This window comes from Chrysemys picta, chromosome 1 (genome assembly GCF_011386835.1).
Source record: "Chrysemys picta bellii isolate R12L10 chromosome 1, ASM1138683v2, whole genome shotgun sequence".
NCBI lineage: Eukaryota > Metazoa > Chordata > Testudines > Emydidae > Chrysemys > Chrysemys picta.
Window position 1 is genome coordinate 63,308,037 of NC_088791.1, and position 112,345 is coordinate 63,420,381.

At 43.4% G+C, this 112,345-nt stretch overlaps 1 protein-coding gene across 1 annotated transcript; it reads right to left on the reverse strand.

Annotated features, from left to right (window-relative positions):
* Window positions 1-40,379: 40,379 nt before the first annotated feature.
* WIF1 (WNT inhibitory factor 1) lies at window positions 40,380-98,617 on the reverse strand. Its single transcript, XM_005303200.5, has 10 exons — window positions 98,253-98,617; window positions 97,674-97,813; window positions 65,331-65,439; window positions 57,681-57,821; window positions 53,115-53,210; window positions 51,682-51,777; window positions 48,680-48,775; window positions 44,827-44,922; window positions 44,125-44,220; window positions 40,380-41,178 (listed from the first exon to the last, which is right to left on the reverse strand). Exons 1-10 carry the CDS (start codon window positions 98,392-98,394, stop codon window positions 41,057-41,059), a joined length of 1,134 nt encoding a protein of 377 aa, XP_005303257.3. The 5' UTR covers window positions 98,395-98,617; the 3' UTR covers window positions 40,380-41,056.
* Window positions 98,618-112,345: the final 13,728 nt, after the last annotated feature.

The following is a 112,345-nucleotide window of genomic DNA, read 5'->3' on the forward strand; positions in this document are numbered from 1 at the left end:
GTTTTGTTCAATGTCTTCATTAATGATCTGGAGGATGGCGTGGACTGCACCCTCAGCAAGTTTGCAGATGACACTAAACTGGGAGGAGTGGTAGATACGCTGGAGGGTAGGGATAGGATACAGAGGGATCTAGATAAATTAGAGGATTGGGCCAAAAGAAATCTGAGGTTCAACAAGGACAAGTGCAGAGTCCTGCACTTAAGACGGAAGAATCCCATGCACTGCTACAGACTAGGGACTGAATGGCTAGGCAGCAGTTCTGCAGAAAAGGACCTAGGGTTTACAGTGGACGAGAAGCTGGATATGAGTCAGTGTGCCCTTGTTGCCAAGAAGACTAACGGCATTTTGGGCTGTATAAATAGGGGCACTGCCAGTAGATCATTCCCCTCTATTTGACATTGGTGAGGCTTCATCTGGAGTATGGTGTCCAGTTTTGGGTCCCACACTACAAGAAGGATGTGGAAAAATTGGAAAGAGTCCAGCGGAGGGCAACAAAAATGATTAGGAGGCTGGAGCACATGACTTATGAGGAGAGGCTGAGGGAACTGGGCTTGTTTAGTCTGCAGAAAAGAAGAATGAGGGAGGATTTGATAGCTGCTTTCAACTACCTGAAATGGAGTTCCAAAGAGGATGGATCTGGACTGTTCTCAGTGGTAGCAGATGACAGAACAAGGAGTAATGGTCTCAAGTTGCAGTGGGGGAGGTTTAGGTTGGATATTAGGAAAAACTTTTTCACTAGGAGGGTGGTGAAGCACTGGAATGGGTTACCTAGGGAGATGGTGGAATCTCCTTCCTTAGAAGTTTTTAAGGTCAGGCTTGACAAAGCTTTGGCTGGGATGATTTAGTTAGGGATTGGTCCTGCTTTGAGCAGGGGGTTGGACTAGATGACCTCCTGAGGTCCCTTCCAACCCTGATATTCTATAATTCTACCATTCCAGCCTGGCTGGATCCTCTCCCATCTGGCTTCCTCCCAATCCACTTGACTGCAACTGTTCTCATTAAGGTTTCCAGGAACCTGTTCCTGGGCATCCAGCTGAAGTCAGTGAGAGCCGTGGCAGCTCAGAACCTCAGAAAATCAGGCCCTAGGTCTCCACAGGCTTGGTTACATCACACAGTGTTACTGTTTGGATACATCTGTGAACCATGGAATTAGATGTCAGAATCATGTCAATGATCACTGTAAAACTTGACAGATTGTGTTCAGCATTGTGGCGGCTGGTGTGTTAACGCTAAAGTTGAGCACCAAAAAGGGAGGTACCCAGAACTAGAGGCTGTTCTCTCCCATGAGAGATGAACCAATACAGTCCAAGAGCATAACTTCAGATCAAGACTACCAAAAAGAGAGTGAGTCATCTTAGGGTATGTCTACACTACGAAATTAGGTCGAATTTATAGAAGTTGGTTGTTTAGAAATCATTTTTATAAGGTTGATTGTGTGTGTCCCCACACAAAATGATCTAAGTGCATTAAGTCAGCGGACTGCGTCCACAGTACCGAGGCTAACGTCGACTTCCGGAGCGTTGCACTGTGGTAGCTATCCCACAGTTCCCACAGTCTCTGCCGCCCATTGGAATTCTGGGTTGAGATCCCAATGCCTGATGGGGCAAAAACAGTGTCATGGGTGATTCTGGGTACATGTCAGGCCCCACCCTCCTGCCCTCCCTGCCGTGAAAGCAACAGCAGACAATCATTTTGCACCTTTTTTCAGCCCAGACGCAATAGCACTGGGATCATGGAGCCCACTCAGATCACCGCGGCAATTATGAGCACTTTAAACACCACGTGCATTATCCTGGAGTATATGCAGGACCAGAACCTGCCAAGGCAAAACCAGGCGAGGAGGTGACAGCAGCATGGCGACGAGAGTGATGAGGAAATAGACATGGGCATAGACCTCTCACAAAGTACAGGCCCCAGCAATGTGCAAATCGTGGTGTTAATGGGCCAGGTTCATGCCGTGGAACGCCAATTCTGGGCCAGGGAAACAAGCGCAGACTGGTGGAACCGCATAGTGTTGCAGGTGTGGGATGATTCCCAGTGGCTGCAAAACTTTTGCATGCACCAGAATACCAAGATGAGAGCAGCCCTCACAGTTGAGAAGCGAGTGGCGACAGCCCTGTGGAAGCTTGCAACGCCAGACAGCTACCGGTCAGTCAGGAATCAATTTGGAGTGGGTAAATCTACTTTGGGGGCTGCTGTGATCCAAGTATCCAACGCAATCAAAGAGCTGCTGGTATCAAGGAAATGTGCAGGTCATAGTGGATGGCTTTGCTGCAATGGGATTCCCTAACTCTGGTGGGGCGATAGACAGAACCCATATCCCTATCTTGGCACTGGAGCACCAAGCCAGTGAGTACATAAACTGCAAGGGGTACTTTCCAATGCTGCTGCAAGCACTGGTGGATCACAAGGGACGTTTCACTAACATCAATGTGGGATGGCCGGGAAAGGTACATGATGCTGGCGTCTTCAGGAACTCTGGTCTGTTTCAAAAGCTGCAGGAAGGGACTTTCTTCCCAGACCAGAAAATAACCGTTGGGGATGTTGAAATGCCTATAGTTATCCTTGGGGACCCAGCCTACCCCTTAATGCCATGGCTCATGAAGCCATACACAGGCAGCCTGGACAGTAGTCAGGACCTGTTCAACTATAGGCTGAGCAAGTGCAGAATGGTGGTAGAATGTGCATTTGGATGTTTAAAAGCACGCTGGTGCAGTTTACTGACTCGGATAGACCTCAGTGAAACCAATATTCCCATTGTTATTACTGCTTGCTGTGCGCTCCACAATATCTGTGAGAGTAAGGGGGAGACATTTATGGTGGAGTGGGAGGTTGAGGCAAATTACCTGGCTGCTGATTATGTGCAGCCAGATACCACGGCGGTTAGAAGAGCACAGCAGGGCGTGGTGCACATCAGAAGCTTTGAAAACCAGTTTCCTGACTGGCCAGGCTACGGTGTGGAAGTTGTTTGTTTCTCCCTCCTCCCTTCGATCACCGCTTGCAGAGGCAATAAAGTCATTGTTACTTCACATTCATGCATTCTTTATTAATTCATCACACAACTAGGGGGATAATTGCCAAGGTAGCCTGGGAGGGGTGGAGGAGGAGGGAAGCGCCGGCTGGGGTGGGGAAGGAGATAAGGAGAAGGACACACTGCACTTTAAAACTTATTGAAGGCCAGCCTTCTGTTGGGCAATCCTCTGGGGTGGAGTGGCTGGATGGCTGGAGGCCCCTCCACCACGTTCTTGGGCGTCTCGGTGAGGAGGCAATGGAACTTGGGGAGGAGGGCTGTTGGTTACACAGGGGCTGTAGCGGCAGTCTGTGCTCCTGCTGCCTTTCCTGCAGCTCAGCCATATGCTGGAGCATATCCGTTTGATGCTCCGGCTGCTGGAGCATCGACTTTTGCCTTCTGTCAGCAAGCTGACGCCACCTATCCTTTCCAGCCCACTACTTGCTCTCTTCAGCCCACCACCTCTCCTTGTGTTCATATTGTGCTTTTTCTGCACTCTGACATCGTCTGCCTCCACACATTCCGCTGTGCTCTGTCAGCATGGGAGGACATCTGGAGCTCCGAGAACATGTCATCCCGAGTGCGCCTTTTTCGCCTTCTAATCTTCACTAGCCTCTGCGAAGGAGACACATTTGCAGCTGGTGGAGGAGAAGGGAGAGGTGGTAGTTAAAAAGACCCATTTTAGAGAACAATGGGTACACTCTTTCATGTTAAATCTTGCTGTTCACATTAAACAGTACATGTGCTTTCGTTACAAGGTCGCATTTTTCCTCTTATATTGAGGGCCTGCTGGTTTGGTGTGAGAGATCACTCACACAGTGCCAGGCAACAGAATTGGGTTTGCAGGCAACCGTGGTAAGCCAGTCTTTTTTGGCTTCTTTAACCTTCATAACATATGGGAATGGTTTCAAACAGCAGCGCCCTCATTTCCCATACCAAGTGGCCGTTGGGTTGGCCATTTAAAATGGGTTTGCAATTTAAAAGGAGGGGCTGCGGTTTCTGGGTTAACATTCAGCACAAACCCAACTAACCCCCCTCCCCTGACCTCCCCCTCCCAATTCTCTGGGATGATCACTAACAGCGGGGAACATTTCTGTTCAGCAGAGCAGGAACGGGCACTTCTGAACGTCCCCTTAATAAAATCACCCTATTTCAACCAGGTGACTGTGAATATCACTCTCCTGAGGATAACACAGAGATAAGGAATGGATGTTGTCTGCATGCCAGCAAACACCGGGACCATACGCTGCCATGCTTTGTTATACAATGTTTCCAGACTACGTGCTACTGGCCTGGAGTGGTAAAGTGTCCTACCATGGAGGACGGAATACGGCAGCCCTCCCCAGAAACCTTTTGCAAAGGCTTTGGGAGTACATCAAGGAGAGCTTTCTGGAGATGTCCCTAGAGGATTTCCACTCTATCCCCATACACATTAACAGACTTTTCCAGTAGCTGTACTGGCCGCGAATGCCAGGGCAAATTAATCATTAAACATGCTTTTAAACCATGTGTAATATTTACAAAGGTACACCCACCAGAGGTCCCTTGTGTGCCCTCAGGGTCTGGGAGCACGCCTTGGGTGGTTTCGGGGGTTACTGGTTCCAGGTCCAGGGTGGAAAAACGTATCCTAGCTATTGGGGAAACCGGTTTCTCCGCTTCCTTGCTGTGAGCTATCTTCAATGTCTTCATCATCTTCCTCGTCCCCAAAACCCCACTTCCGTGTTTCGTGATTCTCCATTGACGGTAGTGGTGGCTTCACCCCCTAGCATGGCATACAGCTCAGCGTAGAAGCGGCATGTTTGCGGCTCTGCCCCGGACCTTCCGTTTGCCTCTTTGGTTTTGTGGTAGGCTTGCCTTAGCTCCTTAATTTTCACACGGCACTGCTGTGCATCCCTGTTATGGCCTCTGTCCTTCATGCCCTTTGAGACTTTTTCCTAATGTTTTGGCATTTCGTTTACTGCAACGGAGTTCAGCTAGCACTGATTCATCTCCCTATAGGGCGAGCAGATCCTGTACCTCCTGTTCCGTCCATGCTGGAGCTATTTTGCGATCCTGGGACTCCATCATGGTTACCTGTACTGATGTGCTCTGCGTGTTCACCTGGGCTCTCCACCACGCTGGGCAAACAGGAAATTCAAAATTTCGTGGGCCTTTTCCTGTCTACCTGGCCAGTGCATCTGAGTTGAGAGCGCTGTCCAGAGTGGTCACAATGGAGCACTTTGGGATAGCTCCCGGAGGCCAATACCGTCGAATTGCGTCCCCACTACCCCAAATCCGACCCGGAAAGGCCGGTTTCAGCGCTAATCCCCTCGTTGGAGGTGGATTAAAGAAATCGATTTAAAGAGCCCTTTAAATCGAAAAAAAGGGCTTTGTCGTGTGGACGGGTCCAGACTTAAATCAAGGTAACCCTGCTAAATTCGACCTAAAATCGTAGTGTAGACCAGGCCTTAAATTCCAGACATTTTTTAGATGCATCTATTGAGAAAGGTTGGATGATTTGAGTGGTAGAGATAGTAATTATGTATCTTAAGGTCTGAATCAACGCATGTTGCCATTTAAAAAAAAAGACACACAAAATTGTGCTTCACAGTAATGAGACCACAAGTCAAATTTTTACAGTATAGATACATATATTCTATACTAAAATAGCAGTCACCACAAACCACATGTTGACATTTTGCATATAACTGTGTGGTGTAGTGTAGCTTTTATATTTTACTCCTTTTTGTCATCTTAAAGATACAGGTTCTCCTCAAGTTATTTAAAAGGGACAGAGGAATGAGAGACAAATACAGAGAGAAAGGGGAACAACCTTGTACAATGGCAACTAGCACACTAAATCATTTGGCAACAGTAACCTTGAAGGAAAGCTGTGTGCTGGATAAGGGCCTAGACTTTCCTTGACCTTCTCTACTGTGGCTATAACAGATCAACATTAGTAATTTTCAAATGGAGGAAGAAAAATGTCCAGTCTCAGGCCTGGTGTACACACAAACATATACTGGTTTCATTAAGGTTGTATTTTTAAACTGATGTAGTTGAACCAGTGTAAAAAGTTGTGTGGACACATTTATATTTGGTTTAAACTTGATATATCACTTTAGCTTACATTGGCAGATAAACTGTTTGGTAAATTTGTCAATGCAAGCTAAAGGGATATCAAGTTTAAAGTGACACGTGCCAATCAGAAAATTTATGTCAACAGTTTTCAGTTGTAAAATACTGTTTGGTTAAATTGATTTATTTTTCCCCTCTAAGCATAAATAAATCCTCATTCATTGATATTTTCGTTGATGGATTGATGGATATATAGATGGATAACTTGCTGCACCAATGTATGTTTAATTTGACCAAATTAAATGATGCTGTGATTTGCTTATATTTTGGAACTTACATTTTCAAATTTAAATTTCCAATCAAAGGAGTTTTGATATGTGGCATTTTTTCCGTATCGTATCACATGGTGTCTCTTAGTGGGTTTTACTGTTCAATTAAAAGTGTTTTGTTTTTTCTTTTTGCAAATGGTTTCTTTTGTGGGCTAGAGATATTTGTGTAACTCAGGCAATTCAGAACTGAATTTGGTCTGAAGTAAAATGCTCGGCCTAATAGTTTTGATAGTAAAATGAAACTTTTTAAAGGGTAGATCACAATGGGTGCTGGAAAAAGCGTTTTCTCCCCTCAGTAACACTCATATCCAGGCAGACTAAATCCTTTCACAGCATTCTTTACTCAGCTGTTTGATGTAGTTCCAGCAACTTCAAACACAGGAGCCATCCAAACTGCTTAAAGTCAAAATGGCTAAGATTCCACTTTCATGGGAACTCAGAATAGCAACAGTGCAGCCTGACGATCATTTGTAGAACTAGGAGGGAACTGCTGGCTAACGAACTAGACAAGGACCTCCTTCCAAAGCCCCCTCTGAGGCAACAGTACTTGAAGCACCTTTCATAGATCTTTCATAAATCAGCTTCAAATAAATGAGAGAACTTCTGACCAATGTATGCCACTGCTGTGTCAAAAGGAAAATAATGAAAACAGTAGCGCTGTGGAAAAGATGTACAGGAAAACTACAAGGAGGTCTGAATTGTGGAAAGAACCAACATAGTTATGTCAGAATACTCAAGATTTTGCTAAGGCAGTATTTGTATTCACAGTCCAGCAAGTGTTAGGACTGCAATGTGACTGACCATAAGACAGCGAGGATAGCTGAGCACTTGTATAACAGGGGTCATATACTATGGTCGTCTGATGGTGCATGTGTGACTATAGTACTAGTGGGACCAATAGAATCAGGGCCTCTGCCCACCCTTCCATGTTAATTAACTCAGCTGGAAGAGCAGAATTAGTAATGGCTGCATGGCTGTGAGTTCCAGAGTCTAGAATGCAGTTATTGTGGGGAGGTTATGGTTTCAGAGAGAACATTAGTTTCTCAGGTAGCAAGGCACAGCCTATGGAAGGCTTTGACTATCAGGACAGAGGCCTTGAATTGCACTCTGTATTCAGTTGGGAGCCAGTGCTGAGAACTAAAGAAAAGAGGTGATGTGTGCATGGCCACTGAGGTTGCTAAGCAGCAGGGGCGGCTCTAGGCACCAGCAAAGCAAGCAGGTGCTTGGGGCAGCCCATTTGCAGGGGCCGCAGCCGGCAGGGAGCCAGCATGGGAGCTGAGAACCAACAGGGGGCCCTGGGAGATATAGTTCCTTTGTTAGCTCCCTGCCTATAGAGCCAGCCCTGGAGCAGGAAAAGAACTACATTTCCCAGCATTCCCTTGGCTGCTATCAACAGGAAAGGGAAGGGGAGGGAGTGAGGTAGCTGAGCCATGCTGCAGCTTGCTGTGAATGGAGAGCTCACTGCTAGAACGGGGTGGCACTGTGAATGGGGAACAAGTATGCCCAAGGAATAGAAGGCTTTGCCCCAGATATCCCCTTCAGAAGACATCCCCATCCTGGATTAGGGATATTGGTGTGACCTCACCTTGCAGCCCCCAAAGAAAATTGGGTGGACTAAAGAGACAGTGCCCCTCTCTATCTGAAGCCTAGCAAGGGAGGTACATGGATCCCACTAGAATTTAAAATGAAAAGTAAGGGAGGGGAGGCTCTAGACCTGGACAGCTTTAGATAGAGTACCAGGCACATAGGAGGATTTCCACTTCTGAGCCATGGAAGCAGAAATTGACTTTTCCTTTCCAGATATAACTAATATTCAGAAAGGGAGTCTAGCACCTCCCTTCCAGATTTGAACAACTCAAAATTCAGGAGTGCTCAAGCTCAATTTGGGCAGCTGTTACTTCATTTCTCCCAAATCAAATATACTGATCCACTGTAACTTGTTGTAGAAAAAGTAGGATAAAATTGAGCAAGAAATGCTTCCCAGTGGTTATTAGGACTGGAATTGCTATTTTCAACAGCCATTGCCATTTTTTTTTTTTTTTTTTTTAGTTTTATTGGTTTAAAAGGAAGACAGTGATATTGCATTGGCAAATTCCCCATAGAAAGAAAGAGTGGAACAAAAGAATAATAAAGGCACCTCAACTTTTCCTCATTTATGGAGGACAGTCTTATAATATGCATCCAGATATCCTCCAATCACACAAGCTGAAAATTGTTCCACTTTACTGCAGTTCTGTAACCATATGGGAACCAGTCCTGTCTGTGTTCTGTGCACATCTAAAATTCCTGCTGAATGACCTGCCCTGGGAGTGAGTTACCAGTGACCCAGGGCTGGGGTGGAAGGAGGGTGCAGTTGGCAGGGGGAGAGCCCAGGGCTGGAGCAGCAGGGGGTATGGGTGGGGGGGAGGGAGCCCAGGGCTGGGGCGGCAGGGGGTGCAGGTGGGAGGGGGAGGAGAGCCCAGGGCTGGGGTGGCAAGGGATGCGGGTGGGGGTGTGTGGGAGAGCCCAGGGCTGGGGCGGCAGAGAGGTGCGGGGGGTGGGGGGGGAGAGCCCAGGGCTGGGGTGGGGGGGCAGCCAAACATTTTTTTTGCTTGGGGCGGCAAAAAACCTAGAGCCGGCCCTGCTAAGCAGATGGTCTTTTCTGTTTCATACCAGCTGGAGCTTTTATAGGGTGCGTGGCTTCTTTCTTAGAGATTAATTGCAAGTCAAGCCTAGAGGTTACATGGATCACCACAGCCAGGTCTGAGCACAACAGATGGAGCATGGCCTCCAGGCCAATCATGGATAAAAGTAGGCTTTTTTTTTTTTTTTTTTTGGGCAGCTGTGGCTCAGTGAATATGCAGTGACAGGGAGGAGGCCAAAAGGCTGAGGCCTGACTTAATGAGCTGAAAGCAGATGCCCTTGAAAGAGGGGGATGTCATGGAGAAGGTGAGCTCTTCAAAGCACTCTCCTCTACCCATCTGCATTGCCTCCATTCTTCCTGGGTTCAGTTTCGTCCAGGTGCTGATTGCAGCCAGGCATTGAGAAAGCTGAAAGACAGTGCTGTTCACCTTGCATTGTCTGCCTGAGGAGAGACATTCTGTAACTTTTTCATCACGCAAGCAGCTCTAGCTGTGGCACGAATATTGTCATCAGCCCAGCTGCAGGGTATCTTTGTGAGTCTCCTGTAGATAGCTGGCCATGTGCTCTGTGACTCACAGCCATAGGTGCTGGAACTGGGGGTGCTGCAGCACCCCCTGGCTTGAAATGATTTCCATCATATACGGGGTTTACAGTTTGGTTCAATGACTCTCAGCACCCCCACTATACAAATGGTTCCAGTGCCGCTGCCCACAGCCTCAGGAGCAAGCGCTTAGAGCTTTGGGTTCCTATGGACTCTAATGCATAGTGCATTCCCGTGAGCACGTGCCCATTCTGAGGAATGGAGGATCTCTTTACTAGGGCTGCCAGAAGTTCAGAGGTACGATTACCCTCACACAGTGCCTTTCATGGTGACAACAAAAGATTAACCCAGCAGTTCCTTATTCAGCCCCCATGGGCAGTCCATGCAAGGGTAAAATGCTAGCTCTTCACTGGGTCCCTCCTCACGGCTCTCCTGATTCTAGCTGCAACTACAGCTGCCCCCTGCCGGCAATGCCATGTGTTCTCAGCCTTCCAATTCCAGCTCCTTGGATGCCTCCTGCCCAACATTCCTGTCCTAGCCAGCTACCAGGCTGCTGCCTCCAGCCTGCTGTGCTTTTCCTGCAGCCTCTGGCCAGTCTTCTCTGGCCTCAGGATATCCTTTCCTTCTCCTGTATGTTAGTGATTCCTTAATTGTCTTTTACCAGCTGGCTGTTGAACTGGGTAACTGCTCTCCACTGGCTAGATTGTTTTGTTTGTTTCTATCCAGCTCAGCTGGTGTGGAGGGAAAGCACCCATTAATAAGCCAGTAGTCTTCTTACTATACACTTTCCAGATTTACAGAATCTGTTTAGCCACTAATTTTTTCCCATCATTTGTAACATTGTTTTGTGCCAATTCTTATTCCATTTGCATTTATGGCATGACAGTATCTTTGTCAATACCTTCCCACTGCCTTCCAAAATCCCTTGTCTTTTCTTGGAGATGTAGTGCTGAATTGCTGTTGGAGTTGGCAGTCTTTTCAATGGGATTAATGTTTGAGGTAACTTTGGACCAGTTTACATATGATTTTAGGACACTACAACTCATTTCAGTTCATACAGCCCAAGAATGATGGTCTTTCAGGCACATTTCATACGGTGTTGATCTGTCCTGTATTTTTTTCTGAATGGTTTCATTTTATCCTCATTTAATGCATTTACCACTGACCTGTTTTGTGGTGTGCGCATACTCCAGGTCTCCATCTGGGGCTTGTTGCTTTTTAGTACCACTCATACTTCTCTAATACCCTGGCATGACTCTCTCGAAGATTTAGTTAATGCTATGGAGATATCTAGCAGGACAAGATCTGTTCAGTAAGATTGCTGGTGCTTTATAATGATACAAAGCCTTAGGGCTTAGTTGTGGCTTAAAGCAATGTCAGTGGGGTGCTGCCTAAGCTAGAGCTGCTGGAGCCATTTTGTGCCGCATGCATGCTACTTCCAGGAGAGGAAGGGGTGTGAAGTCATTGTGTGTTTGCTTGTGTGCTGCTTATCTCTCACCCCTCCCCCTGAGGTCAGTTCCACCTCCCAGCCCTTTGGTTAGGACAGCTATGGTGGAACAGCCCTGGAGATTGAGGGAGTGTCCTTGTACCTTCCCCTGTTCCACTCCCCAGAGTTGCATCAGGTGTCAGGGGAATGCTTTCTGCACTCTTTCTCCTTGCATCATCGTTCAGTATCTTAGGGCTAGACACATTCATCATAAACCTTGAGTGCATTGCTTCCAGGCTCACAATAGTCTAGCAATATTTTCAGTGTTATGACTTGAGTTAGTAAATTATAATAAAATTGTGTTCTTTGCTTCTGTATGTGATGAAATCTGCACTAAAGACTACTATTAATAGGCAGTTTCTTGTCTTGAGCAGCTAATTTAAAGTATTTCCTTGTACTTTCCATTACAATTGTAACTGACCTTTAGTTAAAGATTCCCTCTACTAGGTGGCCAATTTTTTCCTGGTCCCCTAGGTGGTCACCACAAGCAGGCTTCACTACCATGAGACACACATCCAATAATCATGGAAAACTTAGCTCATGGGATTGGTAATAGAACATCAAGCCTTTTAATGAGCTCTTGGTTGTTAATTACATTCAGGACTAATCCAATTTTTGGTAGACAGAAACAACCACCATAGCTGGCACCAGAGTTTGCTATCACAAGATAATCCAAAACTTCATGGACACAAACAGAACTACCCCCTTCATCCTTAGTGCCTCTAGAGGAGGACTAAGGTTGAGTGTAGGAGAAGATAAGGCAGCTTGCATTGCCACTGCTTGTGCTGAACACTGTTGTGTGGAGAGAGGAATTCAGTCTCTGGAGCTAGCATTTGGCACCTTGCAAGAGAAAACAATTCATTTTTAAAAGAAAAAGCCCAAATGCGAATTACACAAAACCACCACTGAGTTACACAATATCCAGTTTAAGATCTTGTACATTGCATGTGGTTAAACTAGACTCATTAATGTTAAAATTGTTCAAAACCGTGCATTAATTCTGCTGCTCTTCTGCCGGAGTTTGTGGTTCAACACTCCGTTTCCAGGCTCCAGTGAAATGATTTATGTATAATTTAATGCCTTTCCACTGCCACGTGGATGAAAGAGACCTCTTGAACAATCTGCCAAAAAATAAAGGCAGCACTTGTCTAGAGTAGCGTTGAGCTAGGACTGGGATACCCAATTTGCCAAAATACACAGACACAATCATGTAGCCCACTCTGACCCATTCTTGGTACCCAGAAGAATGGTTATGTGTTTGTGATCTTAATACCTGCAAACATTTCAATTAGCACAAATACAGCCATTCATTCTGAAATAAGCCCCTGGAAGGGTGTCCTGAATCAGAGCAATAAGGAGAGGCAGAGGCAATCTAGAGGCCAAATGATGTTTTATCTCAATCAGTTGGGGTAGAGTAGAAATCAATTAAGTGGGGAATATTCACACACAAATCAGAATTAGTTGTTTTAGCAGGAATCAATACTTAGACATACACTGTAAACTACTGTTGACTGCTACTGTTATTGACTGCATAGTTACTATTTATCTTAATTAAACTCACTTTGTAGGTAACAATTTAGATTTATGAAATAACAGAATTTGGAATTAGATAATACAGTACAGTAGAACATAAACCCCACTGTTACATGTTCTCTTTTCAGTTTCTCAGTTTTCAGCCTCTGTAAGCCCAGAGTTTGAAGGAAAAGTTCTTGGGATGTTTAGTTATATCTTGGACAATCCTCTTGTGCAATCTTTGTTTACTGTTTTGAGTTCCAGATTAAATAAAGACATGTATTCCTTGAGATGATGTGTTGGTTTCTTGACTGAACAGTTCTCCCTGAGCTCCTTTCTGGTTTCCAGTCCCTTTGCTCTCTGACAATTTCTCTATTGCTGTCACTTCACTTTGGATACTCGGAGATGCTGTCTCACTTTTGCTACAGTTCACTTCCTCATTTCTTAAGTCTGTTCCTTTGTACAGGTTCTCTTTTTCTTAAAGTTTATTTCCTTCACTTTTCATTCTTGCTTTACTTTTCTCACAGTTTTCTAACAAATGTCTTTCTACCAGTTTCTTAGACTACTTAGAGACTCTTTAGTTTTTTTAACTCTTGTTTAACTGTACTGTTCATCCTTTAACTTCTTCTCTCTTCACCTTATACACTGTCTTCTTTCTCTATACTGTCCCTTTTGTGGTCATCCCTACTGTTCCTACCACATGTCTTTCCTGTACTTCTTGAATGGGACTGTTCCCCTTTCAGCTCTGTTCCTTGTGTCTCTCTCATGATGCAGCTTGGCCACCAACGTCCCTATCCACTGGCTCCCAATTTACTGCGTCTCTTTTTCTGGTGCTGATAGCTGCTCTGCTTGCTACTGGCCACTCTCTCTCCATCTCTCCTCCAGTGCTGCGCAGCCTCCTTCCAGACTCCACCAGCCATTTCTGCAGTTGCTTGTTTGGCCTGCTCGCAGCAGTGCTTTGGGGGGGGAGTAGTTGCCATCAGCTCTCCCTGCCTGCTGGTTTGTCCCCCCCCCCCGCTTAAAAAAAAAAAAAACAAGCCTGGGCTCAACCTCACCCCACTTCAAATGCTCCAGAGCCCTTCGAGTTCTCCATCCCCATCCCCCAGAGCAGCTTTTGTGGGCTCCCCTTTTCAAAGAAAAAACAAACATTTTCATCATCATGAAGCTGCTTCTAAGCAGCAACTTGTGCTGCTTCCATTGCTCTTCAGATCCAACAGCCTCCAATACAGGTGGGGCATTTCAGTTAGGAAGAGTTTGTGAGTGAAAGTGAGTTAGTGGCCTCTAAATGGCTCTCAGTTCACGCCTCCTCTTCTTAATGCTTTTATATATTTCTCTGATGCTGGTCTTTAAACTGAAACAGATGCTGATGTTATTACAAATGTTGCAAACCCTTGGGATTTTATTGTGACTCACAGTATCTGACATTTTTCTTAAACCTCCAATTCCTAGAGTCCTATTATGTGAGAATCTCAGCTTAAAAATGTAGCTTTCTAGCACTTATTGTTGCAGAGACATGCTAGAAAACTCAAGGGCTCAAAGAATAGAAGGGGTGGGGAAGGAAACCAAAGTTAATTTTAAAATCTTATGATTTTTTGAGTGTCATGACGCTGGGTGTTGATCTCAGGCCCACCAAGTGCCATCCTTTGCTGCTGCACTGAACTGACCAACAGCCTTAGTGCTAAAAGACTACAGACCCACAGCAGCCACATCCAAGGCCCCTAATTGGAGGGACACACAGCATGGTCATTGGGTACTGGGACTATATATAAAACCCCCAACAGGGAGAGGAAGCTGTCTGAGCAACACACCAGTGCCTGCTGATTGCTGCCTCCAGACTGCCCTGCCTTGTTGCCTCTCCCGATCTCACCTCCCTGAGCCAGCCCCTTGGATTGGATCTTTCAGCTACTGACCCCTCTGAGAACTCTAACCATTGCCCGGCACTGCCTCTGATCCCGATTGACCTCCCAGCTACCTGATCACCTGCATACACTTGGCTACTGCTCTGGACTGCCCCCTAGCCTGTCTCAACCACCAAGCATCACATGGGCACTGTCAGTATTGTTTGCCTTTTATTCCACAGCAGACTGGTTAACAGCCTAGTGTGTTTTTTGTATACCAGTTGGTTTACGTCAGCCGCTAATGAATTGCATCCACCTCTGCAGTGAACTGACTGTGGTTTAACAATGCACAGCGCTACTAGCCAATGCTACATGAAAGGATAGAAAGGGAACAGTACTGAAACCATACAGGGAATTTAGGTAATCTGAATGTAATTACCTTGGCTGGAATTTGGACAAACGTACTGGAGTTATTCATAATTTTTTTTATTTTATTTTTTTTTAAAAGGCCAGAAGGGACCGATATGATCATCTAGTCTGACCTCTTTTGTAGACAGGCCATAGAACCTCCCCAGTAACTTCTGCATCACACATAACTTCTGTTTGAGCTATAGCATATCTTCTAGAAAGCTATCCAGTCTTGATATAAAGACAAAGTGACAGAGAATCCATCACATCCCTAGGTATGTTGTTCTAAGGGTTAATTACCCTCAACATGTGCCTTAATTCTAGTCAATTTGTCTAGATTCAGTTTCCAACCATTGGATCTCATTATGCCTTTTTCAAATGAGCCGTCTACTACCAGAAATCTCTTTCCTATGTAGGTACTGTACTAGAAAACCATGATCAAGTCACCTCTTAAACTTCTCTTGAACAAAGTAAATAGAGTGAGACAGTTTCTCACTGTTGTTCAGGTTTTCCAAACCTCACTTTGTTCTTGCTTCTCTTTTCTGAACCTTTTCTGGTTTTTTTTTTTGTTTGTTTGTTTGTTTGTTTTTTTTACCTCCAACATTGGATGCCAGAACTGGACCTCTTCCTGGAAATAATGCTACACATTTTTCACAACTACTTGTGTTTGGGATCTTTATTCTGTAAGCTGTCAAAAAACTATCTATATCATCACAATGTCATCTTCAGCACTGTACTTGGGGGAAAGAGAGAGGGGTCAGTGCTAACTGAAAAGGAAGAGTGCCACCTATTGAATCATCACCACCACCACTTCTTCTTGCAGCCGCTAAGGGTATGTCTACACTCAGAGCTGTGAGTCTCAGCTTGTGGAGACATAACCATGCTAGTTCTCATCGAGCTACATGCTCAAAATAGAATGTAGCAATGGGTCAGATGGATTAGCTGCCCTGAGTAGATGCCCATCAGAGTCACTACAACCATAGGCAGGGTCACTAGCCTCTCCCGTTGCTTGCACTTCCACAGCTACACTCTATTTTTAGCACACTAGCTCAATGAGAAGCTAGCACAGGTATGTCTCCTCAACTGGGAATCCTCAAAGTATCGACTTACCCCAAGTGTACCAGCACAACTCTCTTAACCTGGTGAGATGTGGCAGGATCACAGCTCAATTCTAGGGCGTGACTAACAGAAAAGTTTGAAAGTAGCATGAAGTTTGAATTAAGATGCGGGGCTCAGCAGAGATTCCTCCCAGTCTTCAAAAAAGTCTTGTAAAGGAGAATGTTTGGGACCCGAAAACGTAAGTGTGGAGCAATAGTACGCTAGCTCTATAGCTGCAATTAATTCAACCTGCAATGCTCCACAGCATTTTTCAATACTGTGCATTTAAGTATTTCTTTAGTAATAACTATATCGATATGAAGTAGCATTTACCTATGCTATTATTATCCTGTATAGGGAGAAGAAGCCTGAAGGGAAAGTTTAATAAAGGATGAGGAGGTGGCATAACTAGGGTGACTGAGGCAATACATATTGTAGATCGCTTGCAAGGCTTTTAGTAGTTAGTGGTTCCATCTTCACCTGCTACCTCCATTCATTTCAATGGGATATTTGTTGGCTTTAGTTTCAGAACATATTCCAAGCTACCTGACTTGCCCAGAATCTTACACTGAGTGTGTGAGGCAGAGTAAACACATTTTCTGATTACAACCAGTCTCTTTGCTTTTAATTATTTACTTCTGCCTTCTCTAATTAAAGAACCCGGGAGGCCACATGAGGAAGAAATAACATTCATTATGAAAGCAAGCACATTTAAAAACAAATGTTGTGATGAAAGGTTATGGTTAAAGTTTCAGTGAAGCCAGTGTGTCTAGCATTATCTTTCCCCCCCTATTTTTAAACTCTTACATGAAACATTGGCAATGAATATGCAACTACTATTATACACTTAGCCTCCACATAATGTTAAATTCAGCTGTTGTAAATCCACTTACAAAGTGAACACGCGTCTAAACATTTAATTAACCATATGCTCTTTTCAGGTATTTTCTACGCTTAATGGAGAACTGCCTTTGATTTAGCTGTTTGCCTTGTTCATTTGCTACAAAGGAGATTGCTCCCTCTCAAGCAGAACAGACCCATCTGAGTGATCAAAAGCTATTTCAGTCAAAATACAAACCAACAAATTGTTTTCGTATTGTTCCGAAAATCCCTAAGGAAACATCACATTCAAGACATTCTTCAGGCCACGGTTGCTCTTCCCTTTGCCTGTGTGTGGTCTCAAGGTATTCAAACCCCTTGTGGTGCAGTGCACCAGCAGAGGGAAACCTAGAGCTGTGAACACTGTTACTCCAGTCTGCAAAGGTTTCCCATAATACACTATCAATGGGGAACTTGGATCGAAGTAGTTTTCATTCATGCACATAAGAGATTTTTTTTATGTGATTTTTTTTTTTAAACGAACTATAGAAAAGGCACAAACGGGCTCTTTACCATTTACCTTAAAGGTATCATTTTAATCTCAAAGCAAGAGAATTCAGGTTTAAGGTTGAAATGCAGTTTGGACCCTATGTCCTTGATACACTAAGCCCTGATTCTGCAAACACTTATTCACATGATTGAACTCAATGGGACTGTCTTATGCATAAGTGTTTGCAGGACCAGGGCCTTAGTGGCAATGACTGGGGAGAAGAGGGGGTTTACACGAAAATCTTATCGAATTTTAATAGGGATAAAACCAAGAGGGGTCTCTCTAAATTTAATAGTTTTTTCTATAGAAATTACCCATAAAGACTATAGAATTTAATAGGTGATATTCTTTCTATAATGGTTTTATTTTCTTAAACCATTCTCTATCAAGGATTTAAATCAATCACACTTTATATAAGATTCCATTGATAAAAGATACATAAATTTATTATATTTTTATAATAACTGTTTAATCAATTGTTTAAAAAATCCAACAGGTTAAAAGATTACCTTGTAATCAGGACTGTGCATACTCCGAGGTACAAGGGACTAAATTCTGCCACAAACACCTCTGAATTCCAGGGCAATGTTAACTTATTGCATCTCCATTCCCACTCCCAAATACACAAACACAGCTATGGCTCCTAGTTGAAAATACTCGCTGATGTCTGATTTGTCCATGATTATTATCAGCGGTGATTATTTTTGATGGTGAATGTTTTTGCCGTGTTCACATAGATTCATAGATTCATAGATTATAGGACTGGAAGGGACCTCGAGAGGTCATCGAGTCCAGTCCCCTGCCCGCATGGCAGGACCAAATACTGTCTAGACCATCCCTGATAGACATTTATCTAACCTACTCTTAAATATCTCCAGAGACGGAGATTCCACAACCTCCCTAGGCAATTTGTTCCAGTGTTTAACCACCCTGACAGTTAAGAACTTTTTCCTAATGTCCAACCTAGACCTCCCTTGCTGCAGTTTAAACCCATTGTTTCTGGTTCTATCCTTAGAGGCTAAGGTTGTACAAGTTCTCTCCCTCCTCCTTATGACACCCTTTTAGATACCTGTAAACTGCTATCATGTCTCCTCTCAGTCTTCTCTTTTCCAAACTAAACAAACCCAATTCTTTCAGCCTTCCTTCATAGGTCATGTTCTCAAGACCTTTAATCATTCTTGTTGCTCTTCTTTGGACCCTTTCCAATTTCTCCACATCTTTTTTAAAATGCGGCGCCCAGAACTGGACACAATACTCCAGCTGAGGCCTAACCAGAGCAGAGTAGAGCGGAAGAATGACTTCTCGTGTCTTGCTCACAACACACCTGTTAATACATCCCAGAATCATGTTTGCTTTTTTTGCAACAGCATCACACTGTTGACTCATATTTAGCTTGTGGTCCACTATAACCCCTAGATCCCTTTCTGCCGTACTCCTACCTAGACAGTCTTTTCCCATTCTGTATGTGTGAAATTGATTTTTTCTTCCTAAGTGGAGCACTTTGCATTTGTCTTTGTTAAACTTCATCCTGTTTAACTCAGACCATTTCTCCAATTTGTCCAGATCATTTTGAATTATGACCCTGTCCTCCAAAGTAGTTGCAATCCCTCCCAGTTTGGTATCATCCGCAAACTTAATAAGCGTACTTTCTATGCCAATATCTAAGTCGTTCACCAAATAGCCCAGCTCTATGCGTTTCAGTTATGACGATGTGTGGGTGGTCCAGCTCAGAATCTCTTTCCCTTGCCTCGTCATGTGTGCCAGGGAAGAAGAAAGTTTGTAGTCCGTTTCAGGGGTTCATTTTCTCAGCTCAGCAGGCCTTGGCTGCTACTCTATTCTCTAGCCAGCCTGCCTGCCCAGCCTGCACTTCTGGCTCCCCTCAGTCCGACTCCAGCTTTATCACCATCCCTTTCCCCCTGCTTGCCCAGTTCGGTAGCAAGTGGCGGGAGCGTGCACTGTACTCTAATTCACTCGCTCTTGTGGGGAAAGATGCAGAGCAAGAATCAGCTGCAGCCTGCAGCAAAAAAATACATTCTGCAGCAAGAAAGCTGACTTCTGCCACAGCACCAGTGAGTCCGTGAGGCCAATTGGGCAGGTCACACCTCTCCAGCCATTGCTTCAGGCTCTGTGCCGATGCAGATGAGCCTCGCTCACTCAGTATATATTTTCAAGGTAATTTTTGCAACCCTAAGTGCTAATTTTTTTTAAAGAAAATCTGAGATTCTGGAGCACAGTTCTGCAGCCGGGGTGAATTTCGTGGGAAATGTCACAGTTGCAGAATACAGATGGCCCTGTTTATAACCCTCTATAGCACACACTACTGCAATCTCTTTATAACATCTTATTAATCATTTATTAACCCTTATAGTAACCATTGCTAAATGGCTTATAAAGTGTCACCTGTAAATCTTGATTTTGGAGGATCAATAGTGACTCCATCGTTATTGGGTCCATTGGAAATTTAGTCAGAAGCATTACTTTGACCCTGCGTCTATCTTAGGCCCACCCACAGGCTCTCAGATCAAACAATTTCTCTATATGCACAACTAAAATTGAATGTAAGTTAGTCAGTTAAGTTTGGTGGATTCTCTGAAGAGTCATCACACCAGCCCTTCCCAGAGTCCATCATTGTCATACCACTGTCCACAGGGCTGGCCTATTTATTTTTGCAGCTGGGTTTGTGAGCTTGATCCAGCTCCTCCTGATATCAGAGGCAAAAAAGACCGAATTGAAAGGAGAATCAGCCCAAAGTGATTAGTACTGAAGTAGCAGCCTGTGAAAGTTGAAACATAGCAGAGGTCTGATAATTTTTAGGTCTAACTAGGTCAACATTTCAGCTGCATTTCAAACCCAATTAATTCCTTTGAAAAATAATCTTGGGAGGTGGGACTTGATCAGCTGTGGGGCACCATAGTAAGCATGTCAAATAAAAACTAAAGCAATAGATTGACCTGGTAGCAAAATCCTGGTCCAGAAAATTCTCATCTTAAATAGGTAAATAAAAAGAAAGAGAGAACGTTGCTCCTTTGCATCATAGGCTGGTGCAAAGGAAAATTGCAATCAGGCTGAATCATGAGGAGCTTTAATATAACCTGTCTTAAAATTGTATCTTTGGGGGGAGGAAATGGTTGGGGCCCCATTCTCAAGGTGGTCTAGGAGTACCAGAAAGGAATAACTCTCCCTGAAGTAATGGTGGAGACTAACTCCTTGCAATCCAACAGCTGCTGGATTTTGCAGTCTTGAAATGGAATTGAGAAATGGAAGATCAATACATCCATAGCCATAAATATATTTCATAATAACTTTAATGTTTGAAGCCATAGCAATGAAATATTTGCCTTTTGTTATCTGTTAATTTCCCTGGCTGAAGACTAAACTTGGCAGATTATCAGTTACAAAAGGGAATAAGACATTAAGATAAACAGACAAGGAGCAGCTGAAGAAGCCTGACAGAGAACAATCCAGAGCATAGGATACAAGGTATTCATACAGTAGCCAAGTTTGTCCTGTAATATCTGGTAATCACTTGTATGAGAACTGTAGGAAATGTCAGTCCAGTGGTTTGTCAATGCCGTGTGTTAAGTTGCCTTGTGGGAGAGTTCATTTTGGAAACAAGACTTGGGCAAATTTCCTGACTTCTCTGGATGATGAAAAACACTGAGCGCACTGAATGTGATGGTGCACTAGGTGTAAGCAGCATGGGGTTGCCTCTCAGAATGCCCCTTGCTGGTGGATTAATGGAACCACAGTGGCAACGACTGTGTATGGTGATTGTTTGGTTCACTGGACAGGCATTGAGTAATACAAATGGAATGTGAAAGCTAAATAGGGTACATCAACACATGATGGGCCGAGTAATAATGGACAAAATATTTAATGTGTGATGAACACTTTTTGGACTTACTGCAATTACTGGTGGGAAGAGTTGGCAAGAGTATAAATGAAATGGAAACTGCAGAGTTTAGAGTGACAGAAATAAATTCAATGGTCTATTGTGGATAGAAATGTAGCAGGAACAAAGGATGTCATGAAACCATCAACTTTTTTTATGTTAGACCTGATTTGTTATCTTAATGAAACCCCTTGACACCTTTCACATCCCATTGAAAAAGCTTTGGGGTTTAACTTCAACATTTGGTGAATTTGATCTAATAATGTTTACTTAATAGTGTAAGTGTCCCTGCGTCATGATGCTAGCCCACTAGTGCCTTGGGTCTGGAGAAGTTCTACCACCAGATTGCAGGTGGTGAGAAAGAGTCCAATGTCATGATGGAGGGGCCAGTTTTCTCCTGTCCATATTCCAGGGCTCTAGTCCCTTGTAGGGTGATGCAGTAAAGCAAACCTCAGCACACCATGATGCTTATATTTGGTAAACTTATAGAACCATAGAAGTCTAGGACCGGAAGGGACCTCAATAGGTCACCTAGTCCAGTCCCCCACACTCAAGGCAGGACTAAGTAATAACTAGGCCATTCCTGGCAGGTGTTTGTCTAACCTGTTCTTAAAAATTTCTTATGAAGGAGATTCCACAACCTCCCTAGGCAATTTGTTCCAGTGCTTAATTACCCTGACAGGAAGTTTTTCCCAGTGTCCAACCTAAACTGCCCTTGCTGCAATTTAAGCCCATTGCTTCTTGTCCTATCATTAGAGGTTAAGGAAAACAATTTTCCCCTCTCCTCCTTGTAACAACCTTTTATGTACTTGAAAACTCTTATAATGCACCCCCCACCCCCGACTCTTCTCCAGACTAAACAAATCCAATTTTTTCAATCTTTCCTCATAGGCCATGTTTTCTAGACCTTTAATAATTTCTATTGTTCTCTTCTGGACTTTCTCCAATTTGTCCACATTTTTCCTGAAACGTGGTACCCAGAACTGGATAGAGTACTCCAGTTGAGGCCTTATCAGCATGGAATAGAGTGGAAGAATTACTTCTCCTGTCTTGCTTACAACACTCCTGCTGATATATCCCAGAATGATGTTTGCTTTTTTTGCAACAGCGTTACACTTTTGACTTTTATTTAGCTTGTGATCCATTATAATTCCCAGATCCCTTTTCTCCATACTCATTCCTAGGCAGTCATTTCCCATTTTGTACATGTGCAACTGATTGTTCATACCCACAATTTTAGGTTACAGACTAATTAGGATGGTTCAAGGACTTTTTTTAACCATTTGCTGAGTCCCCAATAAACACCATCCAAGATTAGGTTGAAGTTTAACACTTTTGAGGAGCTTGAGATGAAATCTAAATCTCATCTGGGGATCTCCTTACTGGTGGGTCTCTACCTGCAATCTTTGGCACCAAGCATGGCAATTTGACCAACTACTTATTGAACTGTGTGAGTCCCTCCAATATGAAATTTTCCTGAAAGCTCAGGTGTTCTTTATTCCATGACAAGCAGGTAAATAGATAGTAGAACCCTTGGAAGAACTTTTGAAATTGGTCCTTCCACCCATTTTGCCATGGTTATTTATGCCTCTTTCACCTCCAGGTTGGTCTACTGGTTTTTTTGCACTGCTTGAGGCTGTCCTTGAAGACTACCTGGAAAATTCAGCTGGTGCACAATCTTTGTCACCACTTACCTTATGGTGCTTTCTGCAGACAATACATTGAACCTGTGCTCCAGAAGCTGCACTGGCTTTCAGTTTGAGTTCAGTTAATCAATAAAGCCCTTCATAGTTTGGCTTTCATATATCTTAGAAACTGTTTCTCCTTGTATTTTACCTATGTATTTGAGATCAGCTGCAAGGCTTATGGTTACCATACCTCAGTGTTTCCTTCTGGGGGTTGGGAAAAGGCATTTTCAGTGGAGAATTTTTGATTCTGCAATTTGTTCCTCCACTCTTGCTTTAATAGTAACACCTAGCTCTTCCATAGCCTTTTTCACCAGTAGATCTCAAAGTACTGTACCAAGGAGGGCAGTACTAATTGGGAAACTGAGGTGCGGGGCAGTGACTTGGCCAAAGTCACTCAGCAGGCCAGTGGCTTCAACAGAACTAGGGTCTGTTGATCTTCAAGACACTCTGCAGAGCCTATTTTTTTCAGGCTTCTTTGAGGGGGAAGGGAGGACTAGTTTTCAGTCTGTATGTTTTAGAGTATTTTAAAAGTTGACATTGGGTCATGCTGAACTTTTCTATGTGTATTTTTAAATGCTGTAAATGACTCCATCCAGAGAGTAGGATAGGTGCATACTATAAATGGAGCAGAGTAATATATTCATAACAAGTCACTTTTAACCAAAACATCATCTTTTAGTGATTGGACACAAATTGTTTAAAAGTTAGAAATTTCATTCCAAAATAATTGTGTGAAAAAATTCTTGCACTTTTCTTAGTATTTTGAACCAGGTTGATTGGTTGAGATTAGTCACATGGTATGGAGTGTGGTTTCCAGGTTGTTTTAGTCAGCCCCATGTGGTCAGGTGAGATAGTGGAAGCCATTTTTGATGCCATTAACTGGAGGAAGGGGCAGCAGTGGAAGATGTGGAGAGCTGTTTTTTGTCCCTTAGAAGACCTTTCAACATCAGCCCTATTTGTGGGTCATCCTGAAGACACCATTTAGGAGGGTGATCTGTGGGAGGACTGAAGGAAGGTTGTTTGGGGACAGAGGGCACATGGTCTGGTAGGATCCTGCCTAGTTTCATTTTAGAGCTAGTTAAATAATTTTTCAAATTTTGAAATGCAAATGAAGCATCCACATTCTGAACTTTTGAGACTTCATCCTTCATTGGACTTTAGCTCCGTAGAGGTTGGTTTGTTGTGCACTCTTATATGTAACTCAGCTATGGTGAGGCAGCTTTACAGCATGCTTTCATATGCAGTCTGGTTGTGTTACTCCTGGGTTTTATTATATATACTGTCATAAGAACAAGTAAAGTACACTGATGAAGTTGTAGCTGCCAAATATTTCTGACCTACGGACCATATTGTACCATTCTATGTCTACTGTTTTTTTTTTTTAAAAAAAGCATAAGAAACGACAGCCATGTATTTTTGCCAACTTCTGCCAATCACATATCCTGAGATGCTAGGGAAGCAGAAGCTGTGCTATTCTATCCACATATTATTTTAAGGTTGCCCAACACTTCCCACTATAAGTTCCTCTTTTCAGTTGCTTACAACTTTGGCAAACTTTAACCATTTGGGCTGAAATTCTCCATGCTGGATGTGTACCTCAGGCTGAAAATTTCAGTCAAAATGATTCAGCCATTTCTAAGAATGAGGCAAGGAAAAAAATTGTTTTGTTCAAGTTAAAAAATTCCGGTGACCTTTCTTTGAGAAGTTCTAGCATCCCCTTGGAGCAGGGACATGAAATTTGGCAGGAAATGGCCTTTGTGTCAGTGATGTGCCTTTTGCTGTTGCCATGAAGATCTGCCCAAATTTGGCCAAGTTCTAAGTCTTTGAAAAAATTGCAGTTTGTACATATTCAGTAGAGACTTCATAGATTTTAGCAGCTAAATTCCCCAAATATTTGGTCTGCACTGGGCATGTTCCAGACTAGAGCTGAGTGGGACTTTCCCTGCAATTGTATCTCTGGGCTGCTGTGGGCTGTCCCAGGTCTGGGTCTGGGCACTTAAACTGACGGCAGGGAGTCTGTGCCTCCTGTCCTCTTGCTGATGACCTACTGGATGCAGGCACCATGGAGGAGAAAGCTGCCAGCTTCTAATGCAGAGGGAACTGGGGGGAAATGGAAGGGGAAGAGACTGAGAACCAGGGGGGTGGGAGAGGATGTAGGAGGAGACAGCTGTGACGAGGAGCTGGAGTGCAGACTCTGCATTGAATGGGGGGGGGTCATGTGGAAAAAGTAGTAGGTGATCATGTAATGACTGTATCATAATAAATATGAACAAGGGGAGCAAATTAAGGTTGCACAGGCAACTCTGGCATTTCCTAACTTGTGAGTGCTTGACTTTGCAACATTAATAATCTTTTAATGTAGCTTTTTAGTGTGTATGTAACCCTTCTGCCAGGTGGAGTCGGCAGCGGCAAGGGCTGGGTCCAAAACTACGGGTTCCTTTTCAACAATATAACACAGAAACAGCTTGAGCCCCCACCCAGTAACCTGGGATAATTGCACACCACCCCGTGGCTGCCTGAAAGAGGCAATACTTTCCTTTTCTGAGTGTAGAAAAGAAACTTTTAATAAAAAGGTAGAAAGTAACCCAGCATTAACTTGGGAAAGCACCACAAGCAGGATTCATGAACATAAAACCATGAGCAAAACCCGCACCCGAAAATACATTGGGCAGTGTCTTTTGCTTCAGGTTCTTAAGTCCAGCAACCAAAAGTTCCTCCAGCGTGCCCCTCCTGTCACTGCACCTCTCTCACAGTGGTTGTCCTTTCTCAGTGAAGGTCCACTGTTCAGAGGTGCATCTGCGTGAGTTCACCTGCCACCCTGGGCTAGGGGAAAAGCCCCTTGCTCGCTCTGGCATTGGCCACTCTGCTGAGCGCTCCACACCCTCTGGGATGTCTTGAGGTCCCACCACTTAACACAGCTCTCAGTGATTTTGTTAGTGGGGGAGCCGCACTGCTAATGCAGACTGGACAGTCTCTTTCACTATCTCACAGCAGGTCTAATACTTAGACCTGGTTATGAGGCCTGGTCTACACTAATCCCCCAATTCGAACTAAGGTACGCAACTTCAGCTACGTGAATAACGTAGCTGAAGTCGACGTACCTTAGTTCGAACTTACCGTGGTCCAGACGTGGCAGGCAGGCTCCCCCGTCAACTCCGCGTACTCCTCGCGCCGAGCAGGACTACCGGAGTCGACGGGGAGCACTTCTGGGTTCAATTTATCACGTCCAGACAAGACGCAATAAATCAAACCCAGAAGTTCGATTGCCTGCCACCGAACTAGCGTGTAAGTATAGACAAGCCCTGAGTGAGTTGCAGCTCTATTGGTGTGAAACAAAAGATTCTCAATTGAGCCTCAATCAGCTCTGTTATTACACAGTGGAGAGTTGAGGGGTCAAATGGTGTCTGGGACCCTTAGGCAGGGCCCATCCTCAACTCCATTGAGCGTTAGCTCCCTATCCCCTCCCTAGCAACTGCAGTTCAGTTAGGAGTGAGTCCCTCAATCAGGTCATGCAAAGCACAGTTCTGCTGCCCTTGAGTCACACAACAAGGATAACAACGCTTTATTCCTCCTGCCCCAATAACTAAGTGATTTGTGATCCAACACCAGCCAAAAGTAAGCTTTTGGGCAAAACAGTCCCATGATGCTGTGCACATAGGCAGAGTCAACAGCACCGGAACTGGTGGGAGACAGGAGGCCATGCCCCCAACTTTTTAACATGAGCATAGTTTGGGGAGCAGGGGCGGTGTTGCCCCCAGCAAACTGCAAGCCTCAGTCAGGTGCGGAGTAATGCTGATGGGGGTTGTGCTTTGTAGCACGCCTCCCCCGCTGCAAAGTGCAGCGCTGCTTCAGTGTTTCTCAACAGGGCGTCATGACAGGCGGTCACAGGATGGGTTTTGGGGGGTCGCAAGTGCAGGGCCAGTATTAGGGGGTGGCAAGCAGGCAACTGTCTGGGGCACACACCCATAAGCAGCGACTTTTATTTTTCATCAGAGGTACTCGACCCCGGCTCCCCCCGAGGTCCTGACCCCACTCTGCCCCTTCCCCTAAGGTCCTTCTCTTGCTCCACCTCTTCCCACACCCACTCTGCCCCCTACCCTGAGATCCCCACCACTCGCTGCTCTCTACCCTCCCACAAGTGTCTCCCCCAGCCTTTGAACAGCTAATTGGTGGTGCCTCTGAACAGTTGATTGCCAGCGCCTCTGAACAGCTGATTGGTAGTGCCACCGATCAGCTGCAGCTGGTGGGTGCTGAGCACCCTTTTTTTTTTCTGTGGGTGCTCCAGCCCTGGAGCACCCATGGAATCAGTGCCTATGCCCACTCCACAGGGGGTCCCATGAAGCTAAGTTACATGCTTCAGCCCCAGGCGGCAGGGTTCGGGCTTCAGACTCTTGAAAGGTACAGTAGTGGGGAAAAGGGTGAGAACCACTGCTCTGGTGCAAGTAAATTTGATGCTGCAGTCCCTTCCTGTCTCCATGAGCTGTGGGATTTATGGCAGCAGAGACCGTGAGGCTTTCAGAGCTGAAAGAACACACAGATAGCTAAAAATCTGTTTCATTGCTGAATCGCTGTAAGCTGATGTGAACTCAATCAGCATTGTTGAGCCCGTGATACGGCAATTTGTACCTCACTTTCCTGTGGTAGTGTGCGCTCTTGTGTGCACTCTCTTGCACGCTCATGGGCTGAACTGAATCCAAATGTCTCATTGTGAAGTACAGAGTCAAATCCAATTCCAGCTCCAAATTTCATGACCCTGCTCCATCTCTAGGCTGTACATATGGATCTGTCTTATTACAATTCAAGTGCTGGTTTGTGTTCATTGCTGCCCAGACACATAAGACACAGTGTCTGCCCCATGGAACTAACAATCTAGTGCAGACATAAACACATCATCTTAGGCACTGCATAGGAATGTGCGTACCTTGGTATGTATGCTAGAAACCACTGAAAAATCAAATCCCAAGAGAAGGATTTGTATGACTCCGCCATGATCCTGGCCTCTGAAGACATATCTGGAGAAGGATTAAAGCACACTCTTTTATATCTATTATTTATATACACAGTAAATGTTGATCCAAGCCAAAAATGTACAGTACTCTTTTTAAACTGAAGATTGTGATGTTTTATTTAAAAATAATAATAACCTGGGCTTTCTGAACTTTAGAAAGTCACAGAGGTAAGTAATAAATCTGCTCAAAACTGCACTCCAGTGCATTTTGAAAACACACAGTGCTCTTAAACAACCCATTTGTTCTATGCATAATTTAACTTTGCATAAGAAAATAGTTCTAAGGCACTCCAGGCATTTCATTTCTGACTGCACACGTTTAAACTCTGCGCACAAATACAGCAGCACATGGCTTTTTAAAAACCTTCTTGTACCTGATGATACAGTTAATTGGGATGGGCAGGGCATTGCGTACATTTTCCATTAGCATTCCATTTCCGTTTCTGTCTGAATATTTTGGTTGTGTTCTAAAGTTTGCATAAAGGTGTCTGGCACCGATGCCTACCCCCAGACAATAAGGAATGTGGGATTAGCAGAGCTTGAACAAAATCTTACTGCTGAAAGCCACATGCAAATCTCTGGGCTGATAGATTAGCAGCCACTCTGACAGCAAAGGCTGCAATAAAAAAAGAGACCTCTTTTAACTAGTTGCCTTTTCATAATGGCAATAACACTTTTTTTAAAAATAATAAAATTCCATTGCTTAAGAGGTTGTTGATGTTCTAACAATGCTCTTGACATTTGGCATTAGCCCAGCACAGCATGGCACGTACCCTTTGGTGTCTCTTTGCCTAGCCAAATATGAAATTATACAAGCAGCATAACATCTTGGGGGTTTAATCATAGCGCAGATCAAAGCTCTTCTACTGATGGAGCTGGGTTGAAATTTTTGCAAGAGTTGTGAAGAGTAAAATCTGAGACAACACAGTCAATCCAAGTAGAGCCTTAGAAATAAATGACACATTGACCCAGGGGGTGAAATTTCTCTCTGCTGTAGCTCCATTAAAGTTAAAGGAGTTATCCTGGGAATGGATGTGATCCTAGCTTTATAAATGGAGCCTGTAGGTAAGATTCTCTTCAGTACTGGACAAACACTACAGACTAGGGTAGCTTGAGAGGTGAAAGGGATGGGAAAAAACAAATCTATGCAGGAGAGACAAAGCAGCAGCAAATGACTAAATAAGAATAGCCAAAGTTACATTTCAGCTTGGATCCTACAGGCACAGGATCAGCTGGAACAGTTTTGGAGGTTTTATTACCTTCTTCATCGCTCAGAATCCTTTATTCCTTGAAATGCAGCCGAAGCTGGAAAGAAAACAATGGGAAGACACGTCCACAATATGAACAAAATGTACCAGGTTCTGGCAAACTGTCTCCTAATACCAGAAACAGCCTGAGCAGCACCTGTTGTAGATTGAGGTGCAGTCTTCGCTATGATTGAAAGCTTAAGAAGGTTGCTTTGTGCGAGGCAATCCAATTACGGTGATAATTCACTTTTCCGTCATAAACATTCTGCTCTGAGAGTGAGAGACGGCCCAGTTTATCCTTGGTTTAACTCCATTGGCTTCAAAGGAGTCACACCAGGATGAATTCAGCCCAATAAATTTAAAATAGACCGGAGGGACTCACCAAAAAGATGAGACCATTAATAGAGGTTTAAAATTGCTAAACAAAATAATTACAGTAGAACCTCGGAGTTATGAACACTTTGGGATTGGAGGTGGGTCATAACTCTGAAATGTTTGTAACTCTGAATACAACATTCTGGTTGTTCTTTCAAAAGTATACAACTAAACATTGACTTAATACAGCTTTGAAACTTTATTATTATGCAGAAGAAAAATGCTGCTTTTAATCACCTTAATTTACAGAATTAAGTACAGAAACTGTTTCCTTACTTTGTCAAATCTTTTTTAATCTTTTCCTTTATTTTTTAGTACTTTACATTTAACACAGTACTACACTGTATCTGCTTTTTTTTTTTTTTTTTTTGGTCTCTGCTGCTGCCTGATTGGTACTTCTGGTTCCAAATGAGGGGCGTGATTGACCGGTCAGTTCATAACTCCGGTGTTCGTACTCTGAGGTTCTACTGTAATCACAAACTTTATTTAAAGTACAAATAAGCACGTAGTCTTTGTTGTGAGTGGAATTCACCTTGCCCAGAGGGCCAGCACATGCCCTGTGCATCTCTTAAGCCCTATTTTAAGGGTTTAAGTGAATCTTAAGAGGTGCTATCTATCCACAATTGAGTTAGGACAGGAAAAGCAATTTTTGGACACTTTGGGAAGGTTATGTATCACATTGAAAAAGACAGTCAATCAAAACTCACAGTTTTTGTTGACAGGTTTCAGAGTGGTAGCCGTGTTAGTCAATATTTGTTGAGATCACTTTGTATAGAACCTTGACCATATTAGGTCAACAGTATTAAATTTGTCACTCAGCCATCACCATAACATAGAAACAGGCAAGTGAGAAGGTTTTTTTAAAAGGTACTGAAACAAAAGTTACAATATTAGTTCATCCTAAAGCATCAGTATTTTGGTTCCCCAGGGAAGGTGATGCTAGCCTGTTGTCTCACCTTTGCTTTGGGACTCCCCAGAATGCTAATGCCAATGATCTATTTTTCTGCTTTGTCTGCTACTATAGGAGTTGTTTTCACTGCTCTGATTTTATCTTCCCTGAAACTACCAACAAGATACTAGGTTGCCCACTTTGAGTAGGATTGTCTTATTCTAAAGCAGGTGACTCAACCACCATTCCCGAGTTATAAACTTCACAGTGCTGGAGAGAGTGTTAAATAATCATTCATGCAACTCGTACCACAAAGACAGAGAGCTGTGGGTGTCTCTGAGAGCCATTCAAGCTCCTTCTAAATCTCTTGTTTCTATTTTGTTTCAAACTCTGAGCAGCCAGTATGACTGTAATGAGAGGAAGGCTGGCCCTGTGGGTAGGGTGTTGACTTGGGTTTGATTCTCTACTTTGCCACAGACTTTGTGTTACCTTAGTTTGTCTGGGCCTTAATTCCCCATCTGTAAAATAGGGATAGAAGTACTTCCTCCTGTGACATTCTATGCCCCAAAGCAATACCCCGGCACCCCCATATTTACCATGGTGATATGATTATGATATGTATTGTGCACAGTATGCCTTGTAAGGTATCATTTTAAAAGTCTTCATCTGTTAAACATTAATATCCTGTTGAATTGTATGTGCTGTCATTGTAACTGAAGTTATGAATATTGACACTGTACCATGAAATAAATGTGTTTGCTCCTGGAGTGAAACCCACAAAGCAGTTTACATCCAGTCTAGCCAGCACATTGTGGATGAACCATTCAAAGTAATGGCCTATTAAGAAACACAGGCCATAGAAGAAGCTTATCCTCACCTGATGGGCTTTCCTGTGCACACTTCAGCCAGTATATGAATAATGGTTGCTAACTCATTGAAGCATGCAAGGGTATGTGACTAGATCATGTGATATTAGTCGCCATCTTGTGCCTGTACTTTTCCACAAACTCTTTGCTTAGAACAATGACATTTCCTCCACATGGAAGAAGCTATAAAAGTGACAGCACTGGGCCTCACTCCCCCTACAGCACAACACCTGGAAACACCTTAGGAACAAAGACTGAACTGGGGAAGGGGGTCCTTGGCGGGAAAGAAGGAATCCGAGCCTGTGTATGGCAGCTCAGTGGACTGTTTGTACCATCAGGGTGAGACACTACTTGATTCAAATCCTGTCTAGTTTATAGAACTTACATTGCAGTTTTGTTTTGTTTCTTAGGTAATCTACTTTGATCTGTACATTTATTACTAAAAATCTATCTTTCTGTAGTTAATAAATCTGTTTTATATTTTTTTACCTAAAACAGTGTGTTGTTTGAAGTGCAAAAGGGAAATCTGCTCAGGCACAGGGCCTGATGCATTGTCCTCTCCACATTAAGGAAGGGGCAGACTGGGTAATAAACTTATACTTGTCAGGCTTTTGACCAGGACAAAATGGTATAGGTCTGTGGTCCTAGACTGGGGAGCTGTGGGGGGCTGGCTGGAGCCTATTGTTGGTTCATGAATAGCTAGTGAAAGCATCCATGTAACTGCAGTTGGGTGTGTCCCTGTTTGTGTATGGCTGTATAAGTGCAAGTCCTGGAGAGGATTGCAGCTTGTCACAGCATCACAGTGTGAGGGGGCCCAGACTGGTATGCCAGAGGGCTCAGCGGATCTCCAGTTCCAGGTTGCATCCCGGGGAAGTCCATCACACCTCCCTGCTCACAGGGGTGTTATGAAGGTGAATATATCAAAACTGTACTACAGTACTGGGGACCAATTAGTCCCTTAGATAGATGTGCTTTGCATTGTTCATTTTCTGCCAGAAATGTAATCTTGCTATCACTAATTTCTTTATCATTATGAGCTCCCCAATCTCCACCCTTACCAAGGCTTCTGGAGTACAGATGAGGGAGGGCCAGCAACCTCCTCAAGAAAAGATTCTGAACCATCAAAAAATCGTGACTGTACTTTGGATTGGAAAACTCTAATTGCTGGGGAAGAGGTCAACACTCACAGCTTCCAGGAAACCTGAGGGCTCTCGTTACTAAGTTTTGGATTCAAATGGGCCTGCCTCTTGTCCCAGACTGATGGCTAATCAGACACATGTGGCTATGAGATGATTTGTTTTAAATCATGACTGTTAATTTTCCATATTCTCTCTTGGGGGTGATATCACCTTAGTTTTTACTCCTGTGATTATTAATTAGGGATTCTTTGTGGCAATGGAGTAGCCTAGGAAACACACAGGCTTATCTGAGTTTGGAAAAAATAACGTACAGGGTGTGATCATTAGTGTATAGCTGAACAGCAATAGGATATCCCTTCATCCTGGTAAAAAGAGAGTTCACTTTCAACATCTCTACCGCATTGGTGACATAACAGCTACATTGAAAGGAGATGAACAAACATCCCCTGTCTCACCTTTCTGGAAAGTGTGAAGACTCTGGTGTAGTCTCATTTCTCCCAAGCCACGCTCTGGGTTTTGTTATACAGATGTCTAAGGAGGCACAGCCACAGGACCAACCTCTGTCTGTTACCTCTTATCCCAGAACTTTTGCATTTGAAAGAGTCAAGATCCATGAAAGCTGCTTAAAGCTTCCTAGGGCAGGTCTTCACTACAGGGTGGGGGTCGATTTAAGATACGCAAATTCAGCTACGCGAATTGCGTAGCTGAATTCAACCTATCGGAGCTGACTTACCCCGCTGTGAGGACGGCGGCAAAATCGACCTCCGCGGCTCCCCGTCGACGGCGCTTACTCCCACCTCTGCTGGTGGAGTAAGAGCGTCAATTCGCGGATCGACTGTCGCGTCCCGACGAGACGTGATAATTCGATCCCCGAGAGATCGATTTCTACCCGCCGATTCAGGCGGGTAGTGTAGACCTAGCCCTAGTGTGGAGCTGTTGATTTGAAAATGAAATGGTTCAAAGTGCTCAGTTCTCTGCAGTAGCTCAGCCCTCTCTAAACTTTGCCTGTTCCTCAAGAAATAAGATTTCTTGGTCTGCCCAAGAGGCTGGCTAATATTTGTAAAGCTACTTGTGCCATTTGGACACCTCATTGTTCTTAATTTTAATGGCAGTTGGGGTCCAAATATCTTTTGAATGCTAAATCAATCCAGATTAGGTATCTATAGAACTTGGATCATTTCTCTTCTACACTTTAAAGCTGGGTGCTATGGCAGCTAGAACCCAAACACCTGGGATAACTGGCTGTGTCCCTGACGGAAGAAAATAATTATTCATGGTCAGGCATGCACCAGTCTGGTTAAAAATGGAAATAAGGAGTAAGAGTAAGAGTACAGGAGTAAGAGCCTCATCTGGTGCTTTGCAGTTAATTTACAGTCAGTTTGTGCAGAGTTTCCTTGAAGGCAACAGTGCAAAAAGGCACTGTACTCGTACTGACAAAAGTGTTTTTACAGCCCAGTGGCCATCTCTGGCCAAATGGACACATCTGTCTCTTAGGCCTTGGCTACACTTACCCGCTAGTTCGACGGCTGGAAATCGAACTTCTGGGTTCGACTTATCGCGTCTAGTCTGGACGCGATAAGTCGAACCCGGAAGTGCTCGCCGTCGACTGCGGTACTCCAGCTCGCCGAGAGGAGTACCGCGGAGTCGACGGGGGAGCCTGCCTGCCGAGTGTGGACCAAGGTAAGTTCGAACTAATTCGAACTAAGGTACTTCGAACTTCAGCTACGTTATTCACGTAGCTGAAGTTGCGTACCTTACTTCGAATTAGGGGGGTAGTGTAGACCAAGCCTTAGCTCAATATATTCTTGGATAGAGAAGATCAGACTCTTGATGAACAGCAGGGCATAATGGGATGATAATGCAGATGTCTTAAATATGAAGCAATTTACTGAAGACACCTTTTAGTGAATATCTCCCATTTTTCAATTTCCCTGACTGTATGGCAAGCCGAGATTTTGGAGTGGAGACATAAAGGTGTAAAGTTCCAAGGCAGTAGTAGCTTGAATCCCACATCGCTGTTGTAAATGCACTAGCTTACATTTTTTGGCAATGCTACCCAACTACAAACCTCCCAAATGTTGTTAAAACATGGGTCCCTTTTTGTGAATGTATGTCTTAATTAATCCAGTTCTTCGGGGGTTTTTTTAACTGACTTTCTCATACATATGCTTTCTACCCCCCACAGATAAGAGATTTTTAATAATTTCTTGTCTACTGACAAAATTGTTTCCATCACCCCAATAGAATTCTTTTATAGGGATTCCAGGTGATTTAGTGGAACTACTGGTGACAGACAAGCTGATAAGCTGCACACCGCCTGCTGCTAAATTCATCCAACAAATGTCAGATATCTTTTTAATTTTCCTTTGGGTTCCCAAAATATCATAATTTTGATACACGGAAATGTTTTTGGATATGCACCATAGAAATCCTTCTAAAAGCACATTGTAGCCTCGGGTCTTAACTTTAAGCTATTGCCTTGGAAGATTGTTATGGGCTGTATGAAATAGAATATGTCAGAGGCTGGCTTTGTGTTAATGTTGTTGTCAAAGGTAGTGGTTACATATTTGCGTGTGGGTGATTTCTTTTAGTTCGGAGCTTTTTTGTGGTAATGTACACACACTGGATGACGTTGAGAACTTTTCTTGGGTAACAATTTCAGTCATGCTCCATTTACGATGAATGACTTTTCCACTAGCACAAGGCTCCAACGGCACGGGTGAAACTCAAAAAAGGAGCACTTAATTCTTTGGGAGCAACAGCAAAAGTGTTTCAGTCTGAAATAATAAGTGTTCATCATTTTTATGGACATAATTTATAAGAGCTCTTTAGCAACTGCATTGAAAATGCCCATGGCTGAAATGCAAGGAGGGTTCTTTTGGTTAGTATGAATTCAACCCTTTTAAAATACTCCTTTTCAAAAGCTGCACATCTGGGGAGACGGGGAGTGAGGGCCATGTAACAGCAGACTCACGTGTTCATCGCTTTTACAGTTTCATTCCCCTTTGCCCATTTCACCTGGAAATGCGTCTATCATTCCAACCCTCTGGGCAGTTTTCAAATCACCACTTTTATATGAAAAATGGGCCTGTCACTAAAATGTTCCCTTCATTCTCACAAATTTTGAATTCCTACCACCCCCTTGCCCATACATACATACATACCCCCTCGCATCCTCCACCCACCCCCAGCTAAAGAGCAGGACAGTCAACATTCAGTTTTAGACCACTGAAAGGTTTAGGGTCCCGTGTCTTACAAACCATCTGGGCTGGAAATGATTGCATTAATATCACTATTTTAACTTTATTTTTAGTTTTCTTACTTAAGTGGTGACAGTACTCTCTACTGTACAAGACACAGTTAAAGACACAGGGCCAGATTTGTAAAGGTGTTTCAGGTACCTAAAGATGCAGTAGCTGCCTAATAGATTTTTTCAAAAGTGCCCAAGTGCCTAACGCCCATTGGAATCAATAGGAGTTTGGCCCCGGTCTCTTTTTAAAATCATACTAGGCACCAATCTGCATCTTTAGGCATCTAAATAAGTACATTTACAAACCTGACGCGATTACAACCTAAATCAGAGAAAAATACCCTGGGAGACTCAGCTGGTTTAGCATGCGTGTCTGTATTAGGAAGTGATGGGATGATGTTGACATGAGGTTACAGTTGTGATTCTCACAGGACAAATGGATTTTCGGACAGATCTGAGTCAAGAGTGGGAGGCAGCTTGACACACTGGGTGACAGAGGTTATTCCACGCACGAAAGGTGGCATGGACTGAAGTACTAGGAGAGGGTTGGGCAAACTACAGCCCGTAGGCCGGATCTGGCCCCTCAGGGCTTTGGATCCAGCCTGCAGGCTTGCCCCCCGTGGCGCCACAGGCTCCATGCCGCTCTCGGGGGGTGGGGAGGGGGCAGAGGACTCCATTCGTTGGCCTTGCCTCCAGGCACCGCTCCCTGCAGCTCCCATTGGCCGGGTACAGGGAAGCTTCGGGGGAGGTGCCTGGAGGCGCGGCAAGGGCAGCATACATGGAGCCCTCTGCTCTCCCCCTCCCCTCCTGAGGGGCCGCAGCGCTTCCTGGAGCGGCGCGGGGCCGGGGACAGGGCAGGCGTGCAGGAACCTGCCCTGGACCCGGTGCGTGCTGCTGCCACCCCGGAGCCCGAACCCCTCCTGCACCCTGCCTCCCAACTCCCTGCCCTAAGCCCCCTGCCTGCACCTCGCACCACTTCTGAACCCCAACCCCCTGCTCTGAGCCCCCTCCTGCACCCCAACCCCCTGCCCTGAGCCCCCTCATAGACTCCACACCCCTCCTCTGCCCCAATCCCTTGCCCTGAGCTCCTTCCTGCACACCGCACCCCCTCCCTAACACCGTACTCCCTCCCGCACCTCAACCCCCTGCCCCGGCCCTGCATACAATTTCCCCACCCAGATGTGGCCCTCGGCCCAAAAAGTTTGCCCACCCCTGTACTAGGACATGAGTGGGAGACTGGCATCACAGAAGTTAGGATGTGATGAGAGAAGTGGAGACATAGGCAGGGGTTTGATCGGGCTGAGCCTTGAAGACATGGATGAGATACTCAGCTGAGATTTGGTAGGCAAGGGGAGAGCTAGGGGAGGGGGTCTGAGAAGGGGGAGAAGGGTGTTTGCTACCACTCATTTCTAATGCTGTGGCACTTATTTGGCTTAGCCCTGGTATGTCACAAGATACTGGACTTTGAAACTGCATTCACATTATCTCTAGAAAGCTATTTTACATACTCTTTAGATGTTTCTATTATTTAATAGTTTCTCTTCCTCTCAGGGCTGTGCAGTTGGACTTGTGGTGCAATGAAAGCTGAATTTACAAGTAGCAGGCTATGACAGGCTCACTGGTTTGATTTTTATTAAATCTCTCTCAATTATTTCTAAAACTGGTTTTCTGTCAAATATGTAGCATATGCCATATGCACAATGGTGTGATGTGGAATGAAGGGTCTTACTTGTAAGTGCTGGGGACGAGCTGGTGAAATGTGTAGGAGTTGGAACTCGGGCCATCAATAGCTTTTTACCCTGTTATATCCTAACTCAGTGTATGTACCTGAGACACTGTGTAGTTAAGTGCAAAACCTAATAAAACCTTAAATCTGGATTTCAATTCTTTAATTAAACTTGCACGGAATACATTTTTCACTATAGACTACTTAAATGAAGAGAAAAAAATGTTTTGTCTAGGTACTTTTCATGTTCCTTTAATCTGTACTTTTACAATTTCCATGGCAAATTCATGAGTCAGGTGTGATACAAAACTCTCTCCTCTAAAGCCTTATTTTTAGTCCCTGCCGACCTTGCAGAGCAACATATGCCCTTGGGTGACGAGGCTCAGTTAGCCATCTGCTGCAGCTTGCTCAGAATACAGCAGCAGGGTCTGCTCGCTGGTTTAACCAATCATGCTGTCCTCTCCCTCTGCCTTCCCACAAGTTATTTAAACTGGTAGTGTTGATGGTTAAAGCACTGCTAATAAGTCCAGCCTATACTCAATACCTCCTCCTTGAGCTTTGATCTGGTAGGAATTTGTATTTGGACACCACTTGCCACTCATTCTTCACTTTCTCAAAAAAAGCCTCAAATCATTTCCCCAAAACATTCCCTCCCGCCTGGGCAATCACCACTGTTGTGCCTGACATTTATCACTTTTCTCTCCTGCTCCCGCTCGACTTTTGGTCTGTTTTGAATTTTAAGAGGGTGGCTTATAAAAAGCCAAGGACTGACTGGCAGCAGAGCCTGCACACTCCTCTCACCCCCCACAGCTGGGCTCTCTAGCTCTGGCTGAGGCTAACACAGACTGGCAGGGCAATCGGGGAATTTTGTACTGTTTGTACCTCTTCCATACAGTGGACAGCTTTCTAAAAGGAACATTTTGTTTCACCACAATCAGTAGCCTCCAGGAAGGGGGGAGGTCTTCCAGCTGCTCCGGAGCCACGGCTGTAGGCCATGGGGAGAGTTTGCCTTGCAGAGGAGTTTACAGATACATCCCTGTTCATAGCAGGATTACAGGACTAGGCAGCAAGGGATTCCAGCTGTGCTGCTGCAGCTAGAGGTGGGTTGAGGTGTGCACACATGGCCATGGGCCTTTAGAGGCTCTCTGTCGCTGTTGCGAGCTCTGGCATCACATCAGCCTGGTGGGGAAGCTCTTCTGCAGTGGGAACTGGAGTACTGAATCTTTTCCTATGCCTAGCTGCTCTGCTCTTTACCTTTAAGCACATAAGAACGGCCGTACTGGGTCAGACCAAAGGTTCATCTAGCCCAGTATCCTGTCAAGCTAGCCCAGAGGCTTCAGAAGGAATGAACAGAACAGGGCAATTAGTAAGTCATCCATCCCCTGTTGTCCAGTCCCATCTTCTACTAATTAGAGGTTTAGAGACTCCCAGAGCATGGGGTTGCTTCCCTGACCATGTTGGCTAATAGCCATTGATGGATCTGTCCTCCATGAACTTATCTGATTCTTTTTTTTAACCCAGTTACACTTTTGGCCTTCACAACATCCCCTGACAAGTTCCACAGGTTGACCGTGTTGTGTGAAGCAGTACTTCCTTATGTTGTGTTAAACCAGCTGCCTGGTTATTTCTTTGGGTGACCCCAAAGCTGTTCTATACCCCTAATTATTTTTGTTGCCCTTTCTGCACTGGTACTGCTGTACATGTTTTCTCTGTTCTCCATCTCCAGATGGCTACACTCTGTGTCAAGAAGCGTGAAACTGATTTTTGGCGCCCTGATATATTACTGGGCAGGAGGAGTTAACTCATGAAGACAGACAATAAATGGGCCTGATCCTACAGTCTGTACTCATCAGTCTACAGGAGTGTTGCCTAAGTAAGAGCTGCAGAATCAGGGCCCTTTGTTATAGTTCTTCCATCATGAATCAATCCCTCCTGTCCATTAATTTTAGCCTCTAATGTACCGGCATCTTGTTCAGATGTTCTGGTGTGCAGAACAAAGGCAGTAAAGAGTGGGGCTGTGCTATGTTTCATATGATTCTGTACATATACAGCCCCAAATGGCATCGTTTTGTAACTATCTCACATTGCAAGCTCTCTGATGAGCAAGGGGCACATAACGAGGCACCCATGTCTTGCTCACTTTTTGAGCACAACAGAATATGTAGGCATAGTCTCTCAGCAAAGAGGTGTCATCAGGGACGAACCATTTACTCATAGTCGCCCTTCCTAAAGGAAACTGAAGCGCAAATTAAAGCTGCCCAAGTGTTTATATCCAGACCCTGTGCTTGCAGGGTAGAGCACTAATTACGATACCAACAAGCTAAATCTGTATTCGTATTTCTATTCTACAGATTCCCATTTACACTAAGGCCCCTTTACACGGCCAGAGTGATGCAAAGGGGCCTTAATGTTAATGAGATTCAGGCCCTACTGTTTTTATTAATGCATGGATCTTTGGGGCATGATCGCGGCCTATGCGGTTAAGCTCTGTGTACCACACATGCATGCGATGTAGAGAGGAAGGGAGAGAATAGGTATCTGTTCATTTGTTTCCAATTTAAAACAAAAACACTATCCGGTAACCATAAACAAGGAGAGAAACACATGACAAACATAGTGATCTTAAACCCACTTCGGTGAGCAGTGTTTATACTTAGTTCCTGAAAATCCATGGAGTGTAGTAATAGCACGGACCAGGGTTCAGCATGCATAGTTTGCAGTGCAGGGGGATAACATGAACATTCTCTTGAGAGATCCTGTGAAATTATTGTGGAATCTGCCATTTGTTGCCATTTCCTCCTCTCCAAAGGCAAAAATGTGCTCTTTTGAAGCATTTTTATAAGCCCCAGGGTTAAATACTATCTGTCAGGGACGATGTATCAATATCTGGGGAGGGGGAAATCAGAGAAAATAGGAGAGTTGGGGTGATTTCCCTATTTTTTAGAAGTGGGATCTAACTGCCCTAGAGCTCACATCCCTTCAACATGTCACTGGTGAAATTATAACAGACCACACACTTCAGCCCTCAAAAAACTAAAGCAGCATCTTTATTTTATACATAACAATCAGTATAAAAAGTTTATTACATAAGAGCTGTTTTGTTTCCAATATATTATATTGCTTCAAGCCAATGCAAAAAGTTCATACATTATAGTTCTACTTTGTTTACAATATATTATATTGTTCAAATGCCATAGTGTATATTTAATACAGAGCACTCTGCAAAATTGTTATGACCAACAATATTGCTGTATTGATTTTTTTTTTAAATTAGGAAACTTGTTTGTAATCGTTCTAAGTACATGATAGTAACAATGCAAAAACAACCCTGACTGTTGCTTAGGCAAACTCTCTAGTCATCAGATCAACCGAGGGCAGCTTCTACAAAATGCTTCACTTGGAAATTGTTTCATTTTTGGAAAATATTTGCAGCTACATAATCAAAAAGGAAAGTTTAAACATTACTGAAATATAGTACAAAACACTGTCCAAAGCACTGAAACAAGAAGCCTATATAATCGTGCTAAAGAAGGATTTATAAAACTTAAAAGGAATAGTAAATATCAGCTCAGTGGTTTATAATGAAGCTAATAAAATTCAGGCCAGTAATCTTAACTGTAATGAACAGCATTTTAACATTCAACACATGAAAGGTTAATGAAGGCTATGAACTTTGTGTAACATAAAACGTTTCAGATGTTTGAGTTCACCAGATATAATTGGATTCGGGTGGAACATGCCTCTCTTCAGCCTTTTTAGGTGAAGGCGTGTGCTGTCTGTGCTTGGGGTCTGTTGGCCTCAGGGCACTCATAATGCTGGCTCCATACCCTGAAAAATTGAGAAAGAAACTACAAAAGCAGACTCCTGGTTCATTGTTAACATTTCAAATTGAAACAGTTTTTCCCATGGGAACGGAGGGAATTTTAATACACATCATACAGGTGCCCACAGGAAAAAATGGGTGCCATAAGACAAAAAGTTAATCATGACAGGATGCCGTCTCTCTGGCTTTTACCGTAAGGCTGCCTTATCACAGAATCACTGCACTACAAGTATACTTAGGGCTATAGTACTGCACTGGATTCACAACAATGTTTGATGGACAGAGAGTCAAAGGCAGCCCTTAGAGATGAGCTTTAAAATGGTTTTATTGGTTTGCTGAGCATAAAAATCCCAGTGGAGAATGTCTGTTAATTATGTGCACTTTACTTCGTTTTAAAGCCAAATACAAAGAAAACAAGAATGGCAGCAACAAACACCCAGAAAAATAAATTAAGGATCTGAGATACGTTGTTTCTGAAACTGAAAATGGGATAACAAGTATCAGTGTTGTACCTATTCGTTTACCGTTTCATTTACAAATCTAATTACAAAACCTCAAGAGGACATGACTTAAAAACTGAATTTCAGGGTTGCTTTATTTTTTTACCACTTCTCTTTAAGAATATTGTTGGAATGAATGGCTTCTCAGTACAACTGCGCATGGAGCTTTTAAATCAGTGGTGGCAAAACTTTTCCTGTTGTGACCCGCCCCCCTTTACCAGTATTGGAATCTGTTCATGCCCCCTCCTCCATTACAGCACAGTTGGCTCAGCAGAGGAGCTTGGGCTGAAGGCATAGCTTGGGGCTGAACTGGGGATGAGGGAGGAGGTGGAGCTAGCAGAGAGGGAATGAGGACTGAGCTGGGCTGGGGGTGGTGGCTGGGGGCAGAGCAGGGCTGGGTGGCGCTCTCTCCCTGCCCCCTGTGGGGGCTGGCCTGGGCCCTGCCGTGCACCCCTCTGAACGTTCCTCAGCACAGTTTGGGGACAACTGTTTTAAATTGTGGGGATTATTTTAATCTTTGTTTTATAGCCATTGACTTTCATAGCCAATGAAGTCGCCCCTAAAGTAGCTACATTTTTTCTTTCTTTGAAATTAAACATGAGTCTGACTGAGAGATACTTGGTTTTATTTGCAGAGTAAAATGAACTCAAGCACAAAGGGCCCTATGCATAGTTTCAGTAAATTCTACTTAGGCTCTTAATACAGAGGTGAATTCTACCCAGGGTGGCCCCAACCTGATGATTGCAAAAGGTGTTTTGCCTAACTAAGAACTGCAGGACTATAGCCAGTCTTTAAACCAACGTATTTATTAACGAGGGCTTCAAAGCCCTTGGAACAGACACTAATGTGTGAATACTGAATCCTTGTACCATGGCATGCATGCTACACGTTTTTTGCTTCTCTGGGGGCAGTAAAATGTATGTGCATTCACAATGAAAAAATGCTCACTTCCTAGCTGGTAGGTTAACTTTACAGATGTGTTAGAAAAAGATGGCATTAAAATTGATAGTGATTTCCAGATACTTGATTTTTAGCTATACTGTGTCTGTTGTATGTGTTAAAGTATTTAGTCTTTTGTCAGGGAATGGCATAGTTAGGCAAACAAATATAAAATCCAACATCTTCTAAACTGATTCCCAAAGCCTTAATTTTAAACCATGACTCATTCCTGTCAGAGTATGTTTTGGCTTTATAAAAACACTCGTCATTATTCTCTGATGCATTTTAACATGCACACCTTTCTCTACCCAATGGATCATGGACATCAACATCATTTAAAATTATTTTAGTTCAATTTATACTATCATGTAGGTTCATGTCTGGTGGATTTATTAAGCATATGGCATTAAAAATAAATTGTTCTGAAATTTTCATTTTTACTATCTAATAAACTGGAGCAACTTATACCGGTAACAAATATGCTAATTTTTTCACTGCCACTTTTCAAATTAACTATTGATAGCAAACTAATAATGTTTACAGCAAACATATATCTTATGAATGGTTGTATCAAAAAAGTCTCAATACTTCAATTTGTTGTTATTATAGTACTATATTTTATGATATATAAGGCTGAATTGGAATTTGTCATCTGGATCTAAATTGCTATTTCAAGTCATTTTATAACTTCTTGTTATTGGGAATGGAGATTATATTAAATATGGAGATCTTAAGGATAAATTAATTCCTGGTTTAACTCCACTGAAGTCGTCAGTTGCCTATACATTGCACTAGGTGTCAAATAGATCAACAAAGGTAACATTGAGATCAACAAATTTTGGAAGCTTTAAGTCTGGTTTAAAAAAAAATCAATTAACACCCCTACACACACCTAAATTTTAACCTGCTTTAAAGTTGGTTGAAAATTGGAGGGAAGATTTTGCAAAAACTTTGTCTATTTCTCTGAAATTTTGAAAAAATCCAATCAGCTCTAAACCCCTATGTAATATATTTGTATTTACAGAAATGTCTATCCAGTGTTCTGAAAGCCTGATCCAAAGCGCCACTGAAGTCAGTGGGAATCATGTTGTTAGAGTAGTGTGTGCACAGCAGATACAGTAGGGTGCACTTTCCAAGATTCTCATTGACCTCAGTGGGGTTTGGATCAGTCTCACCGCATCAGCAGAACATAAATTAGGTCACGTAGAAATTTTCTCTATACCAAATTTTAGAATTCCCAATAGGCAAAAAAGTGAGATTAATCACTGTAGAGTAGTTTTGAATTGTTTTATTCTTTTTTTGTAATTAATATACAGTTAACAAAAAGTAAGTCTTGAAAATGTTTGGGATAATTATTTGTATGTGTACATTTTAAAAAATGAAAGGATTATTAACTAAGGAGAGTGTTTTGTTTCTAGTGATTGTGTAGTAGCTTTGAGCCAGCCATTTATAAATGGAAGATGATCTGTGAAAAGCTACAGTATGGATTCTCAGAGCTTTGTTCTCACTTACTTTTGTTGCAATGTCTTCCATGCCAGCCTTCTTTGCATTGACATTTGTTAGGTTCCACACAGGTTCCATATGATCCACAACCAGGTTCACAGACAGCTGTAATCAAGTGAGAACATGAATTCAACTTCCTTACATTTCACTCAGAGATAAAGTTACATAGTTGCTTTCCCTGCTATTCTTTAGAATGTTAGTTTTGGCATGGCCAAGGGCGCTAGCAGTAAATCTATAATTTTAAATTGACTGTGTGCAGAATTCTGAAAATAACTTGCCCCACTACTGAAATAAGTCCTTATTTAACTCTCTTACGTTGGTGCAAATCAGGAGTAACTCTATTGAAGTCAATGAAGTCAGTAAGGGAGAGGAGAATCAGGCCCATAATATTTACATTCATTAAGGTAGATTTCCAGTGGTATTTTGAAATACCAGAGTATTGAAATGTTATTATCCAGAAACATTTGCTTATTATACTGATGTATTACTGCTTTAAAGAAACTCATACTATTGAAAGGTTTGGTTGTTTTTTACAAGTTCTTTGTTTTACAACCACCCCCTTAACATCAATAAATGAAGCATGTCCATGAAGTAAATTAACCTGAGCTACCCTGGCAACACAGAGTTAGTGCTGATGTTGAGTAATAAGATACTGTATTGCTATCACAATGATCTTATAACAAGGATTGATTGAGTAGAGTTAGTACTTACACTTTGAACAAAGTTCTCCTTGGTAACCTTTGGAGCACTTACATTTATTTTTACCGGTACATTTACCTCCATTTCTACATGGCTGTTGGCATTTGCCTAGAAATAGGAAACATGAAAACAATGGTCTTAGTACTCCACTTATGCAAAAATAATTACAGGGAGAGGGAGGAAGATAACTGTTTTAAAAACACACTTTATGTTTGAAATATTCATTGGATCATATTGTTAAAAAGTCTTGTGTGTATGCAGTAGATTCTGTAGGGGGGCACTCTCTTATAGGCATGGGAAGTCTAGTTTTCCAAAGATTTATATGCATGCATAAGCAGCTTGAAAATTGGGCTAGAACTGGGCATGGCCTCTGAGTGTCCACACGGACTTTGGCTACACTCCTAGCACTGGGATTTTGAAGAGGGAATTCAGTGTGCCCTCTATGAGTACTGCCCACTTCTCCATACCCTCCTAGGGCAGCTGCAGCACAGTGTCACTGTGTCATCATTTTGCAGCTAGCTGCAAGGAGTATGAGCTCAGGGTCCAGGCAGCTGGGCACAAATGAAAGAAACAGGGAAGGGATACTAGGGCTTTCCTTAACAACAGGATACTCAAGAACTGAACAAATGTTGCAAGTATTTGCAGGAAATAAACAGGTTGGCTTGGCCTGTCACCTTACAGTCAGAACTGTGTGTACTCTGTAGATGCTGTAGGATCCATTCCATGCTGCAATTTACTGCTCCAGAAACCAAGCTTTCATTTAAAAAAATGTTTCTAGTTTCAATGGTTGTGAAGAAAAGCTTGAAAATGTGAACTGAATGTAACTAAGGCAGTGATGTCTACCTGAGTCTGCAGACAGCCTGAAACTTGAGTTAAAATAGCCGTGAAGGCATGGCATCCTGACTTTTAACTTAGGCTTTAACTCAAGCTGCTAACCCATCGGGCAGCCTGGGTTGCACTTGAGTTGTTAACCTAAGTTAAAAGCTGAGTTGCCATGTTTTCATTGCTATCTTAACCCAAGTTAGCCAGCACGGGTTAGCTAAACCAAGTTAAGAACACACCCTTTTTTTGCAGTGTAGACATACCCACAGATTAACTGTGGGCTAAAATGTCTTCTTGGCATGGAACAAAAGCTAAATGCTATGTGCTGTGCTATGTACATATCTGTTAGTGGAACAGAAACTAAGACTGGGAAATGGAAAAAGGAACAGCTCAGTTGGTGAAAGGAGGAGAAGAAATAAAAAAGAAAATTACTACTCGCCAGTCTCAAACTGAAACAGTAATTAGAGACAATGTATAACTACAGTAAGAAGAAACCCGAAGGACTTGGAGAATGCTTGTTAGTATTGCAAATTACGGTTAGTACATGTCCCAGGAGTTTTAGAGAGGGACTCAGCTATTAAAGGATCTCGCAAAATGTTTAAACAATGTAAACGGGGACGGGGGGAACCCTATTTGCAATCCTCTGAAGATGGCTTTCTGCCTAATGCAAAGGTTTTCTTCCCCTGTTTATTCTGAAACTTCCATGACTGAATGTAGCTGGCGCTGGATCTAAGGAAATGGAATGAGATTTGCTTCTCCTCTGATGTTATAAGCCTGGTCTAGCATTTTTTTTAGTCTCCCACTGTTGCACTAGTACTGGTGCAGTGCAGCCAGGCTGGCAGCAGCCATCAGCATTTCAACGACCATGGCCCTGATCCCAGAAAGACCTAGGCATGTGCATAGCTCTACTTGCTCCTACTGAAGTCAACGAATTTTCAAGTTAGTTCTTAACATGTTTTGATCCTTTTTTCTTTATATAGGAATTGATTTACTACCCGGATTTCCATCTAAGTCAATGGGACTACTCATGTGAGTAAACCTGCATGTATACCTAAGTCTCTGCAGGAGTAGGGCCCATCTCACCTACATCTGCCCTGGGTAAGGTTAAATGACACTATGGTTAAAAATTCCAGAGGCTGGTCAACACTAGAGTGGCTGCTGCTGCTGCTACCAGTCCAGATTTACTAGTGATAGTACACCAGAAGGAGATTAAGAGAAGTGCTAGTTTTGTCACAACCTTAAAGGAGCAAGCAAGATACACTTTTAAAACAAAAAAAGGAATGAAGACTGAGGAGTATCCTACTTGTGATTTGTGTTTCAGGTAGATCCGGATTTGGCTGGCACCTTGCTATATAACTGAATACTGTGCTTTTAGAAAGACGTATTTTGTAAGATGTTGCCACAGCAATGGCAGATTACAAGAGATTTGATTTCCAGCCTACAAGCAGGAGGTTTTAGAATACAGAGGAGTTTAGTTTTTTATACCCATGTTTGTGTCGGTTTAAATGGAATAGCCTTATTTAAATGTTCTATAATACGGCTCAGTATATGAATTAAAAAAAATACATAAGCTACTGACAAAAAGTATGAACTGCCCACACTTTGGGTCAAACCCTGATCAAATTCATGTGATAAATTCCATCAATGTCAATCTTTTCTCAAAGGAGGGAAGGAAGGGGAGAGTGCCAAGGTTTCACATTCAGACTTGATGTAAGCAGATGCAAATGCAGTGGAAATCAATGGAGTTGTACCTGCTTACACAGCTCTGAGTTTGGCCCATAGAATTAGAATGAGAGGAAAGACACTCATACCATAACAATGTTGAAAGACCACTTGTTCATTTGCGTAACTATAATAAAACCTTGATGCTTCCCACTGACTTTGATTTTGATGAGATAAAAAACTGATAGAAAACAAACTGTGCAGCATATAAAGATAGGCAGGGGTAATCTTGATCTACATGCGAATACTGTGCCAAATTTAAGTCTTAACACATTCTGATTCTTTTTTCATTGTATAGCAATTGACTTATTACCATCTTCTGTTACTGCACTGTTTGCTGGCCCTTATTTCCATCTGTATATTGAGATGGTGAGTTAAGTTTCATGTCTGTGGGAGATATACTAATTTGCTTGTTTGTCTAATGATGTTAAGCATTCAAAGAAAAAAATATTACAAATATAAGGCCAAACTCTGTTTGCCTAACTCATGAGCATAGTTCCAAAGAAGTCACTGAGATTACCTGCATGAGTAAGGTAAGAAAGATGCAGCACGGAATGTTGTTAGAGGGATACAATGCAAAAAGTATAAGTTGTGTGTATGTTTTCAAAACCAAAACACTGGCACTCCATCCCAGCATGGGTTGCTACTAAATTAATCTAATTTAACAGAGCTATGAGAAAACTCTTATCTTAGGCTAAGCTAATGTTTGACAGCTGGCGTCCCAGTTTTGTCCCAGGCTAGCTGCTTTCCACCTGCACCTTTACGCAGAACAGTTAGATTGACTATAGACTGAAATATTTTGAATGGCTTTGATGCTAAACATCTGAAAATAGCACGTCTATTGATGTTTGTGACAAGAAGTTTTCAAGCTGCCATGTGAATGTAACTTAATACTTTCAACTGAAGCTGTCAATCCTTTCACTCCTAGGTCCCTTTCCCCCAATACCAATTAATATTTCAAGCTCCATACTCTGCTTTTAGAATCTAGAGGCTCAGTTCTAATCTCACATGCAGGAGTGTAAATTGCTGCAGACCTGGCACACGCATATGGTGTTGACTGAGCGCTCATGTAGCTAGGGTTGCTGCTAAATCCATGGATTTGTTTAAAAAAATAAACAGAAAATGAGATGATTAAACAATGAATTGATACTCATCAGCTGTGAAGATTGCAAACACAGGCCTGGCTCACTCTCAGAGGGTCCCAACCTGCCGTTTGAGAACCCCAGCTGTCAGGCAGCACAGAAATGTGTCACTTGATCTTCCAGCTACTGTAACCGGAATAACCTTGGTTTAAGTGAAACAATGTAAAGCTGAGACTCACTAATTTCACAATGGTTTCCCTCGAGTCCTGAAGGACAAATGCATTTTCCTAGATAGAAGCAGGTTCCTCCATTGAAACAGGTTGTTGTGCAGTTAGCTGAAGGACATAAAACAAAAGATGAAATAATTTTACATTAGACATATAATTTATACTCTAACCACTTTGGCACTCATTTGAGAGGTTGGAGACCCCCGTTTAAATCCCTTCTCTTCAGGCAGAGGGGAAAATGAACCAGGGTGTCTCACATCCCAAATGAGTATCCTAAATGAGTATGTCTCACATCCCAAATGAGTATCCCAAATGAGTATCCTAGGCTAAGGATTATAACTGAGGTCATCTGTGTTTTGTGTAGAGGTAGGTGTGCTCAGATCATGCCTGCCTGACAGGGCCCTGCAGGTGAGATAGGTGGGGAATGCTTAGGTAATGCTTGGCATGAGAAAGGCATTTGGATGCCTGCCCAAGGCAGCAGAGCATGCACTCAGTCGCAGAAGCCTAGACACCTAGGGAACTTTTACAGCAAATGTTTAGATGTCTGGTGAGTCTGGGTTTCTACAGGGCTAGAAGGCAGCTGAGCAGCAGTTTGTGGATCACAGTGGTACCTATGTCTAGGGCGTCTAAGACCCTTTGGGGATCTGGGCCAAACTCCTTTACTGAGGACTAAATACATACTAAGCCAAATGGATTCTGTAAGCACAAGGGACTATAATTGCATATCTATCTGCAGAATGTGGGTCTAAAATACTTCCTTTAAAACATGACTTTGTTACAAAGCTCGTTGAAGACCTATTGAATTTACTAACCAAATGTTTTGTATAGTTTTGTGTTCTTACACCTTCTGTGTGATGGACTATTTAGATATATTTCAGTAGGAAACTTTGTATTTTTTAAATATCCAACACTTCTGGGATGGTGAATATCATACTTCCTTTACTGTTTTTTATTGATACACTAAGGTCATTATATCAAAAAATATTAAATGGAATAAGTTACTTATTTTTTAATCTGTCCAGACGCAACAAGTTAATGCACCAACCTTTCATCTAAGGAAACCAAGGCCCAAATCTTTATTCCCACCTCCACCAAGCCACAAATGGAAATGAATTTGCTGGCCACTGCTACAGTCCCTCAGGGAACCAAGTAAGGAGGTAACGGTTGTGTACATTATATATTATTCATTTCATGTACATGAGTGTTCAAAAGTGAATGTAAGTTGCACCTACCATCTGGTGGTTTATACATGTGTAATTTGCACTACAATGAAAGTCACCTCTGAGGTTGGCCATGTTTTTTCGTATCTTAACATTAGCGCGATCGTATGAAGAGGCCCAGGAATGAAGTAGCAGAGATGTACTAGGCTGGATATAAAGTGCTGTAGTCATAAAATTCTGTTAATATTGTGATGTGGAGGATGTAGATAGACACAGAAAGTATCATAGGTGTACATATGAGGTCAGACAACATAAACAAATGTCTGAGGGGACACTATCATATATAGTCCTCTTGTCAGGATCTCTGCAGCACTGTACCATAGAGCCAAGAGTACGTTATGACTAGGGCCCTACAAAATTCACAGCCATGAAAAACGCATCACAGACTGTGAAATTTGGTCTCCCCCCATGAAAATTGGTCTTTTGTGTGCTTTTACCCATGGGCGGCGGGTATAATAGGCCAGGGGAGGGTTAGGGCTAGTGCCTCCCCTGGCACTGCTGTGGCTGCCAGACCCCCAGTTGTGGGGTTTGGGGGGAAGTTTTTTATTTATTATGCCCCATGCAGGTTCCGGGCGGCTGAGGAGGTGGTATGTGCTGTTCAGCTTCCCAGGTTCATCAGTAATCTCCCTGGACTCCAGGGAGCTTACTGATGAACCCAGCAAGCTGAGTAGCAAATACTGCCTCCTCAGCCACCCCAGAACCTGCACGGGGAATATCAAAAGCTTCTTCCAGACCAGAGATGCTTTTCCCCAGGCAGCTTGGAATCTGGGAGGGGAGGTGTGCCATGGCTGCAGCTGGCCCAGGACTCCTCTGGGAAGAGGGGCTCGGGGCTTTGGCTGGCCCATGGCTCCAGCCGTGGGGGGGCGTGTGTGTGTCTTGAGGGTCCAGCCGCAGGGCGGGGCGGGGGGGGTTTGGCAGGTGGAAGGCGCGGAGCCGGGGCTAGCCTCCACAAAGGGGGCCTCCACAGGCCGTCCATGCTTTTACTCTATACTATACAGATTTTATGGGGGAGACCAGTGTTTCTCAAATTGGGGGTCCTGACCCAAAAGGGAGTTGTGTGTGGGGGAGAGTCACAAGGTTATTTTAGGGGGGGTTGTGGTATTGCTACCCTTACTTCTGCGCTGCTTTCAGAGCTGGGCGGCCGGAGAGCGGCAGCTGATGGCTGGGCACCCAGCTCTGAAGGCAGTGCCCTGCCAGCAGCAGCGCAGAAGTAAAGATAGCAATACCATACCATGCCACCCTTACTTCTGTGCTGCTGCCTTCTGAGCTGGGTGGCTGGAGAGTGGCAGCTGCTGACTGAGGGCCCAGCTCTGTAGGCAGCAGCGCAGAAGTAAGGGTGGCGATATCATACCAGGCCATCCTTACTTTTGCACTGCTGCTGGCGATGGCTGTGCCTTCAGAGCTGGGCTCCCGGCCAGCAGCCGCCGCTCTACAGCTGCAGAGCTCTGAAGGCAGCGCCACCGCCAGCAGCAGTTAAGAAGTAAAGGTAGCAGTACCACAACCCCCCCCTACAATAACCTTGTGACCCCCCGAACTTCTTTTTGGGTCAGGATCTATACAATTACAATACCGAGACATTTCAGATTTAAATAGCTGAAATCTTGACATTTATGATTTTTAAAATTCTGTGGCGGTGAAATTGACCAAAATGGACCGTGAGTTTGGTAGGGTCCTAATTATGATCCACTACCACCACTGTGGGGAAATCAGCATGCAAGAAGGTAGGATAGGGAGTACAAGGGTAGCTGTAGCTGGTGGCTTACAATTTGACTGCTTTTTATTCTATACTGTTACCTTTATCACAGTTGACGCCATAGAATCCAGGAGGGCAGATGCACAAACCTGGTGTGACACAGAGCCCACCATTCATGCAGCGGGACGCACACAAAGCTAATTTGACGAGAGTGAAAGAAAACAAAATGCTGGCATGAGGGAGAGATGAACATGCCAAAATTTGATACAGGATTTTATATAACAGTCATTCAAAAAAATCAGTAATAAGCAAAAATAGTAGTTTTCAGACAACACTTTTCCTCCTTCTGCTTAGTATAACACGTCAGCTTTGCAATATAAAATAGCTAATGCAGAAAGATGTTTCATAATTGTGCGTATAGATTATAGTGGTTGAAGTAACACTGTAAAAAACTGAAGATTGACTTTAGTGTTCATCCTACTTAATCTGAACACTGAGAGCAAAAATTGTCCCTTACACAGATTTTTCCCAAATTGAGGACTGAAAATAGCGAATTTGGACTCATTGAAATATTTCAGTGGTGTGAGTATGGAATTGGTCAGGGTTCAGTCCTTTGTAGCTATGGATCTTGGGACATCTGTCAAGGCCAGGGCCATCGGTACAGCAGTCCTGTGCCTCCACATTGCCTCGAAGCTCCCACAGCAGCATGGCTTTTTCAGGTGCTGTGCTCTCGTACAGCCTTCTCCCCAACTATTGTTGCTACCCTCCCCAGCTCTTGAGGAGGAATGTTAGGGAGCAGAGTTTTACTTCATGGTTGGCCAGTATTAACTTACCCAGGGAATGCCTGCAGGGCTGAGTGAGAGATGTCTTGTGACTGGCTTCTGCCTTCTCCTGACACTCTACAGAGCACCCATGCAAGGGCCTTCCCCAGGGTTGGGAAGAAGTAGGAAGCATGTACAAGAGCTAGTGTACTCATCACCTAATCCATAATCCCAACCCTCTCACTGCCCAAATGCATTGTTATTGGCTCCCCTTCACTTATGGAAAGAGAAGGGAGAATCTACCCGAAACATTTTCCCTCTCCATTGTCAGTCTGCTTGAGACACAGCTGTGGCATCCAATTTAGATACTATCTTCAAATAACAAATGCAAAACAACAAGAACACTATACTTGATTTTCCAGCTAGTCTTCATTAGCAGAAGAATTCTATTTAATCTCTTGCCAGATGGATTGTTTGTGATTAAGGGTCTCTTAATTGTTGGTCAATTTCATGTTTAATATATCTTTTAGAGAGCAGATATTTTTCTTTAGAAGTTGGCATTTTCATTAAGCAACTGATGTTTTCATTAGCTCTGGGGTCATAACAATAATTTTCTTGTGTTTGGATTTAATATTTACAGATATCTAGCAACACAAGAGAGCCTCCAGGAAAGGCCATTTACACTTTTGAGAGAGAGAGATTTCAGTGCAGTGACTGCTCTTTTTCAGTAGGGCTATAGTGAAGAAAACAATTGAGGGAATTTGTAAAGTTACCTTTCTCACAGTGAGGCCCATAAAATCCATCTGGACATTCACAGACATGCCTTTCATTGCAAAAACCTCCATTTCTGCACCCTCCTGGACATTCAGCTTCATGAAAAACAAAAACATTGTTAATCAGATATTACATACTTCGGTTAGCACTCCACTTTCAAAAGCGTCGATACAGTCTATTGACAGAAGAGCAAAAATAACTGGATAGCAACTTTTGTTGAGGTGAATATCAAGATTTATCGACCAGAGCCATAAATGTGATTGAGATGGAAGCTCAGCTAAAAATCAATCTCTTTGTTAATCTACAAATACAGGTTGCATCATATGATCGATTGCACTCTTGACAGTACCTGTGATAGTGCTCTACCACTCTGTGCTAATCAATAGACTAATGAATAATGTGGCCTGTCTGCAAAACCCACTACCTTAAACTGCTTGGAAATGAATAGCTACCTAACACAGATCCTGGAGCACTGGTGTCATGCTCCTAGTTAGATATACTGCTTATCTAGCAGGCTCGGCTTCAGTTTTTGGCTTGATTTAAGGTGTGGCCCGAGGCAGAGTGCATTACATTACTCTAGTGTTGGATCTGTATGAAATGAAAGACTCAATCTTCACACTGGGTGAAGATGATGGGGAGGAAGCATTCCTGCCCACTGATCCCATATCATCATTCAACCGTTAGTCACATCCCAAATCTCTACCCAACAGTAGCCAAGGCATTTGACAACAGTGGAAGAGAAACACATCTGGGCATCATCAGCATTCTAAAAGACATCACAGCCCATGCCTCTTCACTATCAACTGCCTTGTATCCACATTGAACAAGAGGTGGGAGAAATTGGAACCCTACGGAACCCCTCCCCACAAGTGAACCCTCAGGGCAAATGAGCAATTGGTCCAAAATACCTAATGAGATCTCTCAGACAAAAACAAAGCTACTGAGTGGCAGCCATGTCTACTTCCATTGGAACAAGCCAATAGTACCTCATGAGCAGTGGTACCAAAATCAGCATATAGCTCTAACAGTATCAGCATGGTCATCTGCTATTTATCCTTCACCAGGGGAATTATCTACCAAACTCTTTGCCAAACCTTGTTCTGTAACCAAAATGGCAAAGTTCAAAGAGCTCTGAGGTAGACAGATAATCTGAGAATCACCTTGCCACAACCTCATCAATATTTTTAATCAAAATTAGATGAGTTTCTTGATGGTAATTGGCTAGATTGTTAGTATCAAGTTAATTGTTTGTGTGTAATGATCATAAAACAGCTTTCTTAATTGACAATGTCTGTCAGCAATGGCCCCAATTCTTCTCTATTTTTGTCTTTACCAGAAAGTGGTACAATCTATCAGGCTGATGCTGGAAAGATGTAGCACCAACCATTGACACAATCCAACTCCTGAATGGAATTAAGTGGAGTCCAAAGTTTAAATATTTGCAGAGTTCACAGATAATATTTTACTTTTGCTGCAAATGTAGAATGTTTGTAAATTTAGATGCGCCAGCTTGCATGGGGCACTTCTGCAGGCCACAGATATTACAAACTGTAATTCACACTAATTCCCCCACCCACAATTTTAGTCAGCTGAAAGTATACAGATTAACTTTTAAACAAATTTCCCTATGGAAATCATAAGAGATGGTTAAATAAAACTACAGGCAAATATGGCAAGCTGTCATGATTATTAATCATTTTCTGTCCTGGATTACTTCTCTACAATCCCTTTGAAGTCAATAAGGTACCATGGGTAAACCTGAGAATAGAGACAATGGAACAAATTCTGCTTTAAAAGGCTCTGTATGTTGTGCAGAAGTGAAGCTCTAGACCACCAGACAAAAGCGAGTGAACTGGAACTGGAGAAGACGAAAAGGTGAAGACTGAGAGTCACTATATATAAGCTGCCTTGCATCTGAAGAAGTGAGGTTCTTACCCATGAAAGCTTACGCTCCCAATACTTCTGTTAGTCTTAAAGGTGCCACAGGACCCTCTGCTGCTTTTTACAGATTCAGACTAACATGGCTACCCCTCTGATACTATATATAAGCTGTGATATAGGAAGCAAAATATATTGCTATAAAAGTAAAGCTATCTGAAACAGTAGTAATAAACATAAAGACATTTTGTTTTATTTTATTCCAACGCTGTACTCTAGGATCCTTTCTGGAAATGTACTTTCCTTTGTGCCCAAAAGCAGAGCTGCTATTCATTACAGAAAATGCATGCTTAAATAAATGCCATTTCAAATAGAAAAATGGAAAAATATTATTTTTTGTGTGGCCACCTCTTAGCCACTACAAAGCCTCCTCTTTCCCACAAAATTGCTCCCTGGCTTTCCCTACTTCCTCTAGCACGGGCACCTTCCTGGCTGGCCAGGAATAGCTGGAAACCATGATCGACGGCCAGGCAACAGGGAATATGAGCTTCATGGCTGTATGACAAGCTTCATTGTTTCCTCTCTTCTTTCCATGGGGGACTTTAAAAACACAACCAAACCAAAAAACTTTTATGAACCAACCTACCAGTGAGAACATCCCCATCTCTCCCTATAGCCATCACAAAATGTTGCTTTGTCTATGTCCCTAAATTAAGCACAAAAATGACAGGCTCACCCTCAGATAACTGTATATGGTCTGAAAGACATTGGCATGATAGATCTCCTCTCTTGCATGCCTCTGGAGTTTGGAGATTTGCCCCTGCAATGTGCTGTTGTCTCATAGGCTCTGTGAGTGAAGGACCAAAATGACCATTCAACCTCAGTCCACTGGGCCAACCTAAAGCTAAAACTGCATCTCTGCAAATTGATGATGATAATAGTAAATGATAGCACATAAAATATGGCTTGGATGAAAGCTGGATGGGCTAGAGAGAGTTCCAAACTCATAGAAATAAGTATTTCCCCACAATACATATAGGTTAGAGCCTTACAGTCTCTATCAGGCAGGTCACCACTACACTTCATCCAAACTTTATTAAACTTAATAGCTTTAAATAGAAATAAAAATTAAAAGTTCTAAAATGCTTTTAAACTCTGCTGTATTTGCATCAAACACACACATTGCCGTGTGTATAAGATTTGCATTTTTAAATCCCATTAAGCTTCCCATCTTCCTCTCTGCCTATTTCTTGCCCATCCCCACCCCCATTTTCTCTCAGCTAATTGGCAGAAGTGAGGCTTCAAAGGAGAAGGCCAGCTCCTCTCTGCTGTTAAGCAATAGTGGGGTTTCAAAGAATAAACAGCTTTTGCTCCTGCTGCTTGTTCTTTGAAGCCCTGCCATTGCCAATTAGTTAGGAGAAAAAGGGGTGGGGAAGTAAATGGGAGAAGAGGAAAGAAGACTTAAGGGAATTAATAACAATCGCATTCACTGTATACAAACTGTATCATGTTAATTTGATACAACTTCAGACAATATCTGATAACTGCATTATCTTGGAAGCTAAACTTTTAAACATTTTCTGTAGCCTCAAAATTTGTGTCAAAAACACTCTCTGAAAAAACTATTAATTTTGGGTTAATGTTTCATAAGTATATTTACATTGTTTCCCCCCCCCCAAATAAACCATTTTTAAGGATGATACACTCTTGGGTGCTCTGTCGTCAGCCAATATAACTTTTGATTAATTTTATGTCAGTATACCCCAGCTGTGTATATTGGCTGATAAGCATAAACCTTGAACTCAGAAAGGGCTCAATTCTGCCTCCCTTATTCATATAGTAGTATTTTACTATGCAAATGACCCTAGTGAAATGAAATGTATGACCTACATAGTAAGGTACTTACTCAATATGAGTAAGGGTGGGAGAATTTGCACCTCAGTGATGTCCATTCAGATGTCTCTGTGTACTTTACAAATATTAACTAAGCCTCATGGCACCTCGGTGATGTAGGTGAGTTGTGTTATATCCATTTTATAGACTGCTGTACTGAGAAACAGAGAGGTGCCAGACAACATTTTCGAAAGTGGTCACTGACTTCAGCAATGTCAAATTTTGGGTGCCCAGTTCGGGATTTCCAGAGATTCTGAGCAACTGCAGCTCTCACTGACTTCAAATGGAGTTGAAGGTACTCAGCACTTCTGAAAATGAGGCCCAAGTTGGAGACCCAAAAATTGGGGGACCCCAACTTAGTAGCCACTTTTGAAAACGTTAGCCTATCTATATCAGTGGTCTGTGGAGAGCAGGTTGGTGACATGCTGCTAATTCTCCTTGTTTCCACCTGCTTAATCACATTAATAAGAAAATTAAAACTTTACTAATATTTGTTTCCCATGGGAGCTATTTCTATAGTCACACAGAGATGCTGTGTGATTATGAATGGGAAGAGATGTGTCATCAAGACGATCTTTCTAGTGAGATGTAGTTCAAACTATGAAAAGCGTTTAAGTACTCTTTGCCTTAGCTGCCAGCAAATCCGTGGCAGAGCCAGAACAAGAACCTATGAATGATGACTCTCACTTAAATCTGTTTAACCCCAATATTGCTGTTATGTCTGTCTGTATTGGGAATGAGACTTGAGCAATTTAACCATCACAGACTAATGATATCCTGTCACCATGGCTTACCTTGCTGACATGTTTTAAAGAAGATAGCATTTTGGGGTGTTTGGAGGATTACATTGCCTTCTGAATTCATTATGATCACAGTAACTTCAAACGCCGCTACTCCATCTTGTTTTCCAAGGCATGGAAATCCAACCTGAACAACTAAAAAGAAAAAATATGTATAAATATTTAAACCTTAATATATTGTAACCCCACAATAGTCTTCAAACCATGATTTGAGGACTCCAGTAACTCAGCCAGAGGTTAGGGGTCTGTTACAGGAGTGGGTGGGCGAGATTCTGTAGCCTGCAATGTGCAGAAAGGCAGACTAGATGATCCTGATGGTCCCCTGTGGCCCTAAAGTCTATGAGTCTAAAACATTACATCTCTCTGATATCTGTTATTTGTGAAAACTAGCAGGTACAGACTATGTTGTTAACAGTCAGACAAAACCACTTCTACTTGTACCCCAAAGTAGTTAGTCTTGTAAAGCAGACTAGGGGTAACATTTTCAACAGTACCTGACTTATGTGCCTAACTAACTCTCATTTTTCAGAAGTGGTATAGGCACAGATCCTCAGAAGTATTTAGGTGCCTAATTCCCATTGATTTAAATGGGAGTTAAGTGCCTAAATACCTACGGTTATGTCTACACTGAAGCTGGGATCAAGTCTCCCAGCCTAGTTAGACACTCGCACTAGCAGGGCTTGAACTAGTGCACTAAAAATAGTCATGTAAACATTGCCACTCTAGGCACCTGAGCTCAGAACAGGGGATTAGGTGAGCTTGAGAATCCGAACTGCTGCCCAAGCTGCAACCTCCACACTACTATTTTTAGTAGGCTAGCTCTAGTCCCACTGATACGAGTCTGTCTCCCTGAGCTGGGAGGCTCGGTCTCAGCTGCACTGTAGATGTACGCTAAGACCTACTGAGACTCAGGCTCCTAAGTTACGTTTTAAAATGGGACTTACTCCCTTTTGAAAATTTTATCCTAGATATAGTCTGTTCTTATGGATACGGCCATTGATATTTAAATAACTGTCTTTAATAAAAGCTTGTTATGTGAAGTGATGGCAGGATAGCACACTTAGTAAATAAGATAATTGATGAAAATATTTTAAAGAATAGAGAGACACCACTTTGACAGAACTCCTTGAGTGTCCTAAATGTGATGGATAGCTGGAGATTTGCACACTCTTCTTGGAGAGCCAACATTTTTGAACTACAAAGAGTCTTAGTAAGTAATTAAAGGCAGTAAATCTGGAGTATTTTAATGAGGAGGAAGGCCTGGTATCCCAGAGCTTTGGAATGAAGTTATGTGATTGTCACAACTGATCTTAAATAATCTTCAGATGAAGCAATTATCTCCTCTCTTGATGACTGGCTCCTCCTTGCTCCTTTATAAATTGGATCCAGCTATCTGTGATTATTCACTCATTTCCCCTAAATTTGGTCTGAGACTTCAGAGCAAAATACTGAGCTAAGAGCTTTGTATTTTGTTTGTTTTAAATTGGTTGCTATAAACATTTTCTGTAAGTAATAGGTGGGCAATTTTTGTTGTTCGTTGTGTTACTTCTATATACCATAAAGAGTCTCAAATGCAAGTTGTGTATATAATATAAAAATACAACACAGTTTATTACTAAAACTTATTCTGCATCTGACAGATCCAACATAGCTAAGGGACTGTTGACATTTTCATTATAAAATCTGTTTTTACTTTTATATTGACCTCTTTAAAAGACTATTTAAAAAAATAGATATCTCTGTAGTAAGTGGAAAAGTCATGCTGTGGATTAAAAACAGTTTAAATGCAATGAATAATTTAAATTTTAGTGAACATTTGCTTTTCTCAGTGCAAAATATAGTAAATAATGCAGTGCTCAAGAGAATGGTATTAAGAAAAATGTCACAATGTTTTGTCTTAGAGGAAATAGAGGTGAAATTTGGTGATGCCACTATGGGCCAAAGCTTGGATCCATTGTTAATGACAATCTCCTGTTGAGTTTAATGGGATCAAGATTTGATCCTAAATTACTTCAGCCTGTGGATTTAAATAAATAGATTCATAGAGTTTAATGCCAGAAAGGAGCACTGGATTATCTAGTATGACCTCCCGTTTATCACAATACATTAAATTTCACCCAGTTACCGCCTGTTAACTGGTTTGATTAAAACATAACTTGTGTTTGGCTAAAGCGTATCTTCCAGAAAGGCTCCAGTTTTACTTGAAGGTATCAAGAGATGGAGAATCCACCACTTCCCTTGGTAGTTTGTTCCTATATCTAACTACCCTCACTGTTAAAAATGTGTTCCTAGTTCCTAATGTGAATGTGTCTGGCTTCAGCTTGAAGCCATTAGTTCTTGTTATGACTTTCTCTGCTAGTTTAAAGAGCCCTGTAGTACTCGGTATTATCTCTCTGTGAAGATACTTATGCACTGTAATCAAGTCACCTCTCAATCTTCTTGTTAATAAACTAAAGAAATGGAGCTCTTTAAGTCTCTCACTGTGAGGCATTTTCATAGAATCATAGAATCATAGATTATAGGACTGGAAGGGACCTCGAGAGGTCATCGAGTCCAGTCCCCTGCCCGCATGGCAGGACCAAATACTGTCTAGACCATCCCTGATAGACATTTATCTAACCTACTCTTAAATATCCCCAGAGACGGAGATTCCACAACCTCCCTAGGCAATTTGTTCCAGTGTTTAACCACCCTGACAGTTAGGAACTTTTTCCTAATGTCCAACCTAGACCTCCCTTGCTGCAGTTTAAACCCATTGTTTCTGGTTCTATCCTTAGAGGCTAAGGTGAACAAGTTCTCTCCCTCCTCCTCATGACACCCTTTTAGATACCTGAAAACTGCTATCATGTCCCCTCTCAGTCTTCTCTTCTCCAAACTAAACAAACCCAGTTCTTTCAGCCTTCCTTCATAGGTCATGTTCTCAAGACCTTTAATCATTCTTGTTGCTCTTCTTTGGACCCTTTCCAATTTCTCCACATCTTTTTTAAAATGCGGCGCCCAGAACTGGACACAATACTCCAGCTGAGGCCTAACCAGAGCAGAGTAGAGCGGAAGAATGACTTCTCGTGTCTTGCTCACAACACACCTGCTAATGCATCCCAGAATCATGTTTGCTTTTTTTGCAACAGCATCACACTGTTGACTCATATTTAGCTTGTGGTCCACTATAACCCCTAGATCCCTTTCTGCCGTACTCCTTCCTAGACAGTCTTTTCCCATTCTGTATGTGTGAAACTGATTTTTCCTTCCTAAGTGGAGCACTTTGCATTTGTCTTTGTTAAACTTCATCCTGTTTAACTCAGACCATTTCTCCAATTTGTCCAGATCATTTTGAATTATGACCCTGTCCTCCAAAGTAGTTGCAATCCCTCCCAGTTTGGTATCATCCGCAAACTTAATAAGCATACTTTCTATGCCAATATCTAAGTCGTTGATGAAGATATTGAACAGAGCCGGTCCCAAAACAGACCCCTGCGGAACCCCACTCGTTACGCCTTTCCAGCAGGATTGGGAACCATTAATAACAACTCTCTGAGTACGGTTATCCAGCCAGTTATGCACCCACCTTATAGTAGCCCCATCTAATTTGTATTTGCCTAGTTTATCGAGAAGAATATCATGCGAGACCGTATCAAATGCCTTACTAAAGTCTAGGTATACCACATCCACCGCTTCACCCTTATCCACAAGGCTCGTTATTCTATCAAAGAAAGCTATCAGATTGGTTTGACATGATTTGTTCTTCACAAATCCATGCTGGCTGTTCCCTATCACCTTACCACCTTCCAAGTGTTTGCAGATGATTTCCTTAATTACTTGCTCCATTATCTTCCCTGGCACAGAAGTTAAACTAACTGGTCTGTAGTTACCTGGGTTGTTTTTATTTCCCTTTTTATAGATGGGCACTATATTTGCCCTTTTCCAGTCTTCTGGAATCTCTCCCGTCTCCCATGACTTTCCAAAGATAATAGCTAGAGGCTCAGATACCTCCTCTATTAGCTCCTTGAGTATTCTTGGATGCATTTCATCAGGCCTGGGTGACTTGCAGGCATCTAACTTTTCTAAGTGAAAAGTTTTTTTCTCCAACCCTTGAATCATTTTATTTCGTGGGAGACCGTGTGTAATGATGCCAGCATCCTAGGAGTTGAATGTGTAGTAGCCATGAGATTTTGGGCTGGAATTCACAATCTCTTGGCTCCATTTCTTACTATACCCCTGCCATGATGGGGTCCTCCCTCTCTACTTTCCCCATTTCTTTCTCTCCTTTTTCTGAGATTTGTCTCCTCTTACCCAATGCCTTCTCCCTTTCTCCGCTCCTCTTAGCACTCTCTGCTGATGGGAGATGTCAATGAATGGGAGTTTGGTGCCTAAATACCTTTGAGGATCTGAGCCTTAGCTCCTAAACCAAGAATGAGTTGGGAGGGACAATTCCTGCTGCTAAACTGTTTGGAGAGTAGGAGCTCAGCCTGTGCCTGGGAGGGAGAACAGGAAGGGATGGCCATCAGAAAAACACCTATACACTATCCATCACTCTTCTTAAAGCTATTCTACTCTACCTGATTAAAGGCCTTTCATGCGTCAAGGACTGGGCCAAATGGATCACTCCCAGAACACACTATATTTCTTAGTTAGTGGCCACAGTTAAACTCTGTCTGGTCTCAGTCGTGACAGCAGAAAATCAAGCCTATTAACAAGCACTTTGGTGAATACTTTGACATCAATGTTTAATAGAAAAATAAGTCTATAAGAGGCACAATCAATTTTATCTCTGTTGGGCTTCAAAATCAATAAAATAAGGGTTTCTCATGTAGAATCTGGAGTCTGAAAAGATTCTAGGAAACTTAAATAAATTGACAGGCTTGGGCACCAACCCTTTACTAAAGCTTTACACTATTCAGATGAGACTTCAGGGCCTGGTGACTTACCTACAGGTATCTGCTTAATTACATTACAGATCTCTTCTACATCATAGGTCTATTTAAGTTTTCCTACTGGTCCTTCGGAAGAGTATGCAAATTAACACTTGCAATTTAATTTCATCTGTTTTTTCCTTTATCTGGCTTTCACACACACTGTAAAAACTTCTCACTCATGCTGCACAATTCTTTTCTCTTGTAGTTAAAACTGTTTTTAACCATCCCTTATTATAAATGAGCCTTTTCACACTCAATTCATATTACAAGTTAAATTTTGGGAGTTTATTACCCCCAGTCATAATAATGTTGTTTTAACCAAGAAAAAGCTGTGTTTTATCCAGAAGTAAAATCTTAAATTACCCATGAGTGTTGTCAGTTTTAAAAATATTTTTTTAAATGTGCATTAATGATTTTGTTTAGTTTCTCTTTCTCTTTCCCCAGAAAGGAATTCGTTTATCCGAAAGCACTGCTTTATATGTTTCCCGTATTTGTTTCTTCAGGCTCTGCCTTTTCCATTCATTAAAAAATAGATTTTGGGCTAATCTTTCAGAGCATTCAGAGGTCCCTGAACAGTTTTTAGACCATCATTGATGTATGGTCCAATTATGTTAGTTGCCTAATAGTAGCTTCAATGAATAGGGCTGTAAAGGAGATCATTGTGGGCAAGATTGTGGCATGGTCTAGCCACCGTTTTTGTACTACTATAGCTATGCTGGTGAGGGTTGTGATTTTTTTTTTAGTGTGGATGCAGTTATACCAGTATGAAGGTGCTTACCTCAGTTTAGCCTGAATTAACTATACAGTACTGGCAAAACTATGTCCACACTAGGAGGACTGTAAGGCTTTAACTATACCAGTACAGTTAAACAGAACAACTTTTTTGTGTAGACAAGCCACCATGGGTGGATGGAACTAGCTATGTCAAGGTAAGAACTTTCAGTGCCAGCCTCCACCAGGATTTTACGTTGAGATAGCTAACCTCAAGATAGCAATCTCAATTTAAAAACACAATTATTTTTTGCAGTGAAGACATAGTATGAGCAATACCTTATTCCAAAACTATTCCTATTGATTTCAACGGTACTATCATTGGGCGAGGTACTATTCAGCATGAGTAAGGATATTAGAATCTGACTCTAAGTAGTCAAGTCTGGCATATACTTGCTGGAGATGGGGGGGGAAAGGCGTAATCTCTTTGGTCTGTAGATTAGAAAAAGAGGTGAAGTTAGATTGGGGTTAGGGAAGAAATATTAACTTAATACAATTTAACAGCACTGCAGTACGCAAGTGAAGTAAGTCAACTATAGGATGATATGCATCTGAAGAAGTGGACTGTAGTCCACGAAAGCTTATGCTCTAATAAATTTGTTAGTCTCTAAGGTGCCACAAGTACTCCTGTTCTTTTTGCGGATACAGACTAACACGACTGCTACTCTGAAACCTATAGGATGATAGGCTGACTTATCTCAATCACACTGCCCACTTACTGGAAGGCACCTCATCCTACAAGAAGTTTGGAATATCATGATTGTTCCATGTACCTCTGCACAGACACAGTGAGTCTAATTTACCACTAAAGCTGGTGAATATTTTCAATCTAAAAGAATTGATCAAAAAATGCACTTTTCCAATCTTAAAATTTAATTGATTTTTTTTAAATTAATATTGAATTGACAATGCCATCAAAATGTTTCCTTTATTGCCTTTCATTTTCAAAATAGACAAATTAAAAATGTTGTTTTACAATTTTAATGTTTTCTTTCTTTTTACAAAAATTCCACAAAGTGACTAAGTTGAAAAAAGGGGAAAATCCCTTTTTTCTCCTCCACTTTCCCATTTGCCTGACTTTTTTTTTTGTTTTTTGCTACTGTCTAACTTTTAATTGGTCATCTTAGTCCTTTAGTGAGTTAAACAAAACCAAAATTAAAAATCATTTTTGAAAATTAAAAACAAACAAAAATTCTGCTCAATTTTGATAATCATGAAAAATTCTGAAAAACAAAGTCAGTCTGTCTTAATGTTTTTGCCTACTTTACACTCACTTTGCACATATCTAAATGACTATATGAAGTAAACTGCAGTAAAATTAGTTCTGATATGCACTTATAATGTCCACATACTTTAACCATTGACAATTATTTAACTACTACATCTCTAACCTTATATAACGCTGTCCTCGGGAGCCAAAAAATCTTACCGCGTTATAGGTGAAACCGCGTTATATCGAACTTGCTTTGATCCGCCGGAGTGTGCAGCCCCGCCCACCCGGAGCACTGCTTTACCACGTTATATTTGAATTCGTGTTATATCTGGTCGCGTTATATTGGGGTAGAAGTGTATTTCTATTACCCAGCTGTTATCAACTAAAACAAAATAATAATGCCTTTGAATAATTTTGAACTGCAGTAATGCTTCATATAAATGAATTTTAGGCATCAGACTTTGGACCAACTCCTGCTGGCCTACTTCCATGAATAAGAGTAACAAGATTTGGCTCAAAGAAGAAAAATAACGAAAAGGGGCTGTTCATTAGATTTTTAGTAATGGAGTAAGGTAAAGTGATTTCATATTATTTACATGGAACAAGTGTTCAGCATTATAACAAACAATTTCCTTGATGCTAAAATTTACAGTGCAATTTATAATATGGTATTTACCCTTTTAACTACTTGCTTTAGAATGTATTTTTTTCCAGAAACATTATTTTTATAACATGAACAACACAAACCTGATGCTTTGTGAGGAACTGTTCCAAGCAGGGGGATATTTATGGTTGGATCAGCCATTATGCCTTTATCCAGTGACCGCAAGGACAGGAACTCATAAAAGTACTCAGCCTACAACAAAATGGATTGAAAGTAAATGTTTGTTAATTGCAGTCACTGGAGCAACTATTCAGCATATAGTCTAAAGTGGAACAATAATACACTTTCAACTTTCACACCATCTATTTTTTTCATTTTTTTAAAATGTTTGTTTAAACATAATTTTCAGATGAACATTTGTCCTGTTGAATATTGGCATGTGACAGACCTTTAAGCTTGAGGCAGCCTAATCACAAGGAAAGTTGCATGCTTCCTTGTGCTGCACTTTGAAAGAAAGTGAATAAATATCCTAGGTGGGGCTAACCTACATTATGCGGGCTAAGCCGATATAGCTATAGCGGTATATCTGTATTGGCAGAGCCCCCAAGTTTAGATCACGGAGCATATGCTGACAGAAGTTTTTACTGCATCTATACTGGTGCTTTTGCTGGCATAGCTATGTCTGCTGGGGGTGGTTTTTTACACACATTTCATAGCTATGCTGACAAAACTTTACAGTGTTGACCTGGCCATGGTAATCACATTTTACATAACTAGCACCTTTTATTCCAAGGGATCACAAAGTGCTGTACAAATTATGGGCTAATTCTTGAAGTCCTTTCTCAAGTAAAACTCTCACTGAAGTCCTGATATAGCCACTTAGCTCCACTACGGCAGCACAAAGAGGCCATAAACATGCCCTAACTGGGCAGCTGGGGATTCCCCCACAAAGTTGGATTTACACCATAGTCTACCGGCCTCCACAGTATAGAGGGTGTGTTGTGGGTGTGCCCAGCAGGAGCTAGCATGGATGGAGCACTGCTCTGCACTACTGTCCATGCTACCTTAATTCGCTCCCTTGTGCATATGCATTATGACGGTGTTTTTAATTATATGATCACATACTATTATCTCTACAGCACCCCAGTGAATGGGCAGTTATTCAATATTTATTTATATCCTCCTCATTCAATGTGTGACCCCACACCCTTATTTATAGTACACCATTCAAGCCCTGCACTGAACACAGAATTAGTAATTTCCTCCTGGGTGTTTCAGTGGTGCCCTCACCACAGTATGTGAGTGCTTCAAACATTAATGAATTTATCTTCATATGCCATTCCTGTGAGAGGCGGTGGTATTATCAGTATTTCGCAGCTAGGGAACTGAGGCACAGAGTGTCTAAAGTGCCTACTAATTTTGGGTGCCTAATTTGTGAGGCCTAAGGCCTGATTTTTCCAAGTAGATATCACGATATAGCGCTCTACATGTTCAAAGCACAGCTTCCAGTGACTTCAGTGGCACATGTGAATGCTCAGCCATTCTGCAACTCTTGCCCCAACTGTCTCATGCTGAGCACCCAGAAAATCCCAGCACCACACAAGAACTCTGGGCCAATTATTGGTAATTAGACACCTAACCTGTTTAGATGTTTTTGAATATCCAGCTAGGCACCTGTTTGCATCTTTAGGTACCTAGGCAGGGATCTACAAAGGTACTTAGGGACCTAAGTCCCCTTTTTAGGCATCACTGATTCACAAAACTTCTGCTTGGCTGCCAATGAAACCTGTAGGTGCCTATTCCTCCTCAACACCCAAGTTTTCCCAGAAGAGCTCCCTAGGCAAGTACATTTCTACTTCTGGGCACACACACTGTTGCCTCCCTCCAGGTGTCTGGACACCTCTCCCACACATAAGCCCCAGTGCAATTCACAAATTGGAGGAAGATAGGCATTCTTCTGCCTAACTTGCCTGCAGGACCCAACCGGGTAGGCATGCTTAGAGATCATCTAACTCTACACAAATGAGAGCTGCGGGGGAGGAAGAACTCTCTGATAACCATTGGCCTGAAGGTTAGGGTACTCACAAGGGATGTGGGAGCTCACCACTTCAAGTCCCCCCTCTCCCTGATGATGAGAAGGGATTTGAGTAGGGATCTGCTATCTCTCAAGTGAGTGTCCTAACCACTGTGCTATACAATCACTCACTCTTTCTTTGGTCCAATTAATATTTAATTATTACTTAAAAGGGAACAATTTCACTAGGAGAGATTGAAGGAGACACACATCAGAATATCTCGGAGTCCAGTGGTTAACGCGCTAACCTGACAGGCTCAGTGTGACAATGTAATTAGTCCCTTTTTGGATTCAGGTCCTACATACCTTAGAGCAGTGGCTCTCAAACTTTTGTACTGGTGACCCCTTTGACATAGCAAGCCTCTGAGTGCAACCCCCCCTTATAAATTAAAAACACTTTTTTATATATTTAACACCATTATAAATGCTGGATGTAAAGCGGGGTTTGGGGTGGAGGCTGACAGCATGTAATAACCTCGCGAGCCCCTGAGGGGTCCTGACCCCCAGTTTGAGAACCCCTGCCTTAGAAAAATCTGTTCCACTGTGGCAGAGGGAGGGACAGAATCCAATTCTTCAGGGCACCATTCAATTGCCTTACCATAAGACTGTCCTTTCTCTCCCTGAAGTCCCCGCCCTCATTCACTAAATCCCTCCAATTTCTGCAACAAATGCACAGGCATCCTTATTCCTCTAATACACCATTACCAAACAACAACCTTTCGATTATGATGTCAGGAAAGTATAATCAACAACTTTCATAAGTTAAAAGTGTGGCAAACACCAACCATTATGTAACTGGACCCTTATTGATTCTGTGTGTTTCACTCTTGGCCTCAAATGGCACTCCTGTGTACTAAATACATCTCCTCAAATTGTAAATGGTGCACTTGCTCAAAAGCTCTGAAACATCACAGTTGCTAATGTCAGTCTGGAGTCCTTTCAGGCTCCCACAAGTTGAGGTTTTCACTTGAGTGTAGCACAGGGAAAGAGAGCTTTTAACATCTCTGAGATTGATAAGAGTATTTTTTAAATATACTGCACAGTAAATGACAAGCATTAGCAAAATTAGTGTTGCACTCCAATTTAATTACCGATAATTGGTGTTTAAAAATGACTGTAAAAGGATTTTGAAGCAAGAATTCTTACTTCAAAAACAAAAAAGGATACAGCACCTTGCTGGCTAGTTGTCACAATGATTTTCTGCTGACCTCACTCTCTCTTACTGTCAGCTTCATTGAATTCAAACGGCCTTATGTGCATATCCAAAGATTTATTGCGCTTGCTTTAATTTTGTGGGTTTATTGAGGAAGAATTACATACACTACTGAAATGAAGCATTTTATCAAGAAGAATAACTGAAAAGAAACATGTACAGCAGATGCTACCTCTGAAAAATTAACTGATTTGTCTATTGAAGATTCAAATGTCAGAGGAGACCTCCATGTATTTAAAAGTATTTTTACACAACATACAAGCTCCAGCAATGGGCTCCTATCAGTGTGTTTAATTACTTATCGGTCCCCATCACCATAATTTGAACACCTCAGATGGTAATACATTCCTCTTTACAACAGCCCTGAGAAGTAGGGAAGTATTTTATGAGTGGGAAACTGAGGCACAGAGCGATTATATGATTTGCCCAAGGTTTCAAGAAGGAGTTTGTGACACAGCTGGGAATGGAACCCAGATTTCTTAGTTCCCAGACTCCCCTTGGAGTAGCCAAAGCTGCTGTGATGTTTATTTCCACTTTGTGCAGTGCTTGGGAGTATAGAATATATATATTTTCTCCTCTTTGACCAGAAAGAGAGAAGATTAGATGTTCACGGTACAACTGAGGATCTGGTACCTCCTTCCTTGTTGATAAAAGTTACTGCCTAAGTGTTGTAAAACATGATTGGTATATCTTGGCTGATCAGGGCTGGAGTCATAGCTCTTAGAACATATCTGATTGGTCTGACTTGATCCAACTGATACTATGTTGGAGATCCATTCTTCCATTAACCTTAGATGAAATTGTTCCCCGAATGAGCTTCTTTCCTCTTGGAGATGGTACAGATGTTTTTTCTCACTAAGCCTACCTGATTCTGACATGCTATGTCCCTCTGAATGCCCCTTGACAATGGGATGAGGGAGGGCCAGGATAACGTGTCCTGGAAAATAATAAACTTTGGAAAGAAATTAAGAAATTTCTGGAGAGGACAGAAGTGGAATGTCACTCACAACAGAGAGCTGGTGCAAGAGAACTGTTCTGATCCGAGACATCATAGCCCTGATGGATATGACTGGGAAATGAATGACACTGTTTCTTATGGCCAAAGGCTTCTGAACCCTGTCCTCTGATGGAGACAGGCTTCTGTGGAGGTTGATATCTAAGGCCTTGTCTACACTGGCAAGTTTTTGCGCAGTAAAGCAGCTTTCTGCATTATAACTCCCGAGGTGTACACACTGCCAAGCCACTTAGTGCGCAGAAACAGCACTGTAAAAAAACCACCCCGATGAGAGGCGTATAGCTTTCTGCACTGGGGCTACAGTGCCACGGTACCAGTGAAGACACCCTGGTCGATTACAGTGCTGTGATTGGCCTCTGGGAGGTGTCCCACAATGCCTGTTCTCGCCTCTCTGGTCATTGATTTGAACTCTACTGTCCTGCCCTCAGGTGACCAACTGTGAGCGCTACCCCTTAAATTCCTTGGGAATTTTGAAAGTCCCCTTCCTGTTTGCTCGGTGACGTGTGCAGTGGTCTCAGTGCATCTTTCCAGGTGACCAGGCCTGCTCTATGCACCAAGTGATCCCGCGCTTGGAGCAGTGCTGAGCTGCTGGACCTTATCAGCATTTGGGGAGAGGAGGCTGTCCAGTCCCAGCTGTGCTCCAGCCGTAGGAATTATGACACCTACGGACAAATGTCACATTGCATGACAGAAAGGGGCCATGACCGGGACACACTGCAGTGCAGGGTCAACATGAAGGAGCTGCGGAACACCAACCATGAGGCGTGGGAGGCAAACTGCCGCTCCGGTGCTGCGCCCATGAGCTGCCAGGTCTACAAAGAGCTGCACGTGATACTTGGTGGCGACCGCACCTCCACTGTGAAGGCCACTGTGGATACTTCGGTGGCTTGCATGCCAGTCAAGAGTGGACCAAGCCAGGAGGAGGAAATCTTGGATGAGGATGTGGAAGGGGACCCAGAGGCAGAGGACAACTCGGAGATCAGAGATGCATGCAGCCAGGAGCTCTTCTCTACCCCGGAGGAGGCTAGCCAGTCACAGCTGTCAGAGCTTGGCAAAGTGCAAACAGGAGAGGAGGCCCCTGGTAAGTGACTTTTATTTTGGGAATCGCTGAAGCAAGTTGTTGGGGGCAGGAGGGTTGCAGAAAGCAGGCTTGCGTCTGTTTAATGGGTGTACCACCACATGCCTACGCTGAGCGGTGGAATGGGGTGTTGATTGACTCCCTCACTTCATGGCAATCTGCCTCAGAGATCTCCACGAAACTCTCATGGAGATACTGGGCAATCCGCTGCCGCAGGTTCATTGGAAGAGCTGCTTTGTTTCTTGCCCCATTAAGGGTAATTTTCCTGCGCCACTCTGCCGTCATGTGGGGAGAGACCATTGCTGCACAGGCAAACCGCATAAGGGCCAGGGCGGAAGCCTCAGTCTTGGAGAAGACCCTCCCTTGATTCCCTGCTCACCCTCAGCAACGAGATATCTTCCATAATGAACACAGCCTGTGGAAAATGTGGGGACAGTAATGATTATAAGGCCACCCCTACAGTGCTGGCTCTCCCCAAGAGCCACGTGCCCAGTGTACGGTACGGTCCTGAAACACTGATTTCTCCTGCCCCTGCGATTACTCACCATTTTGGGGGTCTTGTGGCTCACATGTGCTTGCCTGGGGTCAGCTAGTTAGTGATAGGTATGTAATAGTGGCTGTGTTTTAAATCACTGAATCAGTGGTCTGTGTGTTGCAAACAATACTGCTTCTGTAAAATGTTGCATTTTGGCTTCACAGAGATGACCTTGGGAGCCCAGCCTCCCTCTTTGTTATTGCCAGCTGAACGGCTGCACAGAATTAGAAAGCGGCCACAAAGAACTAAAGAGGACTTTCTGCGTGATGTCATGATGTACTCCGCGACTGAAAAACAAGAATTGAAGGAGTGGTGGGACAGTGAGAAGAGGGACCGAAAGGAGAACGCGGCGCGCCGGAATGAAGCCACGGAGTGGTTCTTAAACGTTATGGAGCACCAAGCGGACGCTCCAGGCGCTACTAGCACTGCAAAACAAGCAGCTCTGCACCCGCCCTCGCCGGAAGCCGCTGACGCAAAACTCTTTCCCACGCGCCCCCCCAGACACTGCCAACACACTCTTGTCAAACTCCTGGCTCCAATCTGTACCCCCTGCATTCCACTCCTCCCTCATCACAGTCCAGCACTGCGGACTCCCAGTACCCACTGCACTCAACATCTGTCCCTCTGCAATTTAGCCCTGCTGAAGTACAGTACCTGCTGCACTGAACTACAAAGGAGAAGGTTGGATATGACACCCGGACATACACAAATCTTTAACTGTCCCAGGACCCCACCTCCTCCTGGGACCCTTCCTTCCCCCATCAGTGCTGATGTGTTATTTTGTTTGTCTCTCTCCTCCAGTCGCTGTTTTTTAATAAAATAATTGTTTTGGGTTGAAAGCAATCTTTATTCCATTAATTGAAAGCAAACAGAGCTCTGCAAAGCAACAGGCAATTTTCTTACACCTTCATAGTGCATCGTCTCCACCAATCACAGTCACCTCCTAGCATTACAAGCACTGCATTCCCAAGAATAGCAACAGATATTAGTGGCTTTCAGCTTCAAATTGCTGCCTCAAGGCATCCCTGATCCTTATGGCGCTGCTCTGCGCCCCTCTAATAGCCCTGGTCTCTGGCTGTTCAAATTCAGCCTCCCAGTGCTGAGCCCCAGCAGTCTAGCCCTGAGTGAAGCTTTCACCCTTCTCTTCACAAATAATATGGAGCGTACAGCACGCGGCGATAAGCAGAGGAATATTGTCATTCCCCAGGTCCATTCTCCCATATAGGCAGCGCCAGCGGGCCTTTAAATGGCCAAAAGCACACTCAACAGTCATTCTGCACTTGCTCAGCTTGTTGTTGAACTGCTCCTTGCTGCTGTCAAGGTGCCCTGTGTATGGCTTCATAAGCCACGGCATTAAGGGGTAGGCAGGATCTCCCAGGATCACAGTGGGCATTTCGACTTCCCCTATGGTGATCTTCTGGTCCGGAAAGGAAGTCCCTGCTTGCAGCTTCCTGCACAGGCCAGTATTCCGAAAGATATGTGCGTCATGCAACTTTCCAAACCAGCCTGAGTTAATGTCTGTGAAACACCCACCGTGATACACAAGCGCCTGGAGAACCATTGAGAAATACCCCTTGCGATTAATGTACTCGGTGGCTAGTTGGTCTGGTGCCAGAATTGAAATGTGCGTGCCATCTATTCCCCCTCTGCAGTTAGGGAAGCCCATTTGTGCAAAGCCATCCACAATGTCACGCACATTGCCCAGAGTCACAGTCTTTCTGAACAGGATGCGATTAATGGCCCTGCACACTTCCGTCAACATGAGTCCAACGGTCGACTTTCCTACTCTGAACTGGTAAGCGACCGATCAGTAGCAGTCTGGAGTAGTCAGCTTCCACAGTGTAATTGCCACACGCTTTTCCAACGACAGGGCATCTTTCATTCTTGTGTCCTTACTCTGCAGGGCTGGGGCGAGCTCATCACACAGTTCCATGAATGTGGCTTTCGTCTTCTGAAAATTCTGCAGCCACTCTTCATCATCCCAGACGTGCATGACGATGTGATCCCACCACTCACTGCTTGTTTCCTGAGCCCAAAAGCAGCGTTCCACTGGTCAGCACCTCAGTGAATACCACAAGCAATCTCATGTTGTAGCTACTACGTGTGGCAAGATCAATGTCAAACTGCTCTTGCCTTTGTAGTTTAAGGAATAACTTCACTGCCACTCGTGACGTGTTAATGAGAGTGAGCAGCATATTGGTCAATAGTGCGGGATCCATTCCTGGAGACTGAAGAGGCAGAGCAGAGCATGCAGTAAACAAACCATTGAAAGATGGCGCCAAATGCGGATGGAAGCACAGGGATTAAAAATAAAAAAAATAAAATATTGCTGGGATGCGAAGCAATGCATCATGGGGCATTGGGACAGGACCCAGGATGCCCCACAACCCCCTTTGCCTTTGCACAACTCTTAGCAGCAGAAGAGGAAGAGATGCTGTGTGGGATAGCTGCCCAGAGTGCACCATTTCAAATACCGCTGCAAGTGCCACAAGTGTGAACACGCTATTGCACAGGCAGCTGACAGTGTGAACACACAATGGCGGTTTCCCTTCAGCTCTGTCTGAGCGGCGCTGTAACTCTGCCAGTGTAGAGATACCCTAAGATGACTCAGAGAAGTAATATTGATTGTGTGGGCTCCTGGTAGTGTAGACAAATCCAGGTTGTTCCAGAACACAATTTGGGCCATGGGGTGGCTGCTTTGTGGGTCTTTTCCTGTTCTGATAAGCAGGTTGTTTTAGAGCGGAGATTAACCTTTTATTGCCCCAGGAAAACAAAATGTTTTCCAATACTTTGGAAAACACCCTTTTGGGGAGAGAGAGAGGCAGGTGGTCCAAAAGGTGAAGCAACGTATTGGTAACACTGTCTTTTGCATGTAAAGCTAAGATACACCTCTATGGAAGGTTCACATAATGATGTATAGCCCTCCTCCCCCTTTCCTTCCTGGGTTACTCGGATGCAGGCAACACTCTCTTGTGTGCCCAGGCACCTGATGTAATCGACAGTAAAGGAGATCCTGAATATCCCAGTTGTGATGTTGGATAGGTGGGAATCCTCTATCCACAGCTCTAGTCCTTTTACTTATAAAGGAAATTAATCTTGGTGGTGCCTCCACCTGGCTGGGCCCTGAAAACACTCATTGGTGTGCCTTGGGAGTCTCCAGGAGTAAACCTGAGCTAATCTATGCAGTGGTGCTAACTCAAAGGTACCACTTATAAACAACATACAACCAGAATACTCTTAGATTAAACACTCCTTAATTTAACAATTTCGTAAAACATGATAGATTGAGATTAATTAAAATGTCACAGCCACTTTAAATCAATAGGGGGTGGTTCAATACATCAATTAATAAATGCAGTTTACAGTAGTAAATGAAACTTAACCACTTGCATTTACATTGGCCCCATTTACGCCTCCCCTGAGTTTGCACTCTTCTTAATTTCAGAGTTCTAGACGCTTGCTTGTGTGGGTGCACTTGAAGATCTTGAAGTTGGGGACAGCACTGAGTAAAACAGCCCAGCCAAGGCAACACAGGGCAGAGCAATTCTAACTTAGGATCATTCCAAGCTGTACAACCCCTCTGAGATGGGAGCTGCTGTAACCAGGATGTAACTCTGCATCCTGGTTAGCCAATACTTTGTCTTTCTCAGATTCAGAGAAACCCCTTAAAGTCTCTTTCACTATCCCCCTGCTGCTGAAAGCCCTTTCCAAACAACAAAGGTGGCAGTTATTCACACTGTCTTCATTGTAGGCCCACCTCAGTCAGTTCTGGGCACAGAAACAGTCTCTGGCCTGGCTCCAATGAGGCTCAGCAATAGCCTCCTTGGCTCCCTGCTTGGTCCAAGCCCCATCAGTCTCTCAGCAGCAACTTCTGGCTTTCTTGAAGCAGCTTAGCTGGTTTAGACAATCCACAAAGCGATCTTCCAACTCATGACCAGGATCTCATCTCCCCACCAAAATGGAGCCCACCGTGTGCTGCTTCTCCATCCCAGAATGAGGCCCCTGACTCCCTGCAGCAGTCTCTGATCCAGGAAGCTCAGTCCAGTCCCAGAGGGTGCTCTCCACTGCATCATGGGACTTGCAGTCCTTCAAAACTGGCAGACAGTACATAGAGGTCTGTGTAATTATAATACCTCCTTTCAGAGGCTCCTCAAATAGGTGTGCCTACCATGTGTAGACAGGTGTTCTTCAGATTAACTGAAGATAGAGAAATTAAAATTTTCCTTGTGGGAATTGCTGGTATGGTGGAATTTGGGTTTCCATCCTGAACTCTGGCTTCCATAGGAATCTGTTCAAGAACTTCAGGCTGAGTGCTCCTCTGTTGTGGAACACTTTGGCACTAACAAGAGTCCCTAAGCCTTCTTGCTCCCTGGAAGATCCCTTACCCCAGTGTGAGGCAGATGATATATTTCAGTCTTCATACTCTGGTATTTTAACTGGTTCAGGTTCAGGAAGATTGATCTCTAGCTAGATCCTTAAGATGGTCTGGCGGGATAGTTAGTCTGTGTCTGTCATTGGCAATCTGATTGCGCCACCCACAATTTTGACACCCACATAATCGCCAGCCAGGTAGCAGCATTCCTTGGTAAATGCATTAGTCTGCCATCCTAGTAGTATATCCATACCAAGAAAGCCATCGAAACCAAACCACTGCCGATGGCCACAGTTACTGGGTTTGGCGGTATCAGCATTCACGTTGCACTCCTTGTCAGGACCCGGCCTGGGAAGCTAATGATCTAATCAGCGGACCAAATTCAGTGACGAATCCTGGTCATGTGCCAACTGAGGCACGTTGTGCATACGCTAAGAAGAAGACTGGGTTTCTCTACAGATATGCTCATTGCTGTTCTTGTTCTGACACTTAATATGGAGCAGCTGAGGAAGGTGGCAAGAATTTAAACTGTCAATCTCACATTCTTTAGCCTTCCTCAGAGCCCAATTTCACTGTTGTGCAACAAAGCTGATACAACTGTAGTTCTGTAGACCTGCAGCATCAGAGTAAGCGTGAGGTCCCAGTGTCTCCACAGAAGCTGCTGATGGGCCCAGAACATAGTGGGAGGGACTAGGGCAAATGGTCTAAGAAATAAAGGGTGGGTCAAAAGGCCCCTTACTGCCAGCTTGTGCCTCAATGTCTGGGCGATTCTCCCTCTTGTCCCTCCATGGCTAGCTGATTGGAGGAGAGTGAGAAAAATGGTGGTGCATGATGGACCTGCAAGAAGCAGAGCTCAGTTAACTCAGCAGGTGTGGCATAGCTGACCCATGGCAAGCAGAGTCTGATAAGCCCAAGCGTTTTGTGCCCTTTTCTGCCAGCTTCTCGATTCTTCTGGCTGCCTGTGGGGAGTTTGCGCCAGAGAGATGTGCTGCACTGGAAGCTGCTGCAGCCAGATGCCTCAGTGTCAGAATGGGATTTCCTTCTCCAAAATCAGTCTATAGCAATGTGTGTATATTTATGTATATTTAAAATGTTCCAAAACAAAATATTTCACTGTTCACACCTTTCTTCCTGCAGCAAGGATGAGAGAACAAATATTTGACAGACCGTAATTAAGTTGCTTGAATGGATTAATGGCCTCTCCTGGACAGAGAGACTGAAGTCATCCTACCATGCAACTACCAGCCAATAATACCAGGACCCTCTAGTGGGGAAGAAAGCAAGCTCTGAAAGAGATTTCAGAGTTGGGTTGCCCTGGCAAAGAGATCTTGGGTTTGAGGCAGAGAAAATGTAGGAGGGTTGGGCTGAGCAGCCCAGGGCTAGGAACCCTAGGAGAAGCCAAGCTTCGGACTGGACTTTGTTGTCTTAGGATATGTCTACACTGCAGTTAAACTGGCCCATGCCAGCTGACTTGGGCTCAGATTTAGAGGCTGCTTAATTGCCCAACCCTCCTACATTTTCTCTGCCCAAGCCCGAACATCTACAGTGCAATTAAACAGCCCCTTAGCCAGAGCCACCCATGAGCCCGAGTCAGCTGGCATGGGCCAGTCATGGGTTTTTAACTGAAGTGTAGACATACCCTTATGGCATGTCTACACTGCAATGTAAGCCCATAGTTGAAACTCAGGCTCAAACCAAATCCCCCTTCTGTCTACACACAAATCATGCTAACCAAGCACTCAGACCCAGGGTCCCAGGACGCCGGGGTGTGGACTTGGGCCTGGATAATGCAATGTAGATACTGGAGACCCAGGTTGGGAGTCAGTTTTTAACAATTCCTAACCTGGGGTTACAAATGAGGGTAGATGCTCAAGCCCTAGGTTAACAAACACAGGGTCTGCTAACTCGAGTCCCAAGCTGGTCTTAAATTGCAGTATAAACATACCCTTATTATTCAATGGCTGGCTAATGAAGTCAAGCCCCAGGAAGAGGTGAATTTTGAACTTTACTTGAGGCATGGGGAGTGTATCTGAGAGCAGGTAGGACAATCGCTTCTCTCAGTGTGTATTATCGTATTTTGATGTTGCAACAGTTACTGCAAAGTTTTTTTGTTGGGGGGGTTTTGGACAATCTCTCTTCTCAATTCTTTTTTTTTTGTCCCCAGCAGCTGCTTCTGTTCTGATGCTGCTTTATATCGGTGTCCTGTTTTTTTTTTTTTCCACTTCCTTCTCTTTCTGGCACTCTCTCTTTCTTTAGAGGTGATTGTGAAGTGGCTCCTGCATCTGGCCTGTCAGATTTTGGCAACTGAGCCCTCCAGACATGCATGAATGAGAGCACTACTAGCAAATGCACAAGATTTATTTTTTTTTGGCTGAAATTTACATCTCTCTGGACATTAACTGCTCTGGATTCTGGGAGCTAGATTCTACCAGCATACATCTTACTGGAGAACCCCAGTAGCAAAAAGTTCATTGGGAGAGGAGGTTGCAGGGGCTGTAACTGCTCTTGCACAAAGGGGAACCATAGGGAGTCAGTACACCTCAAAACATGGTGTTGTTGACCAGCAAAGAGGCGTGGTCTGAGAAGCCAGGAGCATAGTGTGGCTCCCAACTGCGGCATTCCTATGGATCCTCAAGCAAGGGTTAAATTTCCCCTGATGGAAATCCCAAAGGAGGGTAGTGACAGCAACACTCCAAGCTTTCCACCAAGATAAATGCCCTTCTGGGGTTAAAGAGTCTGGCTGAGCCTATTAACTGTAAGTTACTCCTCCATGCAGTACCCTTAGTGAATCTGGCTTACTATTGCATTTTGGAACCAAATTCTCCTCTTTTACCCACAGCTTCCCAAAGGTGCTGAGCACCCACAACTCCAGGTGAAGTCAAAGGGAGCTGGACATTCTCAGAGTCTCTGAAAAATCAGTCCTTAAGGACAAGTGTGTGAGTGACTGCTGAATAAGGCCTGTTTTCCAATATGCCTGGAGCAGCACAATCCCTAAAGATAGCACCAGAATGCAAGGATCTCTGTGGATCTTAGATATACCTTCAAATACGCACTATGAATCTTTACACAGTGCAATAATTAAGCAGTTGAGAAGCTGACAGCAAACTTTGAGTCACATACTGCCCTTGATCTGCAATGGGATTCACTTTGATGTCAACAGGAGTGGATGTGTGGATTAAGGACAGTTTTCTTGGTCCTGTTTAAATTTTTACCTGCCAGGTATTTTTTTATTTTGTCATCTTCCATGAAGCACAGCTCTTTAGATCCACATTTGTGATGTGGGATCTCCAAAGAAAGTCTTGTGGCATAAAACAAATGACCTGATTCTCTTGTCCTTTGCACCTAGGTAACTTCATTGATTTGTGTGTGAGGGAGGAATCAGGCTCAGAGTTATATGCAAGATGCTGGCTCCTCAGATTGCATTCCCTGAAGCAGGCAGAACTTGAGCCTGTTTAGGAAATGTACATTCCATATTCCAGGTAGCATAAGAACCACTCCTACCCTTGAGCTTCCTCAGCTGGGTAGCCACGTAGCTACCATATATTAGGCTTATTTTTCAGCTAAATGAAAAATCCAAATCCATAATCTAGCACCTAGACATATGGGATCTGATTCTTTACTTGTTTAAAGCATTATAGATTGAGAATAACTTCAATGAAGTCAATAGGGTTCCACTTGTGTATAGAAGGTATAAGTGAGAGTAGAACCAGGCCTACCATAAGGAATGTTTAGCAGTCAGAAATGACTGAAGGGATTACACTGATTCATAAAAACCATTTTTTAAAAGTCCCAGAAATATTATTCCTCAAAAAGTGCTTCAGATAATCAAAGGATACCAATTACTTACACACAATGTGGGGTGGGGGCCTGCATCATTTAAAGGAGTGTGACATATCTCTCAACAAAATAAGAAACCTTTCAAGCACCTACTTTTTTCCTGTGGCATGCCACCTGTGCTATGAATTGTATGTGCATGACACTGAACTGAAAGGTATGTTGTATGTTGGTGGACTAGCTGACAATCATGCCATGTGCTGTGTAATCCTTTTTTGCAAAGTGTTGCAGTACAGATTGGACAGATATACTATATTACTGGGTCACACCTATTTGGAGACTATAAAAGTTATAGCAGGAGCTGTGCAGTGAGGAAATCCACCAGTCAGGCTATGGCCTTTCTGAGCTGTGAAGCTGCTACGGTGCATAGGAGAGGACCTCTCTCTTGTGCATTTGATCCGAGGAATGTGTGCACTAGTAAGTCCAATGTGCCTTAAGCGTCATTTAAAATGGTGCATGCAGTAAAGTGGCTCCCTCATGTGGATTCCGTAAAATGTACCAGAGGAATAGACCATTCGAGTACACGTTAGGAGCTCTACAGTTGAGAAGGGTACTATATACCTTACTCTAGTCTAGTTTATTGTAAAGTTGTACAGGACTCTCCTGAAGACCTTCCAAAGTGTGCAGGAAATGGACTCCCTCCTATGGACTTCCTAATGTGGGTGGGAGAAGAGCACTCTGTAGTCCAAACTCTAGTACATAGATGATCTGTGGTGCTGCCTTTTTGCAGTCACTCCTGCTGCTTCGGGGCTGCCAAAATCCACACATATGCTACACTCCCAAATACAAACACATCTTTGTCCTCCTTAGCCCATGCATTGTCTACTGTGTATTACTCACACTCAACAGAGAAAGTCTGAAATACGATTGTAAGCTGTGAATTTCAGGGGCCTGGCTTTTCTGCTTGTTCTGCCAAGTGTCTAGCACACTTTGGGCACTATAAAAGTCGTTAGTTAATTATCTCTATTCTGGTAGCGTCCAGAGGCCCCAATCAGGAAGCAGGGCACCATTATGCTAGGCACTGTACATATCATAATGAAAAGATGGTCTTTGCCCAACACAGCCTACAATCCAAGTTAACTGAATAGGATGACAGAAAATCTCTTAATTCCATGCATAGTGCTAAAAAAAACCCACCTCAACCATGTGGGATCAGTACTTTGAAATTTGCAAAAAAAAATCTGTATCCATATCAGTATTAGACAGCAAATGTTGCATCCAATATTGATGTACATTAGGCCCAATAATGTAATAATTAATTAAATAATAATAAAAAATTAATAAACATGCCCAGAGTTGCACAGTGCAGCATTAACAATACAAAGAACGAGGAGTACTTGTGGCACCTTAGAGACTAACAAATTTATTTGGGCATAAGCTTTCGTGGGCTAAAACCCACTTCATCAGAGGCATGCAGTGGAAAATAAAGTAGGCAGATATATATATATATATATATATATATATACAGAGAACATGAAAAAATGGGGGTTGCCATACCAACTCTAACGAGACTAATCAATTAAGGTGGGCTATTATCAGCAGGAGAAAAAAAACTTTTGTAGTGATAATCAGGATGGCCCATTTCCAACGGTTGACAAGAAGGTGAGAGTAACAGTAGGGGGGGGGAAATTAGCATGGGGAAATAGTTTTTAGTTTGTGTAATGACCCATCCACTCCCAGTCTTTATTCAAGCCTAATTTAATGGTGTCCAGTTTGCAAATTAATTCCAATTCTGCAGTTTCCCATTGGAGTCTGTATTTGAAGTTTTTTTGTTGGAGTATTTGAGATCTGTAATTGAGTGACCAGGAAGGTTGAAGTGTTCTCCGACTGGTTTTTGAATGTTATAATTCTTGACATCTGATTTGTGTCCATGTATTCTTTTGAGTAGAGACTGTCCGGTTTGGCCAATGTACATGGCAGAGAGGCATTGCTGGCACATGATGGCATATATCATACTGGTAGATGTGCAGGTGAACGAGCCTCTGATAGTGTGGTTGATGTGATTAGGTACTATGATGGTGTCCCCAGAATAGATATGTGGACAAAGTTGGCAACGGGCTTTGTTGCAAGGATAGGTTCCTGGGTTAGTGTTTTTGTTGTGAGGTGGCTGGTGAGTATTTGCTTCAGGTTGGGGGGCTGTCTGTAAGCGAAAAAGTAATCTCCTTTTCAGCTGTTCGGTTCTGCCTACCTACGAGAGCTACCCTCTGGCTTTGGGTCAGTATTTGGATTCCCAAGGCCTTAGCTGCCCTTCTTTCCCTTTTCGTCTTTCTACCCTGCCTGGGAGTGGAGAACAAATCTGGGGATATTTCAGAGAAGATTGGGAGTTAACAGTCTACTGTGGATGTCTCACTAACTTCAGGATTTCTCCCTTTCTCCAATCCCCCTATTAGGGGTAAGTCTCCAAACCCTGGAAAGTCCCTCCCTATGAGCACCGGGTATGGGAGTTTAGGGACTACACCTGCTGCTACCTCAGTAGTGTTCCCCTGCATTTCAATTTTTACTGGGATGGTGGGGTAATAACTAACTGTCCCATGGACACATGTCACCCCTGTGCGCTTTGCCTGCAGCAGCTGACTACACTTCACAAGCTTCCCTGAAATAAGCTTGATAGCACTCCCCGAATCAACCAGCGCCGTGATTTTTGCCCCATTTAGTTTTACTGGTCTGGTGTACATATGGGAGGTTAGTGCGACCCCCACTATGGGAATTAGGGAGCGTGTGTCTGCCCAGTTCCCCAGGTCACACTGCATAGGCTCCTTGGCATTGGGACACTGTGTAGCTATGTGTCCCCACTCCCCGCAGGCGTAACATCTATATGGGGCCCTAGGCATTCCCTGGTCTCTCGGTTTGGGCAGTCTAATGACACTATCCTCTTTCCCCTCAGTGCTCCGACTCTTTGTGGCCTCCAATGGGCCTTCAGACTCTCTCTTTTTCCATCTAGGGCCCCCTAAGAGTCCAGTCACCCGAGCTCTGGGGTTTGGTGCTGCTAGTTTAACTCAGGGTGCATCTTCCTTACGTGGTCGGATCAGTTCCCCTGCCGTCCTTCGCCTCTCTACCAATGCGACAATCTTGTCATAGGTAGAGGGTTCGATCTGGCTTACCCAGGCACGAAGGTCTGGCAGTAGTCCCCTCATGTATCGGTCGATGACCAGAACCACTAGTATCTCTTCCAACTCCAGGACTCAGTTCATAACCACTTTTGTGTGAGATGGATGAGATCATATCATTGGGACCGCGAGCTTTTGTTTTCCTGGTACCTCCACTCATGATATCGCTGGGCTTGCACTGCGGTCATTACCCCAGATCTGGCCAGGATCTCTGCTTTCAGCTGGGGGTAGTCTGCCGCAGCCTCTTCAGACAGGTCATAGTAGGCCTTCTGGGCCTCTCCACACAGGAATGGGGCGAGGATGCCAGACCACTGTTCTCTGGACCAAGCTTCCTGGAGGGCTGTCCACTCAAAGGCCAAGAGGTATGCCTCTACATCATCCTCCCCTTTCTGCAGTCAATTGCTGGCCCATATGATCTGCATCCCATCATGGCCCCGGTTCAGCTCTGTAAGGCTCTTTACCTGGTTTACCAGTTCCACAACATAGCATGGTCATGGTCTTGAGCAGCCTGGTCTATCAGCAGGCGATTAGTCTCTTGCTCCGGCTGCACTGCCTCCTGTTGGGCGGCTGCCTGGACACGGGTAGCCTTCTCCTGGGCAGCTGTGGCTTGTATCACTACCCGCACTACCTCATCCATTGTGGTGGGAAAAAAAATAAACCCTCTCCTTTTTTTTTTTTTTTTTTTATATCACCCCACCCTTCTTCTTCCGCTGCGCTGTGCACACCAAATCCCACTGCTAACACCAGTTGTGATAAAGTTCCTCCTGCCTTGGTGGGTTCTGTGCTTTCTGGCGAATTCGCTTGCCTCATTTAGAAATGAATAAAAATGTAATTTTATCTGTGTAGGCATACCATAATATGAGTGCCTGAATTGACATCAGGTCTATGAATTATAAGGTATACATGATTGCAAATGATTGGCAGGGCAAGTAAAAACGGTCAGTTAACTAAACAAGATATTCACATAGATACACAATTGTGAGTTATATCAAGGGGTAGCATAATGCTCAGACTCAAAGGGGTTCTGCTGGCATGGTAATCAAGGGAGTGAAGCTTGAGTGGTTTGTGATGTCATGAAGTCCTATAATTTATATTCACAAGACAAGTAGTGCAGTGTAAGCGTCTGCATTCTGTCACAACCCTGACCGAAAGGGAGGACTCTAGCGATGAAAGGTACATGAAGGAAGGATCACAGACTGCAATCACAGAAATTTGATCATGCTCACCTAATTCTAACAGATGTGCTCTAGGCAAATCTAGGAGAAGGCCAAAAAACCCTCACAAAAAACAAACAAACAAACACAGCCCTGCACAAACCAAAACCCAGGGTGCCTGCCAATACACCCTGGTGGAAAATTCTTTCCTCATTTCAAATTTGGCTAGCTGGTGCTTGTGAGCACAGAGCATCCCATAGGTAAACACCTTGCAGGCATGAGTGAATTCTTTCCATCCTCAAAGAGCTCCCAAAGTATGATGCTGGGCAACTGCTCATCCTCCTTGAGGGCCCTCATGTGGGATCTTGCACATCTCGTCACATCTATTCAATGTGAGACCATATGGGGAAACAGACTTTAGGGGGAAGTGACATCAGCGTACTGATCACACTCAGATGAATCTCTTTATTTTATCAAACGTAATTTTTACAGTTTCCTTTATTTCCCAGTGCCTGGCTCAGCAAGATACCTGGATGAATATGAACTACCTGAGAATCACACTTGAAAAGATCAGACCAACTTTTACCGAACCTTTAAAAGCAATTGGTACAGACACCACGTGAGCCAGTTACTGAAAGTGTCCAGCATGCTTGAATTTTGCCTAAATGGTTTACAGTCTAAGATTCCTATAGGATATGTCACTGCTCCTAGATTTGCAGGTAGTGATGGTGGTGCATGGTGCATTTCATCTTCTACAACTGACCAAAAGTTTGTGTGACCTCTCTAGTTATCTATGCCTTTGTCACCTCTAGACAGACTATTGTTGTGCACTCTAGTTAGAGCTACTTTTGAAGGTCACTCAAAATTGTCATCTGGTTCAGAATGTACCTGCCCACTTCCAGAGATAAGCGGGTCATTATAAGCACATAATGCCAGTGCTCAAATCTCTGAATTGGCTCCCTGAATAGTCTACAAACTAATAGTACAACAGACTGCTTCTCACTTCATAGCCAACTGTAGTAATTGAGGATGGTTGGAAATCTGCAGCTAATGGTTTCTGTGGTTGAACTCTTAGGCCTGGTGGCAGGTCTTCTCCTTAGAGAGCCCCCATTTAGGGAATGTGTTGCCTTTGGCCAGAATTTGAATTTTCAGGCTTCCAGGCCTGATGTCAGGCTTATTTATTTCCTTTAGCATTTGGTTGGGTTTTTTTAAACTTTAGCTGAGATAAACAACTAACTAATGGCTATTCTACGAATGTTTGCTAGAAACAATCAGGAAAGTGGTATTTTTAGTTTTACTGTTATAATTTATTATGGGTAGCATATATAATTTTATCTTTTTTAATATGTTTTTTCTAATTAGAGTGCTCAGCAGCTATGGCAGTAAATGCTAGAGAAATCAATAAATAATTGTCCGGTCCTCTTCTCCCTCACATATCCTAGTAAGTTGGATTCTACCAGTACCTCCAGGGACAAAAGTCCAAATGGTGAGTATCATATGGGTTTAAAAACAAGCAAACAAAACAAAGCAAACTTTCACATTTAACCTATATTTGGGGTGGGGTGAGGGGAGAGATCAGAAGTGTCCACATGTTTTCTTGTTGCTCAGTTGAAATAGGTCCTTACCCAAGTCTTTGTGATCCCATTTTTTGTGTACAACAGCTTCTTCTCCAAGCTAGACAGACTGCAGAAATTTAACTCACAACTATCTTTTGATGAGCTTAGTAGCTTTTCTCTGAAACATCCCCAGAAAGTATATACTATGGAATTAAATATATATTGTGACAGGGTTGGGCCAGGGGCTACAGGAGAGTGATCGAAGGCAGATATATTAGCCCCAGGTTAAGCAGGTCCCTTTTCCCTGTGTAAGGTAACAGGGGCAGTTCCAGAACAATCAGGAAATTGCTGGAACAAATTAAGACAGACAGGCTAATTAGGACACCTGGAGCCAATTAAGAAGCTGCTAGAATCAATTAAGACAGGCAGGCTAATCAGGCACCTGGTTTAAAAAGGACCTCACTTCAGTTAGAGAGGGGTACATGTGAGAAGCTGGGAGTAAGAGGTGTAAGAAGCTGAGAATGAGTAGATGTATTATTGAAGGACTGCGAAGTACAAGCGTTACCAGACATCAAGAGGAAGGTCCTGTGGTGAGGATAAAGAAGGTGTTGGGAGGAGGCCAGGGGGAAGTAGCCCAGGGAGTTGTAGTTGTCATACAGCTGTTACAGGAGACACTATAGAGAGCTGCAATCCACAGGGCCCTGGGCTGGAACCCAGAGTAGAGGGCGGGCCTGGGTTCCCCCCCATCCCCTCACCTCCCTATTTGATATAAGGGGAGTTGATCTGGACTGTGAGTCCCACCAGAGAGGAAGGTCTCTGGCCAGTCCCCTGACCCATTAGGTGGGCCAGCAGAGACTGTGGGGATTGTTCTCCTCCTTTTCCCAATGCTGGCCAGTGATGAGGTTAGCTGAGTGAATGGCAGGTTTGTGCCACTAACAAAAGGAGCCAAACTGAGGACTGCCATGAACCTCTGAGGCGAGCAAATCTGCCAGAAAGTGCAGAGCCCACCAAGGCAGAGGAGGCGCTTTATCACAGTACCCAAAATTGGGTGCAGCAGTTTTAGGTTTAAATTGCAGCAAGGGAGATTTAGGCTAGATATTAGGAAAAACCTCCTAATGGTAAGGTTAGTGGGACCCCCTTAACATGGAATTATACAATGGCATAACTTTGCTTGTTTTGTTTATGATACTCCTTCAGATGCACCCTTCAATTAGCTTCTTCGCTGCAAATGAATGAGGCATTTCTATCTTCATACTACAGATAACTTGAATCCTTAAGTTTTTCACTGATGGCATATAATGTGGGTCCAACCTGGCTTGAAAACTATACTCAGCGTAGTTAGCAATAGTTCACAATCTAACTGGAAGGGCATATTGAGTGGTTCTATTCAATATCTTCATTGGTGATTTGGATAATGGCCTTGAGAAGACACTTGTAAAGTTTGTGGAAGATACCAAATTGAGAGGGGTTGCAAGCACTTTGGAGGACAGGATTAGAATTCAAAATGATCCTGACAATCTGGAGAGATGGTCTGAATTAAACAGGATGAAATTCAATAAGGACAAATGCAAAGTACTACACTTAGGAAGGACTGTGCAATTGCATAAATACAAAATGGGAAATGACTGCCTAGGAAGGAGCACTATAGAAAAGGATCTGGGGATTATAGTGGATCACAAACTAAACATGAGTCAACAATGTAATACTGTTGCGCAAAAAAAAAAAGCAAACATCATTCTGGGATGTACTAGCAGGAATGTTGTAAGCAAAACATGAGAAGTAACTCTTCCACTCTTCTCAGCAGTGATGAGGCCTCAACTGGAGTACTGTGTCCAGTTCTGGGCACCAGAAAGATGTGGAGAAAGTCCAGAGGAGAGCAACAAAAATGATTAAAGGTCTAGAAAACATGACCTATGACAGGGGTGCCAACCTGTGGCTCCAGAGCCACATGCGGCTCTTCAGAAGTTAATATGTGGCTCCTTGTATAGGCACCGACTCCAGGGCTGGAGCTACAGGCGCCAACTTTCCAATGTGTGTGTGGGGGGGTGCTCACTGCTCAACCCCTGGCTCTGCCACAGGCCCTGCCCTCACTCCTCCCCTTCCCCTGAACCTGCCATGCCCTTGCTCCTCCCTCTCCACCCCAGAGCCTCCTGCATGCCCCGAAACAGCTGATGGGGAGGGAGGGAGAGGTGCTGATCGACAGGGCTGCCGGTGGGTGGGAGGTGCTGTGAGCGGGGGACGGGGAGCTGATGAGGGGCTGCTGACATATTACTGTGGCTCTTTGGCAATGCACGTTGGTAAACTCTGGTTCCTTCTCAGGCTTAGGTTGGCCACCCCTGACCTATGAGGAAAGACTGAAAAAATTGGGTTTGTTTAGTCTGGAGAAGACTGAGGGGGGACATAAGTCTTCAAGTATGTAAAAGGTTGTTATAAAGAGGAGGGTGATAAATTCTTCTTAACCACTGAAGATCAGACAAGAAGCAATGAGCTTAAATTGCAGCAAGGGAGATTTAGGTTAGACATTAGGAAAAACTTCCAAATTGTAATGGTAGTTAAGCACTGGAACAAATTACCTAGGGAAATTGTAGAATCTCTGTCATTGGAGGTTTTTAAGGACAGGTGAATCAAACACCTGTCAGGGATGGTCTAGTTATCTACTTACATACTTAGAGCCGCCTCAGTGCAGGGGACTAGACTAGATGATCTATTGAGATCCCTTCCAGTCCTACATTTCTATGATCGTAGTTCAATGTACAGACTGGTTGGTAGGTGAATTTCCTGCCTGCTTTAAGACACAGTCCATGTGCCCCATGGTGTGTCAAAAGTTACCTTTTTCCTTGGGGTATGACTCATTAACAAACAAAACTGTAAGATAACAAAAGTACAGTCCAAGTCTTCTTTTCAGGCTTGGCTGCTCACAGGGGCCTATTTCAGTGTTGTTCAGTCCACACCTCTGGTCCTCTCTGTCTCAAACCCAACACTTCCTTACCAGTTCCTCTTTTTATATTCTTTTCATATTCCTTTCACTGTCTATATATCTATATATCAGTGTGACTTCCATTTTGAAGGCTCTAAAAGCACTTTTACAAAACAAGGTGATACTAGCCCTTTCAGAAGCTGACCCCAGTTAGATTTATGAGAGGGCATCTGGGTCCTAGAAGAATGAGACTGGCAGATGAGACCAGGAGCCTGAGAGGAGCCAGACACAGGAAGCAGCTGGTGAGAGCTGGCATGAGTGGCTTGGGAGAGAGCTACAGGAGACCCAGCAGAAAAGCTGAGTCCTGAGGAGAGCTGGAACAGAACTGCTGGTGAGAACTGACCAAAGCTAGGTCCCCTGATTGTGGGGAGGCCTTTGGGGTGGAACAATGCAGGGAGACTTGGGGTGAAGACCTGAGAGGAGGAGGCCCATAACAAGGGGTTGGTCCTAGCGAGGGGTTCCTTGAACAGTGGTAGGACTCAGAGACAGAGACGCCTCAGTAGTGGAACACTGTGGGAAGATCTGTTGCAGGAGACCCGACATGAAGGGCTGTGGTAAGAGTCATGAGACTGGTCATTCTGAGACAGGGAGGCCCGGAGACTGGGGTCTTGGATCAAGGGCAAAAGGAACTGGGAACAATGTGCTGCTATTGACTCACATGGGTGACTAGGAGATGATGTCCCTCGAGAAGGGAATGGAAAAACTTTTGTGTCCCTATATATTTACTGTGAGAACTGGAGAATGGTTTTACTACAAGGAATTACTGCACTGGTGTATATGAATAAATTATGCCCAAAGGCGGGTTTTGTATTGGATACTGAAAGACTATGCCCCTTTCAAGGATAGACAAAAAGGGAAACTGAAGCTGGCACACTTGTCATGCTGCAGCCTTCTGCAGGTCAGGCTGCCTTATAACTGTATTTACTTCAGTGTTTTAAAAAAGCCAAGCCAATTCCTATCCATTTGCTCTCTGCAAATGTACACTAGACATATTTATAAATCTCCAGATAAAGAACAAACTATTCACCCATCTAGGATTAACCACCCCTACACCCACCTTTACCCTATTATCCCCTTTCTTAGCCTACTCCAGCCTACTAGTGTGGGGGAAGGGACATATCTTGCTGTGTGCTCTGAAGACTAACAGATTCAGGTTCTGTCTGATCAATTGTGAGACCCAGTTTGAGTGTCAGAGGCCCTTTAGAGAGAACATCCTGCCAGCAGCATCCTCTTTAAACCAGGGCACTGTCAGTTCAAGCACCTCAGCTAGCAAGATACTGCATGAAGAGAGAAGGATCTCAAAGCACATGGATTTATAGAGTCGGGCTTCTATTGCTTTATGAAACTAGCTGAGCCCGGCTCACCATGGCCAGTCCCTCTCTCCAGCACTCCCATCCAGTCTCCAGCCGTGGGTCCTCAGCCCTCATATTTATGTACACTAAATTGACTCAAGTGGCAATTTCCCACAAAAATGCAAACACTAAAAGTAAGGAAGTTGCAAGTTAAGGTAACAACCGCATCCAATACTGAAACCAGTCTTCAATTATTAGCCCATTACCCACTCTAACATACTCACTTTCAGTACAACAGTACTATTACTTTGGTGCATATATCAAGGAAGTGAACTTCACCCACACTGCAATGCACCACTTTCTAGTACTACATCATTAAGTAATGTAATCACCATTCCAGTTCCCAGGACAAATTATCTCAGAATGACAACTTTGGCAGCTGCACAAACCAAATGGAGAAAAAATACAAAGCTGCTGATCACATACTCAGAATAACTTATTAAAAACATAATAAACTTCTATTTACCCTATGACTTTCAAAAAAGTCAGATCAACTGTGTAATATGCAGCACCAAGCCAAACCATCCCTAATACTGGTGAAATGTACACATACACACTGTTTCAGATGTCTATTTATAATGTCATGAACAAAACACATTTAGAGGTCTGAGGTAAGGTTGAGCAATGCAATGTGATTTTTCAGTACTTTGAGTGCAGTGTTGGCGATAGTATGGTTGAATTTAAGGGTTCTGATTCTCTACTATGTCTGGGCTGTACTCAGATGTAATGGCAAGCGGTTGCTGCAGCAAGCCAATTGTGGTTCCCTGGACCTTGGTGAGCCAGTACCAGCGGAAGTTAGTGCAGCAAAGGCCCTACAGTGATTTCTGAAACTAGCAGCCCTTACACCAGCAGAGGATCAGGAATAGAAGAGCTTGGCTCCACTACACCCCAACTCCATACCCAACATGTCCTCTCCTCCCCTGGTTTAAGTTCACTTTGTGCTGCATACGCGGCACAAAGTGAACGTAGTGAACCAAAGAATCTGTCCAAATTGTGTTAGAGGGCATATGTGTTTTGAAACCAGTGGAGGTACACTGCTGTTAAGGTGGTATAATGCAACAGAGAATCAGGCCCCTGATGTTGGTGTCTTCAGTAACTTAGACTTTCCAGAGCCAGTAGATCTCCAAACCATGGGCTTGATTCTCCTCTCACCCTCATTGTTTTTACATCAGTATAACTGCATTCATTTCAATAGTTATTCACGACTGTCAAAAGTGTAGGTGTAACACCGACCGACCCTGGTCGTCGGCAGGCGGGATTGAACCTAGGGCCTCTGGAGCTTAGTGCAGGAGCCTCTACTGCATGAGCTAAAAACCAACTGGCTGTTAGGTAAGGCTGTAGAGCAAACTCATTTTATCTCTTTTTCTCTAAGTGGTCTCAGTGCCACCTGATGGGACCGAACACCACTCCCAGGAGGTGTGTGAGTTACATATGCAAGATCAGAAGTAGGCCCCATGTCGTCTTCAAGCTGTTTTCACTTCAGTGTAGGGCCCCACAAAAGTTACACCCCACTTCAGTAGGGCTCTTCTTTCAAGCTTGGCTTACCCTCTGAGCTGGAACTGAAACCCAACTTCCTTTGCCTCAGATCCATTTCCAGTTGCCCCACAAACCATTTTTCCTGTCTTCAGCCAGATACCCATTCCAGAACTTTCACTCCTCAAAGTCTAGCTATACAGGAATGCTCTGCAGGGAGTAACCAGCAACTCCTGAGGCCAGCTCCAGAATATCCCAGTGGTTTACAGACCAGCTCTAGCATATGCACTTCACAAAAACCACCATTGTACTGGCATTACGTCCTCTTCCCCTTGATGATAGTCTTAGAAACAAAGCCAAGGATTGAAGGGGCATAAAGAATGAATTGCAAGAGGTGCTCCCTCTAGGACACAGCTGAAGCAGGGGAATGTGAGGAAGCTGACACTATTATATTGTGTACACTGTACTGTACTATTATGTGGCTAAACACAAGATTCATGCTCCAGGGCTGTCAATCTAAAAGGATAAACTTAAAAAAGAACATCAGTATGATTATGGTTTCCCTGAAGAGAATCAGGAAATATGAGCTTGATCCTATAAGGAGCTGGGTGCCCTTAACTCCCATGGATGCCAGCAGTGTACATTCTGTGGAGGAGGAGAGTATTCAGCATTTCATAGGAGACACTCTGCACATTGCAGAATTGGGCCCTATCAAAGCATCACCCAAAAAATTAACATCAATAGATCTTCCTCAGACTAACTACAGAAATAAAATAAGGTGTCCTTCACTAACCCAATGGGATTTTCCACCTCCAAAAAAAAAATGTCTAAAATGAAATTTGTATTCTCACCCTGATTGGTATAATAGGAAATGTTACAGACTTTATGTGATCTTTCAAATCCACTTAAAGCATCTATTTTGAGTATTCTACTCAACTATTATCTACCACTTCCATATGGTAAAAACATTTTTCAAACTACTGTAAAAAGAAAACTCAGGTGGCTTTGAAAACTCATTACTCCTAACTAAGGTAGGCACAACATTAGAAATAAAACTGACCAAATGTAATGTAAACATTGTAAATATGACCTAATATTTTACCATTTCAGAAAATGTAGGTCAAATAACAGATCTATGCATAGCCTATGTGAGAATGGGGCCCCAGGTATGTGTTTAAATGCACATAAGATGCTTTGATAGGAATACTGTCAACACAAAATTGATCCAAAATTTAGATATTACAAAAATATCATGTGCACAATGCCTAGGGCCAAAACAAATGTTTTAATGCATTAATTGTTTTTACTGGAAACAGTTCTTTTTATACAAATCATTCCATTGCACTGTTTGCAACCCTAACTTTACAGCATTTGGAACCTAAAAGGGAAATTGATTATAAACCAATGTGAAACTGATGTCATTTGTTTTCCAAGTTGAGAGCACTGTAAAAGTAAATAAACACAATAAGTGAAAAGTAAATTGGGGTCTAAAATTCAAACGCGTAGTTAGTAACATAGGGAGAGATCTGTTTTTTCCAGTATATCATTTTAAAGTTTGGTGTACCTTTAATTCCAGTATTTGTCAACAGCTAGTTCTGTAAAAACATTGAAAGTTTTATTACTTCCGCTTTTTTATTCAAAGCACATCTCTGTTTTGTTTTTAGCAATGTTCTTAAAGAAAAGAATAAACACTGAAAATTCCATTGAAGGGTTTATTTTCCACAACTACACTGCTGTGTAAAAAGTGTAATTGTGTAGTTTACATATATGCCATGTAAATTACTATGGAAACCAGATGTAGCTTATAAGGTGCCTTGTAAGTCATTTCTACTGAGCAATAAAGCTTTTTTTTTTTTTTGGCAAAACTTTGAGAACCTTACTGCTGTTTTCTATCAGCAGATAGAACAGATGGCTGGCACATGCCTGCTTTACTAAATGAAGTGGGATCTCTATAGCATTACTCTTTGATCCCTGGTGGCATGTCTACAACACCAAGATGCAAAATACCACAGCAGAATAGAATCTAAATATTAAAGGTTTGGAGCTATGCTTTTGATACAAGAACCCCCTTTTTAAAAATCATGCCCACTGTATGTAAACATATTCACATTTCACATTGAAATTGTGGTACAGAGGTCAGAAAACAAGGTATTTCCTCTGTTTGCTGACATGAAACCACAGTGAAGGTACTACTGTAAATCCCAAGAGTCCAAAGTTATGCAACCGCGTTTATCATAACTTCCAAAACAGTCATAATTCCATTAGAAAAAATGTGGCCTGTACACATTAGACAATTTTAGAAATAATAAAAATTGCTGCTGTAATTGCTATGTACAAATGAGGTGTTTATTTATGTTCAGCGATTCCACTGAAATATTATTTGAACTGAAATCCACCATCTTTTGTTTTCCCTTTATTTTATCAGTGGTGTTGTAATATTTAAATGTTTCTCCCATTATGCCAATAATGGTATATAACAAGTAGTCTATTCACCTTCCTGAGGGAGGGAGGAAGGAAGCACATAAATCTTTTAACATAGTCAGATGTTTTCTTATTCCTTCATTCTGAGCCAGATTCTGATCTCAGTCACATAAGTAAAAATATAAAGTAATTCCAATGAAGTGGGTTATTTTGGATTTACCCCCATGTGGATGAGATCAGAATCAGCCTCTCTGAGCTGTAATTTTATCTCCTTTCCTAAGCCTCCTTTTGCAAAACAGAAGGTATGCTGAAAAACATCATAGAGTGACACTTGCTCTCCATCTCACCATACAGACTGGACACCGCTTCTGCATTATTCAGTTACCAGTAACTGTTGGAGCAAAAAAACCCGACTTGTTTTTGATCTTGACTTTTCTTCTGCCCACTGAATTAATCAGATGCTTATTTTGTCTTTATGCTCCAGTACTTACCTCCTATTCACTGACAAAGCCTTTGCTTTATGTTGATTCTGATCTGCAAACACTCATATCTATGCTTAATTTTACTACCAAAGCAGTCCCACTGAAATCAGGGGGACTACTCCCATTAGTAAAGTTAAGCATATGCATATGTGTTTGAAGGTTTGGCGCCTATATCCCCCTCAGATATTGCTAAATACTGCTGAAGTGCTATTACCAACTGCATGCTGTAGGACTACCCTCCAGTGGGCAAAGTAAAGCATGTTGCAGCATAAGTTAGCACACTAGGGACTATTTTTCTCCAAATTAGGAAGGCTCTGCACACACATCCCCCAGCATCAAGAAGAGAACAGAATAGACCCACAAATCACTTATACCTTTTGCAGGATATAAAAATGAAGCAACACCAGTGACTTCTAGTGGTTACACAGATGTATGCAATGTACAATATTATCCCGTGGGAACATTTTTTTTTAAACACAGAACATCTGTACAACATTCTGAAGTACAATTTTTCTAAACATAAAACTACAGCTGTTACAAAGTTTACACAGCATAGGTAATACTGGGTGGAATTTTAATAAATAAGGTCCCAATAAATAAGGTGGACTGAGCAGCTTAGTATGCGTGGCTCCTCTTGATCTCACTGGGTATTGAGAGTGCTCACAACCTTGAAGTATCGACTCTTAATTTAGTTATCCTCCCCACAAAATTTGCCATAATTTTGAAGTCCCTTATCCGCAATGAGTTGCTCAAGAATTAAAATAAACAAACATTTTTCATTTACTAATGAAAATGGCTTTAACAGTTCCTACATCAAAGATTTTTCCCCCATATAGAAACAACAAAAATGTCCAACTGCAAAGAAAAGCTAAGGAAATTCTCAGACAAAAACTAAGGCTGAGTAAAGGTTTCAAACACATAGTACTTACCTGGAGTGTGCAACAGATATTTGTAAAAGCCATTACATATAAAATAAAAAGAAAACATTTGAAAATGTGAATTTAAAGTAAAAACTTTTTTCAAATGTTGGAAATATTGGAAAAGTGGAGTTCTGTTGCCACAAACAACCTTAATTCTGTCCGTTTAGCACTGCCACTAAGTTAAATTAGGTGCATATGCATGTTATTTCAAAATTATCATTCTTATTTATTGGTTTTACCATAGCGCGTAGGAACCCTAGTCATGGACCAGGACCCCAGTGTGCTAGATGCAGTACAGTGCTAATTAATTTTGTAGTTTTGACTATGGACTGTCAAGATCTAGGGCAAGACCCTTATACTGGCTCCAACCCCTTTACACCAGGAAAAAGGGCAGGAACAATATATAGACACTGTCAAAAAGCCCTGGTTCCCACCAGGGGAAGATATCCTTGGCACAGAAACTGTGGAAGACATATGTAAGGCTGGCCTCAGAGAACCTACTGGGACAGGAAGGGCATGTTGGGGGTGGGCCACAGCACACACTACTGTGGAGATTTCAGGGAGCACTGCAGCCCAGAAGGCAACCCAGAGAGGCTGCCTTGCCAGTCCCTGGAACAGCCCAGGATTGGAAAGACATGAGGCTGGCTTAAAGTCACCATAGTCACCCCGTCTGGGCTGTGAGTTAGAACTCCTTACCTAATCTGCACTGATACATCATGTTTAAGTATCCACAGCCACTGGAACAAACTCTGTATGCACAGGATGGAGGTGGATAGGGGCAGTAAGTGCTAACTAAACAGGATTATATATTTTCCACCAAATGAATAGCCTATGTTATTTTTAGCATTTATTTGATTGAAAGCTAACACTACTTTAGAAACAGGAGGAGTGAGACAGTTAAGGTTGTTTATAGTACTTTATCTCCATATATTATTTTTTCCAATCATTTTTGTTTTACCTTACCTTAAAAATTCCAGAATTAAGGTTTGTGTTTTTAAAAATCAACATTTTTCTCCTTAAATAATTGCTATGTCTTATACTTAACTAAATCCTTCACTTCATCTTAACTTTTTTACCTGAAGTATGTAATAATAAATTATTCCAATCGGTTTCTGTAGAAATTAAACTCCTTCGATAGTTCTGATCTGATTTTGACATGGGAGATATTCAAATAGCATTTGTGTAGATGTATAGCCATTGAAACTGTAGATGAATTACTTTTTAAATTTTAAAATATTTAAGGATGTCAAGGCAGTTTTAACTAATATGATTTCAGTAAATAAATTAAAGAGAAAGAAGAATGATTTGTTGAACAGCTTTGTCACAGTTCAAATGGGATTTCATCCTGCAAGGTGCTGAATACACTGATCCCAATCCAGTAGAGATGTTAAACACATGCTTAACTTTAAGCGTGTGAGCAGTGTCATGCATTTCAAATGTTACAATCACAGCTTTCCAACAAGCTGTTCACTGGGTTGCAGAAGAGGGGACTTAGAGCAGAAAAGAAAAAAAGAGGATAGGGAAAAGGAATTGGGTTCTCTCTGATGTCTCAATCCCACTACCCAGTAAGATTTTTTTTCCTCATGGACAGCAGTACAATCATGCCTGTCCTGGGACATGTTAACTACGGCTAGTTACTTAAATAGCACTCTGGTATAATTTTTGTTTTCTCTATAACTATAGATACAAATAGAACTCCTGTGACCTCAGTCCCCATACAAGTCACTTTGCTTCTCTGTGCCTCAGTCCTCATCTGTAAAATGGGGATGATAGCACTTCCCTACCTCAGAGGGGTCTTGTGATGATGAATATACTAAAGAGTGCAAAGCATTCAGATACTAAGTACCTAACATAGATAGAAGGGTATGACAGTTGCTGTAAGAGATTTCCTGAATCATAAATGACCACTTTGAAAAAAAATGTTTCTAAACAATTGAAAACTCGCATAGTTATAAAGTTGACCAAACTATAACCAAAATATTCACTGAATATTTTGAAAAGTACATGATTTTTTTATTGAACATTCTCTTGTATAAAATGCATAGACTGCTTTTTTTAAAAAGTTGTTTTATTTAGAATTCTTTTCTGTTAAGCTGAATATGTCTCCGTATCCATGATAACTTTAGACCAACATGATGCAGTGTTATGCAAATTTAACATATTTATCAGTCTGTCAAATTATGCATAAAAGTATGCCATACTTTATCTTTTCAGTAAAAAAAGTTAAATAGAGAATTGTGGGCTCAATAGATTGCAACGTTGCATAGTTTTGCCATTATACTTTTTAGAAATAGATCTAGGCAATACAGCTCCTATTTTAACACAACTATGCATATTGAAACAGCGTGTGTGTATTTAATAAATGAGTCATAGTAGAGCTCCATATGCTAAAACCTTATGCTTTTTAAAAAAATAAAATAACAAAATTGTATCCACATTATGGACTGTTGACCTGTAAAATTTCATTTAAGGCTAGCTAATGTCTTCCTCATGAGCCTGTGTTGTCTAATCTTGTTGGTTCTTTTATCCTTAGTTTATCAGCAAAGAAAGCATACCCTCCTTCTTAAAATCCCATTTTAAAATTTACTTCTTCCAAGAATTTTCCTTATAATAATTTCCACATCAATAATGTGTCCACAGCCTGCCATGTTACCACATATTTTGTGTTGTCTGAATTAAATTATAAACTCGTTGGGTTAGGGACAGTGTTTCATTCTGACTTTTTTTAAAGCATTATACATTTTCCATGCTAGATAAATAATTCCTATAACAGGTGATTCTAGATCAAGGGCTCATTCTTTAGTGTCTTTTTGGCACATATCAGAAATAGTTTCCTAAAATATTCTAAAAACTAAATATTTGCCTCTGCTGAACATATTTAAAGAGGACTTTTTTTCTTCTTCCAATCTCAATCTGTACCTACCCTTCCTGTTGCATGCCAGGTAAAATTCATAGAGTGGATATTGACTGGAATAGCTGGCATCCTCTGCTGGGCTTTTCTGAAATCATGAGTGAATGGGGCCATTTTCCCCTCTGAAACAATCAGAATATCCTCTTCAAAGCCTGTAAAACAAAAATATACAGACTAGAAAGAGGGAAATGAAGCAGGATTCTCATGTATGATGAACATTTTACTGTAGAGAATGTTTATCATCGCTATCACCTAGTTCTTGGGAAGCCTAACCACTGGGATAAACTTTCCCATTCCTATGCTACAAACAACAACAATGTTTGAACCACCTAAAGTTTCCACTGGCACTTCGGTTTTCACGGCTAAAACACAGAGCTCAAGTGCATCGGTTAGTCTTTATGGAGGGCTACGCCTTTCAGCAGGAGCCCCACTAGTGCAGGTTAACAAACTGCTTGGAGAAGTAACTCACTGAAGCCTCTAGGCAGGGCGATTTCATGGGGCTGGAAAACACGTTGCTGAAGCGCCTCCAGGGAGACACTAACTGGAGCAAAGAGCCGGTGCTAATGCGAGGGGGGTAGAGCCCCAACTTACCTATCAGGACTCTGGCTTGATGAGCATCAATCCACATGTAGAGAGTGTCCTCTTGCCGCTGCGCAGCCCGCGCCGGCAGAGCCCAGAGGCTCAGGATGCTGCAGAGCCCGAGCGCGGAGCAGAGGGCGCTCGGACCGGCCATGCTGCTGCTGCTGCTGCTGCTCCGAAAGGCGCCGGGCGCTCCCTCGCGCTGCCTTCCCCTCGCCCGGTCCCGCGCGCACACGCCGCGTGTCTCCGCGCCGACTGGCTCTGGGCAGCAGGCTCTGGCTGGCCGCGGGGGGTGGGTTCGCCCGCTGGCAGCAGCGAGCGGGGCTGGGAGTCGGGCTGAGCGCGGCTGAGGGGGGACGTGCCTGGGAAAGGCACCGGCACCCAGCGCTGCTGCTGAGCCCCGCTAGGAGGCGCCTGGAGCAGGGAGGCGAGGCCGGGCTGGCAGCGCGGCTCCCCCAGAGGGGGCCGGAGAAGCCCGCCGAGTCCTTCCCTTGCTCGCCCGCACTTCCCGGTGCTCTGCAGGGAGGCGAGGGGAAAAGGGGGGAAGGAACGGGGAGGGGGTGCCGGCGGGGAGCGGGTGTAGGAGGCGCAGGAGGGGATGGGAGGAACTGGGGAGGCGGGGTGTCCAGAGAGGCGTTAGATGGGGGATAAGTGGCAGGGAGACACCTGGTAGGGGTGAGTACAGGGGCTAATGGGGGCGGGTGTATTGAGTGCTGGGGGGAGTATAAAGGTAATGGGGCATTGTGGGGTGAGGGGGACAGGGTGAGTACAGGAGCTAATGGAGCAGGTGGGGAGTGTGGGACATGGGGCAGGGTGAGTACATGAGGTAATGGAGCAGGTGGCGTGTGTGGGGCAGGGTGAGTACAGGGGGTAATGGAACAGGTGGGGTGTGTGGGCAGGGTGAGTATAGGGCTAATGGAGCGGGTGGGGAGTGTGGGACACGGGGCAGGGTGAGTACAGGGGGTAATGGAGCATGTGGGGTGTATTGAGGACACAGAGCTGGGGTGAGTACAGGGGGTAATGGAGCGGGATGGAGTGTGCGGGGGACATGGTGGGGTCAGTACAGGGGGTAATGGAGTGGGTGGAGTGTGCAGGGAACACAGGGTGTGGATGAGTACAGGGGGTAATGGAGCAGGCACATAGATGATGGAACTGCCGTACCCCGTGTCTTGAAGTGGTTTCCATCATATACAAGTTTTAAAGTTTGGTTCAGTGGCTCTCAGCAGCCCCACTATACAAATTGTTCCAGCACCCCTGAGCAGGCGTGTTGGAAACAAGGCTTAACGATCTCTGTACAGGGAGGTGTGTGGTGGAGGGAGCTGCCCTTTCTTAGCATGTGGCAGTACGCTCCTGGGGTCAGTGTTGGGGCACACACTACCCAGTGTTCATTCAGTGTGTGTTCTCTAGGACACACCATTTAATTTTGTGTCTTTCTCACGTGCCCTTCTGCAAGGCTCCCAGTTCCTCTGGCTCCCAGGGCTTGCAGTGAGTGAGTGGGCTCTGGGCGAGGTGGCTGGGGTTGGTGAAAGGTCCTGTGCACATGGAAGCTGCTGCAGCCTGGCCTGCCTCCTGGCTTGTGGCTCAGCCTTACCCAAATCGTATTTACCAACAGTGCATATAGTTTCATCTGACACTAAAGTTTCCCCACCACTTTGTTCCTGTAACCCCTTTTTTAGCAAAGTACAGTAGCACGTGCCTTACCTAGCCCTTCCTTCAAGAGGACTTTGTTCTGCGGGTTAAGGACAAAGAATAGGGTGACCAGACAGCAAATGTGAAAAATCAGGACGGGGTGGGGGGTAATCGGAGCCTATATAAGAAAAAGACCCTAAAATCGGGACATCTGGTCACCCAAACAAAGAATGATACAGTTTACAGATATTTGAAATAATCAGTCCTCTGATACCTGCACCCCTTTGCTTTACCAACTAACACCTACTCTGTATGCATTTGACTGTGACTTTACTCAACCTGTACCCTGCAAGCTGATTTGCGTGACAAGACCACTGCTACCTCCTACAGTGCCTAGCCGCTTTAAAGTCAGAGGGGTTCTGCACAGGCCCATACCCCACTGCATTATTCGTGCCTTAGGTCATAAGGAATTTGGGACAGGCATTTTGTCTCATGCACCTGGGAAGTGTGGTGTGTGTTTATGATGCTATATATTATCAAATTATTATCATTTGCATTGCAGTAATACTTAAAAGTCCCTTGTTAATAAGATAAATATAATAATTAAAATAGGCAATTCTGAAAAATCATGACTCCTTGCAATAATGAAGTTTCTAAATGCACATTGACAGTACAGTAAATTTAGGTTTAGTATTGGAGAAATGTGAACCAAACGACATGTGTGTGCAGTTGGGCAGTGCCAGTGGCACATGGGCCTTCAGCAGAGCAGTGTGCTCCAGTGATCCTTTCCCTGAACCCAACAAAGGCAAAGTGCCAGCTTGCTATAGCAGCCTTCTAACTACACAAGCTAGTGACTTGTGCTGTGAGTACAAGCATTACAGGGTTTGCTTTGCTTTGGCACACAGATGCATTGGTGAATCTGGGACAAATACCACATAGGAGCGATCAGGCTCTATCTTGCACTTGGACAAATGACATAATGTAATAGATGCTATTTGAAAATATCAAAGTAATGCTGCAATTTACATAGAAACCATAGCTTAACTAACAGACATAAACTAAATACAGCTGGTCAAAAATTTCTATTCAAAAATGTTTTTAAATGAAAAACAGACTTTTTAAACCAGTTTTTCACAGAATACTTTTTTCCCTAATTTTTTTTGTTTTGTTGTGTGTTTGTTTGTTTTTTTATGAAAAGCGGAAAGCCAGACAGTTTGGTTTTCAAGAGCTAGAAACTGACCTTTGGGGAAAAGGGTGGGGTTGTTTGTTGTAAAAAAAAACCCTGAATTGTTTCCATATATAATTTTTTTTTAAATATGGTAAAAAATATTCTTGGAAAATACTATTTTCCATCCAGGTTTATAATTATGATTAAACATACTTTCAAAACTCAGTTCTTAATGTCATGGAAAGCAATGACAAATCAGATGTCCCTCAAGACATGAGCTTTACAAGAATGGCATGTTGTGTATCAGCTGGTGCAAATACTCTGAGCAAAAAAGAAAGACGTATTCATTTGTCTTTATGTGCGGAATATGTATATTGATATCTGGATTTATAATAGTAATTTTTTCAAAAGAGTTTTACTTCAGGCTGGAAACCAACCTGTAATTTATAGGAGACTAGGAGGAAACTTTCTCTGGGGAAAGATTATCCCATCAGTGTCTATTGTGGTGTTTCTTTCATCATTTGTGGAGCATTTGATCCTGGAATAGAAAGACCACTGCTCTAATCCAGTATGGTAGTTCCAATGTTTATTTCCTGCCTTATTTCTGTTATTTTGACTGAATGTCTTTTAAATTTGTCAGAATATATTCAGTATAGTATCTATTACATCTCGGAATTACCCATACAAGTATATTTGGTTTTTAAAAGCAGAAACTAATAGATGTACTCTTACTCTGAATTTTCCATGGTTTTACATTTTTGCTTGAAGATGCTTTCAGAATAAAGGTGAATAAACTAAATGCAGCATTATAGTTCATCATAATGTTAATGTTCACCTGCTTTAAAACTACTATATATGTTTTTAAAGTATTTAATCTTAATTTTCACAAATGATGGCCATTGACATCCAAGGATTTTGTAAAATAACCAAAGCATGGATAGTATTCCCCTCTCCTCCTTTTGCACCTATCATTTTAACAGGATTTTGTAATAACAAAAGCTCTCAGTGCAAGGAGGCCCTCTACAGGCTGATTTGATCAATAGCAAATTGCTGAAGGACTGAATCTTCTTCCAAAAGTTTAGTGAAGGATAGTGCATCAAATCATGATAAAACAAAACAAAAATCATTTTTATTGGGGGTTTCTGGAGGATGATTATATTCTCTTCAGCAGCAGAACCTTTTCATACCATTTTTTTCTAACAATGGTGACAGTAGCCCACTGGCATCTGAGCATGGCTTCTCCTTTTTGTGTCTGACCCCAGCGAGACATCAGCCCCAGAAGTTCCTGTTCCATTTTTTTCTGTTTATTTTCCTTGTACACAGCTATGTTACCATCCTACTCCTTTGGCCTGGAAAGCTGAAAATCTGTCTTCCCTAAACCCAGTGCCAATAGCATTCTTTGAAGAAGATGTTACTGCAAAAAACTGCCGTCATTTTTCTGTAAATGCCAAATCAGACAGCAAAAGAAATAACCCTTCCATGGCTGTGGTTTTTCAGGAATCTTTTCCACAATCAGCATGGTGATACACACACAGCCATTATTTGACTATATTGGGGGACAGTAAGTTTTTCTGGGGGGACCAGAAGGAAGGGCCAGCTGCCACAAGTTAGAGCAGCACCCCTCCAAATCCCCCACATAACCAGGTCACACAAATCCTTTGAGTCTTCTATAGGTTAACACCAACATCTTGAATTGCACCCAGAAACTTACTGAAACCCATTGCAGGTACTAAAACAGTGGTATAATGTGCTCCCAACATGAAAGTTTAGTGAGCAGATAGCTGCATACTGCACTAGTTTAAGTTTCTCAGTAGTCTCAAGGTATTGAGTTCCTTACAGTAATCTACAGCCGTGGCTCTCAACCTTTCCAGACTACTGTACCCCTTTCAGGCAGCTGATTTGTCTTGTGTACCCCGAGTTTCACCTCACTTAAAAACTACTTGCTTACAAAATCAGACATAAAAATACAAAAGTGTCACTGCATGCTCTTACTGAAAAATTGCTGACTTTCTCATTTTTACCATATAATTATAAAATCAGTCAATTAGAATATAAATATTGTACTTACATTTCAGTGTATAGTATATAGAGCAGTATAAATAAGTCATTGTCTGTATGAAATGTTAGTTTGTACTGACTTCGCTAGTGCTTTCTATGTAGCCTGCTGTAAAACTAGGCAAATATCTAGATGAGTTGATGTTGGAAGACCTCTGCATACCCCAGATTGAGAACCACTGATCTACAGTCTTGAGATGACAAAGGCATGGAAAATTGTGGTAAGATACACATAAAAAGCAAAAAACAAACAAAAACAATTCTCACCACATGCAGGTGAAAAAAGTGCCCTTAGCTACAGCACCCAAGAGCAGCCCAGGATGTAACAGCACAACTAAGTTGCTTATCAGTGTTACAAATGGTGGGTACATTCATTTGGTGGGGGTGCCAATATAAGTTTTGCCAGTTCTTCCATCTGTTGATATATGTTACATGACACTGTCCAAAAAGACAGTGAATAGATGCCAATTCAGTGTTTTTGTTATGGTATAGTTCTAAGCACTATACTAGTTATGCTTCTCCAGCAAGAATCTAATTATCCCCCGTAAAACATTTATTAAAACACGAGACCTGGTACTTTATGGATCACTTCTTCAGCGATTAAATAGGACTTAATTCCAACTGATAACCCTATAAATATCTTTCAACAAGTGTGGAGCAAGAACTGTTGGATTTAGGGAGACAAGCTTTCTATAGAATATTGTAGGTGTCATGTGAATTTGACAAAGTAAGCAATTATAATTCAGGAGGCATTTCAGCACTCGCAGAAGCCTACATCTATGATGAGTTCTATTAACAAATCAGTTAAGGATATAGGCAGATTGAAGATAAACTTAGATGCTGTATTCTCAAATAGTGATAAAATGTGTGACATCCTCTCTCCCTGAGCCTGTGGGGAAGAGTTAACTCAATAAAAATCAATATTCTGCCTAGGTTTCTCTATATTCCAAACAGTCTAGCTGTATAATCCCTCCATTTTAGAAAAAATAATATTATTGGATCCTTCCCATGGGGCTCTAGTCAATGCCATGACTATAATTTAAAAGACTCCAAATCCCCAAGGAGAGGCTTGGGCTCCCAGACCTACAAAATTGTTATTATGTTTTCATCATGTCAGAGATATCAAACCATTTCCAGCATGCTAATACCTTTATACACACATGGGTGGAAATTGAATGTGTATTAATGTAGCCAATTTTCCCTGCGGGTTCACTCAGCTGCTTTTTTTCTCCAGTGGAGAAAAACAAGTAGACTGCATGAAGGGTCTGGGCTATCCTAGCGAATAGGTATCAATTTCATCCTTGCCATCATGCAAGAGCATCTATTTTGGGCAACCCAGACTTGCAGATTGAGAACAAACAGGACTGGCTGAGCAGGGGGATCATATGGATTTCCTAATTAGTCAGTGGTGAGAACTTTGGTCCTTTTCTAACACTAAAGTAATGTTCTGACCTGCAGCTGACAGTGAAGTGGCAGTACATACAACTGAAGGCATGTCTATGCAGCCCCGCAGTTTAGGTCATTAGTGTGAACTCGAAACCTTTATGTTCACACCCACGGTGCCCACATGGGGGAGTTACAGCTCAGCTCTTTGGTGCACACCCAGTAGGTCCGAACTAAGGGTCAATGTAGACATGCCTAGTGCTTAAATTCTCGAGTATTTCCCAGAGCCCCTCTATTATCACCTCTCCCTCCCCCCCCCCCGCCCAACAACATGCCATGAAAACTGTAGGGCAGTTGAAAATATTTACCGGAGTTCTGCTCCGGACAGCTCCAACTGAATTTAAGCACTGGACATGCCCTTAGACACTAGCTAATATGGCAATTTGGTCTGGATTCCCTAGATTCCCTGTGAGAAGCCCCAGAACTACTGGGACCTTAGACATGTTTCATAAACTCTTCAGGCCCATGTCCATTATGTCTACTTAGTTTGGAGTTCTCTGTGAAAGCGTGGGATAGGATTTATCAAAGCCCTTTAAAGAATCCCAGTGGCAGAGCATATTACATAATATTAACAATGCTTCTGTGTATCTGAGGTTATGCTTGATATAGCAAGAGATTTTATTCAAAATGCATTGGATACCAGATAGGTTGCACAGAATTAAAGGCCTTATCCTCTGATGTTTGTTGGCCCTGTACCAAAGGAAAAGGAACTCTCATGCATATGCTATGGGGTTGTCCAATAGTCAGGCATCTGTGGAAAAAGGTGGACACAGGAGTTAAAATAGTGCTAAGCTTTAGCAGCCAAACCCTGATCCAAAATTCTTTCCTATTTACCTGCTAAGCTGGTTTTAACAGCAGAGAAATTGCTGCCTCGCACAGCAGGGGTTAAAGAAAACCTGTAGCCCCACCCCACTATCCCTGCAGCCAATAACATGCCTGGAGGGGGGAGAAAAGAAGGGAGCATGGCTCAGTCAGGCACTGGCTGATGAGGAGGCAGGAGCTCCCTGTTTGCCTGCCTGAAGGGATGGAGCAGCAACCTGCCAGCCAACGGAGCCACTGGAGACAAGTTAGCCTTCCTCTTACCCAGGGGAGCCTGCAGATAAGTCCGAACTGTGGGGTAACTAGACTAGAGGGGCCATGCCACAAACTAATGAGATTTTAGTAGGAAGTAGCCCAGGGAAAGAGCCCATTGAAGGCTCTATCACAAGTGGTGGAGAATGTGGGCAATGCCCTAGTCCCTGCTGAAGGGGATTTAAAAAAAAAAAGAGAGAGAGAGCCCAAAACAATAGAAGAAAAAAACCTTGAATGGAGATGGAACAGCTGCTGAAGTGGATGACCAAACAAAACCCCCACTATAAGCAGCAACTCCTGCAGCAGATGGTGATGCAGCAGCAACAGCTAGTTCACAAATTGGCAGCCCGGCAGCAGCAGCTGGTTCAGCAAGTGGCCTCCATTTTGCGACCCAGTGCTCCAGCAGAGTTGACTAACCCTGTCCCATCACGCTTCCCAAGATGGGGCCTGATGATGATCCTGAGCCTTTTTTAGAAATTTTTGAGTGGGTGGCCATGGTAGCCTGGTGGCACCGAGACCAATGGGCTGCAGTGTTGACCCCGTATTTAATTGGGGTAGTACAGACCACATATCATGCGTTAGACCCCGCCACTCCCAGGAATGTGTCCGAGTTAAGGCAGCGATCCTTGACGCCCTAGAAATCTCTGAGGAGACATTTCATCAACGCTTCCAGTGAGAGCAGTACCCACTGGCTAGGTTCCCTGTATGCTGTGCAGCCGCGCAGCAGGCTATTTAGGGCCTTGCAGGTCCCACAGCCTGGCCCCTCCGGAGCTGCCATGGAAAGGAGCCCTTCCTCTGGCCCAGTCTGGCCCAGCCCCATCGTGCTGCTGCGTCCGGGGAGAGGCGCCCCTCCACCCCAGCCCAGGTGCTACTGCAGGGAGAGAGAACTTGGGGGAGTCCTCTCTCCCTGCCGTAGCCCTGGGGCAGCCTGCACCCCAAACCCCTCATACCCGGCCCCACCCCAGAGCCCACACCCCCCAGCCAGAGCCCTCACACCCCAGCCCTCTGCCCTAGCTCTGAGCTCCCAAACCTCTCTTCCCTGGTCCCACCCCAGAGCCTGCACCCCCGCACTCCCAACCCTCTGCTCCATCCCTGAGCCCCTTCCTGCACCCCAAACCCCTCATCTCCAGCCCCACCCCAGAGCCCGCACCCCTAGCCAGAGCCCTCACCCCCCTGCACCTCAACCCTCTGCCCCAGCCCTGAGTCCATCATCCCCGGCCCCATCCCAGAGCCTGCAGCCACAGCCAGAGCCCTCACCACCCTGCAACCCAACCCTCTGCCCAGAGCTCCCTCCCACACTCCAAACCCCTCGGTCCCACCTCGCCACATGAAATTTGTTATGTGCACCAATATGGAGGTGATTCCACAGATGGGTGGGAAAAATTAGAGAGAACACTGCTCACCGGGAGCCCAACCACACCTGGTCGCTCAGAAGCTGCAGGACTAGTGCTGGAGATGGCTCAAACCTGAAGCGAAGATGGGAGTGCAGGTCGCTGAGCTGATCCTACTAGAGCAGTTTGTCCAGATCCTGCCCCCTGGGGGAAGAGAATGAATGTTGCGGCACCATCCTGAAACCATGATGGATGCCATCCAGCTCACTGAGAATTACTTAGCTGCCAAGTCTCCTGTGATGAGACCCATCCCAGGGATCATCTGGGACCAAGAGCCCTGTGCTGCCAAAGGACGGAACCACCTGTGGACCCCAGGTCCTTGAGGAATGTAGACATGTCCCCCCTTACCAGAGCCCCAGGGGGCTTGAGGATCAGGAGGTGCCAGGGTTCCGCACCCCAGAAGCCTAGAGCCATTTACTTGTACTCCAGTTCGAGACAACACAGGCCCACCAGTGGCACATCAAGGGATCATCCCTGGCCTGGAACTCGGGGAGGCCCATGGGGACCAGACCAACTGAGTACCTAAACAGAAAACCCCATGCACCACCCAAGATCAGGATCAGTGTTTCATGTGTGGTCATTCTGGGCACTGGTCCAGAAACTGTCCTTATATGGAATGTAGCTTTGGGAAGATCTGGACTCCGCAGACATGAATACGCCAAGGGGACCCAGCCAAACTGACCATCCCACTACAGGTAAATGGGAGAGAAGTGATGGGGCTGGTAGATTTGGGATGTGCCCAGATCCTTGTACAAAGTGCAGTTGTTCCTAATCCAGGCCCAACTCAGGGCACTGTCATGTTACAGTGTGTGCACAGAGACGTGAGGGCCTACCCCCACACAGAAGTGACTTTAATGGTGCGGAGATGGGAAGAGCTCCTGATGGTTGGTCTCACCCCGATGCTTGCCTACCCAGTTATTTTAGGCAGGGACCGGAGCTACTTTGGAGAATTGTTAACCAAGCTGGTGGGAACCCCCTCCAATGGCCAGGGGCCCCTACCTCCAGCCCCTGGCTGACCTGAAGCAGCCATCCTCACAGGTGTGCAGGAGGTTGCAGACTCTGGTGAAGGGACATCCCGGTCTTCAGCTCCAACCCACCCAGATCAGGCCCCCTCCCAACTGGAATGGGAACCCTCCCCATGACCCAAATCGGAGATTTTGACTCTCCACTTGGAATGTGTGGGAGAGCAACGGGCTGATGACACTGAGTCAAGCATATGCCCAGGTGGCAGTGGTGAATGAGGAGACCGTTGAACCCCATCAAGCGGGATGGTTCCCACGTTTTGAGATTCAGGGTGACCATCTATACCGCTTAGAGAAAGACCTGCAGACAGAAGAGATTCAGCATCAGCTCTTGGTGCCCTGCCTCTACTGGAAGGAGTTTATGCAACTCGCCCATGCTATACAAACTGCTGGGCACCTTGGACACCATTTGTTCGGATTCTGGCCCAGTTCTTTTGGCCGGGGATCTACAGAGAGGTGGCGGATTTCTGTGCCTCCTGCCCAGAGTACCAGCTCACTGCACCGTGGCCAGGTGAGAAAGCCCCTTTGATCCCCCTCCCGCTTATGGGCTTATCCACTTTGAGCGGATTGGAGTTGACATAGTTGGCCCTCTGGAGAGGAATGCTACCGGATATTGGTTCATTCTTACTGTAGTGGACCTGGTACTCCGAAGCCATGCCCTTATGTTCCGTGAATGCCAAAAGGGTGGCAATGGAACTTATTAATATCTTTGCCCGAGTCGCAGTGCCCTGGGAAATCTTGACAGATCAAGGAACAAACTTTATGTTCCAGACGATCAAGCAATTCTGCCATCTACTAAAAATCAAGACTCTACAAACAGCTGTATACCGCCCCCAAACAGACAGCCTGGTAGAACACTTTAACAGAACCCTAAAAGCTATGCTCCGAAGATTTGTCCTGACAGATGTCCGACATTGGGACCAGCTACTCCCTCCTCTCCTGTTCATAGTCCGGAAGATTCCCCAGTCTTCCACTGGCTTCTTGCCATTTGAGGTTTTATATGAGAGGCAACCCCGAGGGATTTTGGACCTAGTTTGAGAAATGTGGGAGGAACAACCATCCCAAGCCAACAACGTGGTACACTATGTCTTGAGCCTGCGGGAGAAACTTGAGGCTATAGGCTCGTTTGCCAGGGAGAACCTCCTACATGCCCAAGAAACCCAAGAAGCTGCCTACAATAAATGGGCCTGTTTCTGGGAGTTTCAGCCTGGTGGTTGGGTACTGTTGTTGCTGCCCAGCTCGGAGTCGAAGCTCCTAGCCCACTGGTAAGGGTAATCTGACATATAAGAACTGGTGAACTATGAAATCTAGCAACCCGACAAATGTTAAGTACAACAAAACTACCATGTGAACCTTTTAAAACAGTGGAAAGCCCAGGAAGGTTTACTAATAGCTCCCTACCTACCAGAGCCTGAACTAAACCCAGAGGTTGCGGAGGCTTCAACTGCAGGAGTGGTCAAGATTGGTGACAACCTTACCCCAGAACAGAGAATTCAGGCGCAGCAACTAATTACTGCCTTCTCTTCCATTTTTTTTGACCCGACCAGGGTGGACTCAGATGGAACCGGGAGTTAAGGTCCGAGAAAACCTTTGGTCACTTCCCCAGAAACGGAGAGACTATGAAACAGGAATTCCAGTCAATGCTAGCGTTAGGGGTGACTGAGGAGTCTTTCAGTGACTGGAAAATACCCATGGTACTGGTCCCTAAGCCCGATCAAGTACCTGCTTTTGCATTGACTTCTGCAAAGTCAATGCCATATCAAAGTTTGATGCATACCTGATGCCACGTGTGGATGAGCTGTTCAACCAGCTAGGAAAGGCAGAGTACATCACCACCCTGGACTTAACAAAGGGATATTGGCAGATCCCCCTCACACCTGAGTCCAGGGAAAAGACAGCTTTCTCCACTCCCTTCGGGCTTTTCCAGTTCCAGACCATGCCCTTCGGTTTGCATGGGCCCCTGCCACATTTCAGCAACTAATGGACCGCATTCTCCACCCCTATAGCCAGTATGCAGCTGCCTACCTAAAGGACATGGTGATTTATAGTCACGACTGGCAGAACCATTTGAAACATGTGACCACAGTGCTATAGTCCCTCAAGGAGGCTGGCCTGATGGCGAACCCCGCTAAATGTCACCTCAGGAAGGATGAGACAACTGACCTTGGGTACACGTTAGGAAAGGGCAGTCTGACCCTTGATTAGCAAAGTCCAAGCCCTCCAGCTGTGCCCTCCTCCTTCCTCAAAAAGCAAGTACACCGGTTTCTAGGACTGGCTGGTTACTACCGCCGCTTTATCCCAGGGTTCTCATCCATTGTGGCTCTCCTTTCTGATCTCCTCAAGAATGAGAGTGCTAAAAGGATCCAGTGTACCAAAGACTGAGGAGGTTTTTCAAACTCTGAAAGCCCAGCTCTGTCAGGAACCCAAACTGACTTTACCAAGGAGTTCGTGTTACAGATGGACACCTCGGACATCGGCCTAAGAGCTGTTCTATTCCAGGTAGTGGGAGGCAATGAACACCCCATCCTATATATTAGCAGAAAGCTGTTCCGAGGGAGAAGGCCTACTCTGTAATCAAGAAAGAAGCTTTGTCGGTAAAATGGGCTATGGACTCGCTCCATTATTATCTTCTGGGCACACACTTCACCCTATCACTGACCATGTCCCTCTCCACTGGCTGCATGCCATGAAGAGAGCCTGGCTCAGTCAGGCGCTGACTGGTGAGGAGGCAGGAGCTCACTGTTTGCCTGCCTAAAGGGACAGAGCAGCAACCTGCCAACCAATGCAGCCACTGGAGACCAGTAAGCCTTCCTCTTGCCCAGGAGAGCACGCAGATAAGCCCCCACTGCAGGGTAACTAGACTAGAGGGGCCACACCCTAAACAAATGAGACTTTAGTAGGAAGTAGCCCAGGGAAAGAGCCCACCGAAGGCTCTATCACACACCATCACAATGACTTTGGTTCTTGAGCACTGCAATGATCCCCAAGCGCATAATTTTACAAAAATGGAAGACTAAGCTTATAGCCAGAATAGAGCAGTGGTATTCAAATCTGTTTGAGTTAGCAGCCAACGCAAGAATAGATTATTGCCTTAGAGAACAATTACATTAATTTGAAGAAATTTGGACCCCGTTTCTAGATATATTTGGATAAAAATGTTGAGATGACTCAGAGAATGCCAGACTTCCATTCCACCTAAGCTCTCCTCTCCCTGTTCATATATATCTTCTCCTACTTTATTAATGTTCTCCTCACCCTAATGTGTTATGTCTGTGTAGTATTGTCAGGTATTGCAGCTTTGGCAAGTTGTTAAATTGTGAAATTCTGTAATTCTGTTGGAGATCTTGTGAAGAGAGTGGGATTTGAAGACATACAAGCTGTAAGTCATTCACCTTTCTGTATTTGTTTCTTTATGGAAATCAATAAAAAAATTAATCACAAAAATGATATAAGCAATTAAACTTTGATGGATTTCCTAAGAAGCATGCCAATTTAATTTCTAAAATCTCTAGTTCTGATGCATCTACAAAACTACAGCTATTCATCATTTTGCAGATTTTACTACCAATACTTTTGTTCCTATGCCCTAAAATATAATGGAAAAGAGTGTTTTTCATTAAAAAAAAACACATTTTTTATAGCACCAGAAAAATGCAGGCAATTTTATACCTGAAAAGGAATTAAAAATTGAATGAAGGAGTAAAATTTACTTTATTAAATAGTTCAAGAGATGCTCAAAAAGGCACCCATCCCAGAGATGTTATAAAATGAGATGCATTTCTCTGTCATTATCACTGAAATGGTTTTCTTAGTGTTTGCCCATGGCAGGTATCATTTTGAGTACACAGGAATGCTGTATAGTACATCATCAATTCCTATAACTTTACCTAATTATTAAAACTAATAGGATCAGAACCAAAAGCCATACTTTTATAACCTCTGAATAAGGAATATAGTAACCAGATTTCTCTCTGCAGGTATTAATAAAATCAGACAGTGTCTACCAAGGATATTTCCATTCTATAGAGTACTCTCTCTGTGTTTGTCTATCTAGAGAGAAAGTGTGTCCATATATACTTGACCTGTACTGGCTGTACAAGACCTGAATGGGTATGTTTACTGTGTATTTGAATTCCAGTGGGATTAAGATGTGACTAATATTAGTGTAGAGATTGCCCTGCTCCACTGCAGAGTCCTTTGGTTAGCTGAGGGTATGTCTACACTCCATGAGCCATAGAGACACAGCTGCAGCAACACTGCTGTAGTGTAGACAGTTGTTACAGCGACAAAAGGGGTTTCTCTGTTGCTGTAGTAAATCCACCCCTC

What these genes read in the sequence shown, in the direction of transcription:
- WIF1 (XM_005303200.5), bottom strand. Translation starts at nt 98,394, where the DNA reads ATGGCCGGTCCGAGCGCCCTCTGCTCCGCGCTCGGGCTCTGCAGCATC. An exon ending in TGGCGTCAACTGTGATAAAG is followed by an intron (nt 48,776 to 51,681) that starts GTAACAGTATAG and finishes TATGTCCTTCAG; the next exon opens with CTAACTGCACAACAACCTGT. An exon ending in TGGAAGACATTGCAACAAAA is followed by an intron (nt 41,179 to 44,124) that starts GTAAGTGAGAAC and finishes TCAATTTTTCAG; the next exon opens with GGTATGGAGCCAGCATTATG.